Source organism: Salmo salar, chromosome 24, assembly GCF_965601325.2.
Source record: "Salmo salar chromosome 24, fSalSal1, whole genome shotgun sequence".
In the NCBI taxonomy this organism is placed as follows: Eukaryota; Metazoa; Chordata; class Actinopteri; order Salmoniformes; family Salmonidae; genus Salmo; species Salmo salar.
In genome coordinates, this window is record NC_138314.1 from 28,694,361 (window position 1) to 28,838,539 (window position 144,179).

Sequence of the window (144,179 nt, forward strand, 5' to 3'; positions counted from 1 at the left end):
TCAGATAGAATATTAGACATGTATTACCACTCTGGGACTTGTCTTTTCCATGGTCAGGCCTCCAGACCGTGGTCATTGTTTTTACAAATGGGACGTTTGGGTAGAAATATGGAGCCCTTTGTTAAACAAGTCTTGTCTAGAAATAGCTTCAAATGTTTTGTTTTAGTGCAGAATATCAAATATTAGTCACCCAGTGAAGCCCTCAGAGCTCCTTTTGTTCTCCACCGGACATTTTAAGATGTTTTAAGTGGCTGCTTGTCTCACAGAATATGTCTGTCTTAAGGGGCCGGATGTCAAAAACATTAATTCAATTATACTGAGAAGAAATACAATGTTTTTAGAACTGGTCCTGTCCCTGTCTGACTCCAGTCCGGCTGTTTTCTGTCAGATAACAGAAACATGATGTAAATCATTGGTACTGAGGACATTATATTGTCAAGTGGAGTGCATAATACCATAGTACAGTATATATCCACGGTAGTATCCACTTCAGTAGATATGTCCTGGACCAGGGGCAGATTGGCCATCTGTCAATTTTGGCAAATGACAGATGAGCTGGACCATTTTTTAGTTGGGTGGGCTGGTCAAAAATTGACACACATCATTTTTAAAAATTTTGATCAAATAATTGAAAAAGGTGACATGGCCGGTGGCCTATGAGCCTGTTAAGATTTGTTTTACACTTTCATTACAGTAAAGTGTATTATCCTCATGATTCCTGTAATGAAAGTGTGTGCCCTGCCTCTGTGCCTGTTTAGCTGGGGCCTGCTGTAAGTGTAGTTATTTCTCAACTCTCAATAGCAACTATTTTACAACCAAGATATTTGATATGGCTTTGAGATATGGAGCAGCGCGAAGTGCACACCAGCCATTGTGAGGGCTACTACCAGCAGTACGGCCGGGACGATACCAGTATTGTGATATTTTTCCATGGCGAAGCAGATAAAACTCATTGGTCCTTTAAAAACCTGTTGTATGTAAAATATTCTGTGCTGTAGCTTGGAAAATAAATAAATGTGACTCTGGGTGACAACATAATGATGTTTGTTTCCAACATTAGGGCTGTTTTCCTAAAGGAGTTAAATCCATTTTGTGTTTTGCTTCCTTTCCCCGATACTAACGGGTATCGCGATACTGGTATCGTAACGGCCCTAACCAGCAGTGGGTATTTGTAACGGTTGTCGTCGGGAATAGAGGACCAAAACGCAGCAGGAATGTGGATGCTCATCTTGTATTTATTTTTAAACAAAGAGAACACCAAAATAACAAAAACAAAGAACTCACGAACAACAAAACAGTCTTGTCAGGCTCACACAGGCAAAACAAGAAACAATCTCCCACAAACACTTAACCAAACACATACAAATATATAGGACTCTCAATCAGAGGCAACTAGAAAACACCTGCCTCCAATTGAGAGTCCAACCCCAATAAACTAGACAAAGAAATACAAAAGACTAGAGACCACATAGAAATACAAACCTAGAACATAACCCCAAAAACCCGGAAATAATAAATCAAACACCCTACTACATAAAACACCACCCCGAACCACATAAACAAAATACCCTCTGCCACGTCCTGACCAAACTACAATAACAAATAACCCTTATACTGGTCAGGACGTGACAGTACCCCCCCCCCCCCTAAAGGTGCAGACCCCGGATGCACCTCATACATAAAAAATAAAAAACAACACAACAACAACAAAAAATCCCCCTAAACTAAAACGGAGGGAAGGGAGGGTGGCTGCCGTCACCGACAACACTTGTGCTACACCCCCTCTCCCCAACCCACCTATACAGGAGGTGGTTCTGGCTCCGGCCTACTGTCCTCCAGAATGCAGACAGACTTGATCAGACTCCCATCGTTCCGGATCGTAGGCAGACCTATTCCGTTCCACACTGTAGGCAGACTCATTTGATACACAGTTAATCTTATTTAGTTCCAGATCATCAACAGACTTACTTAGTTCCGGGTTGCTAATAGACTCCCTTGGATCCAGGTCATAGGCAGACTCACCCGGTTCCGGGTCACAGGCAGACTCCTTCGGTCCCGGGTCGCAGGCAGACCCCCTCGGTCCCGGGTCGCAGGCAGACCCCTCGGTCCCGGGTCGCAGGCAGACCCCCTCGGTCCCGGGTCGCAGGCAGACTCCCTCGGTTCCGGACTAGACACTGTTGCCGGATACTCTGGACTGCACACTGTTGCCGGATACTCTGGACTGCACACTGTTGCTGCTCTTAGCCAAACTACAATAACAAATAACCGTTATACTGGTCAGGACGTGACAGTATTATTTAGAGTTAGCGATCTAGTTAATGTGTTTTGAGGTTCCACTTCCTCAGGTGTTGACTCCAATTAGCCTATGATATTAGTTAGTGCACATAAAGATGTAAATGTTATATGTCAGCACTGTTGTGTCAGGGTGTAGGGTGTATGTTTGGGGATGGGGTGTGTGTGTGTGGAGCGTGAGTTAGCGGAGCGTGTAGTGACATGGGCTGGTGTGAATAAAATGCTAGAGCCTAATTTTTGTCCCAGTCCTCCCCTGCCCTGGAGTGCTACTGGATGTGCAGGCGTTTGCTCCAACACTACTGTAACCAACCTTCCTAATCAAGGTCCTGAGGAGCAGCTGTGATGTGTCCACATCAACAAAAGGACAGCTACCAGAAGGTAAAACAAGATTACACGTCCTCGTTCCTGTCTCTCTGGCTAACAAATATAATGATTTAATAATATACAGAGTTACCGTTCTTCATCCAAACTATAAATTAATCATAGGCTACATGAGAAATGGCTGATATGTGATATTGATTTCTGACAAAAGGGGGGGGGGGTGTGTGTGTGTGTGTGTGTGTGTGTGTGTGTGTGTGTGTGTGTGTGTGTGTGTGTGTGTGTGTGTGTGTGTGTGTGTGTGTGTGTGTGTGTGTGTGTGTGTGTGTGTGTGTGTCAACTTTGTCCAAATTGCTGCTGCTTTCCTCTGGTGTTAAGACCAAGATTACTGTTTTAAACATATCAAGCTGCCTGGTGTGAGAGGGATCATATAAATACTATGAAATCAGTGTAGACATTTGCTTTCAGTGATTGAACAGCACTGAAATCCAGTGAAGTGGAATGAAGTCTAAATGATTGCCCTTGGGAGAAGCTGAAATAACACTGTCAGTCATGTTTACTTTCAAAATCCTGCGGTAAGTTGCATGCTCTTCACTTTAAAACTAGAATCCTTAATTGGTGAAACTGCCATATCCGTTCAGGATATTACAACAAGGAAGTTACTGCAAACAACAAACACCGCAATTTTTTAACCATGCAATTATCTAGATCCCTCCTCTCCTCGGTTTCATCAACAAAACAAAAACAATAAAAAGGCGCTGGGAAAACTGTGGCGCTGTTTCCCCAAATGTAGTTTCCATCTTCAAAAGGATGTTGAATTGTCCTTAATTAGCTCGCAGTTACTGTATTTAAACTTCACATTGTCATTGCTTTACACTCAGTATCCTACCAGCCTTGGGACATATTCTTCTGTACACACACAGTCCCTCACTGTCTCTTTCTCACTGTATTTCTTTTCATTCATTCCATCTCTCTTTGTCTTTCGCCTGTTCACACACATACATTCTACTAATTAAAAACCATTCATGGGGAAATGAGATATTTTTACTAATCTCTTATCTGTCCTCAGGCAAAGCCGAGGGGGCAGAGGCTGGGAGCGCTGCTAAAATCCCACTTCCATTTCTCAGTCTTATTACTCTCACTCATTGTTCTTAATCAGAACCTTGAGATGAATAAAACATACTCCATCTGTGGCAATTAGTGCAGCTTACTGCCGGGGGTTTCCTGCCAGTGTGTGTGTGTGTGTGTGTGTGTGTGTGTGTGTGTGTGTGTGTGTGTGTGTGTGATGTGTGTGTGTGTGTGTGTGTGTGTGGGTGTGTACGTGTTTAACTATTCTTGTGGGGACTTCTGGGAGTAATAGTAAACAAACCAAAAGTTTACCAACTGGGGACATTTTGTTAGTCCCCACGAGGTCAAATGCTTTTTCTAGGGGGTTTAGGGTTAAGGTTAGAATTAGTGTTAGGTTTAGAATTATGTTAAGGGTCAGGGTTAAGAGGTAGGGTTAGTTTTATGGTTAGGAGCCAAGGTTTAGGGTTTGGGTTAAGGTTAGGTTTTTGGGGTAAGGTTAAGGTTAGGGTTAGGGTAAGGGTAAGGGTAAGGGTAAGAGTACGGGCTAGGGTTAGGTTTAGGGTTAGGGGTTAGGGAAAATAGGATTTTGAATGGGACTGAATTGTGTGTCCCCACAAGGTTATCTGTACAAGACTGTGGGTGCGTGTGTGTGTCTGTGTGTGTGTGTGCGTGCGTGCGTGTGTGTACAGTATGTACGTTCACATACTCTACATGACCAAAAGTATGTGGACACCTGCTCGTCGAACATCTCATTCCAAAATCATGGGCATTAATATGGAGTTGGTCCCACCTTTGCTACTAACAGCCTCCACTCTTCTGGGAAGACTTCCACTAGATGTTTGAACATTGCTGCAGGGACTTGCTTCCATTCAGTCACACACACGTAATTCTCATGAAGAGAAGACGCCAATACAGGGGACGCAGGTCGGGGTTCCTTGTGAGAATTTGTTGGCGAGTGGGTAAGCCGCCTCTACCATCCGTCCTATTGGCCAACATGCAATCATTGGAGAATAAACTGGATGAGCTCCGTTCAAGACTATCCTACCAATGGGATATTAAAAACGGTAATATCTTGTTTCACCGAGTCGTGGCTGAACGACGACATGGATAATATACAGTTGGCTGGTTTTTCCGTGCATCGGCAAGATAGAACAGCATCCTCCAGTAAGACAAGGGGTGGAGGTCTGTGTCTATTTGTCAATCACAGCTTGTGCGCAAAATCAAATATTAAGGAAGTCTGGAGGTTTTGCTCGCCTGAAGTAGAGTATCTCATGATAAGCTGTAGACCACGCTATTTACCAAGAGTTTTTATCTATATTTTTCGTAGCTGTCTATTTACCACCACAAACCGATGCTGGCACTAAGACCACACTCAACGAGCTGTATAAAGCCATAGCAAACAAGAAAATGCTCATCCAGAGGCGGCGCACCTAGTGGCCGGGGACTTTAATGCAGGGAAACTTAAATCTGTTTTACTTAATTTTTACCAGCATGTTACATGTGCAACCAGAGGGGAAAAAAACTCTAGACCACCTTTACTCCACACACAGATACGGGTACAAAGCTCTCCCTCGCCCCCCATTTGGAAAATCTGACCACAATTCTATCCTCCTGATTCCTGCTTACAAGCAAAAACTAAAGCAGGAAGTACCAGTGACTCGCTCAATACGAAAGTGGTCAGATGACGCAGATGCTAAGCCACAGGACTGATTTGCTACCACAGACTGGAATACGTTCTGGGACTCATCCGATGGCATTGAGGAGTACACCACATCAGTCACCTGCTTCATAAATAAGTGCATCGATGATGTTTTCCCCATAGTACAGTACCTACAAACCCCAACCAGAAGCCATGGAATACAGGCACCATCCTCACTGAGATAAAGGGTAGAGCTGCAGACAAACCATCAAACAGGTAAAGCGTAAATACAGGACTAAGATTGAATCCTACTACACCACCTCCGATGCTCATCGGATATGACAGGGCTTGCAAACTATTACGGACTACAAAGGGAAGCCCAGCCGCGAGCTTCCCAGTGACACAAGCCTACCAGATGAGCTAAATTACTTCTATGCGCGCTTGGAGGCAAGCTACACTGAAGCATGCATGTGAGCACCAGCTGTTCCAGATGACTGTGTGATGCTCACCGTAGCCTATGTGAGTAAAACCTTGAAACAGGTCAACAGTCACAAGGCCCAGACGGATTACCAGGACATGTATTCCGAGCATGCACTGACCAACTGGCAAGTGTCTTCACTGACATTTTCAACCTGTCCCTGGCCGAGTCTCTCATGCCTGCATGTTTCAAGCAGACCCCCATAGTCCCTGTGCCCAAGAACACCAAGGTAACCTGCCAAAATGACTACCAACCCGTAGCACTCATGTCTCTAGCCATGAAATGCTTTGAAAGGCTGGTCATGGCTCACATCAACACCATAATCCCAGAAATCCTAGACCCACTCTAATTTGCATACCACCCCAACAGATCCACAGACGACGCAATCTCTATTGCACTCAACACTGCCCTTTCCCATCTGGACAAAAGGAACACCTACGTGAGAATGCTGTTCATTGACTACAGCTCAGCGTTCAACACCATAGTGTCCTCAGCACAAGGGCCCCTTAGGGGTGCGTGCTTAGTACCCTCCAGTACTCCCTGCTTGCCCATGAATGATTGGCCAAGCACGACTCCAACACCATCATTAAGTTCTCCCTCAATGTGATCAAGACAAAGGTTAAGATCGTGGACTACAGGAAAAGTAGGGCCGAGCACAACCCCATACTCATCGACAGGGCTGGAGTGGAGCAGGTTGAGCGCTTCAAGTTCCTTGGTGTCCACATTACAAATAAACTATCATGGTTCTAAATACACCAAGACAGCCATGACCTCTATACCAGGCGGTGTCAGAGGAAGGTCCTAAAAATAGCCAAAGACTCCAGCCACCCTAGTCATAGACTGTTCTCTTTGCTACCGCACGGCAAGGCGGAACCGGAGCACCAAGTCTAGGTCCAAAAGGCTTCTTAACAGCTTCTACCCCCAAGCCATAAGACTGCTGAACAGCCAATCAAATGGCTACCCAGACAATTTGCATTGACCCCCCCTTTTTTTTACGCTGCTATTTATTATCTATTATCTATGCGTAGTCACTTTACCCCTAGCTACATGTACATATTACCTCAATTACCTCAACTAACCTGTGCCCCCACACATTAACTCGGTACCGGTACCCCCTATATATAGCCTCGTTATTGTTATTTTATTGTTGCTCTTTTATTTTTAACTTTTGTTTATTTCTTGAATATTTTTCTTAACTCGTATTTGTCTTAAAACTGCATTGTTGGTTAAGGGCTTGTAAGTAAGCATTTCACAATAAGATCTACACCGGCGCATGTGACAAATAAAATTTGATTTGATTTGATTTAAAGAGCATTTGTGAGGTTGGGCAATGATGTTGGGCAATTAGGCCTGGCTCACAGTCAGCGTTCCAATTCATCCTAAAGGTTTTTGAGAGGGTTAAGGTCAGGGCTCTGTGCAGGCCAGTCAAGTTCTTCCATACCGATCTCGACAAACCATTTCTTTATGGACCTCGCTTTGTGCATGGGGGCATTGTCATGCTGAAACAGGAAAGGGCCATCCCCAAACTGTTGCCACAAAGTTGAAAGCACAGAATCGTCTAAAATGTCATTATATGCTGTAGAGTTAAGATTTCCCTTCACTGGAACTAAGGGGCCTAACCCAAACCATGAAAAACAGCCCCATTCCTCCTCCACCACCAAACTTTACAGTTGGCGCTGTGCATTCAGGCAGGTAGCATTCTCCTGGCATCCGCCAAACCCAGATTTGCCCGTCAGACTGTCAGATGGTGTAGTGTGATTCATCACTCCAGAGAACACGTTTCCACTGCTCCAAAGTCTAATGGCAGCGATCTTTACGCCACTCCAGCCGAAGCCTGGCATTGCGCATTGTGATCTTAGGCTTGTATGTGGCTGCTCGGCCATGTAAATCCATTTCATGAAGCTTCTGACAAACAGTTATTGTGCTGACATTGCTTCCAGAGGCAGTTTGGAACGCTGTAGTGAGTGTTGCAACTCGCGATTTTTACACGCTATGCTCCTCAGCACTCGGTGGTCCCGTTCTGTGAGCTTGTGTGGCCTACTACTTTGCAGCTGAGCCGTTGTTGCTCCAAGACGTTTCAACTTCACAATAACAGCACTTACGTTTTACCGGGGCAGCTCTAGCATGGAAGAAATTTGACGAACTGACTTGTTGGAAAGGTGGCAACCTATGACGGTGCCACGTTGAAAGTCACTGAGCTCTTCACTAAGGCCATTCTACAGCCAATGTTTGTCTATGGAGACTGCATGACTGTGTCCTTGATTTTATACACCTGTCAGCAACAGGTGTGGCTGAAATAGCCGAATCCACTGATTTGAAGGGGTGTCCACAAACTTTTGTATATATAGTGTATGTTTGCATCCTGCCTCTGTTTGATGTGCCCAGCAGCACAGTAGAACATGTCAAAGAAGGGATCTCAATAGAAGTGATTGTTTAGTGATAATGTTACAATTGCAGTATGAAAGTCGCTTTCTACGGCATGTCAGTGTACAAACGTATCCCATCACTCTTTGGCTATACATTATGTATTTTTAAGACTTACTTAAATAAACAAGATAATAGAATCAAATTATAAATGCTTTATTTGCGCTTTAGTGAGTTTGTTGGACTGACTAAGCCCATCGTTCATAACTCTGATGAATGTGTAGTCACACTTACATGCTCTTAAGTGTCACTAGATAAAGAGTGTATTGACTCAGACAGACTGACAACAGATAGGCAGGTCTGGCAGATGTATCAGGTCTGAATCTAGCTACAGGAAAGTATTACAATACAGTGTACTGGTAGCCTATAAAGAGACCTGGATGTGTGTCTGATGGTGTAAGCCTATTTTACAATGTAGAATACAACAACATGCACTATACCTGGGCAAGGTAAAGTACAGTACACAGACGTGTACAGTTTATAGAAGCGTGGGTCATAGAGAGTAATGTACACTTCAGCACCTATAACTGACTGGCTTAACTGTGTTGATCATGGCCATTATCAAGGAACAACATGATGTGTCAGGACTGGTTGGTTGTCATGGAGAGGAAAAGTAAAATGCCACCGCCTCTCTCTAGTCTCAGCACTTAGGTAGTACATCTGACCTATGACCTTTAGGTGATGATGCATCCCCACCGGCTCGTGCTGGTATGGATAATGTTCATGAGATAAAATTGCTGTTTTTTTATCACTGTTTTTTGCTGTCGTTTTGATGTGAGGGGTGAATGTCATCCCACCTGATTTATTGAGTCATGAAATAATGATCAACAGACTCAGTTCACTTTATTGGCCTTATTCAGGAATTAGTCTTGCATCATCAGCTCTTTAGTTAAAAGACAATCAACATATGCAAAAAACAACAAGCTCAACTGACAACAACAAGATCACAGAGGCAGATGACAACACAATCAAGATAGGCTCATTCTCCCCTGTCCATCAGGTTGTCTGTACTCCGTCCCTTGAGGATGATGCCAAACCAGACAGTGGATTCGTCCTGCAGAAATGATAGAAATTGTCTCTGGCACCAGTCAGGCCTTTAGTAATCGAGCAAGTGCCAGTGTCTAACTCAATTTGGCCAGAAGGAGTGTGGCGGCAAAGAGACTGTCTTTACGAGTAGGAGTTAGTTGTAATAGGGAAATGGATACACTACAGTGATGCACAGCATGTGTGTGTGGTTTTGAGTGAAGGTATGGCTCTATGTTCTGAACTCGGATATACATCTTCTTACAGAAATACTGGCTGTATCATATTTCCAGTTCCACTGTATAAGCAATTACTTCTACTACGGGTACTATTTACTCTCTCAATATAGCTGTATACCCATCACACACACACTGCAGCTTGACCTTTCTGTGAAGCTGATAATACCTGAAGAAACGAAGGGAAATTAGTCACAGCCACACCCTCAACCACCACCTTCTCCCAGAGAACAGTGTTTACTATTTACTGGTTTACTATTTCCTGTGGTAATATTGGGGTGAGACATGTGGGTTGATGTTTACCTACTCTGCAGGGTGAAGGCCACGGAACAACTCAGCGCTTGTTCAGCGGGTCCAGGCCGACTTTGGCCCCATAATGGCGGCAGATGTGCATGAATTGACCCTTGACCCAGTCGTAAACACCATCAATGACTGACACCCCCTCCATATGGTGAAGAATAACAAACCACCTCTCAATGCCTGCTCTGTTCCTCTCCACAAACTCGCACACACTGCAGACTGGGCTGGGCGATTCTTGGATTGCATCCTACCTGTCAGGTTGATCCTACCAGCTGATGTGTCTGCACCACGTGTTCTCACTACTGGTGTCCACCAGGGCTCGGTTCTTGGCCCTCTCCTCTTTTCTCTATACACCAAGTCACTTGGCTTCGTCATATCCTCACATGGTCTCTCCTATCATTGCTATGCAGATGACATTCAACTACTTTTCTCCTTCACCCCTTCTGGTACCTAAGTGGCGACACGCATCTCTGCGTGCCTGGCAAACAGCTCGGCTTGGATGAAGGCCCACCACCTCAAACTCAACCTCAACAAAAAGGAGATGCTCTTCCTCCCAGGGAAGGCCTGCCTACTCCAAGAGCTCTCCATCACAGTTGGCAACTCTACGGTGTCCCCATCCCAGAGTGCAAAGAACCTCGGCGTGACCCTGGACAACATCCTGTCGTTCTCTGAAAACATCAAAGCAGTACTCTTGCTGGTTCACGCTCTACAACATCCATAGAGTATGACCCTTCCTCACCCAGGAAGCGTCACAGGTTCTAATCTGGGCACTTGTCATCTCCCACATAGACTACTTCAACTCTCTGCTGGCTGGGCTCCCCACTTGTGCCATCAAACCCCTGTAACTCATCCAGAACGCTGCAGCCCGTCTGGTGTTCAGCCTTCCCAAGTTCTCCCATGTCAACCCGCTCCTTCACGCTCTCCACTGGCTCCCAGTCGAAGCTCGCACCTACTTCAAGACCCTGGTGCTTGCCTATGGAGACGCAAGGTGAACTGCCCCTCCCTAATTTCAGGTTCAAACCCTACACTTCAACCCCGTCTGAAAACTTTTGTCTTCACTAAGTATCTTGATTAAATCCCACAGTGAGTTCTGTTATGCATGATCAAAAAGGATGGTTCCATGGCTCCTCTTTCTTTAACCTGTGTGTGTGCGTGTGGGCGTGTGTGTGTCAGTGTGAGTTTGTGTGTGAATGTGTGTGTGTGTCCATGCATGTGTGTACATGAATGCATAACTGTGTCTCTCTGTGTGTGTATATGCATGTGTGTCTGTATCTGTATTTGTGTGTGAGGGGACACCTGCACGCATGTGTACAGTATGTGATGGGGGAGCCTTCAGAGTCTTCTGTGTATACGTAGGTGGGTGTGCACAGTCTGTGTGGAGAGAGCTCTACCCAGCTATACTCACTGGCTGAGCCTGCAGAGAGGGAGGAGCTCTTCCTCTCAGGCTGTTGCTGCTGCAGGCATAGCAAAGGAAACAGAGAGAGAGAGAAAGAGAGAGAGAGAGAAAGAGACAGAGAGAGAGAGCAAGGGGGAGGAGAGGGCAGTACCATTGCTGCATCAGTGCCACAGCAGAGTGGAGCAGTAAAGGACTATCGTTTCCTCCTTATTCTTTTACTCTAAACACTCACTGGTTCAAAAGAGGTTTGGAATCGGAGACTGGAGCTCCTTGCACCGCTGGATGCTCTACTATCCTCCTCCTATCCTCCTACTCTCTGTGGATGCTGTGGTATTCTGGATTTCTATTTCTTTGCGTCTCTCCTGCAAAGCACTTCTGCTGCTGCTGCTACTTCTAGACATTTACAGCGCTGTTTTGGTTGGAATGTGTTTCTGGCTTCTGATGACTGTTTTTGTCCGTTAAATCTCTCTCTACACTGGTTATAATTTCGCCGAGGAGTTATAGATCTAGACTTTTAGATGACCTCCGGGACTCCTTGAACTCCACCTGCGGGTACTGTACAGGGCATGCACAGAAGTTGACATCCAGAGATTGTGTTTGTATGCACCTCTGCAGCTCAGTGGGAAGGAGAGAGGACTAGAGGTGGAACCGAAACTAGTGGGTAGACAGACTACTGCAGCCATGTGTACTGTACACACCAGAGCCTGCATGTGCTAGGTTAGCCCACCAGAAGGCTGGCTGGTACTGGCACATGACTCAATTACATACACACACACTCATACACAGCAACATTCTCTGCTGTTCTCAGTGCGCAACAGAGGACAACGTTTGCTACTGTAAGACTGCATTGCACTCTGAGGCCAGAAAAGTGAAAAAAGAGACAAGAAGGAGAGGAGCAGCAGAGAAGAGGAGGGGAAGAAACAACCATTGAGTAGCAGCTTACCTCCAGGGGGTAACTAAAGTGCAAGGGAGAGGAGCACGGATTGATGAACTGACCGTCTGGTTAAAGAGAGAGTAACTGACCGTCTGGTTAAAGAGAGAGTAACTGACCGTCTGGTTAAAGAGAGAGAAACTGACCGTCTGGTTAAAGAGAGAGTAACTGACCGTCTGGTTAAAGAGAGAGTAACTGACCGTCTGGTTAAAGAGAGAGAAACTGACCATCTGGTTAAAGAAAGTGATAAAGACCGTAATAAGAGATGAGAGCAGAACTGAACTGACCGGTCTGTTTCCCGCAGCTCCAACATGAACTTTACCTCCTCTGATGTGAACCAAAGCAGCTCTCCTTTCTGCCTGCTGGGCCTGGGCTACTCCTACAACCTCAACACCTGCGTGCTGGAGGTGTCCGTCATTCTCTTCCTCACCATCCTCATCATCAGCGGCAACCTGGTGGTGATCTTTGTGTTCCACTGTGCTCCACTGCTCCACCACCACACCACCAGCCACTTCATCCAGACCATGGCCTACGCAGACCTCCTGGTGGGGGTGAGTTGCCTGGTGCCCTCCCTGTCCCTGCTCCACTACCTCAAGGGGCTGGACGAGGAGCTCACCTGTAAGGTGTTTGTCTACCTGGTGTCTGTGCTGAAGAGTGTGTCCATGGCGTCCCTGGCGTGTATTAGTGTTGACCGCTACATCGCTATCACACGGCCATTCTCCTATGCTACGCTGGTCACACCGTGTCGCCTGCGCGTCTGTATTGGCCTCATCTGGCTCTACTCCGCCCTCATCTTCCTGCCCTCCTTCTTCGGGTGTGGGAAGCCTGGCTACCACGGAGATATATTTCGCTGGTGTGCGACCTCGTGGCAGACTGATCCGGGCTTCAGCTCATTCATCGTGGCTCTGCTGTATGCTCCAGCCACCCTCACTGTGTGTTTCACCTATGGGAGTATCTTCCGCATCTGCCGTCAGCACACCCGCAAGATCACCCAACGCCATGCACGCTTCGGCCCCCAGGGGAACGAGAGGGGCGAGCGTGGTGAAGGGTGCCTGGATAAGCGCTACGCCATGGTGCTGTTCCGTATTACCAGCGTGTTCTACGTGCTCTGGATGCCCTACATCGTCTACTTCCTGCTGGAGAGTGCCGGCCTCTATTGCCACCTGGTGGCCTCCTTCCTCACCACATGGCTAGCCATCAGCAACAGCTTCTGCAACTGTCTCATCTATAGTCTCTCCAACAGCATGTTCCGGAAGGGCCTGGGCCGCCTGTTCACGTCACTTTTCTCCCCCTGTCTGGAACTGGACTGCTGCACCGAGGGGAAGAAGGGTCCTGCTCCACCCAGCCAGCGCCCAGCCCAGGCCTGCTAGGTGTAACAGTCTCCTACAGACACTGTCTGGTTGGTTAGCTACAGTAAGCTAAGGCCTCGGCTTTAGCTCCTGGTGAGTGCAGTGTATTACTACATTGCATGTCACAGGGTGTCTCGCTACAATGGTAGTGCATAGACCCCTGAGGCCAGGCCAGAGAGGTGCCCATGTCTGTGCACTTCATTTCAGAGGGGTGGTTTACAGACAGTAGCGGGTGGGGTTTTCTCCGGTATTTTTCTGGAGTGTTCTCCCAAGCGGGGGCTGTCTGTTTCTGGCTGTGTGGATCACCACTGTGCGTGGAGGAGAAGGTGTAAGGTAGTTTAGATGAACATCAGAATGGATCTGAGGAAAAAAGTAGCAACTCCAGTCATATAGCTTTGGTGCCATGTTTGGCGCCTGTGAATCTTTAGCCAACCAAATATCTTCCAAATGCAAAAAAAGGACAATATCAGCACAACACGACTTGTATTGTGGAAACCACTGCAGTGAAAAACGTTATTTCAACATTGATGCAAAACTGTTACATTGTGTTCCTTTGAGGTAGACAATAGTGAATCAAAACAAGTATTTCGAAACAGAAGTACTAAAAAGATTGTATTTCTTCTTTTAGAAACTGCAACAGACAGTTTCCATTTTGTAGCAGTTATTGAAAACTTTCAATATTTGAGTGTCAAATGATCTGTTATTAATGATGCTGTGCACTACATTACATTATTACATACATAAAGGATACCAGTTACCAGTAACAGTCAGTTTCTGAGAAAATCATTTAGTTTGTTCAGAAGCGTATTTTGTGTATTTTATCAAAAGGATTCTTCTAGGCGGGAATGTTGATGTATAAAATTGCCAATTTTGGCAAGATGGCCGACTCTATGCCCACCGGCATTCTGGTTTATCATGGACCTATGTCTTCATTCTGCGTTCTCAACAAGGAGACAAGTAGATTTATTTGAGAATTGTATTTTATGTCCATGTTTCCTCCTCGGGTTGAACGTCAGTTGTTTGTTCACCATTAATTGCTGATGCATTTAGACTGGTCTTGAGACTGCAAATGCATGACATGCTCCACATTATAATATGACAGCAATAACATAGTCAAGATTTTCTTATAGATTGGAATTGCATCATGTTAGGCATGCTACCGATCCAGATGCACAACAAAATCCAAAGAGAGACACACTCATTACCATGTGCATGCTGACTACTTACAGTCAAGCTATTCTCACTCTCTGTGCCCCCTGGCTCCTGATATCTGTACAGATGAACTGAGTGGAGAAGTAGCATATTAATCAGAGGCCTAGACTGTCCTTCTAGAAGGCAGAGGGGTCATGGAGACAATGTGTTTCTAAGGGTTTCATGTAAAGTAGGTTTAGGTGGAACTCCAAGGCTTTTATGGAAAGTAGACTTGTGAATTGCTTATAGGTTTCCATGTGAACTAAGTTAGATCTGATATGTAGGATAGGAGAGCAGACTTTGGACAGTGTAAACTTCATTGAAACAATACAATAAAAGGTGCAAAGGTGATTGTTTTGTATGTGCGGGACTCTTCTTATGTGACGAACCCATGGGTACCCAGGTGTAGACAATCACTCCCTCACACGCACAGTAGAGCAAGCTAGGGTCAACCTACCGTGGCAATTAAGTAAAGAGCATTTTAAGATGGGTCTGCAGTGCAGCACTCTGTATTCTTATCCCCAGGAAAGATTGCATTCCATTCTAGGAATTTCAAGAACCACAAGGACAGCATGCAGGCATCTTTTTACTATAGTGTGTATGCAAAGCTTGTACACAACATCTGTTATGTTTCAAAAATGAACGGTTCTGTATGTTTTTGGATATCTGTTACAAGAATAGTGTCACTGTGGAGTTATGACAGCTGATATCCCAGGTTTAATATGGGATAATCCTAGATTTTTTCAAATAAATAATGGGTGAGATAATCAGCACTCATTTTAGGATGATGCTACAGAAACTACTTTTTCCAGCTATAGCCTACACAACAATGTATGATGGTGTGTAAATAGCATATTATACAGTATTTCCTTTAGGTCGTCTAGTTTTCAGAAACGTCACCTTTCCGGGAACGACCTTAGTAGTTCAAGAAAACAGATTTATTTTTGTATGGGTCTTTATGGCTGTGTTTACACAGCCCCCCCCACACCCTAAGAACCCCAATTCTGATTTTTTTCTCCATATTTGCACTTCAGAGCAAAGAAATCTGATCTGAGAGTCCAGACTGAGGTTGCATATGGAGCATCAGAACTGTATCAGAATTGAGATCCACATATGGATGTGGTATAAATCTGCACTCAAAAGATCAGATTCCAAAAGATCAGATTTACACAGGGAAAAGGACATGTCCGAAAAGAGTGTGTATTCATTTAGAATATTTGGAAAGATGTCTGTTTTTCCCCAGGGGCCATCTGTAGGGCTCTTTTCCTTCTCCCCATGCTCTGTCTGTTTGTCTGTTTGTGCAGTGGGGGTCTGTGCAATACAAGTCTCTGTCCTCTCCCAACTCTTCTCAAGACAGTAAAAACATATCAGTGGTGGTATTACTTTTATATATTTGTATTTTTCCAGGCAGGTCCATTTATAACCAATTCTTATTTACAATGACTGCCTGCCACAAAAGGTCTCTTCTTGGATATCTAACACAAGCTTGTTGGTAAACTGCATTATGTGCATGTGATATTTGATATCTATCTGTATCTGATTTGAGAGTAGTTCTGCTTTATCTGGCTCACATGACTGTTCTAGAACGGGAGCATGTAGTGTGTGTTCTATTGCGCTCAAATGACTAGAAACGTGAGCGTTTGTTTTATATTGAGCTCACATGAATGCTCTTCAATGGGAAAGTACAGTACTCAATGTACTTTAGGTTACACTTCATTTTAAGGGGTTCTTATTACAATGTAATTACATGTGTAATTACACTGTAGCACATATTGTAGTTAACAGTAACAACCAATAGTTACAGTGTAGTAACAAAACGTAACTGGTAGTAATTGCAGTCTGTAATTACAAAGGTGTAACCATTTATGCTTTTTACCATGCTTGTTACAAATGGGCTTAATGTTTTATTTCTGCTCAGCTGCATCAGATTCAGTAACAACTGTCACAAAGGTTGTGACCCCTCGTGGATGTGCTGGGTGTCCGAGAGATTATGCTCAATAGGCTCTAATTGCTTACCCATGAATGTATCTCCACTCAATGTTATTGCTAGCACTTGCCACCAAAATAAAGTTTACCATCTGGGTTAACTTGATCATCCCAGATGAGGAAAAACACACTATTTCAAGCATACTGTAGTACATGTAATGTTTGCCTAAGTACAATGAATTATTAGGTGTTACACTTCATTATAACTAGCTAAATCCTGTGTATCTTGAGTGGTACTTACTTGTAATTAATGTGTACTTGTACAGTACACTACCCATCCTGACAACCTGGCCCTCATTTGAAAGCTTCTGGAAGTTTCACTTCATATCTGTACCTTATTGTGAAATTAAGTGAAACTTCCAGAAATGTTGAAATGAGGGCAGGTTTGGGATGGGGAGTTGTAATGTATTTAGATTGGAACCGCGACCACCATCTCAACTTTCCTATGAATTCTGATAAGGAATGAATTATCATTAATTCTGAGGAATACAGAGAGATAATGGCCAAACTTCATGAAATATAAAATGTTTCCAGGGTTGTGTTTTTTAATTAACGTGTAACTGAACAACTAGTTTATTAAACATACTGAACAGGAAAGAGACTTTTGCTTTGCTGCCACCATTAGAAACTCCACAAGTGATGTTTTATTGCACATTTTACCTAAAATATAAGGTGGGATAATGCTGGTTTTCCCAATGTAAAAAGCAAGCTCTTCAACAAATGTTCTGTACCTCACGTGTTGGTGACTGTACCTGACGTGATGATACGTACTGTATGTATTTTATGACAATTACTGATGACCATTTTGATTCTGATTGTATCCTGCAACCAATAACTAAATGTGACTTTACCTGCTGGAGCGCTTTTTGGCTCATTCTTTTAGGTTGTGTGCGTTTTTGCTTTAGCATTGTGGGCAATGAGAAAAATGTTTCCTCAAATTGACATGGCACGGACTCTACCCTCTGTTTTTCAGGCTCATCTGTCCACACAAACATACAAACAAATACACACACGCACGCACGCACGCACGCACGCACGCACGCACACACACACACACACCTACCTGTAGTGTTTCTCTCCCTCACACACAAAGTGTGTTGATGTAGAGGTGCTGTGAGGTAACCATGTCGGAGTGTATGTCAAGCCAGAAATAGAGGGAATATGAGCATTGATGTTTATCGTGACCAGGCTGGCAGGCTGGCTGGATCGCTGGATGCTGCCAACCTGATCCAGGCCTGAGTCACCGCCCATGGACGGGATGGCGGCTGTGGTCGGTGGGAACCTCCGATATGGAAAATGTGAATTCCTTCGGCTTCCCTCCTGCCTACTGGAAGTTCTTTGTTTATTACCCTTTCTTTCTTCCTTGCTTTCTTTCTTGTTGGTTTTACCCTTTTTTCTAATCTAAATGGGAACTGGGGTTCTGCTAGCTGAGAGAGCATGAGAGCGAGAGAGAGAACAATCTTAGGTAAGTTTGTTGTTTATGCCCAATTAATGTGGATGTTCCCTCAGTACACAGAAATAGCCAACAGCGACTTCATCTCTGATGTGAAGCTGCTGCAGTCAGACAAGCTTTGCTGTAGCAGATTGTTCCCATAGGGAAGTACAGTACATTCTGCCGGAGGGTACATAACTACAAACCACAGTTACAATAACCCTACCACTACAAACCACAGTTGCAATAACCCTACCACTACAAACCACAGTTGCAATAACCCTACCACTACAAACCACAGTTGCAATAACCCTACCACTACAAACCACAGTTGCAATAACCCTACCACTACAAACCACAGTTGCAATAACCCTACCACTACAAACCACAGTTGCAATAACCCTACCACTACAAACCACAGTTACAATAACCCTACCACTACAAACCACAGTTGCAATAACCCTACCACTACAAACCACAGTTGCAATAACGCTACCACTACAAACCACAGTTACAATAACGCTACCACTACAAACCACAGTTACAATAACGCTACCACTACAAACCACAGTTACAATAACCCTACCACTACAAACCACAGTTACAATAACCCTACCACTACAAACCACAGTTACAATAACCCTACCACTACATACCACAGTTACAATAACCCTAGCACCGCAGGCTAACCCCTATACACAGTGCCTTATTAATGTACCGTAGAATGATTTGTCTAAATCACATTACTTTTTGTACAGTTCTCAAGACACTTGATATGGCAAACAAGCAAGTAAAGTTCATGGTAGGTGGTTGATTATTGTGTGAAGGTTTCCGTTTGAGATTAAATGGAAATGAATGGGCCAGTAGAATAACATTACTGTACTGTAACCTAGCGCTCAGCCCAGTCTGGCAACTCTCATCCACTTCCTCAGCACTTTCAGGAAACCCTACCAACCAACACTGTTTTATCTCGCAAACAGTCACATAATTTAAAATAAAAACATGTAAAGAAGGAATCCCTCCTTAAGCTGTACAGTAAATGTATAAAGTGAAGTCAGAGTAGGATGAGAGAGGAGCTGAGAAGGGTTGAGCTTGAGACAACACTCTGGATCCTCTCTCCCCCTCTCCTCTCTGATTTCCTCAATCAACCCAGAGCTGGTGAACATGATGGAGCCAGCCCCAATCTATTATTCATAGAGGCTTTTCTGGTCCACATAAACATAGCATGAATAATTGAGCTACAGGTAATTAATCATTGAAAAGAGCAGGATTGTAATCTATGTGGCACTCTGTACAGGGCGCCGGCCGACAGGCCCTGTAATATACTGTAATCCTTGCAACAGCTCATCTCCCTTCCACATCACATCTCATGATAGATTCATGATGTGGGAGCCTATGGAAATGTGAAATGGCACCATTCCAGACTTCATCATTTAATGCAGACTATACCAGAATGTATGGCAATGCAGTTCTTCTGAAACTTGGTCCTGTAACTCAGTGGAGCACAGTGAGATGAGGACATGGATCTCGCATAGTAAACATGTAGACATGCTGTAAAAAGGAACTCACTCTCAGTGAACAGTAGCTTAAATATGCTCACCAAGGCAGTTTATTAGCTACACCCATCTAGTACCGGGTTGGACCCCCTTTAGCTCCAGAACAGCCTGAATTCTTCGGGGCATGGATTCTAGAGGTTGGAAATGTTCCACAGGGATGTTGGTCCATGCCATCACGCAGTTGCTGCAGATTTGACGGCGGTACACCACCACCACCAGCCTGTACCGTTGACACCAGGTCATGCTGCTTACGCCAAATCCTGACTCTGCCATCAGCATGACGCAACAGGAAGCGGGATGTGTCGAACCAGGCAATGTTTTTTCACTCCTCAATTGTGCAATGTTGGTGATCGCGTGCTCACTGGAGCAGCGTCTTCTTGTTATTAGCTGATAGGAGTGGAGCCTGGTGTGGTCGTCTGCTGCAATAGCCCATCCATGACAACGATCGACGGGTTGTGTGTTCTGAGATGCCGTTCTGCATTCCACTGTTGTACTGTGCTGTTATTTGTCTGTTTTTGGCCTGCCCGTTAGCTTGCACGAGTCTTGCCATTCTCCTTCTACCTCTCTCATCAATGAGCTGTTTTCACCCACAGGACTGCCCCTGACTGGATTTTCTTTTGTCACACCATTCTTGGGAAACCCTAGACACTGTCATGCGTGAAAAGCTCAGGAGGCCGGCCGTTTCTGAGATACTGGATCCAGCATGCCTGCCAACAACGATCATACCACTCTCAAAGCCGCTTAGGTCACTCGTTTTGCCCATTCTAACTTTCAATCAAACAGTAACTGAATGCCTCGATGCCTGTCTGCCTGCTTTATATACTGTAGCAAGCCATGGTCACATGACTCTCTGTCTGTAGAAGTGAATGGGTGGTGTACCTAATAATAATAAAGTGGTTGGTAAGTGTATAGTAGTAGTGGTATCGAATCACAATCGAGAATGGTAATTGCTACACAGTTACCATTCCCATTTACATAAGTATTCAGACCCTTTACATAGTGCTTTGTTGAAGCACCTTTGGCAGCGATTACAGCCTTGAGTCTTCTTGGATATGACTCTACAAGCTTGGCACACCTGTATTCGGGGAGTTTCTCAAGTTCTGTCAGGTTGGATGGGGAGCGATGGGGAGCGTTGCTGCACAGCTATTTTCAGGTCTCTCCAGAGATGTTCGATCGGGTTCAAGTACGGGCTCTGGCTGGGCCACTCAAGGACATTCAGAGACTTGTCACGAAGCCACTCCTGCATTGTCTTGAATGTGTGCTTAGGGTCGTTGTCCTGTTGAAAGGTGAACCTTCGCCTCAGTCAGGTCCTGAGCGCTCTGGAGCAAGTTTTCATCAAGGTTCTCTCTGTACTTTGCTCCGTTCATCTTTGCCTAGATCCTGACTAGTCTCCCAATCCTTGCCACTGAAAAACATCCCCACAGTATGATACTGTCACCCCCATTCTTCACCGTAGGGATGGTGCCAGGTTTCCTCCAGAAGTGACGCTTGGCATTCAGGGCAAAGAGTTCAGTCTTGGTTTCATCAGACCAGAGAATCTTGTTTCTCATGGTCTGGGAGTCTTTAGGTGCCTTTTGGCAACTCCAAGCAGGCTGTCATGTGCATTTACTGGGGAGTGGCTTCCGTCTGGCTACTCTACCATAAAAGCCTGATTGGTGGAGTGCTGCAGAGATGGTTGTCCTTCTGGAAGTTTCTCCCATCTCCACAGAGGACCTCTAGAGCTCTGTCAGAGTGACTATCGGGTTCTTGGTTACCTACCTGACCAAGGCCCTTCTCCCCCGAGTTTGGCTGGGCGGCTAGCTCTTGGAAGAGTCTTGGTGGTTCCTAACTTCTTCCATTTAAGAACGATGGAGGCCACTGTGTTCTTGGGGACCTTCAATGCTGCAGACATTTTTTGGTACCCTTCCCCAGATCTGTGCCTCAACACAATCCTGTCTCGGAGCTCTACGGACAATTCCTTCGACCTCATGGCTTGGTTTTTGCTCTGACATGCACTGTCAACTGTGGAACCTTATATAGACAGGTTGTGTGCCTTCCAAATCATGTCCAATCAATTGAATTTACCACAGGTGGACTCCAATCAAGTTGTAGAAACATCTCAAGGATGATCAATGGAAACAGGATGCACCTGAGCTCAATTTTGAGTCTCATCGCAAAGGGTATGAATACTTATGTAAATAAGGTATTTCGCTTTGTCATCATGGGCTATTGTGTGTAGATTGCTGAGGATTATTATCTTTTAATCCATTTTAGAATAAGGCTGTAACATAACAAAATATGGAAAAAGTCAAGGGGTCTGAATACTTTCTGAAAGCACTGTATATCCGTACATCCACATCCATACAGGCCTGGGTTGAACACTTTACAAAATAAACAAAAACGACTAGCAACAGTTCTGTCAGGTTATCAAGAACTAAACAGGAAAATAACTACCCACAAACCCCAATGGAAAAACAGGCTGCCTAAGTATGGCTCCCAATCGGAGACAACGATAGACAGCTGTCCCTGATTGAGAACCACACCCGGCCAAAACAAAGAAATGCAAACACATAGAAAAAGGGACATAGAATGCCCACCCAAATCACACCCTGACCAAACCTAAATAGAGACATAAAAAGGCTTTCTCAGGTCAGGGCGTGACAGTTATACCATGAATTTAAAATGTATTAAATTTCGTTTTTTGTCACTGGCCTATACCAGAGCATGTGAGAAGAGTTGAATGGTCGGAAATCCTGCTCATCACTCATGGAAAGGTGCTTGAACACCGCTCCAGCGCTCCACATCCTTCTGCTCCACTAAAAAAACACTCCTCTCTCACAGAAAATAAAACTGCTGCTCCAAATTCGCTCCATTCATTAAGATCACAATTTAACCAACATCCATGCGTTTTTTGGACTATCTGCACCTACCATTTGGTTTTGAAGTATTTAAACCAAACCATATTATTTGAATGAAAAGTATTATAATAAACATTAAAAAGGGTGAATGTAAGAAGCGCTCATGTCATATTAAACAGCATATAAACACTCTAAATAGGTAAGGAGCCAGATAGGGAGACTAATTATTTAGGCCATATTATTTCAATTATTTCAAGGCTATAGCTACAAAGAAATACATTGTGAAGCATTTGCAAGTGCAACACACTAGACTGGTAATGAGTCAGGGACATTAAGCACTCAGCATTTAAACAACATTTAGCTGTATTAAATCATTATAGTCTATACATTGCAAATATATGCTGCGAATTACTTAGAATTAAATATAAATTTAACAAAAACTGCCTTATTAGGCTCAGTCTGCATTGCCTTTTAATTTATTTTTAGAAACACCAATTTTTCAGGCTCGTGTGATGGTGCCTGGAGAGCAGGCCAGCAGCAAAGAATATCCTCTCTGCGCTTGCAGAGCCACTGGGGATGCTAAACACCGTTTTGGCCACTCTTGCCAGGCTAGGCATGGATGCACATCTTTTTTCTTCTTCTATAGGTAGGCCTAAAGGTTTTTAGGAAAAATAACCAAATCAAAATGGAAAGCTCCTTGAAAGTTGGATTATGAGCCATTGTATAGAATAGATAGAACAAAAATGAACAAAACTTTTAAGAGATCAGATTATTCATTTATAAATACTTTGCTACAATGACACACTTAGTTTATCTACTTGCCTACCTCCTTCCTTTCTTTTAGCATTAGCACGTAATAAGTACACCATCATACTTTTGGGATATGTGTATTTTCAGATTCCACAATGATTATTTAGTTGTGGACATTACATCACCACACTCCCTCTCATGCTCTTGGTCCTCATCTTTGTAAGTCACCTTGATTTAGCACCTGTGTGTTTTAATCAGTTTCTTTATGAAAATATTTAGCGAACTCCATGACAGTAGCTAAAGCAAGGGGCTATAGCCGCACACTTCAGACTACAAATGCATGCTGGGCCGGGCATGCCCTGAGCTTGTGAAGTGAGCGCTACTGGAGTGCTATTGGAGCGGGCGAAAAGGTTGAGGCTCCAGCCTCTGGGAATCTCTACTCTCCAGTCAAATTGGGCAAGCTCCAGCTCCACTCCTACAGTAACTCTGCTCCAGCTCCACTCCTCGCTCCGCTCCAGCTCCGCTCCTATACACAATACCCATAATGTCAAAGTGGAATTATGTTTTTCGCTATTTTTACAAATTAATAAAAATGAAAAGCTGAAATGTCTTCAGTCAATAAGTATTCAACCACTTTGTTATGACAAGCCTAAATAAGTTCAGGAGTAAAAATCTGATTAACAAGTCACCAAATAAGCATGGGCTCACTCTGTGTGCAATAATAGTGTTTTATGTGATTTTTGAATGACTACCTCAACTCTGTACCCACACATTCAATTATCTGTAAGGTCCCTCAGTCGAGCAGTGAATTTCAAACACAGATTGAACCACAAAGATCAGGGAGGTTTCCAATTTGCAAAGAAGGACACCTAATTGGCAGATGAGTAAAACATTTAAAGCAGTCATTGAATATTTATTTGAGCATGATGAAGTTATCAATTATACTTTGGATGGTGTATCAATACACCCAGTCACCACAAAGATACAGGCGTCCTTCTTAACTCAATTGCCGAAGAGGAAGGAAACCACTCAGAGATTTCAACAGTTACAGAGTTTAATGGCTGTGATAGGAGAAAACTGAGGATAGATCAATAGCATTTTAGTTACTCCACAATACTAACTTAATTGACAGAGTGAAAAGAAGGAAGCCTGTACATAATACAAATATTCCAAAAGATGCATCCTGTTTGCAACGAGGCACTAAAGTAATACTGCAAAAAATGTGGCAAAGCAATACATTTTGTGTCCTGAATACAAAGTGTTATGTTTGGGGCAAATCCAATAAAACACATTATGCTTGTAATTGTTATGAACTGGGGAGTTTTTCAGGATAAAAAAGAAATGGAATGGAGCTAAGCACAGGCAAAATCCTAGAGGAAAACCAGGCTAATGGGGATCCTAATAAATTAAATCAAAACTCACGTCTGCTTTCCACCAGACACTGGGAGACAAATTCACCAACCAGCAGGACAATAACCTAAAACATAAGGCCAAATCTAAACTGGAGTTGCTTACCAAGAAGACAGTGAATGTTCCTGAGTAGCCAAGTTACAGTTACACTACTGAAAAATCTATGGTAAAACCTGAAAATGGTTGTCTAGCCATGATCAACAACCAATTTGATAGAGCTTGAACATTTTTTGAAAGAATAATGGTCAAATGTTGCACAATCTAGTTGTGGAAAGCTCTTAGAGACTTACCAAGAAAAACGTACTGCTGTAATCGCTGCCAAAGGTGCTTCTACAAAGTAAATGAGATATTTCTGTATAAAATGTTCAATATATTTGCTAAAATGTCTAAAAACATGTTTTTACTTTGTTATTATGGGGTATTTATTGTGTGTAGATGGGTGAGAGAAAAAAAACTATTTCATCCATTTTCAATTCAGGCTGTAACACAACAAAATGTGGAATAAGTCAAAGGGGAATGAATATTTTCTGAAGCCACTGTACATAAAAGATCTAATGGGAGGGACTCAGATTAGCGACAGGAAAACTAATACATGAAGCCCCCAACAATGCCATTTAAAGCATGAATCTCCCTGCTTCAGTCACCACGGCTAAGTTTCACATTTTCATACTGTAACAACCCTACAGAGCAAAAGTATCCAAATTCGGGGCCTCATGGTCCCATAGCACCACTGGGTTTCATTCTTCCCCTCTAATCAACCAATCTCGGTCCTATAGCTTGATCCGATCCTGATACCTGACATGCTATCATGAGATTCTACAGCTCAATAGTTCCACATGTCTTAGAAGGTGGCAGGCTCTGTCCAGGCAACCCTGGGAACAGGCTTCGAACTGGGCCGCTGAGAAGACAGAGCTGCAGGTTCTTCCCCACTGCCCTTCTTTTTACACACCCTGAGGGAGAGGAGGCAGTAGATGGAGCCATGAAGACATTGATTCCAGACCAAATCAATTTGCCTGAGGCTTCCTAGCTGCCCAGACTGTCCAGCGGCCCCCTTACACCACACAACAGTGACCAGTGTTAATGACGTGACAGACAGACTTACACCACACAATAGTGACCAGTGTTAATGACGTGACAGACAGACTTACACCACACAACAGTGACCAGTGTTAATGACGTGACAGACAGACTTACACCACACAATAGTGACCAGTGTTAATGACGTGACAGACAGACTTACACCACACAACAGTGACCAGTGTTAATGACGTGACAGACAGCGGCTGTTGATGATGCTATTTCTCTCCTTTATCTATCCAGTGAGGCTTGTCTCATGATCTCTAGGTGCAGTAAATCAGAAGCACCAGAAACACTACATAATTTAGAGAGCAAAACAAAGCAGCTCATTCAACTAATTGATGTTGACGTTATAACAGAACAAGTATCGTGGGAAGATTTCAACAGGATTTTCTGGTCTTCTGCTTCATTGATAGATAATAGAATCATTGTCCTGATGCTGTTGGCGTTTGTGTCCAGTCTTGAGTCCAGTCTCATCATTTTCAAGTGCAAACATCATACTGTATCTCTTTCTGGTTTAAAAGGACTTCTTATAAACAAAACACAGTGCTAGTGATTTATAGTGCAAAAACAAAGCAGCATATTCCCTTGCTGCTGACTTCATGTTACTAAAATTGTCAGAGTAAGATTTGAATAGACTTTGTATGCTATCCGTTGAAAGGGGATGATGAGATCATGTATTGTACTGTGGATTGTATAGGTTATATAAAAAAAGCACAGAGGTTTACATTGTTTACATAACATTTACATTGTTATTAAACAGTTAATAAAAACTGGAGAAATCCAGAGCCATCTAGTGGACATGACTTATTACTGTGGCATGAACCCATCATTAGCCTACTCAGTATGTTCAGGATACCATAAGGTGAGTTCTACAGTGCCTTGCGAAAGTATTCACCCCCTTTGCTATGAAGCCCACTATGAAGCCCCTAAAAAAGATCTGGTGCAACCAATTACCTTCATAAGTCACATAATTATTTAAATAAAGTCCACCTGTGTGCAATCTAAGTGTCACATGACCTGTCACATGATCTCATTATATATAAAGCTGTTCTGAAAGGCCCCAGAGTCTGCAACACCGCTAAGCAAGGGGCACCACCAAGCAAGCAGTACTATGAAGACCAAGGAGCTCTCCAAACAGGTCAGGGACAAAGTTGTGGAGAAGTACAGATCAGGGTTGGGTTATAAAAAAATATCCAAAACTTTGAACATCCCACAGAGCACCATTAAATCCATTATTAAAAAATGGAAAGAATTTGGCACCACAACAAACCTGCCAAGAGAGGGCCGCCCACCAAAACTCACGGACCAGGCAAGGAGGGCATTAATCAGAGAGGCAACAAAGAGACCAAAAATAACCCTGAAGAAGCTGCAAAGCTCCACCGCGGAGATTTGAGTATCTGTCCATAGGACCACTTTAAGCCATACACTCCACAGAGCTGGGCTTTATGTAAGACTGGACAGAAAAAAATAAGCAAACATGTTTGGTGTTCGACAAAAGGCATGTGGGGGACTCCCCAAACATATGGAAGAAGGTACTCTGGTCAGATGAGACAAAAACTGGGCTTTTAGGCCATCAAGGAAACGCTATGTCTGGCGCAAACACACCCTCCCATCAACCCTAACCCTAACCCGTTTCAGTCTTCCAGAGATTTGAGACTGGGACGGAGGTTCACCTTTCAGCAGGACAATGACCCGAAGCATACTGCTGAAGCAACACTCGAGTGGTTTAAGGGGAAACAATTAAATGTCTTGGAATGGCCTAGTCAAAGCCCAGACCTCAATCCAATTAAGAATCTGTGGTATAACTTAAAGATTGCTGGACACCAGCGGAACCCATCCAACTTGAAGGAGCTGGAGCACTTTTGCCTTGAAGAATGGACAAATCTTGTGGCTAGATGTGCCAGTCTTAAAGAGACATACCAAGAAACTTGCAGCTGTATTTGCTGCAAAAGGTGGCTCTACAAAGTATAGTTCTGCATGCTCAAGTTTTTTTTCTTTGTTTCTTATTTCTTGTTTGCTTCACAGTAAAACTTATTTTCACAGAAAATCTATTTTCATTCCAGGTTGTAAGGCAACAAAATAGGAAAAATGCCAAGGGGGTGAATACTTTCTTAAGCCACTGTATTTGTTCCAACCTTTTTCTACTAGATACCATAAGAAAACTGAAAATGTTCACACATTATGTATATTTACAGTTTTCACTACTGTGCAGTATGTTCTTTGGTACACAGCCCACCTCCAGTAAAATAATATCCACATCCTCCCATTTCTTTCTCTGACTGTAACCAATACTAAACCAAACTCTGTACTGTTACCTTAGGGTGACAAGGGTGAGGATACTACCTACCTACAGTTGAAGTCAGAAGTTTACAAACACTTAGATTGAAGTCATTAAAACTCGTTTTTCAACCACTCCACAAATTTCTTGTTAACAACTACAGTTTTGGCAAGTCGGTTAGGACATCTACTTTGTGCATGACACAAGTATTTTTTTACCAACAATTGTTTACAGACAGATTATTTCACTTATATTTCACTGTTCCACAATTCCAGTGGGTCAGAAGTTTACATACACTAAGTTGACTGTGCCTATAAACAGCTTGGAAAATTCCAGAAAATGATGTCATGGCTTTAGAAGCTTCTGATAGGCTAATTGACATCATTTGAGTCAATTGGAGGTGTACCTGTGGATGTACTTCAAGGCCTACCTTCAAATTCAGTGCCTCTTTGCTTGACATCATACGAAAATCAAAAGAAATCAGCCAAGACCTCAGAAAAATTATTGTAGACCTCCACAAGTCTGGTTCATCCTTGGGAGCAATTTCCAAATGCCTGAAGGTACCACGTTAATCTGTACAAACAATAGTACGCAAGTAAAAACACCATGAGACCACGCAGCCGTCATACCGCTCAGGAAGGAGATGTGTTCGGTCTCCTAGAGATGAACATACTTTGGTGCGAAAAGTGCAAATCAATCCCAGAACAACAGCAAAGGACCTTGTGAAGATGCTGGAGGAAACGGGTACAAAAGTATCTATATCCATAGTAAAACAAGTCCTATATCGACATAACCTGAAAGGCTGCTCAGCAAGGAAGAAGCCACAGCTCCAAAACCACCATAAAAAAGCCAGACTACGGTTTGCAACTACACATGGGGACAAAGATTGTACTTTTTGGAGAAATGTCCTCTGGTCTGATGAAACAGAAATAATTATGTTTGGCCATAATGACCATCGTTATGTTTGGAGGAAAAAGGGGGAGGCTTGCAAGCCGAAGAACACCATCCCAACCGTGAAGCACAGGGGTGGCAACATCATGTTGTGGGGGTGCTTTGCTGCAGCAGGGACTGGTGCACTTCACAAAATAGATGGCATCATGAGGAATGGAAATTGTGGATATATTGAAGCAACATCACAAGGCATCAGTCAGGAAGTTAAAGCTTGGTCGCAAATGGGTCTTCCAAATGGACATTGACCCCAAGCATACTTCCAAAGTTGTGGCAAAACGGCTTTAAGGACAACAAAGTCAAGGTATTGGAGTGGCCATTACAAAGCCCTGACCTCAATCCTATAGAACATTTGTGGGCAGAACTGAAAAAAGCGTGTGCGAGCAAGGAGGCCTACAAACCTGACTCAGTTACACCAGTTCTGTCAGGAGGAATGGGCCAAAATTCACCCAACTTATTGTGGGAAGCTTGTGGAAGGCTACCCGAAACGTTTGACCGAAGTTAAACAATTTAAAGGCAATGCTACCAAATACTAATTGAGTGTATGTAAAATTCTGACCCACTGGGAATGTGATGAAATAAATCACTTTCTACTATTATTCTGACGTTTCACATTCTTAAAATAAAGTGATGATTCTAACTGACCCAAGACAGGGAATTTTTACTCGGATTAAATGTCAGGATTTGTGAAGAACTGAGTTTAAATTTATTTGGCAAAGGTGTATGTAAACTTCCAACTTCAACTGTATCTATACTGAACAAAAATATGAATGCAACATGCATCAATTTCAACGATTTTACTGAGTTAGAGTTCGTATAAGGAAATCAGTCAATTGAAATAAATGAATTTGGCCTTAATCTATGGATTTCACGACTGGGTAGGAGTGCAGCCATTGGTGGGCCTGGGAGGGCATAGGCCCACCCACTTGGGAGCCTGACTTCGCCAATCAGAATGAAGCTTTATTTCAACAACTGTCTGGGTGACTGGTCTCAGACGATCCCGCAGGTGAAGTCGGATGTGGATGTCCTGGGTTGGCGCTGTTACACGTGGTCTGCGGTTGTGAGGCTGGTTGGACGTACTGCCAAATTCTCTAAAACAATGTTGGAGATGGCTTATGGGAGCGAAATTAACAATAAATTCTCAGGCAACAGCTCTGGTGGACATTCCTGCAGTCAGCATGCCATTTACATGCTCCCTCAACTTGAGGGATCTGTCGCATGGTGTGTGACAAAACTGCACATTTTAAAGTGGACTTTTATTGTCCCTAGCATAAGGTGCACCTGTGTAATGATTATGCTGTTTAATCAACTTCTTGATATGCCACACCTGTCAGGTGGATTGATTATCTTGGGAAAGGAGAAATGCTCACAACAGGGATGTACACAAATTTGTGCACCAAATTTTAGACAAATAAGCATTTTTGTACATTTGGAACATTTCTGGTATCTTTTATTTCAGCTCATGATACATGGGATCAACACTTAATATTTTGCATTTATATTTCTGTTCAGTATATTTGAAAGCGGAGTCAATTTGTGGAGAGAAACCTAAACTGGTACCTCCACTGACGACCCTGATCGTGTAGAGGCTAAAGGCCAGTAGAGGGTGCTGCTGCCACACTCCACATGCTTTTCCCAGATGTGCAGGCTTTGGTTCCAGAGCAGCACCTGATTCAACAAAAAATGTATAATAATCAAGCCTTTGAGAAGTTGACATTAGTTGAATCAGGTGTGTTGGTGTGCTACTTTCACTAACTAGAGGTTGAAAGCTAATGTTTAATTACTAATTTAACCATGATTAAAAATGAGGGAAAATGATTGACAAGAGAGCTGTAAAGTGATGTGGAGACCACTGCTGCTCTAGAATGGAACCATATTACAAATCTCGTTACTCTCTGCACAGTAGAAATCAATTCTTTGGCCTATGCAGACTCTGTGGGCCACATTCCCAGACCCAGATTAATCCATTGAGAAGAATGTAATTCAGGACTAAGGTTAATCTGGGTCCGGGATGCATTGGAAGTAATTGAAAACAATGACGAACCAAAAGGTAATTACTTGATCAGAGGATTTATAAGGGGACGGAGATGAATTTGTGCCACAACTCACGAGGATCTGTGCCAAACAATCAAACTGGGCCCTTCAGTTATCAATGGTTTGAAGCAGTCTATATTATTTACAAAACATTGCCATAGGCTTTGGCTTGGAAGTGCTATAATGCACCTTCCACATGCTAAAAATGAATAAATTCTCTTGTTCTTAAACCCATGTCTTTAAACACAGCCTGCCCCCCCTGTTAGGGGCAGGAGGATTGAGATGGAAGCCCTGAAAAAAAAAGATGCTGGGCTGTCAATTTATTTGATTCAACCTTTAATTAACTAGGCAGGTCAGTTAAGAACAAATTCTTCCTTGCAATGACGGCCAAACCCTAACGATGCTGGGCAAATTGTGCGCCGCCCTATGGGACTCCCAATCATGGCCGGTTGTGATACAGCCTGGAACCGAACCAGGGTGTCTGTAGTGACACCTCTAGCACTGAGATGCAGTGCCTTAGACCGCTGCGTCACACGGGAGCCCAATTAAAAAAAGGTGCCACCAACCTCCTGTGATATATACATATATAGTTCTGGTCTGACTACTTCGTGACCACTGATCTCGAAAGGACTATACAGCACTGTAAAGTAAGGAAAATCCTATAAAATTGTACCCAACTGGTGCGCCAAAATGTACTTTCATCTATCAGTGGTCACAGACCAAAAGGAGATTAATATACATTTATATTTTTTATTGGGACAGAGTCAGTGGAAAGATAGGATGACAGACCGCAGCAAAGCTACCACCACTAACGTAAGTGCCAGCGTTGCGTAATCCTACGCCACCTCCTGCTTGGCTCACACTGCTAAAAATACCAGCGTCTCTGCAGATCCATCCGATATGATCATGTGTGTCTAGGATCAAATGACTTCACCATTCCTCTGTGTCAGGCAGTCGCTAGCCTGCCCAGTGTGTGCCGATGCAACTAGAGCTTATTTTGGGTCCCATTCGGGGCCAACGTCTGGACAAGCTGCTAAGTGGGTAAGGCTGGAAGCAAGGGGCTCTAGTGGCTACAATGGCGAGCTTGACTCCAGGTGACAAGGCCTATAAAACAGACTAGCTCACATGTCCAAGACTCTCTTTAAAAGGTTTGTTTAATGCTAAATTCAATTTGTACTGTACATAGATACTCCCCACTGAATGCTCATACAAAACAGAATCCTGTGGTAAGCAGTAACAGCTTAAGAGGAAGCGGATGGCTGAATGGGTCCAAGAGCAGTAAATCACTAATAACAGGTATAGTCAGCCCTTTATTCTAGGATTGAGACGACACTCATAAGACTGTAGAAATAGTTGAGGGCAATGAGACAGTACATTCACAAAAAGATAAGAAAAGAGAATGTCCAGAAAACGACAAATAACTGAACTGGAGGGTATAAGAGAAAGCTGCCATTGAAGGAGCGCTCAGGTTTCAGAAAGTTGTGTTGTGTTTTTACAAAGAAATCATTCTCATAGAGAAATATTTTTTTTTTTAAACAAAAATCAATCACACGTCCATCTGAAAATTGTTCTGAGAAAATAATGGATAGAACACGTAATACCATAAGCACACTACATAGACGTGTGCACAAACTTGAGGACATTCAATACCAGCAGCATTTGATCAAGTGCAGGCAATGCCTTTAAACCACAACAAACAGGATCTAAGACTTTCTGAAGATAGATACATCAATTACAGAGAAAACTTGAAAAGTACATGCATGTCTTACCCACTGTTACAGGATTAGGTGCGTGTGTGTGAGTGAGAGAGAGAAAGATGGAGACAGAAATTGAGAGTTATTACTTCCTGGTTGTACATATCATTCAAGATGTAAATGTGCTGGCCTGAGTAGAGTTATGCTATTAACTGCTACTAGGACATTTTTTTAAATTGACTAGTATGAGTCTACGCTCTGCTAACACTTATAATGTGGAAATAGTTTTTACAGTACTTACAAATTAAACTCGTAACATACATACACACACACAAAGTACCAGTCAAAAGTTTGGACACACCTACTCATTCAAGGGTTTCTTTCTTTGTACACTTTCCTACATTGTAGAATAATAGTGAAGACGTCAAAACTATGAAAGAACACATGTGGAATCATGTTACCAAAGTGTTAAATCAAAATGTATTTTAGATTCTTCAAAGTAACCACCCTTTGCCTTGGTGATAGAAAGCCAAGAGTGTGCAAAGCTATCAACCAGCTTCATGAGGTAGTCACCTGGAATGCATTTCAATTAACAGGTGTGCCTTGTTAAAAGTGAATTTGCTTTCTTCTTAATGCATTTGAGCCAACCAGTTCTGTTGTGACAAGGGTGGTATACCGAAGATAGTATATACTTGGTATTTTACCAAATAGGGCTATGGCAAGAGCAGCTCAAATAAGCAAAGAGAAATGACAGTCCATCATTACTTTAAAGACATGAAGGTCAGTCAATCCGGAAAATGTCAAGAACTTTGAACGTTTCTTCATGCGCAGTCGCAAAAAACCATCAAGCGCTATGATGAAAATGGCTCTCATGAGGCCCGCCACAGGAAAGAAAGACCTAGAGTTACCTCTGCTGCAGAGGATGAGTTCATTAGTTACCAGCCTCAGAAATTGCAGCCCAAGTAAACGCTTCAGAGTTCAAGTAACAGACATCTCAACAATCAACTGTTCAGGGGAACTGCGTAAACCATTTACATTTACGTCATTTAGCAGACGCTCTTATCCAGAGCGACTTACAAATTGGTGCATTCACCTTATGATAGCCAGTGGAACAACCACTTTACAATAGAACATCTATATATTTGGGGGGGGGGGGGGGGGGGGGTAGGGAGGGTTAGAAGGATTACTTAATCCTATCCCAGGTATTCCTTAAACCAGGCCTTCATGGTCAAATTGCTGCAAAGAAACAACTACTAAAAGGACACCAATAAGAATAAGAGACTTGCTTGGGCCAAGAAACACGAGCAATGGACATTAGACCAGTGGAAATCTGTCCTTTGGTCTGATGAGTCCAAATTTGAGATTTTTGGTTCCAACCGCCGTGTCTTTGTGAGACGCAGAGTAGATAAACGGATGACCTCTATGTGGGGTTCCCACCATGAAGCATGTAGGTGTCGTGAGAGTGCTTTGCTGGTGACATGGTCAGTGAAAAATGTAGAATTCAAGGCACGCTAGCACAGCATTCTGTAGCGATACGCCATCCCATCTGGTTTGCGCTTAGTGGGACTATCATTTGTTTTTCAACAGGACAATGACCCAACACACCTCCATTTAACCAAGAAGGAGAGTGATGGAGTACTGCATCAGATGACCTGGCCTCCACAATCACCCGACCTCAACCCAATTGGTATGGGATGAGTTGGACCACAGAGTGAAGGAAAAGCAGCCAACAAGTGTTCAGCATGTGGGAACTCCTTCAAGACTGTTGGAGAAGCATTCCAGGTGAAGCTGGTTGAGAGAATGCCAAGAGTGTCCAAAGCTGTCAAGGCATAGCGTGGCTATTTTGAAGAATCTCAAATATATTTTGATTTGTTTAACACTTTTTTGGGTTACTACATGATTCCATGTGTGTTATTTCATAGTTTTCACATCATCACTATTATTTTACAACGTATAAAATAGTAAAATAAATAAAAAAATGGAATGAGTAGCTGCGTCCAAACTTGACTGGTACTGTGTGTGTGTGTGTGTGTGTGTGTATGTATGTGTATATATGTATGTATGTATGTGTATATATGTATGTATGTATGTGTATATATGTATGTATGTATGTGTATATATGTATATATGTATGTATATATGTATATATGTATATATACACACACACACACACAAAATAAATATATACTGCTCAAAAAAATAAAGGGAACACTTAAACAACACATCCTAGATCTGAATGAAAGAAATAATCTTATTAAATACTTTTTTCTTTACATAGCTGAATGTGCTGACAACAAAATCACACAAAAAGAATCAATGGAAATCCAATTTATCAACCCATGGAGGTCTGGATTTGGAGTCACACTCAAAATTAAAGTGGAAAACCACACTACAGGCTGATCCAACTTTTATGTAATGTCCTTAAAACAAGTCAAAATGAGGCTCAGTAGTGTGTGTGGCCTCCACGTGCCTGTTTGACCTCCCTACAACACCTGGGCATGCTCCTGATGAGGTGGCGGATGGTCTCCTGAGGGATCTCCTCCCAGACCTGGACTAAAGCATCCGCCAACTCCTGGACAGTCTGTGGTGCAACGTGGCGTTGGTGGATGGAGCGAGACATGATGTCCCAGATGTGCTTAATTGGATTCAGGTCTGGGGAACGGGCGGGCCAGTCCATAGCATCAATGCCTTCCTCTTGCAGGAACTGCTGACACACTCCAGCCACATGAGGTCTAGCATTGTCTTGCAATAGGAGAAACCCAGGGCCAACCGCACCAGCATATGGTCTCACAAGGGGTCTGAGGATCTCATCTCGGTACCTAATGGCAGTCAGGCTACCTCTGGCGAGCACATGGAGGGCTGTGCGGCCCCCCAAAGAAATGCCACCCCACACCATGACTGACCCACCGCCAAACCGGTCATGCTGGAGGATGTTGCAGGCAGCAGAACGTTCTCCACGGCGTCTCCAGACTCTGTCACATCTGTCACGTGCTCAGTGTGAACCTGCTTTCATCTGTGAAGAGCACCGTGCGCCAGTGGCGAATTTGCCAATCTTGGTGTTCTCTGGCAAATGCCAAACGTCCTGCACGGTGTTGGGCTGTAAGCACAACCCCCACCTGTGGACGTCGGGCCCTCATACCACCCTCATGGAGTCCGTTTCTGACCGTTTGAGCAGACACATGCACATTTGTGGCCTGCTGGAGGTCATTTTGCAGGGCTCTGGCTGTGCTTCTCCTGCTCCTCCTTGCACAAAGGCGGAGGTAGCGGTCCTGCTGCTGGGTTGTTGCCCTCCTACGGCCTCCTCCACATCTCCTGATGTACTGGCCTGTCTCCTGGTAGCGCCTCCATGCTGTGGACACTACGCTGACAGACACAGCAAACCTTCTTGCCACAGTTCGCATTGATGTGCCATCCTGGATGAGCTGCACTACCTGAGCCACTTGTGTGGGTTGTAGACTCCGTCTCATGCTACCGCTATAGTGAAAGCACCGCCAGCATTCAAAAGTGACCAAAACATCAGCCAGGAAGCATAGGAACTGAGAAGTGGTCTGTGGTCCCCACCTGCAGAACCACTCCGTTATTGGGGGTGTCTTGCTAATTGCCTATAATTTCCACCTGTTGTCTATTCCATTTGCACAACAGCATGTGAAATGTATTGTCAATCAGTGTTGCTTCCTAAGTGGACAGTTTGATTTCACAGAAGTGTGATTGACTTGGAGTTACATTGTGTTGTTTAAGTGTTCCCTTTATTTTTTTGAGCAGTGTATATAAATATATATAAATAAATTCAGCAAAAAGAAACGTCCCTTTTTCAGGACCCTTTCAAAGAAAATTCTTCAAAATCCAAAAAACTTCACAGATCTTCATTGTAAAGGGTTTAAACACTGTTTCCCATGCTTGTTCAATGAACCATAAACAATTAATGAACATGCACCTGTGGAACGGTTGTTAAGACACTAACAGCTAACAGACGGTTGACAATTAAGGTCACAGTTATGAAAACTTAGGACACTAAAAGAGGCCTTTCTACAGACTCTGAAAAACACCAAAAGAAAAAAGCCCAGGGTCCCTGCTCATCTTCGTGAACGTGCCTTAGGCATGCTGCAAGGAGGCATGAGGACTGCAGATGTGGCCAGGGCAATAAATTGCAATGTCCGTACTGTGAGATGCCTAAGACAGCGCTACAGGGAGACAGGACAGACAGCTGATCGTCCTCGCAGTGGCAGACCACGAGTAACAACACCTACACAGGATCGGTACATCCGAACATCACACCTGCGGGACAGGTACAGGATAGCAACAACTGCCCGAGTTACACCAGGAACACACAATCCCTCCATCAGTGCTCAGACTGTCCTCAGTATGCTGAGAGACGCTGGACTGAGTGCTTGTAGACCTGGTCCTCACCAGACATCACCGGCAACAACGTCGCCTGTGGGCACAAACCCACTGTCGCTGGACCAGACAGGACTGGCAAAAAGTGCTCTTCACTGACGAGTCGCGGTTTTGTCTCACCAAAAGGTGATGGTCGTATTTGCGTTTATCATCGAAGGAATGAGCGTTACACCGAGGCCTGTACTCTGGAGCGGGATCGATTTGGAGGTGGAGGGTCCGTCATGGTCTGGGCCGGTGTGTCACAGCATCATCGGACTGAACTTGTCGTCATTGCAGGCAATCTCAACGCTGTGCGTTACAGGGAAGAGATCCTCCTCCCTCATGTGGTACCCTTCCTGCAGGCTCATCCTAACATGACCCTCCAGCATGACAATGCCACCAGCCGTACTGCTCATTCTGTGCATGATTTCCTGCAAGACAGGAATGTCAGAGTTCTGCCATGGCCAGCGAAGAGCCCGGATCGCAATACCATTGAGCACGACTGGGACCTGTTGGATCGGAGGGTGAGGGCTAGGGCCATTCCCCCCAGAAACGTCTGGGAACCTGCAGGTGCCTTGGTGGAAGAGTCTCACAGCAAGAACTGACAAATCTGGTGCAGTCCATGAGGAAGAGATGCTCTGCAGTACTTAATGCAGCTGGTGGCAACACCAGATACTGACTTACTTTTGATTTTGACCCCCACTCCCCTGCTTGTTCAGGGACACATTCCATTTCTGTTAGTCATATGTCTGTGGAACTTGTTCAGTTTATAACTCAGTTGTTGAATCTTATGTTGAAACTTGTTAAGTTTGCTGAAAATAAACACAGTTGACAGTGAGAGGACGTTTCTTTTTTTGCTGAGTTTATATCACATGAATATTGCAGTGTTATGCAAAGTCCATTCCCAAACAGCACATTTCCACTATTTCAAGTAGATATAAAAGATAGTCAAGTATTGCAACATACTGGAAAGTTCCAACCCTGACAATGTTGTGCTTCTTCTCCTTCTTGGATTGATGTCTGCACAGAGAGATGGGTCCTGATTCTCCACCCTTGTATGCACTTGCACAATACGTGAAAAGGGTGGAGAATTTGGACAGCCTTAGTAAGGTAGATAAAGCCTGGTCAGACTGGAAACGGGAAGTTTCAAAATGTCAAGTCATCCCCCACTGGCTGCGAGATCAGAAGAAATCCTGAGGACCCAGGTGAATTATAATAGGAGTAGCAATTGTCTGTGGCTGGTAAAAGGCACTGTCAAAGTACAAACCACCTACAGAGGGAGAAAGAAGGGGAGGGGGCAGAGAGACTGTAGTTACGACCGTGGCCTGTAGGAATCAGTGTTACACACTAGACATGACGCCATTTTTGGTCACGATTTGCTGTGTTGGATTAGGTGAAGAATGAGAGGATTGCGGTGGATATTTAAAAAAAAAACTGGTGACATGGGTCTAGCTGTGAATTTCAGAATGCTAGGCAAGTCAAGAAGTACTGGTACTCAACTGATAAATAATATTCATTTCTTTTTTTCAATTGTATATCTCAAAATACGTCTCAAACAACTCAAGTAACCAATTAAATGTATAGATTTGGAACAAAATACGTATTAATAACAAAAATGTATGGACAATCAATATCCATTGAACAAGATAGATTTTACAGTGCATTCAAGCAAGTATTTTTGTACCCTTAAAAATATATCATACAAAACAAACTATACAAAATATAAAATAAAAACATTTTTAAAGTCTCTTTCTAAGTTGTTCACATGGGGGTGAACAGCTGTCCTAAATCGGATAGTCGTGGTGCGAGATGGAAGACCGGGGACAATTGTAGAACAGGGAACATTACAGAGGGCATTCTTGAGCAAAAACCTACAAAGAAAATGTAATAAACGTAGTCTACCCATTCAAATTAAACTTGGAACATAGTCTAGCCCCGTGTATCAGTCAAGTGGACTGTACCACTCAAGAGATCAAAAATGGAAAAGTGCAGATATAATGCTGATTTCACATTTGACTGTTCTATGTCTGACCACCATCATTAAGAAATCAGGAAATGGAAAGGTGAGGTGGAACAACAAGCACATGCATGACACGGTCTAGTAGCTGCTGGCCCCTGCTTACCATAGGCAGGGAAGGGAGCTGCAGGACCATAGCCATATGGAGCTCCATAGCCTGAAAACAGAGGTCAAGGAACTTGGGTTACAAGAGCAGTACTTCTACACCGAGTATACCAAACATTAGGAACACCTTCCTAATATTGAGTTGTTCACCCCCCCTCCCTTTTGTCCTCAGACCAGCCTCAATTTGTCAGGGCAGGGACTCTACAAGGCGTCAAAAGCGTTCTACAGGGATGCTGGCTCATGTTGGCTCCAATGCTCTTAATAGTTGTCAAGTTCGCTGGATGTCCTTTGGGTGGTGGATCATTCTTGATACACACAGGAAACTGTTCAGCATGAAAAACCCAGCAGTGTTGCAGTTCTTGACACAAACCAGTGTGCCTGGCACTTATTACCATACCCCATTCAAAGGCACTTAAATATTTTGTCTGGCCCATTCACCATCAATGGCACACATACACAATCCATGTCTCAAGGCTTAAAAATCCTTCTTTAACCCGTCTCCTCCACTTCATCTACACTGTTTGAAGTGTATTTAACAAGTGACATCAATAAGGGATCATAGCTTTCAACTGGATTCACCTGGTCAGTCTGTCATGGAAAAAGCAGGTGTTCTTAATGTTTTATATACTCAGTGTATAGCAACAACCTAACAGACACCAGGATTGTTGTCAATCCCATTTAAATTCCAGTCAATTCACCAAATTCCAAATGTTCCCAATTTTAAAGCATTGAAGAGAAATGGAATTTCAGTGCTGTTCCTGAATTGACTGGAATTGAAATGAATTTGACCCCAAACCTGACAGACGATACACTTACACACCAAGCCCCGGGTCTTACCTGGTGGGAGGTACCCATAGGTAGGAGGAGCGCTGATGTAAGGTGCTCTGTGCATCACTGGCCTGGTTCTAGGCCTGCTGTGGGCATGGACTGGGATAGACACGGTTGACGACACAGTTCTCTTCACCTGCAAACACACATTCATTACGGTTATGGCGTCACCTTTCCATACATTTCTTTACATTCGGACGTATGCTGCACGACTAATATGAATTCTATGGATGTGTTGACAGTGATGTTTGTCCACCCACCGGTGTCCTGGGCCCCCTCTTCTTGTTGCGGGGGTCTTTTGAGTCAGAGAAGAGTCTCTTCAGAGCAGCAAGGGCAGCACTAGCCTTCGCTGCTTTCTTATTGGGCCCAGAGCCTCTGAACTTCTGTTTATCAACTTCCACCTACAGTACACACCACACACTGTCAATCATTCAGAACTACACTAGGGCCATTTCACTGCCCTGTGAAATAGCAAAGCTCTAGATTATTTTTATTTATTTAGATAAGTCAGATGAAAATAATGTAAAGTGAAAGATCAAGCAGGTGCAAGGCTGTGGTGTGTGTGTGTGTGGATAAAGACCTCTATGATGAAGCGTTTGTCGTAGCTGCCACCAGTCTCTGATATGAGTTCATACTTCAGGCCTCTGCGTTTCTCGTTCAGCTCCATCACTGGGTTCTTGCCCCCTGGCGTGAGGAGTGGGCCTGGGATGCGGGACTAGGGATGATAATATGGGGGAAATCACTACCTCTGTATAGTTAAACTGAGCACTGTTGTTAGGGATGAGTCCAGTCGGTGAACCACACAAAACATTCATCAGGGATGTACACCAATCTAACATCATTCTCACTAATAAGCAAACACAATGAAAGTCAGACAATCTGGACCTGAATACTGAGCTTTCAAATTCTGTTATGGCAGAACAGGTTGTCATGTTAGTTTGACGGTTGTGTGGTTACCTCGTGCGGTTAGTGCGATGTTGGCCTGGGTGAGATGGCCAAAATATACCATGGTATTTTATGTTTTGATTAATAAAAGTAATACATTTGCTTTATGAGAAGTGCGTGACCCTTGGGTGGCAACACATATATTCTAAATTATTTCAATGGGTCTTTCTCCATTCTGATTGTTTTATACTGTTCAATTCAACCTAAAATCATTTCCTGCATTTCCATACATTTCTGCTTTTCCTGCACTCATTTGAGATCATTTTCACACTCCCCCAATACGGGCAAAAATACTAGGCCTTATTTTTAACCAAATGTTGCAATTGCGACATATCAAAACACTTGGGTGAACTTTTGGAATCATGGAAATAAATGTTTCTTATAACTCTAGTTAGAAAATAAATAATAGTGGGTACTTTGAATACAGTGTTGTTTGACATGACAACAAATGAAAATGCCATGGACGAGTTATTGTGACAGGGTAGGAACCAAAGTGATGTTCCGTGTTTCCTAGGGGACCCTATAATCTTTGGCTACATTAAATCTTTATTCATATAGCCAACATATTCATGCTTTGCATATTCCTCTTTGATTTAGAAGATACTGTTGCACAAACATGCTGATTTAGGCCTCCACCAGCACTGGTATCAGGCTGTATTAGCTAGCTACGTTTGCTCTGACTCAGTACTTTTATTAGCAAGTTAGCGATTATCATTAGTGGCTAACACGGTTTAGCTTAACTTAAGAAAATACAAACTAGCTGTTAGCAGATGTAAGAAACACAAACTAATATTTATAGAACGCTTGTGGATTTATATTAAGATCAAATTGGAAACAACATTGACCATGCAGACTGAACAAAAGTATCTCGTGGTCAAGCAACAACAAATGCACTCCGTGAGTGAGTGAGTGAGTGAGTGAGTGAGTGAGTGAGTGAGTGAGTGAGTGAGTGAGATGACTCAAGTAGCGGAATAAACTAGAAAAATGGACGTCACACACGGCGTATCACATTTAACAAACCAAACATTCAAATAACGTTATACAAGGTAAAGTAAAAACCCAAACTGGTCCGTGCATCAATACCGGTATATAGTAAAATACGGTATACCGCCCAGCCCTAGTGTGACGGTTGTGAGGTTACCTCGTGTTGTCAGTGTGACGGTTGTGAGGTTACCTCGTGTTGTCAGTGTGACGGTTGTGAGGTTACCTCGTGTTGTCAGTGTGACGGTTGTGAGGTTACCTCGTGTTGTCAGTGTGACGGTTGTGAGGTTACCTCGTGTTTTCAGTGTGACGGTTGTGTGGTTACCTCGTGTTGTCAGTGTGACGGTTGTGTGGTTACCTCGTGTGGTCAGTGTGACGGTTGTGAGGTTACCTCGTGTTGTCAGTGTGACGGTTGTGAGGTTACCTCGTGTTGTCAGTGTGACGGTTGTGAGGTTACCTCGTGTTGTCAGTGTGACGGTTGTGAGGTTACCTCGTGTTGTCAGTGTGACGGTTGTGAGGTTACCTCGTGTTGTCAGTGTGTCGGTTGTGAGGTTACCTCGTGTTGTCAGTGTGTCGGTTGTGAGGTTACCTCGTGTTGTCAGTGTGACGGTTGTGAGGTTACCTCGTGTTGTCAGTGTGACGGTAGTGAGGTTACCTCGTGTTGTCAGTGTGACAGTTGTGAGGTTACCTCGTGTTGTCAGTGTGACGGTTGTGAGGTTACCTCGTGTTGTCAGTGTGACGGTTGTGAGGTTACCTCGCGTTGTCAGTGTGACGGTTGTGAGGTTACCTCACGTTGTCAGTGTGACGGTTGTGAGGTTACCTCGTGTTGTCAGTGTGACGGTTGTGAGGTTACCTCGCATGTGTCTGTGGAGGTGACAGAGTTGCTTCTGGAGCTGGTGGACATTCTGTCGTTTCTCTCACTTCTGTGGTTGCGTCCCTCGCCGTCAGACCTCTCATCAGCGCTCAGGGAGTCCAGGTCCACTTCGAAGCCAGCTGGGTAACCAAGAGCCTGTAGGACCTGGAGACCATGAGCAAGAGGAACAAAGGGGTGGTCAAATAATATACACTGTAAGATCTAGAGGAGCAGCACTTCCTTGGACACGGTGTTCTATCATGATAGAGCACCCAACAGTTGTGTCATATCTGCCATGGGTCCATGTAATACTGTCCGTGTCACAGTGCTACAGTACATGTACAGATGATTCTACAGCTTTGTTCAAAATCCACTTCTGTCCTCTGCCTGTCCTAACTGTTAATCTTCATCCTCTCGTAACATGTATCCCATTTACAGGCGGCTGCTGAGGGGAACCGCTCATAACAATGTCTGGAATGGAGCAAATGGAATGGCATCTTGTTCCGCTCCAGCCATTACCACAAGCCCATTCTCCCAAATTAAAGGTGCCACCAACCTCATGTTACTCCATTTGTTTATCCTGTGACATTTACAGAAATAGGTTTGTTACCTTAAGTGCTACTTTGAGTTTGGCAGTCTTCTTGGAAGAGCCAGAGGCCTCGTGGACAGTGCCCTGTACGTCCACAGACATGGTAAAGACTGGAGTGTGGACCGGGCCAGACTGGGACAACAGCTTGTACTGCAGCCCCGGGTGGACCTGGTTCAGTCTCATCAGGGCGTTCATGGGGTGGTTGGGGTCCATCATCTCACTGTCCAGAACTAGGAGGAGGAAACATGGAGACCATACAGGCCTTCAATAACATCAATCAAAAGTATACAGTTGAGGTCAAAAGTTTGCATACACTTTAACCAAATACATTTAAAAACTCAGTTCTTCACAATTCCTGAAACTTAATCCTAGTAAAAACCGTCTTAGGTCAGTTAGGATCACTACTTTATTTTAAGAATGTGAAATGTCAGAAAAATAGTAGAGAGAATTATTTCTTTCAGCTTTTATTTCTTTCATCACATTCCCAGTGGGTCAGAAGTTTACATACACTCAATTAGTATTTGGTAGCATTGCCTTTAAATTGTTTAACTTGGGTCAAACGTTTCGGGTAGCCTCCCTCAAGCATCCCACAATAAGTTGGGTGGATTTTGGCCCATTCCTCCTGACAGAGCTGGTGTAACTGAGTCAGGTTTGTAGGCCTCCTTGCTCGCACACACTTTTTCAGTTCTGCCCACAAATTTTCTATGGGGTTGAGGTCAGGGCTTTGTGATGGCCACTACAATAGCTTGACTTTGTTGTCCTTAAGCCATTTTGCCATAACTTTGGAAGTATGCTTGGGGTCGTTGTCCATTTGGAAGATCAATTTGCGACAAGGCTTTAACTTCCTGACTGATGTCTTGAGATGTTGCTTCAATATATCCACATAATTTTCCTCCCTCATGATGCCATCTATTTAGTGAAGTGTGTGGTGGCTAATTTCTGCATTACCAAATGAGGAGAGTTACAACCTTCACACACCAGTGACACCAGTCAGAGTTATACTTAAACTACATCTTTAATAATAAGAGCTTTGTATTAGCAATGACTTTCAATGATGCGCTCTCTCTAATGAACCATTGAAAAGTGTCAACACAAAAGTACAAAGATATTCTATAGCCAAGATGCACCCCTCTCAACGTACATGACGAACCACAGATACATAGAATGGGTCACAAGGTTAAGTTTTGTATGAAAGATATCTATAAAACATAGCAGACAGCAACTGCTGTGTCAACAGTTTTCATTGTATAGACCAGTGTCTGGTCCTCCTACTCCAAACTGGAACCGTCTCTCCCTGGTACGGTATAGAACAGAACCATTAGCTCATGTTCTCTGGAATGCTCTTTAGGCTTTATTACCCAAAGACATTGAAACTCTCCTCCGTCAGTGTTATCTCATAGAGGCCCATCCTCAGGAGAACACACACACACAATAGTTAACAGAATACTCTATTCTATCAAATATTACAACTATTATAATACAATACAAGCATTATAACATAATCTTGCAATTTTCCACGACAAGTGCCCCCAGTCCATCCTGCAGCAAAGCACCCCCACAACATGATGCTGCCACCCCCTTGCTTCACGGTTGGGATGGTGTTCTTCGGCTTGCATGCCTCCCCCTTTTTCCTCCAAACATAAAGATGGTCATTATGGCCAAACAGTTCTATTTTTGTTTCATCAGACCAGAGGACATTTCTCAAAAAAAGACAATCTTTGTCCCCATGTGCAGTTGCAAACTGTAGTCTGGCTTTATGGCGGTTTTGGAGCTGTGGCTTCTTCCTTGCTGAGTGGCCTTTCAGGTTATGTCGATATAGGACTCGTTTTACTGTGGATATATATACTTTTGTACCCATTTCCTCCAGCATCTTCACAAGGGTCCTTTGCTGCTGTTCTGGGATTGATTTGCACTTTTCGCACCAAAGTACGTTCATCTCTAGGAGACAGAACGCGTCTCCTTCCTGAGCGGTATGACGGCACGTGGTCCCATGGTGTTTATACTTGCGTACTATTGTTTGTACAGATGAATGTGGTACCTTCAGGCATTTGGAAATTGCGCACAATTTTTTTTCCTGAGGTCATGGCTGATTTCTTTTCATTTTCCCATCATGTCAAGCAAAGAGGCACTGGGTTTGACGGTAGGCCTTGAAATACATCTACAGGTACACCTCCAATTGACTCAAATTATATAAATTAGCCTATCAGAAGCTTCTAAAGCCATGACATCCTTTTCTGGAATTTTCCAAGCTGTTTAAAGGCACTTTTTTGGAACTTCTGACCCACTGGAATTGTGATAGTGAATTAATTATAAGTGAAATAATCTGTCTGCAAACAATTGTTGGAAAAATTACTTGTGTCATGCACAAACCTAACCAACTTGCCAAAACTATAGTTTGTTCACAAGAAATGTATGAAGTGATTTAAAAACAAGTTTTAATAAGTAAGTGAATGTAAACTTCCAACTTCAACTGTATGTGGTACATTGTGATTCTGAACAACTGAGTAGTTTCATTCTGTACAGTACTTTCTAGGTCTAATTCTATACAGAGGATTCTGAACTAAATCAGTACGGCAGGTGTTCAAGGTGTGTTCTAATCTAAATGCCCAGGCCGACGAGGAGTGATATTGAGGGAGGGAACAGGTGTCTCAGAGTGGGAGGTGGTGGTGGTAATACATGGAGTGTCCTGTAATGTAGGTAGGGTGTCCTGTAAGTAGGGTGTCCTGTAAAAAAAAAAAATGCATTCGGAAAATATTCAGACCCCTTGACTTTTCCCCCAATTTTTGTTAAGTTACAGCCTTATTTTCCCCTCGTCAATCTACACATTACCCCATAATGACAAAGCAAAAACAGGTTTACATTTTTATTTTTTTTGTAAATATCACATTTAAATAAGTATTCAGAACCATACCTCAATACTTTGTTGAAGCACCTTTGGCAGCAATTACAGCATTGAGTCTTCTTGGGTATGGCGCAGCGGTCTAAGGCACTGCATCTCAGTGCTAGAGGCGTCATTACAGACCCTGGTTCGATTCCAGGCTGTATCACAACCAGCTGTGATTGCGAGTCTCATAGGGCGGCGCACAATTGGCCCAGCGTCATCCGGGTTAGCGTTTGGCCGGGGTAGGCCATTAATGTAAATAAGAATTTGTTCTTAACTGACTTGCCTAGTTAAATAAAAAATAAAATAAAAATACAAGCTTGGCACACCTGTATTTGGGGAGTTTTTCCTATTCTTCTCTGCAGATCCTCTTAAGCTCTGTCAGGTTGGATGGAGAGCGTCACTGCACAGCTATTTTCAGGTCTCTCCAGAGATGTTAGATCAGGTTCAAGTCCGGGCTCTGGCTGGGCCCCTCAAGGACATTCAGAGACTTGTCCAAAGCCATTCCTGGTTGTCTTGGCTGTATGCTTAGGGTCGTGGTCCTGTTGGAAGGTGAACCTTCGCCCCAGTCTGAGGTCCTGAGCGCGCTGAAGCAGGTTTTCCATCAAGGATCTCTCTGTACTTTGCGCCACTCATCTTTCCCTCGATCCTGACTAGTCTCCCAGTCCCTGCCACTGAAAAACATCCCCACAGCATGATGCTGCCACCACCATGTTTCACCGTAGGGATAGTGCCAGGTTTCTTCCAGATGTGACGCTTGGCAGTCAGGCCAAAGACTTCAATCTTCTTTTCGTCAGACCAGAATCTTGTTTCTCATGGTCTAGGAGTCCTTTAGGTGCCTTTTGGCAAACTCCAAGCGGGCTGTCATTTGCCTTTTACTGAGGAATGGCTTCCGTCTGGCCACTCTACCATAAAGGCCTGATTTGTGGAGTGCTGCAGAGATGGTTGACCTTCTGGAAGGTTTTCCCATCTCCACAGAGGAACTCTGTCAGTGACCATCGGTCACCTCCCTGACCAAGGCCCTTCTCCCCCGATGGCTCAGTTTGGCTGGTGGCCATCTCTAGGAAGAGTCTGGTGGTTCCTAACTTCTTCCATTTAAGAATGATGGAGGCCACCATGTTCTTGGGGACCTTCAATGCTGCAGAAATGTTTTGGTACCCATACCCAGATCTGAGCCTCGAAACAATCCTGTCTTGGAGCTCTACAGACAATTCCTTCAACCTCATGGCTTTATTTTTGCTCTGACATGCACTGTCAACTGTGGGGCCTTATTTAGACAGGTGTGTGCCTTTCTAAATCATGTCCAATCAATTGAATTGACCACAGGTGGACTCCAATCAAGTTGTAAAAACATCTCAAGGATGCTCAATGGAAACAGGATGTACCTGAGCTCAATTTGGAGTCTCATAGCAAAGGGTCTGAATACTTATAAGGTATTTCTGTTAAAAAATAATAAATGTGCAAAAATGTCTAAAAAACTGTTTTCACTTTGTCATCATGGTGTATTGTGTGTAGATTGATGAGAAAACAAATATTTTTATACATTTTAGAATAAGACTAATGTAACAAAATTTGGAAAAAGTCAAGGGGTGTGAATACTTTGAGTGCACTGTAGGTAGGGTGTCCTGTAATGTAGGTAGGGTTTCCTGAGAGAGGTAGATAGATAATTGTGTGTGAGGCTGCCTGGAGGGGGGGATTAATCCCCAATGCATTTCAACTCCCTGCTTTGAACTGTGGGAGATTAAAGCCCTGTGGGATTGGTGTCACAGTGAGGGGGAATTTAATTACATCCGTACTAGCCATGAGGGGTGGGTGAGAGGTGGTATGGGATGAATACCCCACTCAAAATGCTGTTTTGAGTAATGACATTCTGGAATGTACCAGCATTCTATTCTAGCGTTCCTGTATGGTCAACGGGCATAGGCTGATCTTTAGAAAGACTATGCATCTACATTACTTCAAGTTGTTCTCCAGGCTGAGTAGAGAGGAAAAGGACTCAGAGATGTCGAGCCAGAGCAACAGTGAATCTGACCTCTCATCAGGTTGTGTTTCATCTTCTTGAAGAGTTGTCTGTTGTTAGTGTGTCCATCTTCATGCTGCCTTTTCCGGCAGGTTCCTGTGGAACAAAGTATGGATTCACCTTCAGGAGAGCAGAGACCACCTGAGATCTCTGAGTTTACGCACTAGCACATGCACTCAAGTGTGAACACACACACACACCTTTTTTGTCTGACCCTGAGAGTCTGTGTGAGGGTTTGGTTGGTGGGAGAGGATTCATATTCAGAACCTTATACAGCTGTCCGAAGGCCAGGAGACGTAGGGCATGCTGAAACACACAGCAGAAACACAGTATGAAACCACACAGAATGAGGGCACATAACTAGTCAAACACACCCACAATTCCTCTAGGAAAGAGTGATGCTAGAAATACCTACTAGGATGTAATCAACTGATTAATTAAATGTAAATATCAATCAATAGTGTGTATTTAACCCATAAGAGTCTAAGCCGGGGGGTACTACTAAGCTATATGGAATTGTTTTAACAAGGTCATACCAAGGATAATTTTGCTATTTGATTTAGAATTTAAAGATCCCTTGAAAAAAAAAAAAATTTGATTAACATTTTAATTTGACCTTACTGCCATTAGCCCATACAAAAGCATTGATTAACAGTTTCACTACATGGAAAAACAGATCTAAAAGGAACTTTGTTCTGAAGTGTCTATCCTACATCTGAGAGATAAGAAAGATCAGGATTCTTTTTTTATTATTACGTGTATTTAACCCCTTATTTGTCATCACTAAACAGTCTCCATAAACAGTTGAAGTCAGAAGTTTACATGCACTTAGGTTGGAGTCATTGAAACTCGTTTCAACTCGTTCCAAATTTCTTGTTAACAAAACTATAGTTTTGGCAAGTCGGTTGGGACATGTACTTCGTGCATGACAAGTCATTTTTCCAACAATTGTTTACAGACAGATTATTTCACTATCACGATTCCAGTGGGTCAGAAGTTTACATACACTAAGTTGACTGTGCCTTTAAACAGCTTGGAAAATTCCAGAAAAAGATGTCATAGCTTTAGAAGCTTCTGATAGGCGAATTGATATCATTTGAGTCAATTGGAGGTGTATCTGTGGATGTATTTCAGGGCCTACCTTCAAACTCAGTGTCTCTTTGATTGACAAGATGGGAAAATCAAACGAAAAATCAGCCAAGACCTCAGAAAACAATTGGAGACTTCCACAAGTCTGGTTCATCCTTGGGAGCAATTTCCAAACACCTGAAGGAACCACATTCATCTGTACAAACAATAGTATGCAAGTATAAACACCATGGGACCACGCAGCTGTCATACCGCTCAGGAAGGAGACACTTTTGTAGGAGACAGAACGCATCTATATCCACAGTAAAACGAGTCCTATATCGACATAACCTGAAAGGCCGCTCAGCAAGGAAGAAGCCACTGCTCCAAAACCGCCATAAAAAAGCCAGACTTCGGTTTGCAACTGCACATGGGGACAAAGACTGTACTTTTTGGAGAAATATCCTCTGGTCTGATGAAACAAAAATAGAACTGTTTGGCCATAATGACCATCGTTATGTTTGGAGGAAAAAGGGGGAGGCTTGCAAGCCAAAGAACACCATCCCAACCGTGAAGCACAGGGGTGGCAACATGTTGTGGGGGTGCTTTGCTGCAAGAGGGACTGGTGCACTTCATAAAATAGATGGCATTATGAGGAAAGAAATGATATGGATATATTGAAGCAACATCTCAAGACATCAGTCGGGAAGTTAAAGCTTGGTCACAAATGGGTCTTCCAAATGGACAATGACCCCAAGCATCCTTCCAAAGTTGTGGCAAAATGGCTTAAGGACAACAAATTCAAGGTATTGGAGGGGCCATCACAAAGCCCTGACCTCAATCCTATAGTAAATTTGTGGTCAGAACTGAAAAAGCGTGTGCGAGCAAGGAGGCCTACAAACCTGACTCAGTTACACCAGCTCTGTCAGGAGGAATGGGCCAAAATTCACCCAACTTATTGTGGGAAGCTTGTGGAAGGCCACCTGAAACATTTGACCCAAGTTAAACAATTTAAAGGCAATTCTTCCAAATACTAATTGAGTGTATGTAAACTTCTGACCCACTGGGAATGTGATAAAATAAAAGCTTAAATAAATCACTCTACTATTATTCTGACATTTCACATTCTTAAAATAAAGTGGTGATCCTAACTGACCTAGGACAGGGAATTTTTACAAGGATTAAATGTCAGGAATTGTGAGAAACTGAGTTTAAATGCATTTGGCTAAGGTGTATGTAAACTTCCGACTTCAACTGTATACACAGTACTTCCATACATTTTGAACTGGTACCAGGGACCTTCAGACGAGTAGTGAGGCATATGGGTGTCTCATCTTTACACAGGGGGAGGGGATTTTTAAGGTCGATGTCCTTAAGTGATTTTTGGGCATTGGAGAGAATATTTACATTGGGAGCAGATTCACACACAAAAACCTTGACTGACTGCATAGTGCAAGGACGAACAGATTTCATCCTGCCTGGAGCGAGAAATTGAGAGATCCTCACCTTCCTCTACCCTCCCTATACCATCACATTGCATTCTGCTCAGGGCCAGGGGCAGTCTAGAAGTGTTTCATGTAGTACGCAGCACTAAGCACTGCTGGGAGTGCTTTCCCACGCTCATTAGTGGGCTCATCGTCAGTCTCCTCAGCTCCAAGGGGCCGTAGAGGTCGAGTCTGAAGTGCTGCAGCAGCATTGATCTAACTATAGACCTGGACTGGGCCTCTGGAGTGGCCATAGCCCGCTTTAAATAAACCTCATCATCCAATCAATGCTAGGGGGAAGGTAACAACGAGGAGAGCAGTGTCATTTCTTTCCTGATGTACAGTTGAAGTCGGAAGTTTACATACACATTAGCCAAATGCATTTAAACTGAGATTTCCACAATTCCTGACATTTAATCCTTGTAAAAATTCCCTGTCTTAGGTCAGTTAGGATCACCACTTTATTTTAAGAATGTGAAATGTCAGAATAATAGTAGAGAGAATTATTTATTTCAGCTTTTATTTCTTTCATCACATTCCCAGTGGGTCAGAAGTTTACATACACTCAATTAGTATTTGGTAGCGTTGCCTTTAAATTGTTTAACTTGGGTCAAATGTTTCAGGTGGCCTTCCACAAGCTTCCCACAATAAGTTGGGTGAATTTTGGCCCATTCCTCCTTACAGAGCTGGTGTAACTGAGTCAGATTTGTAGGCCTCCTTGCTAGCACACGCTTTTTTCAGTTCTGCCCACAAATGTTCTATAGGATTGAGGTCATGGCTTTGTGATGGCCACTCCAATACCTTGACTTTGTTGTCCTTAAGGCATTTTGCCACAACTTTGAAAGTATGCTTGGGGTCAGTGTCCATTTGGAAGACCCATTTGCGACCAAGCTTTAACTTCCTGACTGATGTCTTGAGATGTTGCGTCAATATATCCACAATTTTCCTCACTCATGATCCCATCTATTTTATGAAGTGCACCAGTCCCTCCTGCAGAAAAGCACCCCCACAACATGATGCTGCCACCCCCGTGCCTCATGGTTGGGATGGTGTTTGACTTGAAAGCCTCCCCCTTTTTCCTCCAAACATAACGATGGTCATTATGGCCAAAAAGTTCTATTTTTGTTTCACCAGATGACATTTCTCCAAAATGTACGATCTTTGTCCCTATGTGCAGTTGCAAACTGTAGTCTGGCTTTATGGCGGTTTTGGAGCTGTGGCTTCTTCCTTGCTGAGCGGCATTTCAGGTTGTGTCTATATAGGACTCGTTTTACTGTGGATATAGATACTTTTGTACCCGTTTCCTCCAGCATCTTCACAAGGTCCTTTGTTGCTAAAAGTGCAAATCAATCCCAGAACAACAGCAAAGTACGTTCATCTCTAGGAGACAGAACGCGTCTCCTTCCTGAGCGGTATGACGGCTGAGTGGTCCCATGGTGTTTATACTTGCGTACTATTGTTTGATCAGATGAACGTGGTACCTTCAGGTGTTTGGAAATTGCTCCCATGGATGAACCAGACTTGTAGAGGTATACAATTTTTTTCTGAGGTCTTGGCTGATTTCTTTTAATCTTCCCATCATGTAAAGCACTGAGTTTGAAGGTAGGCCTTGAAATACATCCACAGGTACACCTACAATTGACTCAAATTATGTCAATTAGCCTATCAAAAGCTTCTAAAGCCATGACATAATTTTCTGAAATTTTCCAAGCTGTTTAAAAGGCACAGTCAACTTATTGTAGGTAAACTTCTGACCCACTGGAATTGTGATACAGTGAATAAGTGAAATAATCTGTCTGTAAACAATTGTTGGAAAAATGACTTGTGTCATGCACAAAGTAGATGTCCTAACTGGCGTGCCAAAACTATGGTTTGTTAACAAGAAATTTGTGGAGTGGTTGAAAAATGAGTTCATGACTCCAACCTAAGTGTATGTAAACTTCCGACTTCAACTGTATACAAGTCTGACTTTACAGTATTGTAGATGTATTGTTATGGTGTCTCACCTGTGCGTTTTGAGTGATAGCCTCAGCCTGTTGGCCAGTGATCACTGACAAGGTGTCTGTTGGCTCTCTCTCACAGGGGTCATGAACTCCCGGCCCATCTGGAACAGCAGTCAAAATCAACATTCAAAAAGCTTCTTACTGGGCTATTGAACAGGCAAGTAATATTTTTATTTAACCGGAATGTCCCAGTTAAATGCAGACCTCTTTCCCAGGGAGGCCTGGATATAAAACCTAGTCCCTGTGACTAACCTGGGAGGAGGATCCCTGAGGCAATGCACTCCATGACCCTGCGCAGGGCCTCTCCGGGCCCCAGGGGCCGGTTACAGGTGCCAATGGCCTTCTCACAGATCAGCTCTATGGGCTGTGGGGGGGGGGGGGAGAGAGAAGGAACAGATCAGCTCTATGGGGGGGAGAGAGCGAGAACAGATCAGCTCCATGGGCATGGGGGGGGAAGAGAGAGAGAGAGAACAGATCAGCTCCATGGGCTGTGGAGGGGGGGGGAGAGAGAGAGAGAACAGATCAGCTCCATGGGCTGTGGGGGGGGGGGGGGGGGGAAGAGAGAGAGAGAACAGATCAGCTCTAATGGGGGGGGGACCAAAGATACATGATGTACTCTGTCACACACCTCTTCCTGGACCACTTACCCATCCTTTGAGAGGCTCCCACACAATTAGTCTGTTGCACATGTCTCTGAGAATACGCATGACGATGACACACGACTTCAGATCTGTCACTCTGGCCTACATTGGGGACAGACAAGACAATGTGAACATACTCTAAATACCTTCAAAGTCCAGTGACGCTAAAAACAACATGTACAGTCAACTCAACCCTTCAGTCATACAATGGATATTAGGGGAGAGTGGGGTAAGTTGAGCCAAAGGGGTAAGTTGAGCCAGTCTTGTTTGTAGGAAACCATACAGAAAATTAGTAATCTGACCAAATATTTAGGAAGAGGTCATCATTTCATGGAGTGTGAAGGAAGAAAACACATGGAAAAAGTAGTAAGCAAGTTAGGTTCCCCAAAATTATTTTCACCATGTCAAATTAATTTGTGTTAGCGTTTTCATGATGCTTGCATCTTTGAAATTGATGGAAGTAGCATTTATATTCTTGTTCAGTGTAGATTGATCTCTATAAGCTACAATAAAAAGTGCATTCTTGTAGCCGTGTGGGCTAATATGCAAGGGCGGCAGTGATTAGAGCGTTGGGCCAGTAACCAGAAGGTTGCTGGATCGAATCCTCGAGCTGACAAGGTAAAAAATCTGTGGTACTGCTCCTGAGCACTGTTCCCCGGGCGCTAAAGACGTGGATGTCGATTAAGCAGCCCCCCGCACCTCTCTGATTCAGAGGGGTTGGGTTAAAATGCAGAAGACACATTTCAGTTGAATACATTCAGTTGGACAACTTTCCTTTCCCTATAGTATAAATGTTTGCCTTGGGGTAATTTGAGCCAATGGCAAATTGAAGCGTTTTCTTCTGAGGTGTAACCTTTTTTTGCCACATCACTAGGATATGAGGTAATAACAGGGCCTGGCCTATGTTAAGTGTTAAAAGTCTTCAAATTATTAAAATCGACAAAAATGCAATTGTGACTGTGTTGAATTGTGTTTGTGAAATAAAGATGGACAAGGTTGTAAAAAGGTAGCATTAATATTTCACTCAGTAGAGAAATGTGTAGGTGGTTTAAACTTACCCCATCATACCTGGGTAAGTGGTGCCAAGAGACCAGTTTTTGGACAAGCATGTTTTACAAACTATAATGTTTACATTCATTCTGAATATTTCCAGGGATACAAAATATCCTGAAATATATGTATATATATTTGTTAGAAAGAATCCCTTGACAAAGCATTTCTAAACTTAGCCCACTCTCCCCCTCAGCCATTTAATGTTCCCCAGATATCTCCCAGGGAGCAAACTGTTCCATCTGAATGAGATATGAATTGAATATCAAACCATGAAATCAGAACAGATGTCCCACCTGGAACCATTTGGTGTGTCTGAGTGTTGCCAGGGCGGCCTGGCACCGCCGCCCGTCCAGCACCTCAAGCTCCTCCACGCCTTCCTCTGGAGAGAGGGACAGGATGAGGACACGCATTGTGTTGGCCTAGGGGACCTTCAGAAAGACTGCCACACAGACACGGGCTGCATCTGAAATGGTACCCTATTACCCATGCGGCGCTGGTCAAAAGTAGAGCACTTTAGGGAATAGGCTGCCATTTAGGATGTATCCACAGACACACAGGCACGTTTAGGGAATAGGCTGTCATTTAGGACCGACACACAGGCAAGTAGGGTGGCCGGCTATAATTAGCATCCCACTGATCTTATAGAATGAGTTGAGGGGAAATGATTAAGTTTGAAAGTTTGATTTTTTTTCCCCTCCTGCACAGAAGCTGACAGAAGTGTTACAGAATTGTAACATTAGTAAATATGAGTGCATGCTTCTGCTGTGGCTCTGCCAGATGGACACTCAGTCTGGATGCAGATCAGTGGCACTGAGATGGCTTCACCACCAGAATAGTGTGTTGTCAGTTCAGTGTAGGACAACGAAAATGAGAGCATGGCCACATCTCAGGACACACGACAGACTTTTAGATGAGAAGAATGTAAGGGGATAATGTCTGGAGATTAGTTCCGTAACTAGAGGATGTTTAGAGAAGTAGTTGGAAAGCCTTGGAATTGAAATTGTAAAAATGGAATTTAGTCATAATTCAATTAGTTTGTAATGTATTCTAGTAGGATGCCATGCTAGTATTTTCTGTTTTGCAGGTTGATCAGATGTTTATGTTTACTAAAACGTTTCCACACTGGCTTCCTGTGGGATCAACCGTGCCGTGCCACGGCTGGAACTGAGCCGTGGGAGAAAATAAAAAGCAACGGCAGAACGATAGAACATAAACATCAGAGTGAGGACGCCACCCTGGAAAGAAAGTGAAGTCTCAGTTTCTCTGGAGCAACTAGCTAGGAGGTGATTACTCTAGGCCGAGCAAACGTACTGCAGACCACACTAAAGAACTCTGAGCTTAGTAAGAGAACCTCTCCATCTCCCCCAAATAATTACTGTGGCAAATTGGCAATGGAATTCACATTCAATTTCATCTACTGTATATTGGCCTACAGCTAGAACCACAAATGATACTGGCCATTTCAAGAAGGTACAAAAAGATAGCCCCACTCCTCACAATCAAATGCCTTTTCGCCAGTAATTATATTAGGTCGTACCTCTTATTTTAGAATTAGTAATTGTATTTTTTGATGGATAATTGACTCCAACCGTTGGGACAGATTTTCCCGCAAATATTTATATCAATAAGACTAATGAAATTGGACAGTAAGAGCCACTTATTTTTAGGTTTTAAATGTTAATTCCTTGCTTGGTTTATTGAGCTGGGGAGAATAGAGCAAGCTGGAAATCAAATTGCTTTTCTGATTTCTTTAAAATGGCGAATTCTTGTTCTAAGATCATTGGCTTTTTAATTTAGTGGCCACACTGGCCATTTCAAATGCATGGCTAGTAGCCATGTGCAGTATACTGTATTTACGGAAGGGTTTGTAAGAGCACTGTGTGTGTGGTTTTGCAGATCGTTGCTGTAGAGTCCATTGTGAAAGCTGAACAGGTTGGAAGAGGTGGAGGACTAACAGACAAGCCAATGAGCGACACAGGCCAGGGTCAACCCGTATCACAACACAGGGTCATTCCATGTCCCACCTCCTAATATTAGACTGAGGTCCTTCATGGTCTGAGCCAGGGGAGATCTGGGAAATAAAATACAGGCATCTGCTAAGGATCTTGGCCCAGGGACTGCAAGGACATAAATAGGACAATAGAGGCACTGAATACACACTAAATCTCAGTCCTTTCAGGATTTCTCAGGGATTTAAAAAAATATATTTTCTGCAGAAATGAGATTGTCCAAGAAACCGGGCGAATGGAACCTCATGAGCCCTTCCTATGCTCTCCACCAGCGGCAGGTCATGAAGAAGCCATCAATCATAAGTACCACATTCCAATAAGACAACACCAATGAGCTCTCCCACACGTCATCAACTTAGATTTTGATTAGTGACCAAAAACCAAAGAAAATTAATACCACTGACTTTACAACATGAAGTTATGGGATGTCATTCTAAGCAAATCAACTGCAACGTTAGAGAGAGGCCTCAATTATCAATGGGCATAGACCACCAGTCTTCAACGAATGACAAAATATGGTGAATATCAGGAGTCAAGAAGGCAGTTGGATACCAGTTTGTCTGTCTTTGGTCAGCTCTGAAATGGACATGGACCAACATTTCATGGTATACAGTAAACCAGTGAAGAGAAGTACAGTGAACAGAAGGGGGGAGAGGAGCCATGTCTAGGGCTAGACAGAGTGGTTTAAGGGGGAGCCCCTTGTACCCGGGCGTCCTGCGCTGGGCCTCGTCGCTAGGCTGGCTCCCAGTCCGGAGCTCCCAGGTTTAATAATCCACAGACGCTGGGCTGGAGTGCTGTGGTAAAATACAGACATTTGCACATATACTCCTAAACATTCAATGGAGAGAACTGTTTCCAGGCAATGTGCCTTCGTCAGGGTTGAGGGTGCTACAGTAAGTACCACAACTAGTTGTGAGGCCAGATGGAACCTTAAGAAATGTAATCCTAATTTAAATTCTATGGATAGAACAAACTACAGTGTAGTCAGTCAATGTTCCGCTCGGGTTGTTCCCCAAAACTAGAGGTTGCTGGAAAACTTGTGCTGACATATTGTATTGGTTACTTCTTTGCTTGTGCTGTGTGGATTATTTAGAGGCTCAGGCCAAAATCTTTCTCTACTAGAATTTATCTGCTCCAGTATTACACTTAACACTCAATGCAATATTTATGCTGCAATGACCTTTTGTACAGAATGCTGAAAACCTTTTTCAGTCTCCCCCAGTGGGGTTGACACAACAATAGGTGTTACATAATGGCTGCTCTTCATGTCTGACTCACCTTTCATTCATTCCCTTTTTAAAAACCACAGCATAAGCACTCCTCTCACTCTCCAGTTTCCCACTAACTGGATGTTGGGCAAGGAAAAAATAAGAATGATGAGACAGAACGCTGTAGGAGAAACCTGAGCAGAAATCGCTCTTTTTACACTTGGCTGTATCCCAACAGAGCTACGCTTCCAGATCTCACTATGGAGGTACTTAACAGATTCATGTCCCTCCCCTTTCTCCTGACCACCTCCAACCCCCTCCGGTCCGCTTTTAACGCTCCTCAATCACCGTCCCTTATCTCCAAACCCCATTCCACTCATCTTTCACCTCTGCTTTGTACTACCCTCCTTCCTGCAGTCTCCCTCCTCTTTCCTTTGCTCCCCCTCCTCTCCCTCTCTCAACTCTGCCTTGCTAATTTAAGGAGAAGACCACAACGGAAATAAGGGTTAAGGTTTTACTGTGTACATCTTTAAGGAATTAACTTCTCTAGGGTAGGGGGCAGTATTTTGACGTCCGGATGAAAGGCGTGCCCAAATTAAACTGCCTGCTACTCAGGCTCAGAAGGTAGGATATGCATATTATTAGTAGATTTGGATAGAAAACACTCTGACGTTTCTAAAACTGTTTGAATGATGTCTGTGAGTATAACAGAAGTCATATGGCAGGCAAAAAGCTGAGAAAAATCCAACCAGGAAGTGTGGAAATCTGAGGTTTGTAGTTTTTCAAGTGATTGCCTATACAGTATACAGTGACTAAGGGTTCATTTTGCACTTCTTAAGGCTTCCACTAGATGTCAGTCTTTAGAACGTTGTTTCATGCTTCTACTGTGAATATGGATAGAATAAGAGCTCCTGGAAGTAGATGAGTGAGAAAATGACATGAGCTCAGAGGCGTGCGCTCACGTGAGAGTTAGCTGTGTTCCTTTTCTTTTCTGAAGACATTGGAATTGTCCGGTTGGAATATTACTGAAGATTTATGTTAACTTGTTATGGATAGGGGGCAGTATTTTCACAGCCGGATAAAAAAACAATTGTACCCTATTTAATCTGGTTATTACTCCTGCCCAGAAACTAGAATATGCATATAATTAGTAGCTTTGGATAGAAAACACTCCAAAGTTTCTAAAACTGTTTGAATGGTGTCTGTAAGTATAACAGAACTCAAATGGCAGGCCAAAACCTGAGAAGATTCTGTACAGGAAGTACCGTCTGACCATTTCTTGGCCTTCTTTGTCATCTCTATCCAAAACAGAGGATCTCTGCTGTAACGTGACACTTTCTAAGGCTCCCATAGGCTCTCAGAAGGCGCCAGAACGTTGAATGATGACTCTGCGGTCTCTGGTTGAAAAACAGTAGCGCATTTGGATAGTGTTCGATCTGAGAACAATGAGACGGGTGCGCGCGTGCACGTGAAGAGTCCATTTTACATTTTCAGTCTTTGAACGAAAACAACGACTCCCGGTCGGAATATTATCGCTATTTTACGAGAAAAATCGCAGAAAAATAGATTTTAAACAGCGTTTGACATGCTTCGAAGTACGGTAATAGAATATTTTGACATTTTTTGTCACGATACGCGCGGGCGCTTCACCCTTCGTTACCCTTCGGATAGTGTCTTGAACGCACGAACAAAACGCGCTATTTGGATATAACTATGGATTATTTGGAACAAAACCAACATTTGTTGTTGAAGTAGAAGTCCTGGGAGTGCATTCTGACGAAGAACAGCAAAGGTAATCCAATTTTTCTTATAGTAAATCTGAGTTTGGTGAGTACCAAACTTGGTGGGTGTCAAAATAGCTAGCCTGTGATGGCTGGGCTATCTACTCAGAATATTGCAAAATGTGCTTTCACCGAAAAGCTATTTTAAAAGCGGACACCGCGATTGCATAAAGGAGTTCTGTATCTATAATTCTTAAAATAATTGTTATGTTTTTTGTGAACGTTTATCGTGAGTAATTTAGTAAATTCACCGGAAGTGTTCGGTGGGAATGCTAGTTCTGAACGTCACATGCTAATGTAAAAAGCAGTTTTTTGATATAAATATTAACTTGATTGAACAAAACATACATGTATTGTATAACATAATGTCCTAGGAGTGTCATCCGATGAAGATCATCAAAGGTTAGTGCTGCATTTATCAGTGGTTTGGGTTTTTGTGACATTATATGCTAGTTTGAAAAATGGGTGTCTGATTATTTCTGGCTGGGTACTCTCCTGACATAATCTAATGTTTTGCTTTCGTTGTAAAGCCTTTTTGAAATCGGACAGTGTGGTTAGATAAAGGAGAGTCTTGTCTTTAAAATGGTGTAAAATAGTCATATGTTTGAAAAATTGAAGTTTTTGGATTTTCGAGGGGTTTGTATTTCGCGCCACGCCCTATCATTGGATATTGGAGCGGTGTTCCGCTAGCGGAACGTCTAGATGTAAGAGGTTAATAACGTCCTAAAGATTGATGCTATACATCGTTTGACATATTTCTACGAACGTAAATATAACTTTTTTAGACTTTTCGTTGTGACATTTTGCGTGCGCTTCCTGCATTTGGAGTAGTGGACTGAACGCGCGAACAAAAAGGAGGTATTTGGACATAAATGATGGACTTTATCCAACAAAACTAACATTTATTCTGGAACTAGGATTCCTGGGAGTGCATTCTGATGAAGATCAAAGGTAAGTGAATATTTATAATGTTATTTATAACGCCTCTCCTTGCTTGGAAAATGGTGGTGTGGTTTTTCTTGTTTAGACGCTGTCCTAACATAATCTAATGTTATGCTTTCGCCGTAAAGTCTTTTTGAAATCGGACAACGTGGTTGGATTAACGAGAAATGTATCTTTAAAACGGGATATAATAGTTGTATGTTGGAGAAATTTTAATTATGAGATTTTTGTTGTTTTGAATTTGCCGCCCTGCTATTTCACTGGCTAGCGTCCCACATACCCCAGAGAGGTTAAAGATATGAATGTATGATTTTATCAGACAATTAAAACATAAAACTGTTTCAGCTGGAGACAACATAATATGCTTTTAAACTCTATTAAAAGGTTAAATAAGACAGAAAAACATCTCATGGCAAGGACAAGCAGAAGGGGTAAATACCTTGTTCTGTGGCAGTGAGTTTGTCTCTCATGGCCAGAGAGGACAGGGTAATCTTCAGGGTGAATTTGGGGCTGTTGGTGTTGACCACCTGGATGGCTGACTCTGACACACTCGACCGCACCTCATACTTGTCCTCTGTCAGCGTCTGAAAGGGCAACCAACCAGGGTTGAGGCAGATCATAAGCCAGCTGTGGCACGTTCAACATCACACACACACTATTATATTACTAATGTTTCAACTTTATAGGCATCATACTAAGAAACTTCCAATTCAATTTTATATGCATGGCATCTTATTTTGTAGTGATTATGTTCAAAGGGAGAAAGATTCAGGTGTATTATCTAGTCTTGTAGCTAGTTCCTTTGAAGAATGCATCATCGCTCTACTTCTGTGACAACCTCTCTCCACCCCCTGTGCTGTGAAGCCGAAAGGTGCTAATGGAATCGTCCCTTGATGATAACCTTCACAGCAGCCTGGAGCGGTATTTAACTGGATGATGGGGAGGACGAGGAGACCATGTACAGTACAGTAGTCAGCTCTGCAATGCACTAGAGACTGCATTTGTGGATGTAGTTAGGTCTGCACTATATTACAGAAAGCAATGGTGGTAGGCTCAGATCTGCACTGCACGACCTAAAGTAGTGGTATTCGGAACTCACATTGGAAAATTGTACATTTTTTAGGATAATGTGCCATCCCATCAATTTTAAAATGTTACAGTTAGTTTGCTCATGTAAAATGCTTGAGTGAAAACAGACCTGTAGTTGTACTGGCAGGTTGGCGCTGACAGTGTACAGCAGTAGTTTGGTGGGTTTGTCTCTGCACATCAGGACCAGCTCCAAGTCCATGTCTCCTTTAACCAGGAGGCCTTTAGCCACAAGACCAACACGCATAACCCCACACAGGATCGACGCATTCTGGGGCCTGGTGAGGATAGAGCAGAGCAGTAAAATCAGCAGCATAACACTAGTTTCTAAGGATGTCATTTTTTACCAAAATGTTTAACTCTCAGACGCTCAAAATTAAATTGATGTAGCCCACACATTTTGACCAGAACATAGGTAGCAGTAAATGTATAACTGCTTTGTTAAAACCTACCATGTAGAGTGTCTCAAGCTTTTGCAACATGGGAGAAGACTCACTTTGTGGTGCTGCGGGTGCCGGTAGAGTCTTCAACATCCTTGGCATCGCTGGTGGTGGGGGTCGGGACCTTGCTTAGGGAGGCGTTGAGGTTGTCCATCCAGTCTGATACCTGCTTGAGGGCACATTCCACGGTGGACACCAGCTTCTGGACAGCCTCCAGCTCCTCTGGCGAAGGGTAGATGCTGGCGTGCTTTGCCATGACGTGGCGGTCGTCGTTGGCAAACAATCGGATGGACCTCTGAGAGGAAGGAAGAACAAAGTCATTGAGAACACGATCCTTTGTAAAAAGTCAGAAAAATTCCAAATGACTTTGCCAATTACAGTTAGGTGTTTGTTTGCTGAGCCAGGCAAGCCATATTACAATGCATATACTTGACAGTAACACCTCCTTGCAACAGGTGCTGCGGCATATTTCCATTTGTCCTACTTACAAAGCCAATGTTGCTCTATACAATATTAACATTACTACATGTTCGTAGGGATAGCGTGCTTGCCTAGAAATAAGCTGCGTCAGCTAATGTGTGCCGATTTGCAAGCCTAACTGTACACAGTAGAGAGAGCACCATGTGGAGCTTTGAGCCCAAGGTCAGTCTCTTTCTATTCCTCTCCATCGCTCTCCCCCTCTCTATTCAATCCAAATGGGCTTTAGTGGCATGGGAAACATACATTGCACTGCCTGTCTGCATCAGTGTTAACGCTTTACACTCATGAGAATTGGCTTATATGGATAGGGCCAAATTATATTTCTTACAGAACAAATAAGAAAAGCATATGCATAATCATGGTAGCAATTGAAAGGGAAGAGTTTGGTGATTATGGGAAAATTCTTAGACCAAAGTTGAGGACAATAGTTCATGTGACAAGACTGAATTCAAACATTACTGTATTTGCATTTAACGTTTATTGTACTTTGCCGCATTTGTTGATAACAAAATCAGAAAATACTCGTGGATACATACAGTAACATTAGGAGTGTAACAATTCACTGATATGTATCAGTCCCCGATTTCAAAGGTTTAAAGTTGACTGCACCGGTCCGCAGAGCCCAAACTGATCCAAATGTAGCATGCATTGGTCAGAAAATCGATTCAAGCGTTACGAATCGCCGATTCACTTTTATATATATATATATATATATATATATATATATATATATATATATATATATATATATATATCTCAAAAAAATAAAGGGAACACTTAAACAACAGATCCTAGATCTGAATAAAAGAAATAATCTTATTAAATAATTTTTCTTTACATAGTTGAATGTGCTGACAACAAAATCACATAAAAATAATCAATGGAAATCCAATTTATCAACCCATGGAGGTCTGGATTTGGAGTCACACTCAAAATTAAAGTGGAAAACCACACTACAGGCTGATCCAACTTTGATGTAATGTCCTTAAAACAAGTCAAAATGAGGCTCAGTAGTGTGTGTGGCCTCCACGTGCCTGTATGACCTCCCTACAACGCCTGGGCATGCTCCTGATGAGGTGGCGGATGGTGTCCTGAGGGATCTCCTCCCAGACCTGGACTAAAGCATCCGCCAACTCCTGGACAGTCTGTGGTGCAACGTGGCGTTGGTGGATGGAGCGAGACATGATGTCCCAGATGTGCTCAATTGGATTCAGGTCTGGGGAACGGGCGGGCCAGTCCATAGCATCAATACCTTCCTCTTGCAGGAACTGCTGACGCACTCCAGCCACATGAGGTCTAGCATTGTCTTGCATTAGGAGGAACCCAGGGCCAACCGCACCAGCATATGGTCTCACAAGGGGTCTGAGGATCTCATCTCGGTACCTAATGGCAGTCAGGTTACCTCTGGCGAGCACATGGAGGGCTGTGCGGCCCCCCAAAGAAATGCCACCCCACACCATGACTGACCCACCGCCAAACCGGTCATGCTGGAGGATGTTGCAGGCAGCAGAACGTTCTCCACGGCGTCTCCAGACTCTGTCACGTCTGTCACGTGTTCAGTGTGAACCTGCTTTCATCTGTGAAGAGCACAGGGCGCCAGTGGCGAATTTGCCAATCTTGGTGTTCTCTGGCAAATGCCAAAAATCCTGCACGGTGTTGGGCTGTAAGCACAACCCCCACCTGTGGACGTCGGGCCCTCATAGAGTCTGTTTCTGACCGTTTGAGCAGACATATGCACATTTGTGGCCTGCTGGAAGTCATTTTGCAGGGCTCTGGCAGTGCTCCTCCTTGCACAAAGGCGGAGGTAGCGGTCCTGCTGCTGGGTTGTTGCCCTCCTTCGGCCTCCTCCACGTCTCCTGATGTACTGGCCTGTCTCCTGGTAGCGCCTCCATGCTCTGGACACTACGCTGACAGACACAGCAAACCTTCTTGCCACAGCTCGCATTGATGTGCCATCCTGGATGAGCTGCACTACCTGAGCCACTTGTGTGGGTTGTAGACTGTCTCATGCTACCACTAGAGTGAAAGCACCGCCAGCATTCAAAAGTGACCAAAACATCAGCCAGGAAGCAAAGGAACTGAGAAGTGTTGTGTGGTCTCCACCTGCAGAACCACTCCTTTATTGGGGGTGTCTTGCTTATTGCCTATAATTTCCACCTGTTGTCTATTCCATTTGCACAACAGCATGTGAAATTTATTGTCAATCAGTGTTGCTTCCTAAGTGGACAGTTTGATTTCACAGAAGTGTACATCTGCATCACTGGCAATTTTTAGGGCCTTCCTCTGACAGCGCCTGGTATAGAGGTCCTGGGTGGCAGGAAGCTTGGCCCCGGTGATGTACTGGGCCGTACGCACTACCCTCTGTAGCACCTTGCGGCCGGAGGCCAAGCAGTTGCCATACCAGGCAGTGATGCAACCCGTCAGGATTCTCTCGATGGTGCAGCTGTAAAACCTTTTGAGGATCTGTGGACTCATGCCAAATCTTTTCAGTCTCCTGAGGGGGAATAGGCTTTGTCGTGCCCTCATCACGACTGTCTTGGTGTGCTTGGGCAGTTAGTTAGTTGGTGACGTGGACGCCAAGGAACTTGAAGCTCTTAACCTGCTCCACTACAGCCCCATCGATGAGAATGGGTGCGTGCTCGGTCCTCCTTTTCCTGTAGTCCACAATCATCTCCTTTGTCTTGATCATGTTGAGGGAGAGGTTGTTGTCCTTGCACCACACAGTCAGGTCTCTGACCTCCTCCCTGTAGGCTGTCTCATAATTGCCAGTGATCAGGCCTACCACTGTTGTCATCAGCAAACTTAATGATGGTGTTGGAGTCGTGCCTGGCCATGCAGTCATGAGTGAACAGGGAGTACAGGAGGAGACTGAGCACGCACCCGAGGGGCCCCCATGTTGAGGATCAGCGTGGCGGATGTGTTGTTACCTACCCTTACCACCTGGGGGCGGTCCGTCAGGAATTCCAGGATCCATGTATTAAACCATAAAGTCCTGATTGTGGAGTTCTGCAGAGATGGGAGAACCTTCCAGAAAGACAACCATCTCCACAGAGGAACTTTGGAGCTCTGTCAGAGTCACCATCGGGTTCTTGGTCACCTCCCTTGACCAAGGCCCTTATCTCCCGATTGCTCAGTTTGCCCGGGTGGCCAGCTCTAGAAAGAGTCTTGGTGCTTCCAAACTTCTTCCATTTAAGAATGATGGAAGCTACTGTGTTCTTGGGGACCTTCAATGCTGCAGACATTTTTTGGTACCCTTCCCCCAGATCTGTGCCTCAACACAATCCTGTCTCGGAGCTCTACGGACAATTCCTTCAACCTCATGGCTTGGTTTTTGCACTGTCAACTGTGGGACCTTATATAGACAGGTGTGTGCGCGCCTTTCCAAATCATGTCCAGTCAAGTTGTTGAAAGATCAAGAATGATCAATGGAAACAGGAAGCACCTGAGCTCAATTTCGAGTCTCATAGCAAAGGGTCTGAATACTTATGTAAATAAGGTATCCGGTTTTTTTTAATGTTTAATACATTTGCAAAAATGTCTACAAACCTGTTTTAGCTTTGTCATTATGGGGTAGTGTGTATATTGATGAAGACTTTAACACATTTTTTTAAATCCATTTTAGAATAAGGCTGTAACATAACAAAATGTGGAAAAAGTGAAGTTCTGAATACTTTCCAAATGCACTGTGTGTATATATTATTTTTATTTTTTTAATTGGCTATGTCATAGCTAATTTGTAAACAATAAAAATGGATACATTACTAGCCCAAACACTTAATCTGCAAAAATGACAAGTTAATTAGTGGGTGCTGGTAAATTCAGAACCAAAGTGGGGGGATAAAAAACAGATGATATATTGCTGCCCTCCACCCACCCCCCGAATTGTTTCAAACTAAAACGTATCGTTCCTTTGTCGTATCAGAGCCCATGTATCGAATTGTCTTGAAAGGGAAAGATGCACATCCCTAAGTAAGATGAGAATATTCCTGGAAAATGTGAGGTACTGTAGGTATAACATAAGACAAAAATATATATATTTTGAGTGAGAGGTCTAACTGGTGTCTCCAAGTGACCACACACACACCTCTCTAAAGTGTACACAGTTCCTATGTTATTTCAATGTACTTTTGACTCAAAGAAGAGTCTTCAACTATAAGGTGCTATTTTGAACTCTCCTAGCTGTGCTGTTGAGGAACTAGAGCAAGCACACTTGTAGTTGTTTTGTTTGGAACAGAACCCTACATCCCCGTAATTACACAATTACTGTTGTTTAAGCAATCCAAAAACGGCCCAAAATAAATCGCAATCTGGGTCAGGTGGGCATCATTTGAATGCTTGTTCTGACCAGCAAAGTTATAAAATCTTACAGTGTTAGACTTTAACAAGGCAATTAAGACTAACAGATTGTATTTCTGGTGCAAATAGAAAGGAGTCATAAGTGCATTCAGGTATGTGTTCCGTGGCAAGTTTCTTCACAATAGACAAAACATTCTGTTCAGAACAACCCAAGGTATGGCGCCATGTCATCTTATAACCGTACATCAAACATAGTGAACATAAACGTTGACACTGTATATGACATGAGTTTTATATGGAAATCTGAAGTGAACATTTGGACTGTTTGGCTTGCTTCAGAAAGTATTCACACCCCTTGACTTTTTCCACATTTTGTTGTGTTACAGCCTGAATTTAACATGGAATAAATAGCTTTTTTTTATATCAATGGCCTACACACACACACACACACACACACACACACACACAATACCCCATAATGTTAGAGGAATTACATTTTGAGAATATTTTTGCAAAAGAATAAAAAATGGAAAGCTGAAAAGTCTTGAGTCAATAAGTAAGTATTCAACCCTTTGTTATGGCAAGCCTAAATAAGTTCAGAAGTAAAGATGTGCTTAACAAGTCAAATAATAAGTTGAATGGACTCACTGCGTGTGTAATAATGATGTTTGGCATGATTTTTGAATTAGTAAATCATCTCTGTATCCCTCAGTCAACCATTGAATTTCAAACACAGATTCAACCACAAAAAAACAGAGGTTTTCCAATGCCTCGCAAAGGGCACCTATTGGTAGATGGGTAAAAATTGACAAGCAGACATTGAATACCTCGGAGCATGGTGAAGTAATGAATTACACTATGGATGCTGTATCAATACACCCAGTCACTACAACGATACAGTCATCCTTCCTAACTCAGTTGCTGAGCTGCCGGAGAGGAAGGAAACCGATCAGAGATTTATTTCACCATGAGGCCAATGGGGACTTTAAAACAGTTAAAAGTTTAAATAGCTTGTGATAGGAAAATAACTGAGGATGGATCAACATCGTAGTTACTCCACAATACTAACCTAATTGACAGAGTGAAAAGGAAACATGTACAGAATAAAAAATATATTCCAAAACATGCATCAAGGCACTAAAGTAATACTGCGAAAAATGTGGCGAAGCAATTCACTTTTTTGTCCTGAATACAAAGGTGTAATTTTTGGAGTAATTCCAATACAACACATTACTAAGTACCACTCTCCATATTTTCAACCATAGTGGTGACTGTGTCATGTTATGGGTTTGCTTGTAATCGTTAAGGACTGGGGATGGAGCATGGTTATCTAGCAATGAACAACAACCAAATGAGAGATTGAAGAATTTTGAAAATAATAAAATGGGCAAATGTTGCACAATGCAGGTGTGGAAAGCTCTTAGAGGGATTTACTTAGAAAGATTGATTGTAACATGTAGTGACTCAGGGGTGTGAATACTTAAGTAAATGAGATATCTGTATTTCATTTAACACATTTGCCAAAATGTCCCAAAAAATGTTTTCCCACTTTGTTGTTATGGGGTATTGAGTGTAGATTGGTAAGAAGAAAAATAAATGTAATCCATTTTGAATTCAGGCTATAACAACAAAATGTGGAATAGGTCAAGGGGTATGAATACTTTCTGAAGGCACTGTATGACATCAAAGCATGTATTTATTATAATCCTCAACATCTCATCTTTCAAAATACATAGAGTCCTCTTAATTTACAGCATTTTCCTCACTCAAGACAATTTTTTTTGTGCAAAAGTTGCCCAATTAGCGGGAGAGATGGGGGCAACTTCTTATCGCGTTGTGAAGAGCACAGCCTGAGCACTGACATATTTTATAGTTACTATTGAGGCACTTATCAGTACCCAAATCTCCAATTTTCAAAAGGTGTAAAGGGCTACTTTTAGCAGCTATTTTAGATTTAGTTTTATTCCTAGTTTAAGTCTTAAAATATACTTTGATCTTAGCCACTTAAGTAATTTCATCCTTTGTTTTAGTTATTTACTGTCTAGTTTTAGTCAGTGCATTTTTTTCCCATTAAATAATTTAGATTTACCTCTTACTTGCATCATGTGCACACTCAGCCTATTATCGCCTCATACTCCTTAAATGACAACATTGTAACCAATGCCAGCCAAAATTAACCATAGGCTATAGGATATAAAGCCTACAGGTTAAATTTAGCTCAGATTTTCTCCCCATAATAACCGTCGGAGGGGGGTAAATAATATTGATTTCCTTTTAAAGGGGAGAATATGAGCCTTCCAACAAAGCCAGAAGTATTACTGTACTCCTAATATTTCAGTGAAAAGCATTTGTTTTTCCAATCAGAAAAGGCAACTGCAACTCGCAGATAAATGACAGCGCACATGGCAAAATAGAGCTTACGATGTGATCAGAGCAAAAGTGGCATATATGAAAGCAAAGATTATCAAATAAATGATTGTTTCTAATTGAGGTTAGTTTATTACAATTGAACTGTCCTGGCTGTGCAGCAATTCAAAAGAATCAGTTCAAAAGAGACCGAGACGAGTGACTGAAGTGTCGGGAGCTGTGTGGGAGAGCCAGATCAACGCAAAAATCCTGTGAAACAGAAAGACGTTATCAGTCAATGAGAGGATTGCATGATATATTCTGCACAGGGATGCATGCTTATGATTGGACAAAACAGATGACAGTTTCATGTCTACTTGAATGTCCATTAGTCTCACGTGGAATTATCGTCTTGTTAAATTTCACTAAAGTGAAATTAACACTGCAGGGAAAATCACACCTCTACATCAGAGAGAGGGGTGCACATCAACAACACATACATTACACATCACCTCTTTCTCCTCTCAAACAACCTGTCTTTATGCAAGACCTGACATACAGAAACACACACAGACCGTCAGACCCAAAATACAATATAGGCACAGACAAAGATGGCCACCTCAGACAGACATCCTCGCACTCAGACAGGCACACACCAGAGGCTGATGGGAGGAGCTATAGGAGGACGGACACATTGTAATGGCTGGAATGGATTCAATGGAACGGAGTCAAACACGTTGTTTCCATGTGTTTGGTACCATTCCATTGAATCCATTCCAGCCATTATGAGTTGTCCTCCTATAGCTCCTCCCACCAGCCTCCTCAGACACAGACAGACAGAACACTCACCATCTCTAGAGGACAGGACCACAGACCTCTGGTCTAGAAGTGTGACTGGTTGGGGTCTAGGTCAGGACCAGGTTCCCTTAACTCTGCCTCCTCATGCAGTCAACTCTGACCCTTCAGCTAGCTCGTGTCCGACGTGGCAGAGATACAGGTAAATCAGCACAGCTGTGGAAAAAGCTGTGGGATACAATGACAGGCATTTAGCACACTGTATTGCCTGACGACAAATGGAATTCTTCCGCTGCCCTGTCGTTCGCTACATACTTCAGTCTGAGACTGCAATCACTGAAGTTAGTTGTTGTGATGTCAAAATGAGGAGTATTGTACAAAAAAAGTAAATAGCGATTAGATAATCTCTACCCAATCAGAGTATCAAAGCCAATGCGAATTTTCAAAACGCCGCTTTACCCACGTGTGTTCTGGCTCTGGCCCAACCCATCGGTTTCTGGGACCAATCAGAACAGTTAGAATGCGTTTGCGTTTTACAAATCGTCAGAGGGGTACTCCGATCCAGGGTAGCAAACGGTGTAGGATCTTGAAATCTAAAACCCAGGATGGCACTGCTCAGGTAGCCTCATTTCCAACTTTTAGAGAAGTGGTCTGTCTGCTCTTCCCCTTCCTGTCCTCTATTTGGGGAAGGTTATGTGAGGTTTATTTTGGGGTTGTGTTTATTTAGGTCATTTTCACTGCAGTAGACTTTATGAGCTGGGGTTTTATGTTGGCAGAGGACTTCTTCCAAATGACATTCTGTCTGCACCATGTTACTGGCCAGGACAGACGAGCGCTCACTGAATAAGGCCTATTTAGCCTATAGCTATCCACTTCAAATGGTGAGTCGCTCAACATTTGATGTATGACAATATCAACTTCTCATTAGTAAATCACATTGTTAACATGATTTCAAAGTTATGACTTACGCCAATTCCATAACTAACCTTGGATCACACAGTCCTGGAATCAGATCGTAAATAACTGGACCAAAAAATAATTTTACTGTCAAATCTGCACTAGTGGACTAGTCATATTCCGGGATTTAAGAGTACAAAGTCCTAATCCATGTTCATGAAACCAACAATTTTAAAGTAACTTAGTGCAATTTAGTCAAGGGGGGAAGCTTTAATCTGTCTGGGAAATTGGCCCTTATGTAACAAGGGCACAGCTGGCTGCTTTAAAAAAAAAAGATTAGGCTAAGTGGTACACAATTTGAGCAGCGAGCAAGGCATAGAGCTCTCCATTTTGGTTGGCTAACAACTGCTCTTTATTCAACAAGATTGATAAAGTAGTCTAAAGTGTCTTGATAGAGTGATACAGGAGGTCTCCTTCTCCAAAGGCCAAACCATCTGCCCAAGGACTCTCCAGTCCACATGAGGACAGTTGTCTATTCTTATAGTAATGTAACTTCATTTGCATGTTCATTTGAATGAAGATGTTGTGGATCCCTCAAATGTTTCACCTGTTCTCAAAAGCGTATTTATGGAGTCCCACTGTGTCAGAGTGGACAACACGTCCCTGATGGGGACTGCACAAACAACTGCATCTGTTATGAAATGTCGGCTTAAAAGGAAAACACATTTTATATTTAGGATTATGCCTTCGTTAATACATTAATGGATCTATGAGAAAACAGTGTGATGTGATGTGCTGTAGGCATACAGCATACGTACAATGCTCTTATCAAAGTCTGTTCCTAAAAGCAGCTCAGAAAGGGCGTGTGTATGCATGTTCGCGTGTGTGCGCGCTCGTGTCCTCGTTTCAGGCCTAGCTGATTTCCTATTCACACACACCACAGTAAGAAATCTGAATGTTAAGGTTGGGTTTGGGTCTGTGAGTCTATAGGAGCTGCAGCAGAGAACCCCTGTCCTGACCTGAGAGCTATCATTGTCTATTTCCCAGGTAATGGAAACATCATGTTCCCATGCATGAGCGAGCACTGAACAGCAGCAATCACAGTCCCATCCACTACACCTCATCAGACAGAGCCACATTGGCTCTGATGACAGTACTGGGGAGGACAGAGAGCAAACAGGCAGCAAACTGTGCAAGTAGACCTACATGGACAAGGCAGAGAGACTACCATAGATTAATCTGTAACCCAAAACACACAACTTTCATGCAGATCAAGTGGACACAATCAGCACAGCTTACATATAGGCTAGTAGACCTCGAGATAGAAGCCAATTCAGAGCTTCAGATTCAGAGCTATTATCCTATTATCCACCAAGTCCATTGGACTAGCAGCAGGCCAACCTTGGGGGGATATCTTTACAACAACAACTCTGGATTACGTGTGCGTGTCTAAAGTTTAAACCACTGCTCACATAGCTTTACCACTTAACTGGTGCCGAGGTAAAAGACTCAACCACTGTCACCACCACTACCAAACCTTCAACTAACTAGCCTGCAGCAACCAGCGAGTCAGTGACTACCCCAAGGGACCTAGAAAGTCCTCCATGTGAGAGCTGAAGGGAGAGCTAAATGTGTCAGAAAGAGGAGAGCCTCTTGGTGCTTGTTCAAAACACAGTGAAAGAGGAGAACGTTGCCTGTTCAAAAACGCTGGCATGAATATTTCAGTGCCAGTAAAACAGTCAGTAAAAAAGCCTCTTTGGCTCTGAAGGTCCTATGTCAGTGATGCTGAAAACAGTTAGAGGCAGACTTCATGAGCAGTACATTCTCCAGAGTTGAGGAAGACATATAAGGATAACAAAGGATAGAGTCTGTCGAGGAGTAGCTAGCCGGTGTTTATCTGAGGTTTGACATCACCTCAGGCAGGCCTATTTATCCCCACACCTGCTCCAAACCTAGCCTACCATTGTGACAGTAACAAGAGGCAAATCGAGTTCTAGCCTCTATATGGAACTTCATTTGGGAATTTGGTAAACAATGTGGCTACTGGCTAGTAGTGTAGCTACAAACTGAGCATGATAATGCACTGCAAACCTCTTACAGGTGCAGTAGAGAATAATCTGCCCACACACACTCAAACTGTTTTCATAGAACATTAAATAGTTGAGGAAGAAAGAAGCCCCGAGGTCATTCAATTCTGCCGTCTCTTTGGGTAAAGCACATATTTCAGACAAGGCCAAATGAGTGTTCCAAGTAAGACTTCGCTATTCCACACTATATACACTTGTTTCAGGCATCCTCCTCCCTGTGTGTGGAGAGTAGGGGGGGGGGGGGGGGTCATGTCTATAAGAGCACACCTAGTGATCAACATTTTATTAGTCATTATGGGATACTGTCTGATGTCTGGGATTCAGCCACCCAACAATAAGCCAACAATAATCTTCAAAGATTGTGTGTGCGCGCACATGTGTGTAAGAGGAGATAAAAAACAGCAATTCAGCAATAATATCTTAAGACATCTTACCCATCAAGTCAGAGAGAGAACATTCCATCGATTAGGCCTTGATGACTGCCAACACTTAGCTGAGGCAGATATGGTTTCAGTTTAACAGTTAGGCTATGAAGGGACTGAATTCCAAAACATCCCCTTCTGAGCAGCGGAGCCTTGGGCATGGAACACTGGAATATGTTGATAGCAGGGAATTTAGGGGCTTTCAAAATGTATAACCATGCACACCCACAACCAGACAACCCATCATGTATTGCGAAAAGGATTGAAAATAAAACAGGATCATTGTAGATGTACCGTTGATCAATGGAATGCAATTCATCCATTTCAAATGGGTCATATTACGAGTCCGAGGTGTCCATTACTGAACTCTTCTTTTCAACCTTTCAATGGAATTTCTATCTATCTATCTATCTATCTATCCTGCTCTTCAATTACATATCTGCTGGTTATAGTATGGCTTCTCCTATTACTGAAAAAGTAACACCCAAAAAGACTGGCAAGCTAAAACTGCACCACCACCACGGCACTGTTGACAGTAGCCTCACTGTTAGATGTGTGGTGGAGAAAACAGTGGTGTATTCTGTATACACAAGACGCATAACACTAATTGCAAAACAAAATGTCACTCACACACTTCTCATTTACAAGCCGTGCACGCTATGCCCGTTTAGTTTAGCTTGACTGCCCAGGGAGCCTTAGGAAATTAGGCTCCGGTTACCGTTTCCATTCTATAGGACCAGTACCTGCTACAGTCTGTGCACTCTGCTGCTTACTCTGCAGTAAAGCTGGGACGATAAAACAAACGTTATCGACACCGACCATAACGAACACTTATCGCAGGCATTTTGCTGATATCGTTCCTTAGGTTTACTAATATGGGTGAATGTTAATGGCTACAATCAAACTAGTAGTAGTTTAAAGGGTCATTTAAAAAAATGTATCCAGATATGTATTTTCATCCATATCGCCCAAGTCTACAGTCTTGTACAGCACGGGTTCCCAAACTTTTTCACTCGGGCCCCCCTTCCAGCATTGGGGAACATTCCGCGTGTTCATCTGTTATTTGAGTGACAAACATTACAGCAACATCTATGGACAACAACAAAAAAACAGAGCAACATTTTTTTGCAGACATGGGTAAGTTGATCTGTACATTTCTGACAAGTTAGAAATAACTCTCTAAGGTCTGCAATGGCAAGAAGAAAACTTATGATGCACTACCCAATTTCGAAAGTGTACCTTGTGCATCCTACTATTACAACTTTCAGGAGTAAATTGAGATAAGTTGCATGGATATGACAGGTGTACTTATACATCAAACAACCGCAAGTGAAAATATAAATATACAAAAACTCAAGCCAACATAAAAGTTAATGTCATCCTCTTTTCAATTTGTTTCTGACAATCCTTTTGAATTGTGATATTACGTTAACTAGCTAGCCAAATGGCATGGCTTTCTACCTTGACAGACATCAATGATTAGATCACTGAACGTCACTAGAAAATAAAAACATCCAGATTAGTGCATGTCATATTAAGGGGGAAATAACAATTAGCTACCTATCATGTTTAGAAAACGTTCGGAATTTGCATGCTGCCTTGTTAAATTGCTAGCAGCACCGCTGACCAACAGTGCAGCAGGATATGCATCCTTGCCTGCGCTATTTCAAGCAAAATTTGGCATTGAGTAAATACTTACATAGTTACAGTTCTTGAACCAAACCAAGGTAACACATCCAAAATATTTCAATGGTAGATTTTTACTGGTAGGACTTCGTGTTTGCGCAACCAACTCCGTTTTCATCTCGGTTTGGGACAACGTGGATTCAGCACCCGACAGCACACGCTTGTTTTTTGGTCACAGCGGTGTCAGCAGCACTCACTGACCGTGGCAACAACCATGAGCGGGATAGTGCGCACGCGCGTTATGGTTGTTCAGCGCTAAAACGCAAGACATATGACTGCATTTGGTAAGCAAATTATGCCTTGGAGAATTGGACTAGGCCTATATGATTGTGTGAGAATGAATATGACTGAAAATAAGTAGTGGGCGCTTGCTTTTTGTCCCAACATTTCACAGTGGGAATTATTCACAACCTTGAACAAGCCAATAAAACATAGGCTAGGCCTACAGAAACTGCATGGTATTAACCAGTGTTACTTACAAACAAAGTACATCAGCACAATAATTACATCCACCCCTGCACAATAAGACCAGGACATAATGTCAAACCTCAATGGTAGGAAAATGTCAGGGGTGGATGTAATAGACATGTTACATGCATAATTATACAGTTTGTTAAATAAAAACCATGAGTATATAGTTTCAGCTGAGAGTCTCTTGCACACTCCTTTCACATACACTCTGATTATGAGAATGAGTTATTGGCCTCATTCTGACAGCTGATCATTTAAACCCTGTGTGCATCACCTCCAAATACACAGACACAGACACACACACACACACACACACATATACACACACAGGCATTGGTGATGTTGACTCTTAGCCTACAATATCATCAAGAAACAAAGGATCAATAGTTTGCTTTTTGCTTGATCTCCAGTGTCGGATCATTCATACACTGAAAGCCCATGACTGTTTGATTCATTGTGCTAGACCTTATGGTTTTCAATTGTCATATTATAATAGTATTTTGTTTCATATGATAGTACTGTACTGTGCTATAGAACGGTCTCATTTCAGTGCTGTGAGATTGCTTGTGGTTCAGCTCCATCAGCAGAAGGCTCGGCTGGAGGGAGTATGACGTGTTCTCAACCTGCGTCAGACAGCAGCAGGTGTACCTCAAGGTGAGACAGCCATTGCACCGCAGAACAAGATCAGCTGACATGCAGGGGTTTGACAATGCGTATAGGCAGGACACATTGCAGTGCTTAGATACACAGGTAGTTGTGTCTCTGGTATTAATCAACTCACATCACACCTTCATATCTACAGGTTATGGAATGTTGCGTGTATACAACGATATCTGAAAAATAATAACTCCTATGATTGAATCTTTCAATGCTAAACACTGCAATTATAGGAACCGTATACGACCATCTGAGTGTTCTGTAGGATAGTAGACAAGGAACAGCTATTTTCAACACTTACAAAAGGAGGTGAAAAAGAAAGTATATAGAAGTGCAATGTGTTTCCTCTTATCCTGCAGTGTGTGATTTCACACACCAGCACTGAGTGTTTCTGCAGACACACCTGGCTGATACTGTCTGGCTTTATCGTAGCTGTCAAGATTTCTGCTGAAGTCAATAGCAGCAGTATCTCCAGGCTCTTAAAATGATTGTCTGTATGTAGTTCATTTTCATGACATATTCCTCTATCAAAAGCTAAATTAAAACGCAAAAGCCTGAACTGTCAGTGTAAACAGGTATGAAACGTGTGTCTAGTCCAACTTATCATGTGATGTCATTGGCCGTGTTCGAGATCATCAAAAGGGTGATGTATCATGGGTAAATTGACTGATTTACAAATATTATTGAGGAGTTATTTATGATGCAAGGTGATTTGTAGATCAGTCAGTCGGCAGTCACCTGCACTAGGGGCTAGGGGGTGCTCGGGGTCGGCAGGGGGGAACTCATAACGGCTTTAAACTTACTCTTGAAATTTGTAAGAGTAGAATGCACTTTCGAAATTGGGTAGTGCATCATCAGTTTTCGTCTTGTCATGTTAGTCATTCCACACCTTAGAGAGCTATTCATAACTTTTCAGAAATGTCCAGATCAACTTGCTCGTCAGCTAGCATTTTTTAGGTAGGTTATTTAGCTCATAGACCCATGTTTGAGTCACTCAAATATCACATGAATACACATTAGACATTGCAAAATGTATAGAATTGCAAGAACATTTGCTTTAAACTGAAGAAAGAAAAAAATTCAGTACATGAGAGTGCCTTGATTACTTCCGGAAGTTTGTTTTGGCTATTTCGGCATTGTTCATTATCCAGCATCAAGTTATTTTTATTCTATACTTAAGACATTGGTTTGAATCTTGGTTGTGCTTTTAGATTTTGAGAAAATTAACAAATAAAGGAAGAATCCCACTCTGCAAAAGCTGGATGAATCAACATTGTTTCCACTTAATTTCATTGAATCAACGTGGAAAACTGAATGGATTTTAAAAACGTCATCCATTAACCTAAATCCAATGACATGCTGAAATGTTTTGTTGATTCAACATTGAATTCACATTAATTGACAACTCAACCAAATATAAATCAAAACTAGACGTGCCCAGTTGGATTTTTCACTTCTCTCATTGACTTCTCAAACCCCGGCCTGCTTCGCAAGCGATCCCGGATGTCTCGTGGTGTTGCGCCTCTGGGTTTAGAAACTCTGTGGCACAACTAATAACAACGACACTGAACAGCCCATCGAGATGTCAGAGATTAGCCTAGCTTTATTCCTCCCTCTGCCTCTCTCTCTCTCTCTCTCTCTCTCACTGCCTCTCTTTCTTGCTGCCTCGCTCTCTTCCTCTCCATCTCTCCCTCTCTCTACCCCATTCTCTTTTTTCTCTCTGACACAAACATTTCGCTCATTCTCTCTTTATCAGTGTCACCTTCACTGTCACCCTATTTATTTATTTTTCATCACAACCCACTGTAGAATTTCTCCTGGTCTTTCCTTACCAGATACCTACACAGCAGCTTGGCCTTCACCTCTGCTGTGAGTTCCAATCAGGGGATCAGGGGATCAGGACAGAGAGAGGCAACAGAGCAGAGCACTCTGCTAAATCAACAGGGGATTGCTACTGGAACGATGACAGGGCATCAACTGCATTGTGGGGGGGCGGGGGAGCTACCAGGCCAGTGAGCACATTATATGTAACATTAAAAGCTGTAATATGTGATACAGAAGGAGGAAGCATGTTGATGTGGAAGGGAGGGGATGTGAATGATATCGCGGTTCCCAGTCAATTGAGGTCATCTCAATGTTTCAAATAAAGTTGAGTATTTAAAACAGATTTTTATGTGAATTGGAGATAATAAAAAAAACAAATCTAATAAAATACATTCCTCCAAACATTCCCTTTTTCCTCCATGTTTACTCTGAAGCAAGCTGGAGCAGTCATAGAGATTTTACTTTACTCAACCCCAAGAGAGACAGACCCTGGCCCCAAAGCAAAGGAAAACCACATGAAGTCCTGAATTAGATCTGGGTATAAATATTTGATGAGCTGCTGCATGTTCACAACTACTCTGCTGCTTCATGGGCGTTCAAGGTCAAGAGGCAATGACTGCAGCTATAGGGAGGGAAAGAGGATGGATGGCTAACACACCTCACTGCTGTTCAGCTGACAATAATATCATTATGGACACTTTTATCCAAAGCAAATTACAGTACTGGCAACACTGACAGTGACACATATATTCAGCATAAGTGGCCAATGAAAGCTTTGAACTCAACCCTGATGCTACAAACACCATGCACTGACCTAACGCACTAGCCATTGAAAAATGTATGATTGAGGAGTGGAGACTGAGAGATGATCCATTCAATCAAAACCTGTACTGAACTCATGCATCATTGAAGCATGGCAGGAGAGCACTGTATAAAAATAACCATGTACTTGATTGCTATGCCAATGCCTCAGTCTCAGTAGACTGCAGTTCAGTTGCCACTCATGCATCTAATATAGATACCCACACTAAGAAAAAAAGGTGCTATCTAGAACCTAAAAGGGTTCTTCGGCTGTCCCCATGGGACAACCCTTTGAAGAACCCTTTTGGGTTTCATGTAGAACCCTTTCCACAGAGGGAACAAGTGCATCCTACACTGGGTTAGCCTGGCTGATGCGACTCACGTGGTACACAGCAAGGGAGTGCTGTTATACACTGGTATGGACAGGAGACCGTTGATGGTGCAATATTCGCACAGAAATTGTCTTGAGCTTTGATTGGTTCTCTCAAACGTTTTCTTTCCTGGGGTTGAGAATTCTCATTGTTTAGATTTGAAAATTCAACAGTTGTTTTGGAAGGGGGCGGCACTCGGGCTGTGTGGCTGTCCATGTGGGTGTTTGGTTCTCCTGTCTTTCTCACTCAATCAGAAAAAACACAGCTCCTTTCATTATCAATGCACTGTGCCTACAACATAAAGGATCCTTTCCAGACTGTAATCAGGAAGACTTCGAGTTTGGTGTCAGCCAGACTAACGGTGGGTAGCTTACCAATCTGTTTTAAAAATAAGTCAGCAACACTTCAAAACACTGAAAAAAATGTGATAACAGCTTCTGATAGCTCTGAGTCTGAAATGGAACCCTGTTACCTTTTTAATGCACTACATTTGACCAAGGCCCACAACCTACTCCCTATGTGCACAAAAGTGGTGCACTACATAGGGAATAGGATGCCATTTCAGATGCAGCTTGACTGCCTTTTAAAAGGAACTGAGAGGTCCATCTGTCTGCTGTTGAAGGGAAATAAAAGAGGACATTGGCCAGCTCATACAAACCTTTAAGCTCTAGTTTCATCTAGGTGGTTCCAAGCAGCACAATGAGGCAGGATCCATTTTAATAGCCCAGCCCGAGACAAAACATTGTGTGGATCCAGCAAGGAAAGATCTACATTCTCAAAACCTCACTGGGCCAAGAAATAAATCATTTTCAGGGCTGAGAAGGCAGGTATGTTCACCTGGGAATTACTGCAGAGGAAGGTGATAAATCACACCAATTAAAAAGAGCTACTGCCTGTGATGTCTTCTCATGTCCCTACAAATGAGACACTGATTAATTTAGGGAGAGATATTTTTAACTAGCTTTGATGGGTAAAGACATCATGAAAAGCACGTTGAATTATGACAGTGAGAAAGAGATACGATACAGCTGCACATTTACAGGGTAGTAGTCGCAAAATGTTTACAATGAGCTCACAAAAAGATATCTAAGAAATGTCCCCATCCACATTCCCTTATTCACATGCATCTAGTCACAGAGCTTTAATATGACAAAAATGTGAACATTGCTGCTGTTGAAACACAAGCACCATTGTTTCACATCATCTGGGGTCCCATAGTGTCACTTTAAAAAAAAATGTTGCGTCCATCAGAAAGGGATACAAAGACAAAGAGTTTAGAGAATAAGAACATCAGGATTTAATCAATACGTCAATGCATAACGCATAAAATCAGGACGTCATGTCAGCTCTACAATAAAAGGTCTGTGAGATTGCCATTGTCTCATTATTAAAATATATATTCAATGGGGAATATCCTCTCTATGATCATATGTTTCTAACACCCTAGGAACTTGTGATGGTCTAAAAACGATTTGATAGGTACATGGTGTGCAATGACAGCTTTCATTCGTCTGAACAAGTGAAAATGAAACCTTAATAAATTAACAAGCTTACATCTCAAAAGGCAGATGGTAATGCAGTGATGGGCCCATTTTAATTTGATAAACCAGATGTCCTCATAGACTTTGTGTTTATTTGCATTATAGAGACCTTGACAATGTCAAACACCAGACTTCACTTAATGTAACAGATGGGCAGATGTACAGTACAACAGCCCACATTCTGCCCTCATAACAACCATTGAACCTTGTAAAGTCAGCCTTGTAAAGATCAGCAATTTTAAAGTATTTTCCTCTGTTTATTACTTCATGAACTACATATTGGATTTAGTAGATGGACAATTGGCTTTGTTACAGTATGTCTTAATCTTTTTTATTTCACCTTTATTTAGTTCACCTTTATTATTTTGAGTATACATTTCTAATGTTTATTGTTTGGCTTTAGTCTCCAAATGAATTTGACCTAAATCATAACACAAAATAACAGAGCCTTTATTAGATTTCTAGAGATAAAATTATAGTGTCTGGTCTTTTGTCTGCTTCAGTACAACATATTCTAAGAGTTGCTCCTGCCACCTAGTGGCTGGAAAAGAAACAGCATTAGTCATGTCATTCCAAAAAGTGAGCATAACCATGTAGCAACATTTATTTTTTGTTGAAATGTCCCATTAAAAGGGGTTTAAATCCCAGTCCCAGTCCTGCCTATCTGAAGATGGGTTCAGCGGCGCTGCCCCTGGTTGGAAAGCAGGCTCCCTCTGGGAGGGTCCCTGAGCCGAGGAGCCAGGGTCTACGGACCAGAGGGTTTGGATGGGCTGGTCCTCTTCTGGGGTGGTGAGACTTTCCTGACAAACAGAGGCGCTACGGTCACCAATACATTGACACAAATCGGTTTACATGTTTACATTTAAAAAATCCACTTAACATAAAACATACTTCTGACCATTGAATTAATAAATAAAAAAATCCCCCACTCTCTGTATCTACTGTAACTAAGTTACAATATATATTAATATATACACTGACGACATTGCATTTCCTAATCTAAGAGTATTTTTGGCAAGCATAAAATGCAGCTCAATCACCTGTGCAGTTGAAGGCGGGTGCTCTTGGAGAGGGGTCCCATCTTGGACAGGAGGTTGTTGTAGTTGTGTGTCCGTCGCGGTACGAGGCCCAGGTCTCCTGTCTTGAAGTGAGACAGCTGGGTGGTGTCCTTGACAAGAGGACCAAGAAGACCTGATGATCTGGAGGAGGGTGTAGGAGACAAGTATGCATGTCATTTAAGAAACATAGTGAGCTAGAGAAATACACTACACAAGTATGTGGACACTCCTTTAAAATTTGTGGATTTGGCTATTTTAGCCACAACCGTTCCTGATAGGTGTATAAAATCGAGCACATGCCATGCAATCTCCATAGACAAACACTGGCAGTAGAATGGCCTTACTGAAGAGCTCAGTGACTTTCAACGTGGCACCATCATAGGATGCCACCTTTCCAACAAGTCAGTTCAACAAATTTCTGGCCTACTAGAGCTGCCCTGGTCAACACTAAGTGCTGTTATTGTGAAGTGGAAATGTCTAGGCACAACAACGGCTCAGCCGCGAAGTGGTAGGCCACACAAGCTCACAGAACAGGACTGCTGAGTGCTGAAGTGCGTACCGTGTAAAAATGATCTGTCCTCAGTTGCAACACTCACTACCGAGTTCTAAACTGCCTCTGGAAGCAACGTCAGCACAAGAACTGTTCGTCGGGAGCTCATGAAATGGGTTTCCATAGCCGAGCAGCTGGACACAAGCCTATGACTACCATGTGCAATGACAAACGTTGACTGGAGTGGTGTAAAGCTCACCGCCATTGGACTCTGGAGCAGTGGAAACGCATTCTCTAGAGTGATGAATCGCGCTTCACCATCTGGCAGACCGATGGACGAATCTGGGTTTGGCAGATGCCAGGAGAACACTACCTACCCGAATGCATAGTGCCAAATGTAAAGTTTGGTGGAGGAGGAATAATGGTATGGGGTTGTTTTTCATGGTTTGGGCCCTTTAGTTCCAGGGAAGGGAAATCTTAACCCCATCATACAATGACATTCTAGACTATTCTGTGCTTTGTGGCAACAGTTTGGGGAAGGCCCTTTCCTGTTTCAGTATGACAATGCCCCCGTGGACAAGCGAGCTCCATACAGAAATGGTTTGTCGAGATCGGTGTGGAAAAACTTGACTGGCCTGCACAGAGCCCTGACCTCAACCCCATCGAACGCCTTTGGGATGAATTGGAAGGCTAACTGCGAGCCAGGCCTAATCACCCAACATCTGTGCCCGACCTCACTAATGTTCTTGTGGCTGAATGGAAGCAAGACCCTGCAGCAATATTCCAACATCTAGTGGAAAGCCTTCCCAGAAGAGTAGAGGCTGTTATAGTAGCAAAGTGGGGACCAACTCCATATTAATGCCCATGATTTTGGAATGTGATGTTGGATGATGTTGACCATCTAGTGTATCTTGAGCATCTTGATAATTAATTCATTCCAAGATGGCATAGCAGTCAGATGTCCTTTGTCCTCCTCTTGTCGTGTCCCGTGTATATATATATTTACATATTTTCTTCGCATATCTTTTATATATTTTTTTCTAAAAACTCAACCTCAAAACACTCTCCTGCAACCCGCCTCACCAATTACATTTAAAAAAAATTATTTACCTAAAATCTGAAATCCACAACAGAAGCTAGCTAGAGGTTAGCCAGAGGTTGGCCAGTTCACTGGCTAACGTTAGAGTTCAGCTAGCCACGGTTGGCGGTCATCAGCTATCCCTTAGCTCGAAAAGCTATAGCCAGTTTTGTACAGCGCGACTCAGACCAGAGCATACCGGACCAATTTTTTCTCCACATCCCCGGATTTGTACCGCAGGCTCTGGACATTTACACCTGGATCTTGCAGCTAGCTAGCTGCTACCCGAGTGACTATTGGCTAACGTCGGTCCTGGAGCTAACATCAATTATTCCGGAGCTAGCCAGCTGAAGATTTCCATCAGCCACTCCTGGGCTAATATCACCTATCCGGACCCGTTTTACTGCCGATGCGGAGCGCCATCGGGCCTTCACGACTGGACTACCGACGTTATCTGCCCGAGGGAGTTATCCAACTGGCCCCTCCGTCGCGACGTAACCTGAACGCCCATCTGCGGCCCGCTAATCGTTAGCTGTCTTATCGGCTGCTATCTGAATAGGTCTATCGGACAATTTTCTTGGGCCACTATAACTATAACTATTTTGCCAATTGGACTGGTCCCCCCTACCACATGGAACCCCACTAATCTACAGACGGAAACGCACGAGGTGGCTAAAAACAGACCTCCCTCCATCTTCTGCCAGCTTGCTACCTATGGCCCGGCTAGCTGTCTGAATCTCACTAGACCCTTATGATCACTCAGCTAAGCATGCCTCAACCTTAATGTCAATTTGCCTTGTCCATTGCTGTTCTGGTTAGTGTTTATTGGCTTATTTCACTGTAGAGCCTCTAGCCCTGCTCATTATACCTTATCCAACCTTTCAGTTCCACCACCCACACATGCTATGACATCTTCTGGTTTAAATTATGTTTCTAGAGACAATATCTCTCTCATCATCACTCAATGCCTAGGTTTACCTTCACTGTATTCACATCCTACCATACCTTTGTCTGTACATTATATCTTGAAGCTATTTTATCGCCCCCAGAAACCTGCTCCTTTTACTCTCTATTCCGGACATCATAGACGACCAATTCTCATAGCTTTTAGACGTACCCTTATCCTACTCCTCCTCTGTTCCTCTGGTGATGTAGAGGTGAATCCAAGCCCTGCAGTGCCTAGCTCCACTCCTATTCCCCAGGCGCTCTCTTTTGATGACTTCTGTAACCGTAATAGCCTTGGTTTCATGCATGTTAACATTAGAAGCCTCCTCCCTAAGTTTGTTTTATTCACTGCTTCAGCACACTCTGCCAACCCGGATGTCCTAGCCGTGTCTGAATCCTGGCTTAGGAAGTCCACCAAAAACTCTGAAATCTTCATCCCTAACTACAACATTTTCAGACAAGATAGAACGGCCAAAGGGGGCGGTTTTGCAATCTACTGTCGTCTGAGATTCCAAAAGATTGGAAAGCAGCTGCTGTCATCCCCCTCTTCAAAGGAGGGGACACTCTTGACCCAAACTGCTACAGACCTATATCAATCCTACCCTGCCTTTCTAAGGTCTTCAAAAGCCAAATCAACAAACAGATTACCGAACATTTTGAATCCCACCGCACCTTCTCCGCTATGCAATCTGGTTTCAGAGCTGGTCATGGGTGAACCTCAGCCACGCTGTAATGGCCGTCGTTGAAATGAGACCAAGGTGCAGCGGAGGATGTGTTCATCTTGTAAGGTTTTTAATGACCGAAAGAACACTATACAAAAAGAAACCAAAAAGAACAACCAGCAACAGTTCTGTCAGGATACAAACTCTAAACAGAAAACATTCACCCACAAACCCCAAAGGAAAAACAGGCTGCCTATGTATGACTCTCAATCAGCAACAAACGACTTACACCTGTTTCTGATTGAGAGCCATACACTGCCGAAACAAAGAAAACCACCAACATAGAAAAAGAAACCTAGAACGCCCACCCATGTCACACCCTAGCCCAACCAAAAATAGAGAACAAAAAACCCTCTCTATGGCCAGGGCGTTACACACGCTCAAGGTCCTAAACGATATCGTAACCGCCATCGATAAGAAACAATACTGTGCTGCCGTATTCATTGACCTGGCCAAGGCTTTTGACTCTGTCAATCACCACATCCTCATCGGCAGACTCAATAGCCTTGGTTTCTCAAATGATTGCCTCCCCTGGTTCACCAACTACTTCTCTGATAAAGTTCAATGTGTCAAATCGGATGGCCTGTTGTGCGGGCCTCTGGTAGTCTCTATGGGGGTGCCACAGGGTTCAATTCTTGGGCCAACTCTTTTCTCTGATGTCGCTCTTGCTGCTGGTGAGTCTCTGATCCACCTCTACACAGACGACACCATTCTGTATACTTCTGGCCCTTCTTTGGACACTGTGTTAACAACCCTCCAGATGAGCTTCAATGCCGTACAACTCTCCTTCCGTGGCCTCCAACTGCTTTTAAATACAAGTAAAACTAAATGCATGCTCTTCAACCGATCACTGCCTGCACCTGCCCGTCTGTCCAGCACCACTACTCTGGACGGTTCTGACTTAGAATATGTGGACAACTACAAATACCTAGGTGTCTGGTTAGACTGTAAGCTCTCCTTCCAGACTCACATCAAACATCTCCAATCCAAAGTTAAATCTAGAATTGGCTTCCTATTTCGCAACAAAGCATCCTTCACTCATGCTGCCAAACATACCCTCTTAAAACTGACCATCCTACCGATCCTTGACGATGTCATTTACAAAATAGCCTCCAATACCCTACTCAATAAACTGGATGCAGTCTATCACAGTGCCATCCGTTTTGTCACCAAAGCCCCATATACTACCCACTACTGCGACCTGTACGCTCTCGTTGGCTGGCCCTCGCTTCATACTCGTCGCCAAACCCACTGGCTCCAGGTCATCTACAAGACCCTGCTAGGTAAAGTCCCCCCTTATCTCCGCTCACTGGTCACCATAGCAGCACCCACCTGTAGCACGCGCTCCAGCAGGTATATCTCACTGGTCACCCCCAAAGCCAATTTCTCCTTTGGCCGTCTCTCCTTCCTGTTCTCTGCTGCCAATGACTGGAACGAACTACAAAAATCTCTAAAACTGGAAACACTTATCTCCCTCACTAGCTTTAAGCACCAGCTGTCAGAGCAGCTCACAGATCACTGCACCTGTACATAGCCCATCTATAATTTAGCCCATACAACTACCTCTTCCCCTACTGTATTTATTTATTTTGCTCCTTTGCACCCCATTATTTCTATTTCTACTTTGCACTTTCTTCCACTACAAATCTACCATTCCAGTGTTTTACTTGCTATATTGTATTTACTTTGCCACCATGGCCTTTTTTGCCTTTACCTCCCTTATCTCACCTCATTTGCTCACATTGTATATAGACTTATTTTTCTACTGTATTATTGACTGTATGTTTGTTTTACTCCATGTGTAACTCTGTGTTGTTGTATGTGTCGAACTGCTTTGCTTAATCTTGGCCAGGTCGCAATTGTAAATGAGAACTAGTTCTCAACTTGCCTACCTGGTTGAATAAAGGTGAAATAAATAAAAATAAATAAATAAATAATCATACCATATGGCAACAATGTACTAACTCTTGCAACATAATTTTTTTTTAAATAAACAGTAATTGTTATGGAATAATTATGTTGCTATAGTTCTGTATTGACAGCTTTCTCCAAGACTGTGCTAATGTACAGAGTAAACCTGCACAATGGTTACTAGTGCACCAGCTCACATCTGCTACACTAGCATTAGAGGAGAGGAAGGCAGTATGTAGGCCGCCTCCAGTACCTTCCTGGGCCAGGGCCGGTCTTGAGCTCATGGAGGGAGTCTCCCTCTGGGATGAAGTCCTTCATGGCAGGCCCTTTCCCCAGCAGAGCAGCACTGTCCAACACAGCCAACAGCTTCTGCATCATTTGGTTCCTCCGGACCAGAGTCTTCACCTCAGAGTCCTCCTCTATAGGCACCTCCTGTTAGGATAGGCGAAGGAGTTACGTTAGTGCTACTAATCGCAATGTGACATTTCCATCTGGTGAGCAAGTGTGAGGTAAATCTAACCACAAGTGTTAATTACTCATCTCAAAGTGGAAACATTTTACACAAGTGTTTATAACTAAAGTAACAGAATTCTGACTCATAACTACAATGTAATGATACAATAATTGCTTCAGGAAACAGTTTATAATACATAGAAGACTATCTACACGCATGCAATGTTTACACCAGTGGAGGCTCCTCAGAAGGAAGGGGAGAACTATCCTCAGTGAATTTCAGAAAAATCTAAATTGAAAAAATAAGTTAAGTCCTTTTTAGATAAAACTATACTAAATATATTCACATCAAATCGTATTAGTCACATGCGCCAAATACAACAGGTGTAGACCTTACAGTGAAATGCTTACTTACGAGCCCCTAATCAACAATGCAGTTAAAAAAAATAATCTGAATAAGAAATAAAAGTAACAAGTAATTAAAGAGCAGCAGTAAAATAACAATAGCGAGACTATGTCCAGAGGGGGGTACCGGTACAGAGTCAATGTGTGGGGGCACAAGTTAGTTGAGGTAATATGTACATGTAGGTAGAGTTATTAAATAATGCATGGATGATAACAACAGAGAGTAGCAGCAGTGTAAAGGGGGGGGGGGGGGGGGGGGGCAATGCAAAGAGTCTGGGTAGCCATTTAATCAGATGAACGAACATCTAATCAAATGGCTACCCAGGAGCTGTTTAGAAGCCTCTTGGACCTAGACTTGGCGCTCCGGTACCGCTTGCCATGCAGTAGCAGAGACAACTGTCTATGACTAGGGTGGCTGGAGTCTTTGACAATTTTTAGGGCCTTCCTCTGACACCGCCTGGTATAGAGGTCCTGGATGGCAGGAAGCTTGGCGCCGGTGATGTACTGGGCCGTACGCACTACCCTCTGTAGTGCCTTGCAGTCGGAGGCCGAGCAGTTTCCATACCAGGCAGTGATGCAGCTAGTCAGGATGCTCTCGATGGTGCAGCTGTAAAACCTTTTGAGGATCTGAGGACCCATGCCAAATCTTTTCAGTCTCCTGAGGGGGAATAGGTTTTGTCATGCCCTCTTCACGACTGTCTTGGTGTGCTTGGACCATGTTAGTTTGTTGGTGATGTGGACACCAAGGAACTTGAAGCTCTCAACCTGCTCCACTACAGCCTTGTCGATGAGAATGGGGGCGTGCTCGGTCCTCTTTTTCCTGTAGTCCACAATCATCTCCTTTGTCTTGATCATGTTGAGGGAGAGGTTGTTGTCCTGGCACCACACGGCCAGGTCTCTTACCTCCTCCCTATAGGCTGTCTCGTCATTGATCAGGCCTACCACTGTTGTGTCATCAGCAAACTTAATGATGGTGTTGGAGTCGTGCCTGGCTGTGCAGTCATGAGTAAACAGGGAGTACAGCAGGGGACTGAGCACGCACCCCTGAGGGGCCCCTGTGTTGAGGATCAGCGTGGCGGATGTGTTGTTACCTACCCTTACCACCTGGATCCAGTTGCAGAGGGAGGTGTTTAGTCCCAGGGTCCTTAGCTTATTGACTAGCTTTGAGGGCACTATGGTGTTGAACGCTGAGCTGTAGTCAATGAATAGCATTCTCACATAGATGTTCCTTTTGTCCAGGTGGGAAAGGGCAGTGTGGAGTGCAATAGAGATTGCATCATCTGTGGATCTGTCAGGGTGCTATGCAAATTGGAGTGGGTCTAGGGTTTCTGGGATAATGGTGTTGATGTGAGCAATGACCAGCCTTTCAAAGCACTTCATGGCTACAGACTTGAGTGCAACGGATCGGTAGTCATTTAGCAGGTTAGCTTAGTGTTCTTGGGCACAGGGACTATGCTGGTCTGCTTAAAACATGTTGGTACTACAGACTCGGACAGGAAGAGGTTGAAATTGTCAGTGAAGACACTTGCCAATTGGTCAGCGCATGCTCGCACAGTACACGTCCTTGTAATCCGTCTAGCCCTGCGGCCTTGTGAATGTTGACCTGTTTAAAGGTCTTACATCGGCTGCGGAGAGCGTGATCACACAGTCTTCCGGAACAGCTGGTGCTCTCATGCATGTTTCAGTGTTATTTGCCTCGAATCGAGCATATAAGTAGTTTAGCTCATCTGGTAGGCTGGTGTCACTGGGCAGCTCTCGGCTGTGCTTCCATTTGTAGTCTGTAATGGTTTGCAAGCCCTGCCACATCCAACGAGCGTCAGAGCCAGTGTAGTACGATTTGATCTTAGTCCTGTATTGACGCTTTGCTTGTTTGATGGTTCGTCGGAGGGCATAGCGGGATTTCTTATAAGCTTCCGGGTTAAGAGTCCCGCTCCTTGAAAGCGGTAGCTCTAGCCTTTAGCTCAGTGCGGATGTTGCCTGTAATCCATGGCTTCTGGTTGGGGTATGTACGTACGGTCACTGTGGGGATGACGTCATCGATGCACTTATTGATGAAGCCAATGACTGATGTGGTGTACTCCTCAATGCCATTGGAGGAATCCCGGAACATATTCCAGTCTATCCTAGCAAAGCAGTCCTGTAGCTTAGCATCTGCTTCATCTGACCACTTTTTTATTGATTGAGTCACTGGTGCTTCCTGCTTTAATTTTTGCTTGTAAGCAGGAATCAGGAGGATAGAATTATGGTCAGATTTGCCAAATGGAGGGTGAGGGAGAGCTTTGTATGTGTCTCTGTGTGTGGAGTAAAGGTGGTCCAGAGTTTTTTTCCCTCTGGTTGCCCATTTAACATGCTGATAGAAATTTGGTAAGACCGATTTAAGTTTCCCTGCATTAAAGTCCCCGGCTACTAGGAGCGCCACCTCTGGGTGAGCGTTTTCCTGTTTGCATGGCGGAATACAGCTCATTCAGTGCGGTCTTAGTGCTAGCATCAGTCTGTGGTGGTATGTAGACAGCTACAAAAAATACAGATGAAAACTCTAGGTATATAGTGTGGTCTACAGCTTATCATGTGATACTCTACCTCAGGCGAGCAAAACTTCAACACTCCTTTGATATCGTACACCAGCTGTTATTTACAAAAATACATAGTCCGATGCCCCTTGTCTTACCAGACGCCGCTGTTCTGTCCTGCCGATACAGCGTATATAACCAGCCAGCTGTATGTTGATAATGTCGTCGTTCAGCCACGACTCCGTGAAGCATAAGATATTACAGTTTTGAATGTCCCGTTGATAGTTTAATCTTCCGCGTAGGTCATCAAATGTTATTTTCCAAAGATTGCACGTTTGCTAGCAGAATGGAAGGAAGTGGGGGTTTATTCGATCGCCTACGAATTCTCAGAAGGCAGCCCGCCCTCTGGCCCCTTTTTCTCCACCTTCTCTTCACGCAAATGACGGGGATCTGGGCCTGTTCCCGGGAAAGCAGTATATCATTCACGTCGGGCTCGTCGGAATTGTTAATACAACATTCGCAGAGTACGACCCTGCCTTACACAGGAAGCGGCGCAGGTCCTAATCCAGGCACTTGTCATCTCCCGTCTGGATTACTGCAACTCCCTGTTGGCGGGGCTCCCTGCCTGTGCCATTAAACCCCTACAACTCATCCAGAACACCGCAGCCCGTCTGGTGTTCAACCTTCCCAACTTCTCTCACGTCACCCCGCTCCTCTGCACACTCCACTGGCTTCCAGTTGAAGCTCGCATCTGCTACAAGACCATTGTGCTTGCCTACGGAGCTGTGAGGGGAACGGCACCTCCGTACCTTCAGGCTCTGATCAGGCCCTACACCCAAACAAGGGCACTGCGTTCATCCACCTCTGGCCTGCTGGCCCCCCTACCTCTGCGGAAGCACAGTTCCCGCTCAGCCCAGTCAAAACTGTTCGCTGCCCTGGCACCCCAATGGTGGAACAAGCTCCCTCACGACGCCAGGACAGCGGAGTCAATCACCACCTTCCGTAGACACCTGAAACCCCACCTCTTTAAGGAATACCTGGGATAGGATATAGTAATCCTTCTAACCCCCCCCCCCCAAAAAAAAGATATAGATGTACTATTGTAAAGTGGTTGTTCCACTGGATATCATAAGGTGAATGCACCAATTTGTAAGTCGCTCTGGATAAGAGCGTCTGCTAAATGACGTAAATGTAAAATGTAAATGTTAAAGGAAAAAAAGGATTCTGCCAGCCCATGGTGAGTAATCACAGTTCTGATGTCTAGAAGTTATTTTCGGTCATAAGAGACAGTAGCAGCAACATTATGTACAAAATAAGTTACAAACAACGCAAAGAAACAAACAAAAAAACACAACTGCTTTGGAATACGTAAAACGCCAGCCTTGTTCTCCGCCGCCATCTTGTCACATATGACACCAAATAATTGATTAAAACACACTGTTTTGCAATGAAGGTCTATAGTAGCCTCAGCAGCACTCTGTAGGATAGCACCATGGTGTAGCCGGAGGACACCTAGTTTCAGTCCTCTTCTGGGTACATTGACTTCAATACAAAACCTAGGAGGCTCGTGGTTCTCACCCCCTTCCATAGACTTACACAGTAATTATGACAACTTCCGAAAGACGTCCTCCAACCTATTAGAGCTCTTGTCCACCCAATCAAAGGATCAGAGAATGAATCTAGTACTGAAAGCATAAGCATAAGCTAGCTAGCACTGCAGTGCATAAAATGTGGTTGACTCTAAGAGAGAGAAAGACAATACAAATTAAGTTCTTCAAAAATGAAGGAGCGGCAAGAAAGAGGGAGCTATATTTTGTATTTTTCCATGCTATGTTACCTAGCTGGCTATGGCTATCCAACACTGGAACTCTTCCAAGTCAAGGTAAGCTTTTAGTTTTATAAATGTATTGCCACCGGGGCCCGCTGGTGTAACTGCTAAACTGCTTTCTAACTGTACACTGATGCATGATTGTAGCTAGTTTACTAACACGTTCGTTTTAGCAGCTATGTTGACTTGACTTTAGCTAATATGGTGACAACGATGTAGGCTGTGTGTAGTGGTTAGCGGTTATAAGATGAGGGTTTGGCTTGGAAAGGATTTTTCGCCTGGTCACAGACAGCTGATGTGTTGTGCACTGAAGTCCACAAGTGAAGGAAAAAGGTGAGAAGAGGAGAGAGCGTAGATGAGAGAAGCAATTATGCAACGATCAAAGGGATCATGCTGTTTGCATGCGGCTGCTATGAAAGTGAACTGTGTTTGCGTGTGATCAGGGGTGTATTCATTCCGCCTATTCTGTTGAAAACCCTTTCTTAAACGAAGCAAACGGAACGTGGATAAATATACCTGAATTTGTCCAATAGAAACTCTCGTTTGCAACTGTTGGACTAATGATTACACCCTTGATTCCTAGCACTTCTTACCATGAGGGCCTGTTTCAGGGCGAATGCAGCCGCCTGTAGGATGGTCTCCAGTTGTCCTCTCATGTCCCTCTCCTCCTCCAGCTCTCTCCCCAGCCTGTTTGCCTCGGCACAGTTCCTCTCTGTCTCCTCCAACAGAGAGGCCTGCACCTGCCTGTAGGAACAAACCAGAATGTTGGAGTTAATTACTAATTCAGTTCTTCAATATAAATTGGGTTAAAAACAAAAGACCGGAATCATACTTTTCAGGAAGTTCCACTCATGCAGTTCCATTGAAATTCAATAGATTTAGTGAGAATTAGTTTGACTGTTAATTTAACATATCTCTCACTCGTCGCTGGCATTTGAGGCCTTCATGTAACAATAAACTGTCTAGGGGAGCACCTGACATTTAAATGTCACAGTCACAGGCTGAATGAATTATTATTTATTTGTCTGACATGAATAAGATATACTGTATCATTGTTACACATTAATGTCAGTTAGCCAGGCAAAATACTAATTAAATCATGTACAGGGCCGCAGTCCTGCTGGTTTTGGTAAATTATACTGACTGAATGACAAGGAACAAAACCAGCAGACACTGCGGTTTACCAGGACCAGAATTGTGCACCCCTGATGTAGAGAACAGGAACTCTGGAGTCTTTTTGAATTCTGAATGGAAACATCAGACCTTAGGGCATGCATCTCTGCCAGCAGTACGACATGATACTTCTGCTGTTGTTGATGCTCCTCTTGAGCCCTAGCATACTCCTCCAGCTCAGCCTGCATCTGCTTACACTTCTCTGTGAGCTGATGGATCACCTGATGAAAAGAGAAGAGGAGCAGAGAGGAAGAGCAGGGTAACCTGTCAGCAATCAAATCAGGCTTCAGACAGCTCCTGTCATTATCATGTGGAGGTGTTGATACACCAAAATCATGCAAGCTGAGAATCATGACAATCATCGCTCTCACCCCTTATCCCTCCCCAGTACCTTCTGGTTGCTGAGGCTCTTACGGGTCATCTTGTTGAACAAGGGCTCCAGGACCTCCATCTCTCTGCGGATATGCTTCTCTCTATCCCTCAGATCCTCGTTCTCCTCCAGCAACTGCTTGCTCTTGTCTGACAGCTGACTAAGCTGGGCCGTCACAGACACATTCTCGTGGATGGCCCTCATGGTCGTCTCTGGCATCTTCCTGTCCGACACGCGCCGAAACTCGGCTGCCACCGCCGCCACGTGCTGCTGCATCTCCTTCTTTAGTCTAGAGGGGGCAGGGAGGGAGGACAGCATGAGCAGGAGCTCATGACCAGATCATACAGTGTACAAATGGCTTCTTAACATAATGGCATTGACCTGTCATTGTCCAGCACAGCCTTCCTCTCCAGGCTGTAGATGACTGTGTGGTGCTCCTGTCTCTGCTTCCCAAGCTGCTCCTCTAGGCCCTCCAAGTGGGCCATCAGCTCCTCCTTCTGCACACGGAACTCCTCGAGAGCTGCTAGCTTACCGGCTGCATGGGGATGGAGATAGGAGTAATACAATTACAGTTGAAGTCGGAAGTTTACATACACTTAGGTTGGAGTCATTAAAACTTATTTTTCAACCACTCCACAAATTGCTTGTTAACAAACTATAGTTTTGGCAAGTCGGTTAGGACATCTACTTTGTGCATGACACAAGTAATTTTTCCAACAATTGTTTACGGACAGATTATTTCACTTATAATTCACTGTATCACAATTCCAGTGGGTCAGAAGTTTACATACACTAAGTTGACTGTGCCTTTAAACAGCTTGGAAAATTCCAGAAAATGATGTCACGGCTTAAGAAGCTTCTGATAGGCTAATTGACATCATTTGAGTCAATTGGAGGTGTGTACCTCTGGATGTATTTCAAGGCCTACCTTCAAACTCATTGCCTCTTTGCTTGACATCATGGGAAAATCTAAAGAAATCAGCCAAGACCTCAGAAAAAAATTGTAGACCTCCACAAGTCTGGATCATCCTTGGGAGCAATTTCCAAACACCTGAAGGTACCACGTTCATCTGTACAAACAATAGTACGCAAGTAGAAACACCATGGGGCCACGCAGCCGTCATACTGCTCAGGAAGAAGACGTGTTCTGTCTCCTAGAGATGAACGTACTTTGGTGCAAAAAGTGCAAATCAATCCCAGAACAGCAGCAAAGGACCTTGTAAAGATGCTGGAGAAAACGGGTACAAAAGTATCTATATCCACAATAAAATGAGTCCTATATCGACATAACCTGAAAGACCGCTCAGCAAGGAAGAAGCCACTGCTCCAAAACCGCCATAAAAAAGCCAGACTACAGTTTGCAACTGCACATGGGGACAAAGATCGTACTTTTTGGAGAAATGTCCTCTGGTCTGATGAAACAAAAATAGAACTGTTTGGCCATAATGACCATTGTTATGTTTGGAGGAAAAAGGGGGAGGCTTGCAAGCCGAAGAATAACATCCCAACCGTAAAGCACGGGGGTGGCAGCATCATGTTGTGGGGGTGCTTTGCTGCAGGAGAGACTGGTGCACTTCACAAAATAGATGGCATCATGAGTGAGGAACATTATGTGGATATATTGAAGCAACATCTCAAGACATCAGTCAGGAAGTTAAAGCTTGGTTGCAAATGGGTCTTCCAAATGGACAATGACCCCAAGTATACTTCCAAAGTTGTGGGAAAATGGCTTAAGGACAACAAAGTCAAGGTATTGGCGTGGCCATCACAAAGCCTTGATCTCAATCCTATAGAAATTTGTGGGCAGAACTGAAAAAGTGTGTGCGAGCAAGGAGACCTACAAACCTGACTCAGTTACACCTGCTCTGTCAGGAGGAATGGGCCAAAATTCACCCAACTTATTGTGGGAAGCTTGAGGGAGGCTACCCGAAACGTTTGACCCAAGTTACACAATTTAAAGGCAATGCTACCAAATACTAATTGAGTGTATGTAAACTTCTGACCCACTGGGAATGTGATGAAAGAAATAAAAGCTGAAATAAATCATTCTCTCCACTATTATTCTGACATTTCACATTCTTAAAATAAAGTGGTGATCCTAACTGACCTAAGACAGGGAATTTTTACTAGGATTAAATGTCAGGAATTGTGAAAAAACGGAGTTTAAATGTATTTGGCTAAGGTGTATGTAAACTTCAGACTTCAACTGTAAATGATCAAAGTTTGATCAGATATTCTGGTTTTAAATAAAAGTCTGGTGGTGGATCATGTGGATGGAATGTTATGGTGTCGAGGTTCTTAGTATCTTACCAAGGACCATGTTCTCTGAGGTGAGCTTGTCCTTGTTCTCCTGGAACTCTTGGCGAAGTTGACTGAGCTGCAGCTCAAAGGAGTCCTTCTCAGCATCCTTGGCCTGCTGCAGTCCCACCAGTCTCTCCAACAAGTCTGTGAGCTCATCCTCCTTCTGGGCCAGCGAGCGCTTCAGGTAGAGCACAATGTCTTTCTTCTCCTTCTCAATGGTGAAATACTGAGAGGAGAAGTCCTTCTGTTGCACCTCCAACTCATCACATTTGTGCTGATATCTGCAAATATGAGGTGAGAAAATAGGATGAGAGTGGGATTCAGTCATGGAAACTTGATTGGAAGGCTACAAGCTTGGAATGAACATGATTTAGTTTCATATTATTATGGTGTATTTTGTTTTAACGTTAATGTGCAGTATTTTATAAATAACACATATTTTAATGATTTGCATTAGTCCTAACTGATTCGTGTTTGATTGCCTATTTTACGCACATGCACCGCAGTTTTCGTAACGGCAATGGGTTCTATTTTGTCATTATGTGGTTATATTATCCAACTATTGTTCCAACAATAATCTGAAAGTGTCAGTGCGTGTTGACTCGCAACATTATTTCTTATTCAGAGGATCAGAGATTAGCCTACATATGAATAGAAATGATCTGTGCGGACCACCCAATGAAACTCTCACTTTTCCAATTGTTCCTCCAAGTTTCGTATCTGCGACCGGTAGAAATCTTTTCCACCTTCAGACAATGCGTCGTCAAAACACGTTTTGTCTCCAAATCCAATTATCTCTTTAATAGTTGATTTATCGCCGCTTTTCTTTCCATTCTTTTTTGGCATATTTGCAATGAAACTTTGTGATTGCGCTATTAAACAACTAGGCAACCACAACACACGTTGTTACCAAGAGAATGACGTCAGGTGCTGACCGGTTGAATTGGAACGTCAGTCTTCCCCATGTATCCCTGACTGCAGTGTGCAGTTCGGGGCCGGGCTCGATGTGGGCGGAGTCAAACGTTTGACCCCGCCCACGTTGACCCCGCCCACTTTTTTGTTGGTCCAGCTGAGGTTTGACTGTCACACACTGAATACAAACACACAAGTTTGTGCAAGGCACACGTTGAATACAAACGTATTTAATTTTTGAAGATCATTTGAAATATTATATAAAGTGGTATCAACACATGTGTTGTAATTGTGTTGATAAATTTTATAACTTTGTAATTGTATTATTTAATTGAGCATATATATATACAGTTACCACCTATCCTGATTTATAGTGCTATTTACTTTCCTCATGAGAATGGAGACAGACTATACCATATAGATATACTGACAAGCTGAATGTGCTTTGTCCATTAAGTTATACCAGCTCCAGTAAATCATCAGAGACTTGGGTGACTTCTACGTCATCTTTACTTAGCAACATAACATATATATATTTCAGGATGTAGGAGACATCCCCCCCCCCCCCGGATATATATTTCACGATGTAGAAGACATTCACCCCCCCCCCCCCCCCCCCCCCCCCCCCGATATATATTTCAGGATGTAGAAGACACCCCCCCCGATATATATTTCAGGATGTAGAAGACATCCCCCCCCGGGATATATATTTCAGGATGTAGAAGACATCCCCCCCCCCCCAAGAAGTCACAACATGTCACATCAGCATCCAACTCTGCAGGAGTTTGATGTATGAATTGTGTATGTAGTGTAAAAACTTTAGGAAATAGGTCCCAAAAAGTGTCAAGAATAATAAACAAAAAAAAGTGTGAGCAATAACAATAGAGTGCTTTGCATGCTGCAAGCACAGAAATAATAATAACTTTTCATATGTTATAACAGAAAATAGGACTAATATAATATGCTGAATAGCCAGCATCTTACCATCAAAACAAACACCCCACAGTTGTTTGAGAAACCTTGCTTTGGTAGGCCCTGTGGTGTGAACAAGGTACAATTTTCAATAAAGGACTGACAATCAAATGGTACAGTTCAGTGGAATCATTTAAAGGAATATCCGACCTGAACATCATCCACACCAAAAGTCCTCCAAGGTCCAGGGGACAAGATCCGAGCAATGTTTCTGTGAACACAGTGTATGTGAAAGTAAAGAAAAAGTACAATTCCACAACTTTTTAATACTCCAGCATGCATAACAGTTTTCAACACAGTTGGAACTGAATTAGCCAAACTATTTTAAACAACATTTATGGGTGTTGCTGGATCAGAAAATGTATTTTTGACTGCAAACACACCATCTCTCACATCAATGCACTCACATGCCAAAAATATTTCCTTGGACACCGTTTCAAAGCAATGTGTATGCTTTCTTCGTAAATGTGTTTGAATTTTTTCTTATTTAACTTCAGTTTGCAGTGTAAACAAGTTACAATGACTTTTCTTGACTTGCCATGTATGTTGGCACCTGGTGATTTCAGTATTGTATATACACTGCTCAAAGAAATAAAGGGAACACTTAAACAACACAATGTAACTCCAAGTCAATCACACTTCTGTGAAATCAAACTGTCCACTTAGGAAGCAACACTGATTGACAATACATTTCACATGCTGCTGTGCAAATGGAATAGACAACAGGTGGAAATTATAGGCAATTAGCAAGACACCCCCAATAAAGGAGTGGTTCTGCAGGTGGGGACCACAGAGCACTTCTCAGTTCTTATGCTTCCTGGCTGATGTTTTGGTCACTTTTGAATGCTGGCGGTGCTTTCACTCTAGTGGTAGCATGAGACGGAGTCTACAACCCACACAAGTGGCTCAGGTAGTGCAGCTCATCCAGGATGGCACATCAATGCGAGCTGTGGCAAGAAGGTTTGCTGTGTCTGTCAGCGTAGTGTCCAGAGCATGGAGGCGCTACCAGGAGACAGGCCAGTACATCAGGAGACGTGAAGGAGGCCGTAGGAGGGCAACAACCCAGCAGCAGGACCGCTACCTCCGCCTTTGTGCAAGGAGGAGCAGGAGAAGCACTGCCAGAGCCCTGCAAAATGACCTCCAGCAGGCCACAAATGTGCATTTGTCTGCTCAAACGGTCAGAAACAGACTCCATGAGGGTGGTATGAGGGCCCGATGTCCACAGGTGGGGGTTGTGCTTACAGCCCAACACCGTGCAGGACGTTTGGCATTTGCCAGAGAACACCAAGATTGGCAAATTCGCCACTGGCGCCCTGTGCTCTTCACAGATGAAAGCAGGGTCACACTGAGCACGTGACAGACGTGACAGAGTCTGGAGACGCCGTGGAGAACGTTCCTCTGCCTGCAACATCCTCCAGCATGACCGGTTTGGCGGTGGGTCAGTCATGGTGTGGGGTGGCATTTCTTTGGGGGGCCGCACAGCCCTCCATGTGCTCGCCAGAGGTAGCCTGACTGCCATTAGGTACCGAGATGAGATCCTCAGACCCCTTGTGAGACCATATGCTGGTGCGGTTGGCCCTGGGTTCCTCCTAATGCAAGACAATGCTAGACCTCATGTGGCTGGAGTGTGTCAGCAGTTCCTGCAAGAGGAAGGCATTGATGCTATGGACTGGCCCGCCCGTTCCCCAGACCTGAATCCAATTGAGCACATCTGGGACGTCATGTCTCGCTCCAACCAACAACGCCACGTTGCACCACAGACTGTCCAGGAGTTGGCGGATGCTTTAGTCCAGGTCTGGGAGGAGATCCCTCAGGAGACCATCCGCCACCTCATCAGGAGCATGCCCAGGCATTGTAGGGAGGTCATACAGGCACGTGGAGGCCACACACACTACTGAGCCTCATTTTGACTTGTTTTAAGGACATAACATCAAAGTTGGATCAGCCTGTAGTGTGGTTTTCCACTTTAATTTTGAGTGTGACTCCAAATCCAGACCTCCATGGGTTGATGTGATTTTGTTGTCAGCACATTCAACTATGTAAAGAAAAAAGTATTTAATAAGATTATTTCTTTCATTCAGATCTAGGATGTGTTGTTTAAGTGTTCCCTTTATTTTTTTGAGCAGTATACTATGTGTAGGCTGTGTAGACTCGCTATGTGTAACTAAGGGAATGGCCATCGGCATCAACGATACACATTTAGAGCCAGCCAAATACAACAAGGCATACATTGAAACACAGAAAATCAACAATCAAATCGATTACATAACTATACATGTATACCTAGGCTTACTGCTCAAGTAGGCAAATTTGTCCAAATAAGATTCCCTCATTGTAAGCAATTAGCTAGCTCACGTGCAAAAGGGTGCTATTGCTACTTAGCTAGCTCAAGTGCAAATGGGTGCTAATTGACGCTATGCTAACATCGGTGTGGTAGTTGGTTATATAAAAATATACCACTGCACTGGTATAACATGAATATTACAAAAGTACATTATGCATAATGACAGTCTCACTTCCATGGTTTATATTTTTATCCATGTAGGTTAGGCTCATTTAAGATTTGTTTTCGTTGACGTTAATACTTTCGACGTGAACCTCAACTTGGGTGACCTTGAAGGAGAAGGGAAGGGTTCAGGTTAAACGCGCTTGACTCCGCCCACATTGAGCCCAGCCCCGAACTGCACACTGCAGTCAGGGGCTTCTCGTCTGCCCTGGTAACAAGACCATATTCTTTGAAGAACGGATGAACAAAAATATTTGGTCTGTTACAGATCTTTTAGATGAAAGTGGTAAAACCCTCAGATAATTATTTTATGATAAAATATGATTTCCTTGTCGCCCTAAGCAATATTGTACAATCATAAATGCTATTCCTTCTAGCCTTGTACTGCTTATACATAGATGGATGTTGTTTGTGGGATAAGAAGTGTACAATAAACATGTCAGACAAGTTATTTCTAAAGAATTCTTCCCAGAATGGTTAAAAATTAATTATATCTGTCACATTTTTTGATGTAGCCTATCTGTAACGAAGAAAATAAGAGCAAAATATTTGTCTTTCCTTATACCACCAAAGGCCAAAGAGAACCATTTAAAAATTCTAAATGTTATTTATTCTTCAAATACATTTTTAAGATTGAAATTCAATGAAGAGGGTAATGACTATACCTTTTGTGGGAATGACATTGAAACTGAACATATTTTCTTATGCTGTGATCATGCTACCACTTTCTGGGTGGAGTTACATGATTTACATACAAGCTGATATGATATGTATAATTGAATGTACAGTATAAAGCCTCTGACGAATTTCTTTTATAATTATTATTGTTATTTTTTTATATATAAAGTATCCATTTTTTTCTTAAACCTGTGTGCTTGGTTATGTACTTTGCTAAATATGCGTTTTGAATGTATAATTCAACTTCAGTATATGTTTGTACAATTTGAAAGTTCAAAATAAATGATGTCAGTCTGCCCTATAGAGATAGACAGAGGACTCATCTTTGTATCTGTGACTTTATAGCCTCTGTGACAGCATGGGTAACTCAATTGAGGCAATCTCCAATTTGAAATAGTCCATTTTCTTCTTCATGATTGGCTGATCCCTCCTTATGACCCGGTTGGGCATGACTCCAATGGTCACCAGGAGGGATCAGCCAATGAAGTTGGAAGTCCCACCCAGTTGACTATATTAAAATGGTTGAAGCCCTCAATGGCGCTGCCCATGCTAAAACTGCCTTTAGGCCATTATAGACCTCTATCATTCTCTATGGTCTGCACAAAGAATTAGGAATTAGAATACTAGAATGGACATGAACCTACTTAAAACAGTGTAAAGGGTCAGCCATTTTGGGAAGCGAGTTGAGTTTGTCGACCATGGTTTGCCGGTGAAAAGATATTGTGTAAAACAATGAATTTTAAGATTATCTGCACTGTGTGTTTGTTAGCTAGCCAGCCAGTTTTAGTCGAATGATTCCATGGGTTCCATGACACCTAGGCAGAGAGCTCTGTAGCCTAAATATTAGAGTTATTTTTAAGTGTTTAAATTGCATTTTTCAATCAACTTTTTTCATTTTTGTTAACTTAATGAGGGTTGAACTTAATTATCTGGTGCTGACCCACAGAGTTGCAGGCCTGATGTTAGGCAAGAAAACATTTTTGAGGATTGAGAATTGACTGTTTCTCCATGTAACCTAGCAGAGGTGATGACCTCGACAATTTATTGTTAAAACGAGAGGCTGCCTGGATCTTTAATTTAAAGATCCTTGCTCATTCGTAGACTTTGATCTGAAGCCATTCCTGTGATTATTGTGATTTTGCTATTCATTGTAAATGTTTGTAGGCCTATGTAGCCAAATTGTATCTATGATTGCATGCTATCCATGTTTTTTGTATGTTCTATTTCTATCTGAAAATAACCAATAATATCAAGCCACACCCGGCCATGATTACAGACACCTGTGTGTGTCCTTTGACACTATATAAACTAGTAACCTGCAGTGTTTGTCATTATACCCTGATGAAGACATCTTGTCTGTTGAAACGGTGGTTATTATGTTATTAAATTATTGCATCTGAGCTCCAAGAGTGTGCGGCTCTCCTTTTCTTTTTTCAAGTGTTCTACTCCGCTAGCCAGCACCTCGCCTAAACAGGTGTGCGTTTCTTTCGCCTCTGGATTAATACAGCCTATACTCTCACATGCTGTCAAAAGAAAGCATTCTGCAACAGGAACAGGACTGACATCAAATTAATTTGTTGACAATTATGTGTACGAAACAGCGCTACAAGTTGCAGTGCTACTCTTTTGACAATTAAGTTCATAAACTTTGTTCAGCGGAGAACGAACATGCCTTTCTAGTCTGCCGTGGCAGTGGGCGCAGACCGCGCCCACAGAAAGTGGGCGCAGACCGTCACCGCGGAGAGGCCCCGATGTTCGCACTGGGGGACCGGGTCTGGCTCTCGACCCGGAACCTGCCCCTCTGCCTGCCCTGTCGGAAGCTGGGTCCGCGGTTTGTGGAGCCATTTAAAGTCCTGAGGAGAGTGAACGAGGTATGTTATAGGTTACAGCTTCCTCCTGATTACCGCATTAACCCCTCGTTCCATGTGTCTCTCCTCAGGCCGGTGGTGGCTGGTCCGCTCCAGGAAGCTGAGGTGTGGGAGGTTTCTCCGCCCCCTCTGGACATCGAGGGGGCCCCGGCGTACTCTGTTCGATCCATCCTGGATTCGAGACGTTGGGTGAGGGGCCTTCAATACCTCGTGGACTGGGAGGGGTACGGTCCGGAGGAGAGATGCTGCGTTCCGGAGGAGGACGTGTTGGACCCTTCTATGCTGCGGGATTTCCACCGTCTCCATCTGGATCGCCCAGCGCCTCGTCCTCCAGGTCGTCCTCGAGGCCAATGTCGGCGCGCTGCTGGAGCCGCGCGTCAAGGGGGGGGTACTGTCACGACTTCTACCGAAGTCGGTTCCTCTCCTTGTTCGGGCAGTGTTCGGCGGTCGACGTTACCGGTCTTCTAGCCATCGCCGATCCATTTTTCATGTTCCATTTGTTTTGTCTGGTTGTCATACTCACCTGGTTTCAATTCCCTAATTACATGTTGTATATGTTCCCTCTGTTTCCCCCATGTCCTTGTCGGGAATTGTTTATTGTAAGTACGTGTGCTTTATATTACTGGTGCGATACGGGTTTTGTTGCCCATGTGTTTTGTTATTTTTGTATGCCGGTAGCTATGTACATTAAACGGCTCCGGCTATTTACCAAGTTCTGCTCTCCTGCGTTTGACTTCCATGCCACCAGTTATGCACCCCTGACACTGTGGTTAGGCTACAATGCTCGTGATCCCACCCATTTTTATGCTCTTTACTTGTCAGTGTTCCAAATGGGACATACAAACACCCAGAAAAGGCTACTGTCCTTGATGTTATCCTTACAAATAATCCTGATAGGTATCAGTCTGGTGTTTTCTGTAATGACCTTAGTGATGATCAATGTTTTACAGCCTGTGTCTGTAATGGCTGCTCAGTGAAACGACCTGCCCTGACTTGTCATAGACTCTTGCTAAAAAACTTTAATGAGCCTTCATGATCTGGCCTCTGTAAATTGGTATAGAATCAGCTTGATCCCTGTCGAAGATTCTTGGACCTTCTTTTTTATATTTTCAGTCGTATCGTTAACAAATACGCGCCCATAAAGAAAATGAGAATTAAAAACAGGTTCAGCCCCTGGTTCGACTGTGATCTGGCAGAGTTACTCCACCTCAAGAATTCCATTTAGCAAATCACTCTGCACACGCATAGCTGCCCATGTCCCTTAATGTTGATGATGTGTCTATTACTGACAAGGAGCATATGGCTGAGCTCTTTAATCACCACTTCATTAGATCAGCATTCCTATTTGGCTCTGCCATGCCTCTTTGCCCGTCCAACATTTCCTCATCTCCCACCCCTTCTAATGTGACTATCCCTGATGCTCCTCCCTCTTTTTCCCCTGCCCCGATACAAACTTTCTCCCTGCAGGCGATCACTCAGTCCGAGGTGCTAAAGGAGCTCCTTAAACTTGACCCCCAAAAACATCTGGTTCAGATAGTTTAGACCCTTTCTTCTTTAAGGTTGCTGCCACTATAATCACCAAGCCTCTCTCTGACCTTTTTAACCTCTCTCCTCTCTGGGTAGATTCCCATTGCATGGAAGGCAGCCACGATGTGTCCTTTATTTAAAGGGGGAGATCATGCTGATCCTAACTGTTATAGGTCAATTTCTATTTTGCTCTGTTTATCTAAAGTGTTGGAAAAACTTGTCAATAATCAACTGACTGGCTTTCTTGATGTCTATAGTATTCTCTCGGGTATGCAATGTGGTTCCGTTCAGGTAATGGATGTGTCACTGAAACCTTAAAGGTACTAAATGATGTCACCATTGCCCTTGATTCTAAGCAATGGCGTGCTGCTATTTTTATTGACTTGGCCAAAGCTTTTGATACGGTAGACCAATCCATTCTTGTGGGCTGGCTAAGGAGTATTGGTGTCTCTGAGGGGTCTTTGGCCTGGTTTGCTAACTACCTCTCTCAAAGAGTGCAGGCTGTCTCAGCCACTGCCTGTCACCAAGGGAGTACCCCAAGGCTCGATCCTAGGCCCCACGCTCTTCTCAATTTCCATCATCAACATAGCTCAAGCAGTTGGAAGTGCTGGCATCCATTTATATGCAGATAACACAGTCTTATACTCAGCTGGCCCCTCCCTGGATTTTGGTGTTAAACGCTCTACAAAGAAAGCTTCTTAGCGTCCAACAAGCTTTCTCTGCCCTTAACCTTGTTCTGAACACCTCCAAAACAAAGGTCATGTGGTTTGGTAAGAAGAATGCCCTTCTTCCCACCGGTGTGATTACTACCGCTGAGGGTTTAGAGCTTGAGATAGTCACCTCATACAAATACTTGGGAGTATGGCTAGACGGTACACTGTCCTTCTCTCAGCACATATCAAAGCTGCAGACTAAGGTTAAATCTAGACTTGGTTTCCTCTATTGTAATTGCTCCTCTTTCACCACAGCTGCCAAACTAATCCTGATTCAGATGACCATCCTACCCATGCTAGATTACGGAGACGTAATTTAAAGATCGGCAGGTAAGGGTACTCTCGAGCAGCTAGATGTTTACTATTCGGCCATCAGATTTGCCTCCAATGCTCCTGATAGGACACATCACTGCACTATATACTCCTCTGTAAACTGGTCATCTCTGTATACCCATCGCAAGACCCACTGGTTGATGCTTATTTATAAATCCCTCTTAGGCATCACTCCCCCCTATCTGTGATACCTACTGCAGACCTCATCCTCCACATACAACACCCGTTCTGACAGTCACAATCTGTTAAAGGTCCCCAAAGCACACACATCCCTGGGTCGCATCTCTTTTCAGTTCGCTGCAGCTAGCGACTGGAACGAGCTGCAAAAAACACTCAAACTGGACCGTTTTATCTCCATCTCTTTAGTCAAAGACTTAATCATGGACACTCTTACTGACAGTTGTGGCTTCTTCAATTGATGTATTGTTGTCTCTACCTTCTTGCCCTTTGTGTTGTTGTCTGTGCCCAATAATGTTTGTACCATGTTTTGTGCAGCTACCATGTTGTGCTGCTGCCATGTTGTGTTGCTACCATGCTATGTTGTTGTCTTAGGTCTCTCTTCATGTTTTTATTTAAATTTTATTTCACCTTTATTTAACCTGTTGGGGATGGGGCAGTATTTGCACGGCCGGATAAAAAAACGTACCCGATTTAATCTGGTTACTACTCCTGCCCAGTAACTAGAATATGCATATAATTAGTAGATTTGGATAGAAAACACTCTAAAGTTTCTAAAACTGTTTGAATGGTGTCTGTGAGTGTAACAGAACTCATATGACAGTCAAAACCCTGAGACAAATCCTAACAGGAAGTGGAAATCTGATGTGTGGAATCACTTTCAAGCCTTTGCCATTGAAACACACAGGGACTTATTAATCATTTAGCACTTCCGAAGGCTTCCACTAGATGTCAACAGTCTTTACAAAGTGGTTTGAGTCTTCTATGGTAGAAACTGACCCAAAGAGAGGCTTGGGAAGTTGGTCACAGGGGGAGGGCCATTACTACTATGACGCGGGCGCCCATGGGAACCCTTTTGTTCCGAAACGTTTAGTAAGACAATGCAATCGTCCGCCTTGAATATTATTGAAGCTCTGGTTGAAAAAGGCCCTAAAGATTTATGTTATACAACGTTTGACATGTTTGAACGAATGTAAATATATATTTTTTGCATATTCGTGACGACAAGTCCCGCGCGCATCAGTACATTATGAGTAGCCTTCGGAACGCCCTAACAAGAAGGAACTATTGGGACATAAATTATTAACTTTCTCGAACAAAACTACATTTGTTGTGGACCTGGGATTCCTGGAAGTGCCTTCTGATGAAGATAATCAAAGGTAAGGGAATATTTACAATAGTATATTTGATTTTAGATGGTTCCAAGATGGCGCTAACATGTATCGCCTAGCCTATTTTTCTGAGCATACCACGTCGTTTATTGCAAAGTGTGATTTCCCAGTAAAGTTATTTTTAAATCTGGCAATGCGGTTGCATTCACGAGATGTTAATCTATAATTCTTTGAATGACAATATTAAATTTTAACAATGTTTTCGAATAGTAATTTTGTAAATTGTAGCGCTGATTCACCGGAAGCATTTGAGGGAAAATATTTTCTGAACGTCATACGCCGATGTAAAATGCTGTTTTTATATATAAATATGAACTTTACAGAACAAAAAATGCATGTATTGTGTAACACGATGTCCTAGGAGTGTCATCTGATGAAGATTGTCAAAGGTTAGTGCTGCATTTAGCTGGGTTTTGGGTATTTGTGATGCATGCTAGTTGCTTTGAAAATGGCAGTGTGATTTTTTTTGGCAGGGTACTCTCCTAACATAATCTAATGTTTTGCTTTTGCTGTAAAGCCTTTTTGAAATCGGACAACGTGGTTCGATTCAGGAGAGGTGTATCTATAAAATGGTGTAAAATATTCATATGTTTGAGAAATTGAAGTTATAGCATATAGAGGTATTTGTATTTCGCGCGACGCGATTCCACTGGCTGTTGACTAGGGTGGGACGCAAGCGTCCCATGTTCCCAGACAGGTTAACCAGGTAGGCTAGTTGAGAACAAGTTCTCCTTTGCAACTGCGACCTGGCCAAGATAAAGCATAGCAATTCGACACATACAACAACACACAGTTACACATGGAATAAACAAAACATACAGTCAATAATACAGTAGAAAAAAAGGGGGAAAAAGTCTATATACAGTGAGTGCAAATGATGTAAGATAAGGGAGATAAGGCAATAAATAGGCCATGGTGGCGAAGTAATTACAATATAGCAATTAAACACTGGAATGGTAGATGTGCAGAAGATGAATGTGCAAGTAGAGATACTGGGGTGCAAAGGAGCAAGATAAATAAAATAAATACAGTAAGGGGATGAGGTAGATAGATGGGCTGTTTACAGATGGGCTATGTACAGGTGCAGTGATCTGTGAGCTGCTCTGACAGCTGGTGCTTAAAGCTAGTGAGGGAGATATGAGTCTCCAGGCTGTCGAGTCTGCCAATAAGAATGTGGTGATTGACAAAAGTCAAAAGCCTTGGCCAGATCAATGAATACGGCTGCACAGTAATGTCTCTTATCGATGGCGGTTATGATGTCGTTTAGGACCTTGAGCGTGGCTGAGGTGCACCCATGACCAGCTCTGAAACCAGATTTCATAGCGGAGAAGGTACGGTGGGATTCGAAATGGTCGGTAATCTGTTTGTTAACTTGGCTTTCAAAGACCTTAGAAAGACAGGGTAGGATATATATAGGTCTATAGCAGTTTGGGTCTAGTGTCACCCCCTTTGAAGAGGGGGATGACCGCGGCAGCTTTCCAATCTTTGGGAATCGCAGACGATACGAAAGAGAGGTTGAACAGGCTAGTAATAGGGGTTGCAACAATTTCGGCAGATCATTTTAGAAAGAGAGGGTCCAGATTGTCTAGCCCGGCTGATTTGTAGGGGTCCAGATTTTGCAGCTCTTTCAGAACATCAGCTATCTGGATTTGGGTGAAGGAGAAATGGTGGGGGCTTTGGCGGGTTGCTGTGGAGGGTGCCGGGCAGTTGACCAGAGTAGGGGTAGCCAGGTGGAAAGCATGGCCAGCCGTAGAGAAATGCTTGTTGAAATTCTGAATTATAGTGGATTTATCGGTGGTAAGTGTTCCCTAGCCTCAGAGCAGTGGGCAGCTGGGAGGAGGTGCTCTTATTCTCCATGGACTTTACAGTGTCCCAGAACTTTTTTAAGTTTGTACTACAGGATGCAAATTACTGTTTGAAAAAGCAAGCCTTAGCTTTCCTAACTGCCTGTGTATATTTGTTCCTAACTTCCCCGAAAAGTTGCATATCACAGGGGCTATTTGATGCTAATGCAGAACGCCACAGGATGTTTTTGTGCTGGTCAAGGCAGACAGGTCTGGAGTGAACCAAGGACTATATCTATTCCTAGATTTTTTAAAAATTGAATGGGGCATGCTTATTTAAGATGGTGAGGAGAGCACTTTTAAAGAATAACCAGGCATCCTCTACTGACGGGATGAGGTCAATGTCATTCCAGGATACCCCGGCCAGGTCGATTAGAAAGGCCTGCTCGCAGAAGTGTTTTAGGGAGCGTTTGACAATGATGAGTGGTGGTCATTTGGTCGCAGACCCATTACGGATGCAGGCAATGAGGCAGTGATCGCTGAGATCTTGATTGAAAACAGCAGAGGTGTATTTGGAGGGCGAGTTAGTTAGGATGATATCTATGAGGGTTCCCGTGTTTACGGATTTGGGGTGGTACCTTGTAGGTTCATTGATTCATTTGTGTGAGATTGAGGGCATCAAGTTTAGATTGTTGGATGGCCGGGGTGTTAAGCATGTCCCAGTTTAGGTCACCTAGCAGCATGAGCTCAGAAGATAGATGGGGGCAATCAATTCACATATGGTGTCGAGGGCACAGCTGGGGGCAGATGGTGGTCTATAGCAAGTGGCAACAGTGAGAGGCTTGTTTCTGGAAAGGTGAATTTTTTGAAGTAGAAGCTCGAATTGTTTGGGTACAGACTTGGATAGTAATACAGAACTCTGCAGGCTATCTTTGCAGTAGATTGCAACACCGCCCCCTTTAGCAGTTCTATCTTGGCAGAAAATATTATAGTTAGGGATGGAGATTTCAGGGTTTATGGTGGTTTTCCTAAGCCAGGATTCAGACACGGTGAAGACATCCGGGTTGGCAGAGTGTGCTAAAGCAGTGAGTAAAAAAAACTTAGTAAGTAGGCTTCTAAGGTTAACATGCATGAAACCAAGGCTTTTACGGTTACAGAAGTCAACAAATGAGAGCCCCTGGGGAGTGGAGATAGGCACTGCAGGTCCTGGATTAACCTCTACATCACCAGAAGAACGGAGGATTAGTAGGATAAGGGTACGGCTAAAGGCTATACGAACTGGCCGTCTAGCACGTTCGGAACAGAGAGTAAAAGGAGCAGGTTTCTGGGCACGATAGCATAGATTCAAGGCATAGTGTACAGACAAAGGTAAGGTAGGAAGTGAGTACATTGGAGGCAAATCTAGGCATTGAGTAATGATGAGAAAGATATAGTCTCTAGAGACGTTTAAACCAGATAATGTCATCGCATATGTAGGAGGTGGAATAACATGGTTGGTTAAGGCATATTGAGCAGGGCTAGAGGCTCTACAGTGAAATAAGACAGTAATCACTAACCAGGACAGTAATGGACGAGGCATATTGATATTAGAGAGAGGCATGCATAGCCAAGTGAACATATGGGTCCAGTGAGTGGTTGGACTGGCTGGGGACACGGCGATTCAGATGAAAATGTTCAGAGTTTGCGGTAGGAATCCAGGGATATGGAGAGAAAAAAATAGGTCCGTTATGCTCTGGTTTGAGTCACGTTGTACAAACTGGCGAGAGCTTTCCGAGCTAAAGGTTAGCTGATGACTGCTAGCAGTGGTTTGCTGACTGATATCTGGTAGGTAGTTAGCTGTCTAGCTTCAGTTGAGTGATTCCAGATCCGAAGTAAATAGAAATACTTTAGAAAAAAAACAGATCCACGCCACATTGGGTGAGGTGGGTTGCAGGAGAGTATTTAGAAGTTAAGGTTTAGGAAACTATTTTAAAAGATATGCGAAGAAAAATATATAAAAGATATATACATGGGATCCGACAGGACAAAGACAAAGACGTCTGACGCCATCTTGGATTTTTTGTGCTGTGGAGCCTCTCTTGTCGTGATGTGGGTTTTGTCCTATATTTATTTTATTTAAAAAAAATGTATCCCAGCCCACGTCCCCGCAGGAGGACTTTTGTCTTCTGGTAGGCCATCATTGTAAATAAGAATTTGTTCTTAACTGACTTTCCTAGTTAAATAAAGGTTAAATAAAACAAAAAATGTTTTTACCTAAACATGCAAAAACCATCAGATATAATTCATAGCAAGCAGTGCACTGAGGTAGTAAGATTTTATTAAATATAACAGATTAACTGGAATGACATTCACTCTCATGCGATGGGTTGCCAAAAATAACTAACTGGAAGCCACACCCCTAATAAGCCACGAATATGACTGTATTGAGGCATTCCACTGTGCTTCTATGGCTACAGTATATGGACCATACTACTGCCTATTTCATTTGTTCATTTACCACAGTCAACACCCCTATATTTTCGGTTTAATTAGCTTTAAAAATGCAAAATGTCCTCTCAGCCTCATGGCAAAATGTGTAGAATAGCATGAGATGAGCTATACAACTTTTTCCTTTCTGCCCCAAAATGTGTAAAATTACAGGAAATGAGCTTTAAAACAGCAACATTTTCTCCCAGCCTCATAGAAAACACACACTTCTTCAGATTATTGTTTGTAATGAAAAGCGCTATATAAAATAAATCAACTACTACTATTCCATTCAAACAATGCAGTTGATCCACAGCCATACACTGGCTCAAATAATTTGATGATGGGACTTAGACAAGTTATAAATGCAACAAGTGCTGATATTGTATCATGTAATAGGCCTAACACTCACAGCTTTCCAAAAATACAAGAATTTAGATATTTATGTTTTGTTTACATATAATTCAGCGGCTATTTATACAGAAAATGTTTTAAAACCTGTATAAACTATATTTATTATTATATGACAATATTTTAGGTTGACAATTTTATTACACAATTTCTGATACATCACATGCCTGACTTTTATTTTCCTGCATAAGTAAAAACAGGAAAAGCATCACCTCTACTGCCAATCATTCATTCCAATTAGACTTGTTTGGATTTCTCCCTGACCATAATGGCTGCCATTGTAATCCATTACATTCTGGAACTTTGTGGGTTTATGACATAGCAGCCCCTCTAGTAACTTAGGGCGCGTTCGCAAATTCACTATGGCTATCTACTCTGATTTCAGAGCACTCTCAACTGAATGTGCCAGAGAGCAGAACAACTGATGAATTGACAGTTGTTCTGCTCGACACCTCCTCCATGCTTCATGGTGGGAGCCACACATGCGGAGATCATCCGTTCATCTACTCTGCGTCTCATAAAGACACAGCGGTTGGAACCAAAAATCTCAAATTTGGACTCATCAGACCAAAGGACAGATTTACACCGGTCTAATGTCCATTGCTCGTGTTTCTTTGCACAAGCAAGCCTCTTCTTATTATTGGTGGCCTTGAGTAGTGGTTTCTTTGCAGCAATTCGACCATGAAGGCCTGATTCACGCAGTCTCCTCTGAACAGTTGATGTTAAGATGTGTCTGTTACTTGAACTCTGTGAAGCATTTATTTGTGTTTTCGTATGTGTCATTATTCTACAATGTGGAAAATAGTTTGTTTTTTTTATCTGAAAAACCCTGCAATGAGTCCAAACTTTTGACTGCTACTGTTTGGACACACCTACTCATTCCAGGGTTTTTCTTTATTTGTACTATTTTCTGCATTGTAGAATAGTGAAGACATCAAAACTATGAAATAACACATATAGAATCCTGTAGTAATCAAAAAAGTGTTAAACAAATCAAAATATATTTTATATTTGAGATTGTTCAAAGTAGCCACCCTTTGCCATGATGACAGCTTTGCACACTTGGCATTCTCTGAACCAGCTTCATGAGGTCGTCAACCTGGAATGCATTTCAATTAACAGGTGTGCCTTGTTAAAAGTTAATTTATGGAATTTATTTCCTTCTTAATGCGTTTGAGCCAATCAGTTGTGTTGTGACAAGGTAGGGGTGGCATTTCTAGATCGAAACCCCGAGCTGACAAGGTAAAAATATGTCGTTCTGCCGTCATTGTAAATAAAAATTGGTTCTTAAATGTCTTGCCTAGTTAAATAAAGGTTAAATAAAAAATATAGAAGTATACCCCAAGGAACCTGAAGGTTCACCCTCTCCAAGTTTATCCCATACTGTATAACCTCAAGCATACCTCGTCTCTCACCTTCCTCCTTGTAAAAAACACTGAGTTTTCTCTACAGGGAACCTAAATCCCCACATTAATGCCCACCACTCTACCTCACCAATTGCTTCCTGTAGCTTCCTGGCTATGTATGGCACATTTCTTCCCCTCTTCCATAACGCCCCATCATCTGCAAATAACGACCTCCCGATATCCGGCTGTACCTGAGAGTAAACATCATTGTTCATGATTGAGAACAGAGGACTGATCACGTTCCCATGCGGTGTACTGTAATCCACCAGGTAGCTGCCTGATAGTGACTTTCCCACCCTCACCTGGATAGACTTTCCAAACATGAAATCCTTTATCCAGTTGTACATTCTTCCTCCTACCCCCATAATATCAAGCTTGATTAACAATCCCTCCTTCCACATCATATCATATGCCTTCTCCACATCAGAAAAGACAGCGACAACAGTCTCCTTGTTCACCTGAGCCTTCCTGACCACTTCTAAGTAGAGCCCTGGGTCCATAGTTCCCCTTCCCTTCCAGAACACACTCTGATGTGGCGATACTAGCCCCCTGCTCTACAGGAAGTAAGTTATCCTCTCCGTAATCATACGTTCCATAATCTTACATACTTGTGATGTTAAAGCTATTGGCCGATAGCTTGTTGGCCTCGTTGGGTCCTTCCCTGGCTTCCGGATTGGTACCACTACTGCCTCCTTATAACTGCCTGGTCATTTTCCCCCCGGAGTAGGGGTAGGCCGGGGTAGGCCATCATTGTAAATAAGAATTTGTTCATAACCAACTTGCCTAGTTAAATAAATATGTTAGTTATGCATCCTTTTCACTATTCTAAATGCCCTGTTCCTACTCCTCAACATTGCCTGTCACTTCTCCGTCCACCATAGGACTGCTTTCCTCCTCCTCCTTAAACTCTTAGGTATAGTCTCAGTAGCTGCCCCCACTAACGCTGTTCTCACCCAGTTATTTATACTATCCACATCCCCTCTCATATCGATCTGAGCCATCACCTGCTAACTCAGCTCCTGAAACTGATCCCACTTTGCCCTTCCAAACACCCACCTGCCTACTCCATCCACTGACATCTCCTCCTCTCTCCAGGCTACTGTGCATACTATGGTATAATGATCACTCCCTACTGTTGACTCCTCCCATTCACAGATTCCTGCCATCGCACTAGATACCAGACTAGATACAGGGAAAGGCAGACTCTTTCCCTGTGGCTACATCAATCCTGGTCCCTCTGCCATCATTCAGGCACACCAGATCTTTCATTTCTATCAGATTTTCCATCACTTGGCCATTTCCATCCATCCGTTTCCCCCCAGAGCGTGTCATGAGCATTAAAATCCCCACACCACATTACCTTACTTCTATCCTGGCCCTCAACCCTCTCCAGCACTTCCAGGTCCAATATCTGACTTTATAGTAGTGCACTACCACTATCACCCCTCCTCTCAACCACATATTCCTGTTCAATACCTCTGCCTAGCATCCTGTAGGGAAGTCCTTGCTTTATGAAGGTGACACATCCCCCCTCCCCCTAGATCTCTGTCCCTACAAACCACTACATATTATGATAAATTCCACATTCAGTTTGAGCCATGTTTCCTGCACACAAATCACATCAGGCTTAGCTGGCATATCTACAATGAAGTGCTTGAACTCCTGGCCATGAGCCAACAGGCTTCGAGCATTCCATTGTAGTACTACCACCATAACTAAGATCCAGTAATACATGACTCCAGCCTCGGCTGATTGAGGTCATCTCAAACCTCTTCGCATGTCAACCCTGTCATACTCAGATGTCTCCCAGCAGCTTTCACTATTAGCTGAATCCTCTCTGTTTTAGACTCTACTTCAGCAGTGCTATTGATAGCTCCTGCTATGAACGTCACCAGCTTTCTCTTATCTATGTATATGTAACCGATGTGAAATGGCTAGCTAGTTAGTGGTGGTGCGCGCTAATAGCGTTTCAATCGGTGACGTCACTCGCTCTGAGACCTTAAGTAGTTATTCTCCTTACTCTGCAAAGGCCGCGGCTTTTGTGGCGTGATGGGTAACGATGCTTCGTGGGGTGTCAGTTGTTGATGTGTGCAGAGGGTCCCTGGTTCAAGCCCAGGTTGGGGCGAGGAGAGGGACGGAAGCTATACTGTTACATATACCATATCGTCTCTCACCTGCCCCGTAATCCCTGGTCTAGATGCTCCTACCCATCTCTCCCTTGAACCTGTATCTCCCTGGACCACCCTCGCTGCCTCAGCAAATGACACTCACTTGTTGCACCTCCACTGCCTGCTTCATAGCCTCACACCCACTATATGGCACACTATGAGCACCCCCACAGCTGCAGCACTTCGGTTGTACACCATCCCCACACTTCCCATACTCATGCTCCCCTCCACACTTGGCACACCAATTTCTCTCTTTACAGGCATTTATAACCTCTGGCATTTATAACATTTTAAGCCCTCACATAATAACTCATATCCTATGGTTACTTTATTTGGCAGTACCCGGTCCTTGAAGTGTAACAGAAGAGGGGCTATCTACCCTAACTCCACCCCTTGTTGCTTGCAATCTTTGAACATCCACTAGAACCCTTCCTCTCAAATTGACCCTTGCCTCTTTAGTGCTGACACTCACAGGCACTCCTGTTATCACCCCTTTAATCCACAGCTTGATCATTCCAGCTGCTCAACACCACCTTACACTTCCCTATTTGTTTCACTCTGAGAGCTCTCTGCGCCATGTCCTTACAGAACACCAACAAGTTCCCATCTGTTAACACTTTAGCATTGACAACTTCCCCAATCAACTATTTTAATCACAGCCGTCAACTTTATCGGACTCATCGCCCCAACTTCCCCTTCCTCCCTAAACTTCAGAATCACTTTATGCTCCTCCTCAACTCCATGCTCCCCTCGCGTCTTTCTTGCCCTTCCTCCGCACTTTCTACCTCCGAAATACCGCTAGCGTTGGAAACTGTTGCTCTCTTCAAACTTATTTTTCTGGCTCCTCTCTGCCTCTTGCTTCCTTTCTAACCATTCGCTCTTTCTTACTTCCTCCTTTATTTGTACCACTATGCTACATACCTGCTTCACTTTCTTCTCTATCACTATCTCCTACCATCTCTAACCCAATCACAGCACACCCGTGCCGAACCGCCGCCATACGGAGTAAAATTTTATATTTTATCAACGATTGATCGCTTTCAAAACAGTCGGAAATCCCTCGCCTTGACAGTACTCGCCGCTCCGGACTTCGTTTATTCAGATGTATTGTGGGAGTTGCTGTTCATGTTAAGCATAATGGTGGTTTGTTTAAATGAATTTAGAAGAAAACAAAACTACAAACGACGACCCCTAGCGGTGACACTTGAACGTTTTGATTGCGTGGCAACAGATTCTCGGCGGTCAGACACATAACCAGCAAGATGGCTGTCAGAAGGGCTGTGATACAGCTGGTTTTGATGGTTTTACTTTATTCTTCCCCCGGCGTCGAATGTTTTTTTAAACGCATCAGCTGCACCATATCCTCTGACTGCAATTGTGATTTTAAACCAAATATACGAGGTAAGAAAACGGAAGCTATGACTAGAAGGGTAGATAGCTAACCAGGTGGTGAGCTGCTCCAGTTTGTTTGTAAGAAGACCCCATGGCTAGAGTTAGCTAGCGAACGAACGTACGTATTGATATTAAATGGTTCTGCAAATGATTAGTTACACTGAGCAAAAATGTACACCCAACATGCAACAATTTCACTGAGTTAAAGTTCATATAAGGAAATCAGTCAATTGAAATGCGTTCTTTAGGCCCTGATTTATGGATTTCATATGACTTGGAATACAGATATGTATTTTGCCTTATGCAGCGTAACACATCTTTGCATAGAGTTGATTGTGGCCAGTGGAATGTTGTCCCACTCCTTTTCAATGGCTGTGCAAAGTTGCTGGATATTTGCAGGAACTGGAACATGACGATCCAGAGTATCCCACATATGATCAATGGGTGACATGTCTGGTGAGTATGGACAAACTGGGACATTTTCAAGCTTCCAGGAATTGTGTACAGATCCTTGTGACATGAGCTGTACATTATCATGAGATGATGGTGGTGGATGAATGGCACGACAATGGGCCTCAGGATCTCGTCACGGTATCTCATAATGCAATTATGTTCGTTGTCTGCAGTTTATGCCTGCCCATACCATAACCCCACCGCCACCATGGGGCACTCTGTCCACAGCGTTGACATCAGCAAACCGCTCTCCCACACGACGCCATACACGCTGTCTGCGATAAGCTTTTTGTGCGTATGGAAAATTGCTGGGATATTTAATTTCAGCTCATGAAACATGGGACCAACACTTTACATGTTGCATTTATATTTTTGTTCAGTATAGTTAAAACAAGTTTGATTCTTTATAATAAAGTTAGCTAGCAAGCTAATTATATTTGACTGTTAGGCTAGTTAGCGCTGGTTCATCGTGCGACAACAACGAGTTTCTTCTGCGCTGTGTCACTTTACGTGTATCATTTTTGGTAAGTTCCGAAACTATATTGATGCCAGCCAATAAACAAAATTGGGGAAACAAATCCTCTAGCTATGAAAGATTACTTGGAAAGTGAGAGCGCAGAGGCAACCCGTTATTGTCGCGCGATGGATCAGAGCAAGCTAGCTTGCCAGCTGTCTTAGATGTTTCTTGTTAGCTAGCTTGCAAACAGACTACACTCACAGATGAAAGGGGAAGGAAACCTTTCAAAGGGGTTATTATAATCTTTGCTTGACTGTTCCCTCACATATCTGCGCATGCCAAGGTTTTTTGTTGTTGTAGCCCTGCTGTCATACTGAAATCATGGCAAGTTTGTTGGTCTTGATCTAACTACATTTTGTTAGTCCAACACCTTCATCTCTGCAAATCTATCTTCCCAGGTTTGGAATGGGATCTGTATAAGAATCTCTACGGACAGCATCTGGCCCAGGACACGGTGTCAGAAGAGGTGGCAAACTTCCTTCAGAAGGAGAGTCCAGACCGACCCCTCGTCCTGTCCTTCCATGGGGGGTCAGGGACGGGCAAGACTCTGGTCAGCGCCATGTTGGGGAGACACCTGTATGGCACGGCTATGGGCAGCCCCTACATCCATCAGTTTGTGCCAACACTACACTTCCCCTCGCCTGACCGCGTCCAACAGTACAGGGTAGCGCATCTCTTCCAACTTGGACCACAGAGTATCATGTACTGCTTAGTGCTCACACATACACACCTTTGCAATACCTACTGTTTGAGACACTACTATTCCACTATGATCAGCTTGATGTGCACTTGTCAAGTCACAGCTTAATGTTGTAACCACAACCTTTCCTGCATTTTGTATGTCTGAGCCATTACCTTGTGAAATGTTATTTTCATGCATTGCTAAGTGGTTCTGACCCCCACTCTTTCTCTTTCCTCCCTGTTGACCCTTAGCTGGAGCTGAAGGACTGGGTGCAGGGGAATTTGACAGCCTGTGCCCGCTCCATATTCATCTTTGATGAGATGGAGAACATGCCCCCGGGGGTCATCGACATCCTGAAGCCCTTCCTCGGGCCCTCACACACCGTGTTCGGCACCAACTACCGCAAGGCCATCTACATCTTCATCAGGTAGCGGCTGGCTGACGTAGATGGCCCTGTGGTAGTTGACTGAATATCTATCTCACGGTTACTGTAAATATCCTACGTTTGAAGGTTTGGATGTTGAACTATCATTGTGCTTTTTAGTAGATCGATCCCCTGTAGAGTTCCTGTATTCCTAGCCATTGTCCAGGGAATTTGACAATACTACTGCAGTTCAGTCTAGAAGTGTTAATTTAGTGCCCTGAGAGGGTGATTCTGTGAGAGGTCTGGTTATTGCTCTAACAACAGGAGCATATCATGTAGGTTGTAGAAATCATTTGTATCACAAAGCCCCTGTTATGAGGTTATGAGTTAGCGTCCACTGTTATTTGGTTCTGAAATGGAAGTGCTTATAAGCTGGACTTCAGTGTGTGTGTGTCTCACCTCATCAGGATCACTTGCACTGTCCATCAGGACTTTTATCTGGTACAGGAGCTTGCCTGCTATTTGCTGGTGGATACTACTAAGCAATGTGTCTGTGTTTGTTTGTTTTGTGATGAGTGTGACTGACTGGCTGTATTTTGTGGCTGCAGCACCATTGGGGAGGAGGTGATTAACCGAATGGCCCTGGAGACCCGGCAGGCTGGCAAGGAGAGAGAGGAGATCAGGCTGGTGGATCTGGAGGACGCCATCTCTCAGGCAGTGTTCAATAACAGCAGAAGTAAGAGCCTAATTGACTTATCAATCAACAGCCCCATTCATTTAGAATACACCCGTTCTAAAGTTTTACGTTCTAACAGTTCTGAACAGCCGTGTCTTTCTCCCCCCAGGTGGATTCTTCCATTCCAGCATCATCCAGGAGAAGCTGTTGACCAGCTTTGTGCCCTTCCTGCCCCTGGGCAGACGCCATGTGGAGCGCTGTGCCCGCAGAGAGCTCTGCCAACGGGGTGAGTGCCAGCGCACCGATGTGGTGGAGGCAGTAGGGGGAGCCGTTGTCTACATGCCCGAGCAGGGACAACACTTCTCCAGCAAGGGCTGTAAATCTGTGCCGGCCAAAGTCAACCTCTTCCTATGAGTTAAGGTGAAAGCCTTTTTTAATTGTTAGAATTGTGCCCAGAGCCTCAAACTGATTAGGGTGGATTTTATCAGACAGTGAACTGAACTGTTTCTCAATGAAGATCATCTATATATCCACACTACAAACAGGAGAAGATTGATTGTATTCAAAGAGGCATGTAGACATTTGAGGCGGTCTGCACACACAAGGTCAGAGATGCAAAGGCAGAAACATTAACATTGATCACATTTTTACTGTGAATCTCTAGTGATTGTATCCTCCGGCCCGGATTCAGTTCAGAAACAGTGGGATAGATGTTCTGCAGTGTCCGGAACCGAGAGCTAGCCTCTACCTCCAATCCAACAACCTTTCCTTTAAACAGAAAAGTGCATCATTGAAGTTCTGACTGTAGTGTGGTCGTAGGGGAATGCATCATGTTTTCACAATGTTCATTATTGCTACTAGCTAACCCTGGTTGAAAGGAGACTGGTCACTAAATGTTGTCAAAAATGAACCAGTGATCTGTGACTTCATTCAGGAATGTGTTATTCCTCCAATAGGAATAGACTCTTCCAGGGAAGTATAACGCTGACCAAAAAGGCAGGCCATATTTTAAGGGGAAAGTAAGAGGTAATGTTAATAAGGGGTAGTTTGGGATTTTGGCAATCAGGCCCATTATCTACAGTCAGATGAATTTGTGGTTATGTTAGCATTGCATTGTGTCATATGTCCTTATCTACCAGGTTTTGTTAAATTGAAACAATCTGTCATTACTTGAAAGTTGAACGATCAAGCGTTATCATGGTGGGATGACCAGGTGACTAGGAGCAGAGATGGTGTGCTCCTCTTGCCACTAGGTGGCAGTAAAGGCTCTTTTGATAGCCAAGGAGACAGAATAGAACATCTCAAGAGTCTTTCATTGAAGATTATTCTTTTAATCACTGTTTTTAAGAATCTTTGTCGGAATATTTGTTGATGAAAAGAGAAACAAAGAATTGAGAAATGTTGGTTTGAAATAATAATATATATATATTGTTTGGATGATGCCCTAGAAGTTCAATTTACAATGAAATAGCCTAAATAATATTTAGAGTACTTAGGCATTCTTTGAATTAGGACATACAGAAAAACAATGTCAGTTTACTTTTTACATTTTTGTTTGATGCATTTTGATATGCTGTTGAAAAATGCATATGCCTTTAATTTTACTGATACATAACAAACTGTAAATCTAAATATGTGTTATTTACTTTACAAACTTGTTTTGGACAGAGGGAGTTTGTTCTTTCATAGTAATCTCTGAACAGCAGGCTGTGTAGGTTGTCAATCATTGTTTGCTGGTGGAAGTGGGATAATCAAAGGGTTGCCTTCTTTATACTTGAACTAATGTTTATATAATTTGCACTATTAAGAACAGAGCAGAAAATATCTTACCTTCGCTTGTCTGTATATTTATTAGGAAATGTAATTGTTAAAAAAAAAAAAAATGTTTTAGTTTAAGGTTCCTCCAAAATCAGTTATCAAAGTTAATAGCCTTGGTTTCTTTATCAGTTATTTTACCATTTTGCTTTTGGGAATTGAAACTTTCATCAAGTTTTATAGAAATCTATATAGTGTTGTCCCTTCTTAAAATGCCTCCGGAGAAAGCTTTACACCAACAACAGATTGAAGTAGTTAGGTTGTGACTGTCTAACCCACGTTTGTCCACCGTATCTGGATATTTGTGTCAAGCATGTATTTGATAAAAATGCTGTTTGTCTAATCCTACAGTGGACAGTGTGCACCTGACTGAAACTAAACACGTCCAGAAGTGCGAAAAGGCAGACCAGAAAGCAAGCGTTGACAAAGACCGATTTGCGGTCGAAACGTGTCGGCTTTTTCATAAATAAAAGAGCACCTATGCATTAGAAAACTTTTGTTGCGGCCTTTTTGGGAGATGCCCTCACCTTTTCTTTTTGGGAATATCCAGAACTGCATTTGAACAAAAGTGTCCATTGTCTTGTCAGTCTCAACCTTTGTTTCATATGTATTTATAAGTTGTTACCCATCAATTTTAATTCCAGTAACCCTGACTCTGGCAAAACCAACTATTAGCTGAAAGATTAGTGCTTTCTCAAAGTATTCACACCCCTTGACTTTTTACACATTTTGTTGTTACAAAGTAGGATTAAAATGTATTTAATTGTTTGTTTTTTTTGTCAAAGTTTTACACAAAATGATCTAATATCAAAATAATCTAATATCAAAGTGGAGGAGAAAATCGAACATTTTGTAGAACAAAAATAATGAAAAATGAAACCCTAATAATATACAACCCCCTGAGTAAATACATGTTAGAATCACCTTTGTCAGCAATTTACAGCTGTTAGTCTTTCTGGTTACATCTCTAAGAGCTTTGCACACCTGGATTGTACAATATTCTTCAAGCTCTGTCAAGTTGGTTGTTGTTGATTGCTAGAGAGCCATTTTCAAGTCTTGCCATAGATTTTGAAGCCAATTTAAGTCTGTAACTAGGTCACTCGGGAACATTCAATGTCGTCTTGGTAAGCAACTCCAGTGTATATTTGGCCTCGTGTTTTAGGTTATTGACTTGCTCAAAGGTGAATTTGTCTCAGTGTCTGTTGGAAAGCAGACTGAACCAGGTTTTTTTTTTTGTGCTTAGCTCTATTCCATTTATTTTTTTATCATAAAACAACTCACTAGTCCTTGCCAATGACAAGCATACCCATAACATGATGCAGCGACCCCCATGCTTGAAAATATGAAGTGGTAATCAGTGATCTGTTGAATTTGCATTAATTTACTGCAAACAGGATGCATGTTTTGGAAACATGTTTTATTCTGTAGTCTTCCTTTTTCACTCTGTCAATTGGGTTAGTATTGTGGAGTAACTTCAATGTTGTACTACTCCCTTCACAGAACAGCGCAAACTGGCTCTAACCAGAATAGAAAGAGTGGGATGCCCCGGTACACAACTGAGCAAGAGTTTGAGAAAATAGTTTGAGAAACAGACACCTTAGAAGTCCTCAACTGGCAGCTTCATTAAATAGTACCCGCAAAACACCAGTCTCAACGTCAACAGTGAAGTGGCGACTCCGGGATGCAGGCTTTCTAGACACAGTTCCTCTGTCCAGTGTCTGTGTTCTTTTGCCAGGCTTTTCCTTTGCAGCTCTGCCTAGAAGGCCAGCATCTTGGAGTCGCCTCTTCACTGTTGACGTTGAGACTGGTGTTTTGCGAGTACTATTTAATGAAGCTGTCGGTTGAGGACTTGTGAGGCATCTGTTTCTTAATGGTTTCTCCACAGGAAATGAACAGGTGTCAGAGGTTCTGTTGGTGTTTGTATATGTGTGTGCGTTCATGGCTGTGAATGAGAGATGCCAGAGAAGAAATATAAGCACTGCCACTAGACTTACCTATAGTTTGTCTTGTCGAGCACAACTCTTCTCCAATAAGACCAACAACTTGTGTACTCACAACATTTGGAGACCCTTGTCTTAAGACCTTTCAGACTTCCTCACATATATGCCACTTCTCTCCATCCAGCCCTACTGTGATGACTTCATTACCCCTTCCACCCCTCACTCCCCACTCCCTGTCAGTGAAGAAGATTAGGGGCCTAAAGGGTCACTGTTCTGAGTGGCCTCTTCACCCAAGCTGAAGTAAAGGATAGGGTTTTCTGTATCGCCATCCCTGGCCCCCCGTCCCCCTCCAACACTCCTGGCCTGACCTCTGGGCCTGTTGGGGCCTGCATTCACACGCTCCTCTAGGACAGATGGACCAGCCTGGGCCCCGGCCTCCAGCCAGACCCTCTGTATGGCCATCTCTTCCCTCTGCTTCTCCGTCACAAATTGGGTTTAAAAAGGCACTGCACCACCTCCCTCACTCCCCCATTCCTTGGGCAACAATGGGCCACCCCAACCCCTCTCCTCCCCCTCCACATCTGGGAGTGCCCCTCTGTGTCCTTATTCTTTCTCTAACCGCTCCATTATTGGCTTTCTTTCACTTGTAAATGTGGCCAGCGATACTTCTGATGGGTCTTTTATCCACATGGCCGGGGTCAGAGGAGAGGATGGGGGGTTGGAGAGGATGGGGGGGTGGAGAGGATGGGGGGGTGGAGTAGGGTGGGCCAGAGTGGAGGGACAATTGCAACAAAGAGTTAAATCCTTTTTTGTGTGCAATCATTTGGGACTGTTGGCAAACCAAACTCTTGCTGCAAGACATTGCAGAGAGAAGCCACAGGACAAGACTTTGGTTTTCATGGACACTTGCTATGTCACTAGCATTACGACCGATGGAGTATGAGTGTAGCGTGATCCCATTGGTCTTATTTGAAACCATTGTGAATCTACTATTGTCGTTTCCTATCAATTACTAAATGTGCTATTCAATCATATGGCTACAGTTATTTTTCTATTTGTACATATTTGAGTGTGATACTTAGTGTTGAAATAACCTGCTCCACTTGTTAAAGAGGGGTAGAATGTGTCTGGCAGATTCTCCCTGTGTGGGGTCATGTTGCAGGTGAGTACAGGTAGGGAGGGAGGTGGAACAGCCACCGTGGTGTCATGACTTGGTCGGTGTAGTGTGGGATTCTGTTATTTTAGCTTCCATTCTGACCTCAACAAAAACCCTTGCACACAACAAAAAGGTGGTCTCTGTGGCATTAGTCTCCACGACAACAGGTGGACAAAGGGGGGAGAGGTGGGGGGAATGTGGGGTGACGGTTAGAGGTAGGGTGGGGGTGAGGTGACCTTGGCCTTTATGTGGTCAGATGGAGTGTGAGAGCCACTGGCCTGGTGGGTTTAGGGAAGAGGAGGAATAATATCATGACACCTCTCATTCTCTTCCAACTTAGAATAATTAATGACAACACTAACCCCTCTCTCTCTCCACACACATCCCCCTTCCCAAACCCCCCACTGTGCTCACACACACCACTCCTGACCTCTATAGGCCTACTGCTGCTCAAACACTTTGACATGGTCACTTTCCCAACAATGTTGATTGATGAATGACTATTCCCACCCACGCATTATGGTAATGCTGCTGATTATGCAAAGGAACGTGACACTTTTGAACTGCCATGTTAGTGGACTAATGCTGCTAAAAGTAGAAACGGCTGCATCCCACTTTAGGTTTTAAATCCTTTCTGTTTCTGCTTGTGTTAAAGTTTCTAGACATGTTGATTTAAAGGACATCTACATCACAGGAGGCTGCTGAGGGGAGGACGGCTCATAATAATGACCGGAACGGCGCAAATGGAATGGCATCAAACACCTGGAAACCATGTGTTTGTATTTGATACTATTCCACTGATTCCGCTCCAGTCATTACCACGAACCCGTTCTCCCCAATGAAGGTGCCACCAACCTCCTGTGATACATTACGGTGTATTAATTGTGTCTTATTTAAACAATTCTGAACATTAGATTGGATGTTGATGACACAGGTAATTAAAAGAGATTGCTTCTCTTTCTATCCCTCAATATACAATCTCCCTCAATTGGTGTCGCTCAAAAAAACTAAGAGCATAATGGCTGTCATTAGAGCCAATCAACTATGTCATCCCTCTGTCAGAGCTGGACTATAGACAGTGTATGTCTGTAACTGACTCCATGGAGAGGTGGAACAATGATGCAGTGTGGAGAGGGATATTAGATAGTCACTGTTCACAGAGACAACAGAGCAGGGTTCCTCTTTGGTGATGGTGGTGGGGATGGAGGGGGCTCTGTGAGTGGTCAGTGTGCTTCAGCGATGGCTCCGGACACCTCAGACATCTCTCACTCAGTCACCGGTCACACGCCTGCCCGCTGCTACTGACAGAACTAGGAGAGGGCTAGTGGTGCTAGCCTGATTGTGCAGTGCAGCCGTGCAACTATGACATGTATGCGGATGGACACAGACACACGTATAGAATAGCTGCATATTACACACCTCATACAAGACAAGCTTACTAAAGACTGTTCTCTTATTGTTTGTCCATCTCTTCAGAGCGTACCACCACAGAGCAAACTGGCTTGATCCAGTATATCAGATAGTGATGACATTTCCGGGGGGTGGCAGACGCGGGGTACATCATCCTATGGATATCTGCAGTCCCTGCCTCCCTCAGCTCTGTCATCACTAGGCTGCTGTGGTGGTATGCATCTCAGACTACGTAAGAATGCAAGGGGGTTATTTGAAGACGAGGCGTGTACACAGTGTTATTACCTGGTGGTCTCCCTCGCTCGTTCTCTCTCAAGATACGTTATTGTGCCACAATCTATGTGTTGTATAAGTGAGGATCTAAGAAAAGCCTTGGGGTTTCAGGTTGTCCGTGGCGTACCATGCCCAGCCCAGCGGAGTCCATGTGACCAGACAGTGGATAATGTAATGCTCCCACGCCTCTCCGCCGTACCCTGCTCTTACACAGTGGTGTTGTCGTCCATGGTCACGTGACTGGGGTGTCAAAGGGACATAAGGAAGGAAATGACTGACCCGGGTCAGAACGAAGGCTGCTATAGTATCAGCTGTGTGTATTGAATGTATATGGAACCTGATGATCCAGCAATGGAGGTCATTGTTTAAAGCAGAACAGTGATTAGATAAACAATACATCTCACACATCTTTTATCTTCTTATTTCCCCCCACAATCAGTCAATCATGCACTCCCTGTCCGTACATCATCCTATAAACATACTACCAGCTTATATGGAATGCAAAGTCAAATCACTGCTTTTCTCTGCCGTACAGTAGTAACCCCGACCAGGTTGGATATTGATAAATACCTAGTTTAACCAAAGCAGTTTGCGGCTATTTTATGTTGGACTGTGTCTATCTCATTACAATGACGGGTTTAACAGAGGCTGGGTTCAGACCTCCCAAACACACTGCTGTTGATCTGTAGACAGGAGGCAACATACAGTAATGGATGGATATCAGATCATAATCCCAGTCATTCGATGGCCTCTTCAATATATTTTACCCCATTTCTTATCAATACACACTGATCACTAAGAATGCTTGTGCAATATAATTAACTGTGTCAAAATATGCACTTTTATGTTTATTTTATCCTTTGCTGTGTAAGATTTAAATCTGAAAGATTCAGACTTGAGGCTGTTGGTGGGAGGTTTTTAGAGCTGCTTGTTCGGTGGGAGTGAGAGGACCACACGTTGGTCTTTACTTTTCTCTTATGTCATGTGTAAATGGAATAAAGAAATATATTTGCTGGATCACACCCATTTACCAGAGACACAGCTTAGAATATATATCCTCACATTTGCTCTCCATGCTAACAAGAGGCATTAGAGAAAAGTCTGGTGAAGGAATTACTGAGAGCAGTACCTATCAGAACTGAGATGATATTGTGATGGAAAAAGAAAGCGAATAGATCCCCAAGCTACTGCTAGGGAGTAAAATCCATGGTTGGTTATCCCATACTGGAGACTTGGAAGCAATTCCATACTGACATCTCTGATTAGAGCAACTATATAAATGCTTTCTTGGTTTTAGTTTAAAGCATATTTCTGTTCATACTAATAATGCAGTTATGCAGTAACTTCCTAGGTCTTATCGTGAACGTTTGAAGATGTTATAAAGCTGAATGGTTGAGATGGAAATGTCCAAAGAAGAATGAAAAATAATAGTAAATAATGTTTTACAAAGCACTGCCCCTGTGACAAAAACATTTCAAAAGGTCAAATCCAACGACTGGTCTAAGCAAAGATAAAATTGCAATTTAGGGCTCTATTCAATCAGTTTGCAGAAGTTCAGCATTGCAGCGTGATTGAAATTTAAAGGCAATGTTCCCGCGTTAGCAGAGACTGCATAAACGCTGCATATGTCGGCTCAATCAGAAATTACCTTTACATTTATATTGCACGCTTCACCGATACAGATTGAATAGAGCTTTGAAATAAAATATCTGAAAATAAAAAATAAACTCCTTGTAATATCACTAACAATTTTTATCATACATAAACATAAATGGAAAAAAATACATAGCTAATTTTGTTGGTTGAATTTGTCATTAATTTATTTGTTCTTTAATAATCATATTTCAATATCACAAATGTGCAACTCAAGCAGATACATGCAGTATAAAAAAATAAACAATGATATTTCCAAAAAGATAAACAAAAACACAAACAAAATATTAGAAACCTCGAAAGTAATTGTATTATTAATTTTCTAAACCTATATACCTTGAAATAAAAATGACAAACGAATTCCCTCTTTATTGGCTTGTAAAGGTGTTCTCAAAGCATAATGTTTAAAAGGCCACGGTTCGTTGTTAAACAAAATGTAAATGATACAATTTGAATAATTCTTAAGGAATGTATCATAAAGCAGCACTAAGAGCCGCAAAAAAAGCACACCAGTGGAGCGACAATAAACCAGTCGTTGCTTAAGGGCAATCGAAAGCAGGAAGAAGAAAAACGTTGAAATCTTCTCTTCGTGGGATTGGGCCCTAGGCCTACTCAAAATAAACTGTAGGCATAGTTGTGTCATTTGAATAACTTCTTCTGAAACAAATTCTGAACGTTTTTAGGCTACTATATGGCAAACAGCTTTCTCCTCCAAAAGTTATGCAGGCTTAGGGCTAATTAAAGCATTATTGATTGAATGTTAATTCATTGTTGGCTACACATTTGTAGGCTACTGCAGCCTATAAAATTACGTTTCGTTTAACATAATCGTGAGTCGTTTTGGATAGCCTAATTGGTGGGATAATCAATAAATCTAATAATCAATACTTTAATGCAGATTTCCCAATAAGAAATATGATGACTATTGTGACAAGACTAAGAACTTTTATTTACGACACTGATGTGAAAGGAACCTCCAGCAACAGATGTCCAGATACAATTCTCGGGTAGTTTAAAATTTCACAAGAATTGCGTTTGGACAATCAACCGCAAGGGCTCAAAGTATGTCTCTCCAAACTCATAGCTCTCATTGTTCAAAAGAGTTCTTAATTAAACCATTTGCATTAATTATATAAATGGTCTTTGAATATGTAAAACATATAGGCCGATAGAAAACATGGAGACTATCATTGACTGTCATTCCAATCATGCACCTGACTCACCAAGGATCATCTTTTTGGGAAAGTAAAATAAAATCTAATCAGTTGCAGGCTACAGGAACCTCATTAATTAAGTTCATCTCGATATTTGTAAATTAAACTAATAAAGTTGAACAATTAGTAGGCCTGTTTACTTATGTAGCAAAACTTTAGTTTATAACCCAGCAGGTCTAGTAACATGCACATGCACATTTCATATAAAAAATATCTGGTATTTTCTATACTCTGATCTTTGATAGCTACCAATGGCTGGCTACCAATTACCCGAAGATGTTAAGTCGACGAAGGCCCTCAAAACATGATACAATTTCCCATTCAAAAGCATCCACAACACTGAAATAACTTTTCTTAATTCAATGTCATAATAAGCCTACATGAAAAGATGGTTGATTATTTGGGGTTTGCTCTAAGCATCAGCATCAGAAGAAACGCACACTTTGGAACGAGGCGTTCTTCAAACTCCATTCCGCCTGCGATTCGCCATATCTGTACCTGTAAGACGCATCTTCTTGCACATATAGTTTCCATATCATTATAGAGCAGAACACAGGCAATTGAACTCGAATTCAAATTCTTCCAATCATACAAATATATACCCCTCGGTGGTTATATTATTATTTTTCAAACGTTATAAGGTGACAACACAGAACATTACTGATGCGAGAAAGTCCAAAGGAAAATGGTTAAAACCCGAGTGCACCTGCTCCTCTGCGGTCCCAATCATAATTTCTTGTATACTCCAGCTTTTAGAAAAATCATAGGACGCAAAAAAGGGGTTATATGAGTCAACTCGTGGCGCTCCTTCAACTGGCCATTACTTGATAGGACGACTGCATGGGAATGGCACTGCGCGCTCGCTATTCTGTTATCCAAAAGCTTTTCTTGAGCTCCACTAACAATAACGGTGTTACGGAGATGGACGGCGGAGGGAGTGGGGATGGTCTTCGCTTGGTACTGAATTTGAATAACACCACGGGTTGATTAATGTCCATTGTGCTGAATAAGTAATGATTCTCCTAGCACACACAAGCCAGCAGCTGCGAATGAAGGACCAGCAACCTTTTAAAGATACAACAGTCCTATTTTGCCTCTCCAGGGCAATTACAATCAAAACACTGTTATCCTTGTAAAACGTATATTGTTAATAGACGAAATGACGTGTCCTCTCCCTCTCTTGTTTCAGAAAAACTAACCAGGGGTATTCATACAATTTAGCCTAGGAGTCCTGACCAGGTACTAACAAGTCAACTTGTTTGTTCATTAGTTTATTTAAAATGATTAATGAATGGCATTTTGGCAGTTGTTTTGGTTGTTAATAATAAATTAATGACATAATAATTAGTAGAGCCTTTATAAGACCATACAAGAAATATGATTACTCTAATTAGGCTACGGAGGAATAAAAGCGTGTGTAGTTTAGACTTATGCCTAATTTCTCAAATAAGGCTAGTGCAGTAGTTCTTAGGAAAATCTTCAAGACATAGACTCGAATTTTCTCGATGGCAAAGGTGATTGACAGGTGGACCACAAAGCGCAAGGGTGATGAGATGCTTATGGTTCTAAAATGGTGACCTCATTCTGATGTTACAAATGTACCAGTAACTGTCCAGGCGCTCAGATCTGCAACTATTGTCACTACTACTATTCTTCTAGTTTCCCGAATAAAACATATTTTTCAACTGGCAATTCGATCGAATGGGTAGAATGATTTGATACGTTCGATTGCTTTATCACTTCCCTTCGAATATCAATCGCATGCTGTCGAGGTAGGTAAACCAAGCCAAAAAGGCATGCTACTTGCGCTTCACACTCTGATGCTTTAGGCCTATAGTTTGGGTTTATAGGCTACCCCTCTCGGATAAATTATTAAACAGTGGCCGCCTTCGGGATTGGGCTCTCCTTTCCCCTTTAAAGGCACCTCAGTTGGTTTAATCAGTTAACATTTCCTTTGCTGGGAACATCTTCTCACTTTCGAAGCTCATTTGCCTCTTAAAGGGCCTGCCCGCTGCTTCCTTTTCACCGCCATGTCAGAATAATTTAGTGCAGGAGGCCGCAGATCACTGGAGATTATGGCTAAAGAGAGGGAAAGGACGCGTTAAAGCGAGTGAGGACTTCACTGTGATTCACTCAACCCATTCAGTTCATTGGAGAGAAAGAAAATACATTATGAACCCACTTATGAAAGTCATAGACTAAAAATATCCGCATTGGGAAGAAATATAGTTATATTTCTCAGATAAGCATGCAAGTTTTCTGCTGTAGCACATCATGGAAATCTACTTTCTGTGAGCTGATAAATTGGTCTCCTTGGGTTTTGTGACAGCAAAAAACCTATCCTGTATTAACAGAATCCTATGGCAATATGCAGGTAAATTTCATTGAATTAATTTCCAGTTTAAGAGATTGACTCTCCTTTCACACCTTTTTTGTTAATGTCCTGAAGTCAACATTGGCATTTCAAAAGTTCCAATGATAGCTGATGCTTCCAAGTTTGTCACCACCAGTCCCCACTACATGGAACACCCATAAGGGCACTCTTTCTCCAGTGCAGTGCAGATTTGAATAGGCCTAGCCTATTGTTCAAGGTCTGAATGTAATATTTAGGCTGTAAGAAGCGTTTTCGTAACCTTCAAAGTTTAGGATAGGCACAAACGTTCATCCCTTTTATTGGAAATACATTCTCTTTACGCTCCCTTACTTTCACTAAAATTCATCCTGTTTTGTAGGCCTACAACAGATGCAATAATAATGTTTCAAACCTGGCCCATAGCCCATGATCTGTTCATCTCAGTGTAGCCTAACTCATCAAGTTATCATATCTACAGTGTATTTTCTGTGACCGACTGTGTTTATTTGTTGATATAGGGAGAAACCTTCACAGTCTTTAGGTGAATGTGTAAACACATTTAGTCTCCAAGCCTCTCTGTGAGTCAGTAAAACTAGGGACTCGTCTTGTTTTCACTTCTCTTGTCATATTCGCCTCTCTCTGGACTTAAAACAGCATGCCAATACTGCACAGTTGCTAGGTAACGAGGGTATAAGGGCCACAATAAGCTAGGTGAGGTTGGCTGGCTGTGACATATGGCATCCCAAAACAGGAGCCTCAATATAAGGCCCTGCACTAAACCATTAGGCTTAGCTTCACAGTCCTATCCCAGGGAGTGGGAAGACAGACATTTTCCTCCTTGATAATTACAAAGGACATTGTTGAGAAAGTTCATCTTTACTGTCACAAGCAGTCAATTTAATCCAGATTCCTGTACTGATCATGTCCATATCGAGTTCTTATTGTTCCCAGGTCAGTGTTGGGAAGCTACTCTGAAAATATAGTTTACCAAGCTACCAATTACTTGAAGAAGTTAAACTACACTAAAGCTACCCTTAAGAAAAAATACTTTGTGAAGAACTATCATTTGTAAATATGAAATGTCATAGACTACAAATTGCAAGAACAGATCACTTTCACGTTGAAGCTAGAAAACTGTTGACCACGCCTCTGTCATGGTCAAAAGCTGAGGGAGAGGCCTGGAGAAATGTAATGACTGAAATTCATAAACAGAGCTATGAATGCAAGGACCATGATATCAAAATTATAGTTTTAACCTTGTTTTGAGGCTATACAGTGTTTGTTTATATTTCCATTGTTTACAAACATTGGAGTAAAACAAGCTTATATTTGGGGTTCTGACAGTTGAACTAAGCTCATGAGGCATTTATACATAATATTAATTTGTAATTTATAAATCCAAAAATGGATCTAACAACTAAGGATTTCAGCTTTAACAGGATGTATAATTTAGTCTATTAAAAACAAAACAACATTTTAAAGTGACAATTAGGCTGGTCTGATGCCAAAAAAGAAATGACATTCTTGCCTACTTCACCCATATTTTATTTTTTTCAAAGAAAATGAGTGTGTAGTTCCAGTAGTTATAGCTACACCACTACATGGCAAACAAGTTATTAACTACAGAAAACACTACCTAGAGTTAAACTCCCACTAAGCTACTGCAACATGTAATTCAATTACTAGATGAACTACATGTTGTTCACTACTCCCCATCACTGTCTATTGGGGATCATGGTGAATAACGAATCCTCTCTAAATTCACCTCAACCTAAAGACATCTCTGAGGGTCCACAATTGGTGTCGAGAATGCAGTTTGTGTGTGTGTGTCCATCCCCCCTCCCTGCCTTTTTGTGTATCCCTGGTCTTAGCACATCTGTGTGCTTAGGGGAAGACCTCCCACTGCGCTTTGGGCTAGTGAAGCTCAGCCTATAGCTGCTGAGGAGGGGAAACCATTCCTGAATAAATTTGCCTACTGTCCAGCCTTATGAGTGACCTCTGACCTTTCAGAGAAAAGTTATTGAGGCCACCACTGCACTCTCCCAGGCTGACCACTCAGAGGGGCTGGGAAAGTGCCCTGGTGGGGGAGGGGCTGGCTGAAGGGGGGGGGGGGGGGGGGGGTCACACAAGAGAAAGAGAACGGGGTAGAGAGGTGGGGGTCTGTCATGAGTGGAGAGATTCCCTTCGAGTCCTATTCCCCACATCCACAAGTGTGGCCCTGATGCTTTGTTGTGACTCTGAGCTATGTCCAAACAGAAGGCTTCAAACAGCCCTATCCTACAATGTTTGGCCCCCATTGTTTTCTCTCCCTCCCTTTCTTTCGCCCTGCATCGCTATCTATTCGGCCCATTGTATGGGTTTTCCTTTCTCTCACTTTGTCTCTTTACCTACTTTTTATATGCTCTTTTCTCAGTTTTTGTGAGCTCTGATATTCACTGTGGTGAGAATGCTACAATTCTTGACCAATTGCTACTTCTCATTAAGAACAGTCGTTGATGAAGCGTGGTTATAGGCTGAGAATTAAAGGATGGAATCAATATGTTGAACCAGTAAATACAGCAAAGAGAATGAGCTTAAAAGATGTGAGGCTCTTGGAAGCTTTCAAGAGTGGCCACAACATGAGTGGAACAGGTTCTGTTATCAGGAAACCCACTGGTTATGCCTCAGTTCATTCACCACTAGTTACATTTTTTCTCAATGCTATTGGTATGATGGTTTTATTGTTTAATCATTCTAATATCAAGTCTTGGTCACTCCTTGGACCTTTTACATAATTGTAGATTAGGCCAAAAAAAAACAAAAAATGCATACTATTCTAGGATATATGCAATGATTATCTTATGCATATCTACATTTTGTCTTTGAAATGCAGTGTGCTTACTTTGTATTCATTTCACATACATCCCAAACCAGATAATAAATAAAGTCCCAATAAATAAAAACATGTTCACACTTTCATGTTTCTGTAAGAGGCAGCTTGGTTTCAGCAGCAGCAGCAAAGCTACTATCCCAGAGTGCAGTCATAGCTTCACTGGCTCTGTCAAAGTCTCTTGTCAGTCTCATATCTGGCAGGTTGTGTCCTTTGCTGGAGAAATTGAGCAAACCCTCTGTTTCCCAGTCTGTAATGCCGGTCTGCCTCCTGGTGGCAACAGTGGGGACTGCACATCCTCCTTGTCAGTGAGCCGGGAGAGGAGAATGTCCACACTCTGTTCTAGAACCCCACTCAGAACCTTCTGCTCCTCCTGAGAGAAGCGCCCCAGAACATGCCGGTCCACTGATGTTTTACCTGATGGTCTGCCAATCCCAACACGCAGTCTGGGCATCACCTGGAGGGCACAAGATAGACAAAGTACTATTCTATCTTGAGAAATAAATGTGTATTTTTACCCTACTCTTACACCCCCCCAGACACCAGTTCCCTTTGACAAACATGACATTTCTCTGGACTGTCTAACACTTTCCCCAAATTTGTCAAAGGGAAATGTCATCTCTCATCTCGTCATAGCTCAATTCCTCCTAATGTGGGAAGGGAGAGAATTTGTCTGTGTGGAAAGCAAGCTACTTACATCTGTCTGCAGACACTCAACACAGGACCGCACACCATTGTGACCCCTGTCAATCAACAACATATAGAAGGAGCACAAAGTTGGGAGGATCACATTGTTGTCAGATAGCATCATTAGTAATGCAGATAACTGGCAGGGAATCAAGTCACCTGGCGCTCCCTCCTTGTTTCATAGCAAGCTTCCCAAGGGCCTTGTCCAAGTCGTCATGAACCAGGAGGAAGTGCTCAGGCTTGATGCTGCATTTGACCGCTTTATTCAAGGTCATTAAAACAAAACAATATCATGAACAATTCATTTTCAGTAGGAATAGCTCACTTTTGTCATAATTCCTCTGACAGTCAAAACTGAAAATTCATAAAACGTCAAAAGACATCAAGAAGACACAAGAATCCTCACCTGCTTTGGCCACGGATACGCCGTTTATGTTCATCAGTAGTCGTGGTCGGAGAAGCACAATTTGGGTGTCCTGGATGTCAGATACGATGACCTCACCGGAAACGTGCCTATCGCCATGTCAGCTTTCAGCTAACCTCAGCCGGGCAGCAAGTGCTTCCAGCACAGCCATGCCCACACTGTGGCGCGAACCGTTCATTCCAGGGTTTCCCACAATCTGCACAAGGACAAGAAATACTTATTTTCCATCTTTGCATATTATATTTCTCTAAACGCCACTGGAGAGTACAGTGATCTCCTCCTACAAGAATGGACTGATTTGTGTACATTTAGCCACACATTTGACCTGATATGAGGGTATTAACTAACAATAATTAAAAACCCTGTCACATGCCCCGAATACAACAGTGAAATGCTTACTTACAAGCCCTTAACCAACAATGCAGTTTTAAGAAAATACCCCCAAAAAAGTAAGAGATAAGAAAAACAAATAATTAAAGAGCAGCAGTAAATAACAGTAGCGGGGCTTTATACAGAGGGTGCCGGTACAGAGTCAATGTGTCAATGTGCAGGGGGCACCGGTGTTGAGGTAATTGAGGTAATTATGTACATGTAGGTAGAGTTATTAAAGTGGCTATGCATAGATAATAACAAAGAGTAGCAGCAGCGTAGGGGGTGGGGGGAGCAATGCAAATAGTCTGGGTAACCATTTGATTAGCTGTTCAGGAGTTTTATGGCTTGGGGGTAGAAGCTGTTTAGAAGCCTCTTGGACCTAGACTTGGCGCTCCAGTACCGATTGCCGTGCGGTAGCAAAATCTGAACGCTGACTGTGAGCCAGGCCTAATTGCCCAACATCAGTGCTAATGCTCTTGTGGCTGAATGGAAGCAAGTCCCTGCAGCAATGTTCCAACATCTAGTGGAAAGCCTTCCCAGAAGAGGAGGCTGTCAAATACACTATATATACAAAAGTATGTGGACAGGTGTATAAAATCGAGCACACAGCCATGCAATCACCATAGACAAATATTGGCAGTAGAATGGCCTTACTGAAGAGCTCAGTGACTCTGTGGCACAGTCATAGGATGCCACCTTTCCAACTAGTCAGTTCAACACATTTCTGCCCTGCTAGAGCTGCTCCGGTCAACTGTAAGTGCTGTTATTGTGAAGTGAAAATGTGTAGGAGCTACAGCGGTTCAGTCGCGAAGTAGTAGCTACACAAGCTCACAGAACGGGACTGCCGAGAGCTAAAGCGTGTAGCGTGTAAAAATCATCTGTCCTCAGTTGCAACACTCACTACCAAGTTGTAAACTGCCTCTGGAAGCAACGTCAGCACAAGAACTGTTAGTCGGGAGCTTCATGAAATGGGTTTCCATGGCCGAGCAGCCGCACACAAGCCTAAGATCACAATGTGCAATGCCAAGCGTCAGCTGGAGTGGTGTAAAGCTCGCCACCATTGGACTCTGGAGCAGTGGAAACGCGTTCCCTGGAGTAATGAATCACGCTTCACCATCTAGCAGTTCGACGGACCAATCTGGGTTTGGCGGATGCCAGGAGAACGCTAACTGCCCCAATGCATAGTGCCAACTGTAAAGTTTGGTGGAGGAGGAATAATGGTCTGGGGCTGTTTTTCATGGTTTGGGCTAGGCCCCTTAGTTCCAGTGAAGGGAAATCTTAGTACTACAGCATACAATGAATGACCTTCTAGACAATTCTGTGCTTCCAACTTTGTGGCAACAGTTTGGGGAAGGCCCTTTCCTGTTTCAGCATGACAATGCCCCCATGCACAAAGCGAGGTCCATACAGAAATGGTTTGTTGAGATTGGTGTGGAAGAACTTGACTGGTCTGCACAGAGCCCTGACCTGCAGCTGAAGGTGGCACAACCAGTTATTGAGTGTAAGGGGGCAATTACTTTTTCACACAGGGGCGACAGGTAGCCTAGTGGTTAGAGCGTTGGGCCAGTAACCGAAAGGTTACTAGATTGAATCCCCGAGCTGACAAGGTAAAAATCTGTCGTTCTGCCCCTGAACAAGGCAGTTAACCCACTGTTCCTAGGTCGTCATTGTAAATAAGAATTTGTTCTTAACCGACTTGCCTGGTTAAATATAAAATATTAAAAAACTTTTTCACACAGGGGAATTGGGTGTTGCATAACTTTGTTAATTAAATAAACAAGCAGATTTTTTTAACTCAGGTTACCTATATCTAATATTAGGTTTTGGTTGAAGAGTCAGTACCAAACATATGCAAAAAAAGAGAAAATCAAGGCTCTGTACCTAGGGAGGTGATAGCTAGTAGGCTAAGGCAGGGTTTCCCAAACTCAGTCCTGGGGGCGCCCCCTGGGTGCACGTTTTGGTTTTTGCCCTAGCACTACACAGCTGATTCCAATAATCAAAGCTTGATGATGAGTTGGTTATTTGAAGAAAATTTAAAAAAACGTGCACTACTGTGGACTGTCTGCATCTGGCCATGACTATTGTTATACCCACTGAGTGGCTGGACCCGCGCTTTTATAGGCTTTGCCTGGGGACCAAAAAGGATGTCATAGACATGATCTATTTACTTTAAAATAGAAACAGTGTTCTGTTTCTTTGGCTAACCCAATAAACCCTGGTAGAAAAGAAAAGAAAAAAAAAATCACTCAGGGATTTAACTAGTCTAGTCATTACAAAATATATCCCAGTTTTCTCAAACTCAACTCTGGCCCTCGAAGCCAGTTCCACTTCTTTAAAAAAAATTGTTCCTCTCTAATCAGGATCTAGACCTGGGACACTATGTGGGTGCAATTAATTATCACGATTTCAAAGGAGACTGCGTGAATCAGGCCTTCATGGTTGAATTGCTGCAAAGAAACTACTACTAAAGGACACAAGAAGAAGAGACTTGCTTGGGCCAAGAAACACGAGCAATGGACATTAATCCGGTGGAAATCTGGCCTTTGGTCTGATGAGTCCAAATATGAGATTTTTGGTTCCAACCGCTGTGTCTTTGTGAGACACAGAGTAGGTGAACGGATGATCTCCGCATGTGTGGTTCCCACCGTGAAACATGGAGAAGGAGGTGTGATGCTGCTTTACTGGTGACACTGTCTGATTTATTTAGAATTCAAGGCACACTTAACCAGCATGGCTACCACAGCATTCTGCCACGATACGCCATCCCATCTGGTTTGTGCTTAGTGGGACTATCATTTGTTTTTCAACAGGACAATGACCCAAAACCCACCTCCAGGCTGTGTAAGGGCTATTTGACCAAGAAGGAGAGTGATGGAGTGCTGCTTCAGATTAAGAAATAATATTACATCTTTTGACTAGGTAAACCACTACATTTAATTTCCATTTAGATAAATTGTAATAATAATATTAGTCAATATTTATAAACAGTTAATAATGCGATGTTTGCAAAACTGTAGGCTACTGTGAACAACATGTACAGCATCTGATGCGCCCTACTGACACACTGTCCGCTGTGGTACTACATTGTCGCCTACAACGTTACGAGCATTGTTACATTATTATATTGTAGTGATGGGCTGCTATGCCAACAGCAACATTTTAACTAGTAGTAGGCCTACGATTATTACATATCAAGCTCTGTGAGCAAGACAAGTGGTTGCAGAGCACTAGACCAGAAGACATTTGTGCAGCAATGCATTCTTGAATATTTCACTTACCAGCCTCCGACGAGCATTTGTGTGGACTCCTGCTCCAATGTCCATTATTGGTGCAAAGTGTTCAGTCAGCAACCCTCGGTTTATCAGTTTCGATAAAAGTCGTTTCATTGTAACAAAGTCCAACAGCGTTTTGAAAAACTGTGACACACAATACCAAAGTTTACCAGCAACAGTGACGTGTCTCATGAGTGCAAAAAAGGGAACGTCATAAACACTTGAATCTTCGTAAACTTCATTGTTGTGTCAATAGCCTACTGTCTGTGACCACCAACATCTCAGATTAAATCATGTACTCCTCACATTTCACTTCAGTTACAAACAAACCTATTTGAAATGTTTATGGCTTTGGATTTATCAATACAATTGTGAAAACAAAATAAGAAACGTTGGAAAAGAGTAGATCTGTTACTGAACTAGACCTTCCATGCAACTTCGACATTAGTCAAAGAGACTGGTGGCCAGAAAAGTGAGAGGGTTCATTGTGACCAACGTCTGGTCCTTTTAAGCGTACCGCCACCTAGCTAGGAGGTTTATAAATGCACGTAAACACGCTCATAGAAAATGCACAGTGTAATAGTGATTTTTTACCTTTCAGCCTTGTGTAACTTTATGTACTGGAATTATATTTCACTTCTAGGCCATTGAAACAAATGATGATGGTGATGATGATGATATGCCTATATGTGCATGCAGCCTACAGTAGTACATGAGGTAAATCAAGAAAAGTTCAACAAAATGTTGCACCAAAATCATATTTTTTGTCTGGAAAATGTTTTTCTTGATCACAAAATTAAGTTGACTGGCTCTTTTATCTGAATATGGAGTTATATCAGTTTATTGATGAAAAGGTATTGTGACACAAGGGTTATCATTTGTTCAGTTTGTGTCTGGAGGGATAGACCACGTGCACATTGGAGTTTAAAGTTCTCACATCTAGAGTTCTTCTATCTCAGGGGTCTGTCTCAACCGGGTAGCAGGGTATGGCATCAGGGACAGGCTGGCATCTCTCCACCACAGCATTGATCTCCCCCACCTTCACACCATCATAAGTCCCTGTGATGGTGGTCCAGTGGGTGTCTCCGTTATGGTAGGTCCGGCTCAGCCTACCCGTGAAGGGGATGTCGGCGGTCATCTTCCTGCCCTCCATCCGCACGGCACAGGAGTGGTTGGGAGGGACCAGCAGCTCCACAGAGATGGAGTGGCTGATAGACTCCACCATGGTGGTTCCCTCTGAGAAGCTCACTGTCTGCTCCTTGGTGAAGTCCACGGTGCCTGGGCTGATAATGGGCACCTTGGCTGTCATGGTGGTGGAGCTGTTGCGGCTCTCCCTGCCGATGTCCCAGGTCTTCTCCACAGTGCTGGTCTTCTCCAGCAAGACCTTCTTCTCCACACTGCTGCACTCCAGGTTGGTGACCCTGACAAACTGCATGGCCTCAGGAGGGTGGTTGAACAGCTCGATCTGGTCGATGGCGTACTCCACGTGAGATATGTGCTGGCTGTAGGTGTCCCTGTTGATGGCCAGGACCTGGTATCTCTTGTACCAGTACTCATCGCCCTCCCAAGGCAGGAAGAAGGCTTTATGTTGGGTCACAACCTTTCCCAGACCGTATTTGTTCTTGCCGACGTATATCTCAACACCTTGGCAGGTCTTGACAGCATGTTGGGGGACAGCACCGTATTCCTCCTCGATCCACTCCACAAACTCAAAGTTGTCCACATTGACCAGGACTTCGAACTTGGTGGATGAATGCTCCTTGTCAGCGTAGGGGTACTGGCAGAAACGGCCTTTGCTTGCGGTATAGAAGCCAGCTTCGCAGTTGACTTTGCAGATGTAGTCATGTCGTTCGGTGTAACCGTTGTAGATGCCCACAGCACCATTAGGGAGGGACCCTTCCCATTTTACCCATTTAAGGTTGGCGTTCTCCCCATACATAAACAGGGAATCGGGGAACTGGGGTTCTAGATCTGAGGTCTCTGTCAGTGTGGATGGACTGTGGATGTCCAGATCAGGGACCACATCTTCCAGCAGAGGGTTGAGCCAGGGCTCTGTGATGAGGTAGAGAAAGCAAAGGTCATAGGTTGCAATGGAGTATCTTTTATGTTGAAATCTAACTTATATGGATTCATTCACTCATTATTGATGAGTTAGTTAAGAAGCTGAGATTAAAAATGGGCTTCTATAGAAAAAGGTCCTGCCTCTCGCTGAATAGTAGAAAGCAGATTATTCAGTCGACATTGCTATTGGTCCTAGACTATGGCAACCTTATCTGTTTGAGCGCAACTGCCACTTCATTAAAGCCATTAGATGCAGTTTAGCATAGCCCACTGAGCTTTATTACGAGCGACAATTTTAGTACTCATCACTGCATTCTCTACCAGAAAGTTGGTTGGTCCTCTTTGATGTCACGTAGGTTGATACATTGCTGTGTTTTCATTTATAAAGCCCTTTTACAAAAAGTCCCACTCTACAGAACATCTTTACTAAACTTTAGACATACGAGTTACCACGCCCGTTCTCAGGGATGGATAACTCTGGAAATATCGTTGGTCTCTACTTAGTTAGATAAATCAGCTATTAGTTTTATTGCACCTTATTTGTGGAACGATCTTCAACATGTTCTTAAATTTGATGTTTTGGTGCCTCTTTTGTATTTATATTTTGTGTTTATATTGATGCATTTTGTATTTATATTGATGTGTGTATTTTCTGTAATTTATGTAATTCAGAGCTCATCTGTAAAATAGACCTTGGTCTTAGTATGACTCCCTGGTAGAGAATATTCAGACAAAATGTTTACACTATGAGACCCAGTTGAAGGTTTTTGATCAACGTGTTTGTGTAATAGGCTGTAATACATGGGAGAATGGTGGGAGGCGCTATAGCAGGACGAGCTCATTGTAATGGCTGGAATGGTATTAATGGAACAGAGTCTAACATGTAGTTTCCATAGGTTTGATGTGTTTGATACCGTTCCATTTATTCCATTCCAGCCATTACACTGAGCCTGTCCTCCTATAGCTCCTCCCCCCAGCCTCCTCTGGTGTAATATAATCAGACTCACTGCTGGGTGCATCCTGCCCCTCCTCCAGCTGAGAGGTGTAGAGCAGGGGGTCAGAGAGGAAGACTGGGCTGCAGAGCTGCAGCACTGCCAGGATGACCAGGAAAGTCAGCCTCATCTAGCAACAAGCGCACGCACAAACACACACACACACACACACACACACACACACACACACACACACACACACACACACACACACACCCACACACACACACACACACACACACACACACACACACACACACACACACACACACACACACACACACACACACACACACACACCACAGTCACATCAGTTTACCTATCTCAGATGACATTAGCAGAGTGCTACCCTGTGCATTTTTAACATTCACCACCTTCAATCTGGATAATGCTCAGTGTTCCTTGTTGCTGGAATTTCCATATAAGTATCCATGCGTTCCCCCATCTACAGTATTTCAGACACTTCATTGAATATACTTCAGTATATTGCTGATGGACTGAATACATTAAGATGCTCATTTGTAGTTCTTGCCTATCATTTACTAAAGAGAATTGGCTTCTGAAATCACAAAAAAACTGCCTCTCCAGCTTAGTAAAAAATCGAACATTTGAAATGGCATTGATTGTTTTATGTTCCATGAAGCAGATGCACAATACAGTAAATCCTGATATTAGTATTCTGCACAGAGCTAACAGTAATATAACATTTTATACACATAGGTTGATGTAAAGAAGCTGTTTTACCTTGACAGGTTCCTCCTCCAGTGGCGTGATCTGCAGCCCCTTGCTACGTTTTAAACCTCCCTGCAGGATAATTGCCCCCAATAAAGTAGCCAGCACTACAGTGAGTGGCCCCATGCCCATTGGTCTAGTACTCTTACTATATAAGAGTCCTCTGCTGTTACTTCCGCCCCATTACTTTTGCTGTACAGTGCTTATTGTTTTAATGATTCAAAAAGTAAAGTGAAGGACACTGCACTAAACAGATACAACTAGAGAAAAAACATTCAAGAGGGAGCTGGTCAACACAAAACAGATCTCCAACGTGCCACAAAGGACAAGGGGCAGCTAACGCAAGGAGAGACAACACCAAAAAGGCCCAACCACCACTCACCCCTACCCCACACTGCACCAACATATGTGGCTGCCGGATCGGCCTCTACAGCCATATGAAGACCCACAAATAGAAGACCCCATTGAGGACAGTCATACTCGACTCGAGTGATCTCCGATGATGATGATAATAATCATTTGACTATGTAGTTTTGGTGCTCTTGCAGTGGTTGTGTAAGTAATGATTGAGATGATACCTTTCTAACCCATTACAGCAGTCAATATGAGCTTTTATATCCCTGGACAGGATCTACCGGGAATCACGTACAATGTCTAAGAACAAAATCACATTGCATAAGAAAGGCTTTGGTATTGTGATGCGAGTGAGGTTGTTCTTGGTAAGCAGAGACAAAGAACACAGTGGTAATATCCTTTAGAGTCCTCTGTTATCGATTATTTCAGAGTCTATCGCCATTATCACAATAACTATTACCTCGCAGCAACACAACAGATAATATTGTTGACCCTGTCCGGATGAATTGCTCTGATTGGTTAAACCTAGTGATGATCACAAGGGTCAAAGCCATCTCTATAAGTCCATGAACAGATAGCTGTTATCAGTTCCTTTATCATGGTAGATTGAAAACAATGTTCCTCTGCAGATAATAAAATAGGACAGACAGTGTAAAGGTCTTTACATTGATAGAATGTCTTTGATCACTCATTATCACCGCACTTGTCGACACATTTATATCAATTACACATGAACTGCTCTTCTGGGACAATAAAGATTTATTGAATGAAATCATGCTATTATGCTCACAACTAAATAGTGCTTCCTAATCAAATGATGGAAAGGCCATGTTTGTGCTGTGTCTGTGTATCATTTCACAGGACTGCAGGTCATTGAGATAAGGCTGTCTGATATTTCAGGACAGTCTGCGCAGCTCTAGATGCTTTTTATCTCTGTTATCACTCTGTTTGCTTAATCAGGTTAATAATCCTCATCTTATCTTCAATATATCAGTTCTTCCCTACTGGTAAGATGATGGGATGCACAACAACAAGAAGCTTCTGAACTATGTCCAATGTGCATTATTTTGTCATAGTGGGATGTTGACTGTCAAGGACAAGAGAGAGAGAGACAGAGACAGAGGGAGAGAGACAGTGAGAGAGAGAGAGAGAGACAGAGACAGAGGGAGAGAGACAGTGAGAGAGAGAGAACGCATAAAAGAGAGAAAGACTGGCTTACATTTCAGATGATTTTAATAATGAAACAATAATACAAATGAAAAGAAGAGAAAGTGACATCTCCCCATTCCTCCTCTTTCTTCTACCATGCCAGTCCGTGACAGCCCTGAGAGAGTTAGAGTGAGTGTTGTAATTTATGAGTGTCATAAAGGAGCTATATAAGCCTGGAGAACCAACAGGTTCACTGCTCCCTGGGGGAACACTGTGAGGGTGTGTGCATTTAGGGCACTATTTCACTATCTGAAATGATACAGTATGTTTCTGTTCAATGGAGCCTACGTCAAAACTGGCAGAAACAATAAGGAATGGGAGTTTGACAGCAATGTCATGT

At 43.1% G+C, this 144,179-nt stretch overlaps 7 protein-coding genes across 14 annotated transcripts in view; 3 read left to right on the plus strand and 4 right to left on the minus strand.

The window, feature by feature from the left end:
• Positions 1–11,279: 11,279 nt before the first annotated feature.
• Positions 11,280–15,613, plus strand: LOC106585411 (putative G-protein coupled receptor 21). Its single transcript, XM_014171570.3, has one exon. The coding sequence runs from the start codon at positions 12,417–12,419 to the stop codon at positions 13,473–13,475; it is 1,059 nt and encodes a 352-aa protein (XP_014027045.1). The 5' UTR covers positions 11,280–12,416; the 3' UTR covers positions 13,476–15,613.
• Positions 15,614–37,869: 22,256 nt separating this feature from the next.
• LOC106585409 (spermatid perinuclear RNA-binding protein) lies at positions 37,870–75,207 on the minus strand. The gene is made up of 18 exons (XM_014171569.3): positions 74,981–75,207; positions 69,930–70,103; positions 62,015–62,253; positions 61,631–61,796; positions 60,872–61,016; positions 54,786–54,871; positions 53,446–53,541; positions 53,051–53,162; positions 52,802–52,899; positions 48,444–48,549; positions 48,256–48,339; positions 43,364–43,572; positions 42,754–42,918; positions 40,555–40,689; positions 40,235–40,375; positions 39,984–40,110; positions 39,148–39,198; positions 37,870–38,294 (listed from the first exon to the last, which is right to left on the minus strand). The coding sequence occupies exons 2-18, from the start codon at positions 69,930–69,932 to the stop codon at positions 38,206–38,208; spliced, it is 2,052 nt and encodes a 683-aa protein (XP_014027044.1). The 5' UTR covers positions 69,933–70,103; positions 74,981–75,207; the 3' UTR covers positions 37,870–38,205.
• A 5,010-nt stretch (positions 75,208–80,217) lies between these two features.
• Positions 80,218–96,806, minus strand: cfap157 (cilia and flagella associated protein 157). Of its 2 annotated transcripts, none has more exons than XM_014171567.3 (9): positions 96,568–96,806; positions 95,886–96,157; positions 93,957–94,110; positions 93,597–93,864; positions 93,296–93,426; positions 92,626–92,776; positions 87,090–87,268; positions 81,673–81,831; positions 80,218–81,427 (listed from the first exon to the last, which is right to left on the minus strand). In XM_014171567.3, exons 1-9 carry the CDS (start codon positions 96,720–96,722, stop codon positions 81,259–81,261), a joined length of 1,638 nt encoding a protein of 545 aa, XP_014027042.3. In that variant the 5' UTR covers positions 96,723–96,806; the 3' UTR covers positions 80,218–81,258. The 2 variants fall into 2 exon arrangements, with proteins under 2 accessions (XP_014027042.3, XP_014027043.3); XM_014171568.3 differs by having other exon boundaries at positions 80,218–81,432.
• Positions 96,807–115,675: 18,869 nt separating this feature from the next.
• Positions 115,676–126,664, plus strand: tor2a (torsin family 2, member A). 5 transcript variants are annotated; one of them, XM_045706725.2, is made up of 6 exons: positions 115,676–116,370; positions 117,730–117,995; positions 118,265–118,440; positions 118,986–119,113; positions 119,223–119,339; positions 125,759–126,664. In XM_045706725.2, exons 1-6 carry the CDS (start codon positions 116,232–116,234, stop codon positions 125,800–125,802), a joined length of 870 nt encoding a protein of 289 aa, XP_045562681.1. In that variant the 5' UTR covers positions 115,676–116,231; the 3' UTR covers positions 125,803–126,664. The 5 variants fall into 5 exon arrangements, with proteins under 5 accessions (XP_045562681.1, XP_045562682.1, XP_014027041.1 ...); XM_014171566.3 differs by having other exon boundaries at positions 115,677–116,370; positions 119,223–119,473; XM_082968623.1 differs by lacking the exon at positions 125,759–126,664 and adding an exon at positions 116,761–116,817 and having other exon boundaries at positions 116,234–116,370; positions 119,223–121,361.
• Positions 126,665–133,565: 6,901 nt separating this feature from the next.
• Positions 133,566–139,049, minus strand: LOC106585405 (putative peptidyl-tRNA hydrolase). The gene is made up of 5 exons (XM_014171559.3): positions 138,498–139,049; positions 134,830–135,043; positions 134,583–134,682; positions 134,434–134,479; positions 133,566–134,193 (listed from the first exon to the last, which is right to left on the minus strand). The coding sequence occupies exons 2-5, from the start codon at positions 134,861–134,863 to the stop codon at positions 133,927–133,929; spliced, it is 447 nt and encodes a 148-aa protein (XP_014027034.1). The 5' UTR covers positions 134,864–135,043; positions 138,498–139,049; the 3' UTR covers positions 133,566–133,926.
• A 267-nt stretch (positions 139,050–139,316) lies between these two features.
• Positions 139,317–142,582, minus strand: LOC106585404 (natterin-3). Its single transcript, XM_014171558.3, has 3 exons — positions 142,289–142,582; positions 141,560–141,674; positions 139,317–140,543 (listed from the first exon to the last, which is right to left on the minus strand). Exons 1-3 carry the CDS (start codon positions 142,406–142,408, stop codon positions 139,447–139,449), a joined length of 1,332 nt encoding a protein of 443 aa, XP_014027033.1. The 5' UTR covers positions 142,409–142,582; the 3' UTR covers positions 139,317–139,446.
• A 1,468-nt stretch (positions 142,583–144,050) lies between these two features.
• Positions 144,051–144,179, plus strand: part of LOC106585406 (natterin-3) — a 4,525-nt gene continuing 4,396 nt past the window's right edge. For all 3 annotated transcript variants that reach the window (XM_045706733.2, XM_014171561.3, XM_045706732.2), the window contains exon 1: positions 144,051–144,179. This exon is cut by the window's right edge. The gene's annotated coding sequence lies outside the window, so the exon portion shown is untranslated.

Excerpts from the sequence above, each read along its gene's own strand:
- tor2a (XM_014171566.3), top strand. The coding sequence starts at position 116,232 with ATGGCTGTCAGAAGGGCTGTGATACAGCTGGTTTTGATGGTTTTACTT. Across the intron at positions 117,996-118,264 it reads ACCGCGTCCAACAGTACAGG|CTGGAGCTGAAGGACTGGGT; the intron begins GTAGCGCATCTC and ends GTTGACCCTTAG. Across the intron at positions 118,441-118,985 it reads GCCATCTACATCTTCATCAG|CACCATTGGGGAGGAGGTGA; the intron begins GTAGCGGCTGGC and ends TTGTGGCTGCAG.
- LOC106585409 (XM_014171569.3), bottom strand. Across the intron at positions 53,542-54,785 it reads GACACACCAAATGGTTCCAG|GCCAGAGTGACAGATCTGAA; the intron begins GTGGGACATCTG and ends TCCCCAATGTAG. Across the intron at positions 40,376-40,554 it reads ACAAACGCTTCATCATAGAG|GTGGAAGTTGATAAACAGAA; the intron begins GTCTTTATCCAC and ends TGTGTACTGTAG.
- LOC106585404 (XM_014171558.3), bottom strand. The coding sequence starts at position 142,408 with ATGGGCATGGGGCCACTCACTGTAGTGCTGGCTACTTTATTGGGGGCA. Across the intron at positions 141,675-142,288 it reads TGGAGGAGGAACCTGTCAAG|ATGAGGCTGACTTTCCTGGT; the intron begins GTAAAACAGCTT and ends GCTTGTTGCTAG. Across the intron at positions 140,544-141,559 it reads GGGGCAGGATGCACCCAGCA|AGCCCTGGCTCAACCCTCTG; the intron begins GTGAGTCTGATT and ends ACCTCATCACAG.
- cfap157 (XM_014171567.3), bottom strand. The coding sequence starts at position 96,722 with ATGCCAAAAAAGAATGGAAAGAAAAGCGGCGATAAATCAACTATTAAA. Across the intron at positions 96,158-96,567 it reads TTGGAGGAACAATTGGAAAA|ATATCAGCACAAATGTGATG; the intron begins GTGAGAGTTTCA and ends TCATATTTGCAG. Across the intron at positions 94,111-95,885 it reads CTCAGAGAACATGGTCCTTG|CCGGTAAGCTAGCAGCTCTC; the intron begins GTAAGATACTAA and ends ATCCCCATGCAG.
- LOC106585405 (XM_014171559.3), bottom strand. The coding sequence starts at position 134,863 with ATGAACATAAACGGCGTATCCGTGGCCAAAGCAG. Across the intron at positions 134,683-134,829 it reads CGTATCCGTGGCCAAAGCAG|CGGTCAAATGCAGCATCAAG; the intron begins GTGAGGATTCTT and ends CCTTGAATAAAG. Across the intron at positions 134,194-134,433 it reads TTGAGTGTCTGCAGACAGAT|GTGATGCCCAGACTGCGTGT; the intron begins GTAAGTAGCTTG and ends TGTGCCCTCCAG.
- LOC106585411 (XM_014171570.3), top strand. The coding sequence starts at position 12,417 with ATGAACTTTACCTCCTCTGATGTGAACCAAAGCAGCTCTCCTTTCTGC.